At 51.1% G+C, this 141732-nt stretch overlaps 4 protein-coding genes across 9 annotated transcripts; 3 read left to right on the plus strand and 1 right to left on the minus strand.

Moving 5' to 3' along the window:
- Positions 1 to 1323: 1323 nt before the first annotated feature.
- syce3 (synaptonemal complex central element protein 3) lies at positions 1324 to 6761 on the plus strand. The gene is made up of 4 exons (XM_069196060.1): positions 1324 to 1402; positions 3810 to 3918; positions 4382 to 5301; positions 6526 to 6761. Exons 2-3 carry the CDS (start codon positions 3810 to 3812, stop codon positions 4585 to 4587), a joined length of 315 nt encoding a protein of 104 aa, XP_069052161.1. The 5' UTR covers positions 1324 to 1402; the 3' UTR covers positions 4588 to 5301; positions 6526 to 6761.
- A 448-nt stretch (positions 6762 to 7209) lies between these two features.
- On the minus strand, positions 7210 to 30069 carry lcp2a (lymphocyte cytosolic protein 2a). Of its 3 annotated transcripts, none has more exons than XM_069196062.1 (22): positions 28853 to 30069; positions 22078 to 22140; positions 21355 to 21401; positions 18967 to 19032; positions 18265 to 18293; positions 17748 to 17791; positions 16931 to 17129; positions 16636 to 16736; positions 16077 to 16140; positions 15287 to 15403; positions 14941 to 14957; positions 14495 to 14514; positions 13232 to 13345; positions 12840 to 12867; positions 12508 to 12520; positions 11909 to 12020; positions 11033 to 11098; positions 9835 to 9875; positions 9211 to 9326; positions 8190 to 8264; positions 7924 to 8079; positions 7210 to 7789 (listed from the first exon to the last, which is right to left on the minus strand). In XM_069196062.1, exons 1-22 carry the CDS (start codon positions 28928 to 28930, stop codon positions 7664 to 7666), a joined length of 1692 nt encoding a protein of 563 aa, XP_069052163.1. In that variant the 5' UTR covers positions 28931 to 30069; the 3' UTR covers positions 7210 to 7663. The 3 variants fall into 3 exon arrangements, with proteins under 3 accessions (XP_069052163.1, XP_069052162.1, XP_069052164.1); XM_069196061.1 differs by having other exon boundaries at positions 17748 to 17794; positions 28853 to 30068; XM_069196063.1 differs by lacking the exon at positions 11033 to 11098 and having other exon boundaries at positions 17748 to 17794; positions 28853 to 30066.
- Positions 30070 to 30841: 772 nt separating this feature from the next.
- LOC107077628 (putative ammonium transporter 1) lies at positions 30842 to 50797 on the plus strand. 2 transcript variants are annotated; one of them, XR_011191172.1, is made up of 11 exons: positions 30842 to 31062; positions 31806 to 31895; positions 38761 to 38982; positions 40132 to 40214; positions 41790 to 41915; positions 43498 to 43722; positions 45003 to 45141; positions 45732 to 45811; positions 46076 to 46205; positions 48368 to 48708; positions 49405 to 50797. XR_011191172.1 is itself a non-coding variant. In XM_069196064.1 (10 exons), exons 1-10 carry the CDS (start codon positions 30996 to 30998, stop codon positions 48427 to 48429), a joined length of 1224 nt encoding a protein of 407 aa, XP_069052165.1. In that variant the 5' UTR covers positions 30842 to 30995; the 3' UTR covers positions 48430 to 49271. The 2 variants fall into 2 exon arrangements, 1 of the variants encoding a protein (XP_069052165.1); XM_069196064.1 differs by lacking the exon at positions 49405 to 50797 and having other exon boundaries at positions 48368 to 49271.
- Positions 50798 to 65434: 14637 nt separating this feature from the next.
- On the plus strand, positions 65435 to 110862 carry LOC102692815 (A-type potassium channel modulatory protein KCNIP1). 3 transcript variants are annotated; one of them, XM_069196065.1, is made up of 9 exons: positions 65435 to 66896; positions 83207 to 83890; positions 103903 to 104027; positions 104507 to 104576; positions 105553 to 105623; positions 105714 to 105821; positions 105907 to 106011; positions 106480 to 106542; positions 107986 to 110862. In XM_069196065.1, exons 1-9 carry the CDS (start codon positions 66809 to 66811, stop codon positions 108031 to 108033), a joined length of 1362 nt encoding a protein of 453 aa, XP_069052166.1. In that variant the 5' UTR covers positions 65435 to 66808; the 3' UTR covers positions 108034 to 110862. The 3 variants fall into 3 exon arrangements, with proteins under 3 accessions (XP_069052166.1, XP_069052167.1, XP_069052168.1); XM_069196066.1 differs by lacking the exon at positions 83207 to 83890 and having other exon boundaries at positions 65682 to 66896; XM_069196067.1 differs by lacking the exons at positions 65435 to 66896; positions 83207 to 83890 and adding an exon at positions 92361 to 92796.
- The last annotated feature ends 30870 nt before the right edge of the window (positions 110863 to 141732 follow it).

Consider the following 141732-nt stretch of genomic DNA (forward strand, 5'->3'; position numbering starts at 1 on the left):
CGGAGAGCCCCAACCCAGCCCGTCTTACAGGTCACCCTGAACCCACCAAGAACCCGGGTCTTGGAACCTGTTCCCAAAAACTGTCACGTCTATAGATTATTACTGAATCGAGGCACGTGATCTGACCAGTTGCGAACACTGGTCCCCGGGCTGCCGAGCACTGGGATGTTAGTCCTACTGTACCTGACCTGTAAGTGACCGAGACTGACCGCTGACTCGCCGCCCTCACGGGAACGGCCCCGGGTCTCTCCGCGGCGGCAGACCCGCCCGGCTCTCTCCTGGGCGCAGTGACCTGTCGCCACCTGAAGCCCCCCAACACGAGGAGCCAGTCTAACCCCCTCCACCAATCAATGCGTCCCCGGTAAAGGAGGACTGACTCACGGGCTCAGGCAGACCCGGGCGGTGTGTGTGATGTTCTGTCGGAGTGGCGCTCCAGGACTGCGTGTGTCTGCTATGTAATGTTACATTGAATTTAATGTCAGGTTTATTTGTACGGTTTGCATGTCTTTGCTTGTGTGGACAACATCGCTGCTTATAATCAAAACACATCCACGAGAATCCAGACAACAGCTGAATTGCTTCGTACTGTTGCAGTGCACTGAGGAGGCGGTCGCCATTCAAGCGCGCAGTGCATTACAAGCCGAGAACGAGGCAACATTCTTAATTAACACTAATTACCGAGCGAGCGGAGCGGCGTCGTGCACGACTTGCTGGCGTTTTTCATCCAAAACAGGGCCCCCCTGCCTTCCTGACCACATCAGAGGCGCCGCGCACCCTGCCTGCCCTGTCTGCCGAGCTCCGGATCCGCCGCGGGCGCCCTGGGCCGCGGCGAGGCGCCACAGCGCCGCCCCGTGGGCGCCGGCCGCCACTGCAGGAGCGCGCTCGGGCAAACGGGAGACGTGCCGGTGTCGGGGGGGGGGACGCCCAAACCACTTCTCTAAAACACGAATAATAGCGACCCCATCCCTTGCCCCAATTAGATGATGACAAAACCAGAAGAGCTTTAGAAACAGATATTCTAGCGACTGTGAGGCTGTATAGCACAATTGTACAAACGTACAGTTGTACCAACAGTATAAAGTACAATAATGAATCTCTCTCGCCCTTTGTCGCATAGCGGCGGTTGGTTGTATTCATTTAACCGTCCCGGGAAATAAGAGTAAAGCCTCTAGTTTAAACAGTCAAGATGACGATGGCAGCTAATAACCCAGGCTTGCGTGAAGGTGTTTTACGGGGCGGCGGTGTCTCCGGCAGGAGGCGGGTCCCGGGACAGCCCCGCACCGGCCCGCCGGCCCGCACACCCACCGGCGCGCCGCGTGCCGCCGGGGCGGCGGGCGGCGGGCGGCGCGCGCAGCGGCGGTTGGGTTTGGCGGCCCGCGGGAGGACTCGCAGCGCAGCCGAGGTAAAGCTCACCGGCTCCCACCGCAACGGGCCGCTACCGCCGCGTTTATGACACCAGTACTCTCCGTCCATCGAGTGGAGTTGTTTCTCCCGACAGGGGTGTTGTTTGTGACAGGGTGGACACCTTCTCCGACAGACTGGGCGGTTACGTTCAAGACGCCACTTTCCGCAGAGTGACGAGCAGTATCGGTTTCCACTGACAGACACGTCTGAACCAGATAATTCGGGATAAAGGGCATTAACAGCAGGGTTTCACGTCTCTTTGTCCCGAATTCCGCTGCCCTAGGTGGTGTCCGTTCACACAGTACGACTGAACAGAACTGCCTGTATCAGCTGTGCTCTCTGAGGCGAACTAACTGTCACATCGAGCTTCACACATTGCAGACTGGCTGTGGGCCCCACAGGTAGGGGATGGTGAGCGTGTGACCCTGTATGTGTCCAGAGCCAGACCCACAGTACTCTCCGCACACCTACCTCTGTCTAAAATTGCAATTCGATCTGTGCCTGTAGGGCCGGTGTGGTGGCTCTGTGGCTCAGGATCTGCGCCTGTGGCTGGAAGGTTGTTGGTTCGTACCCTGCGGCCTGCACAGGAATCCTACTCCCTTGGGCCCCGGAGCAAGGCCCTTAACCCCAACTGCTCCAGGGGCGCCGTATAAATGACTGATCCTGCGCTCTGACCCCCAGCTTCTCTCCCTGTCTCATGGAGAGCAAGCTGGGGTATGCAAAAAGACAAATTCCTAATACAAGAAAATGTATATGGCCAAAAAAGTGATCTTATCTTATCTATGTTACTGAAAACTCTCTCTCCCCAGTGTTGAGCAGTGTGCATGTACAGTTAGTCTGTATTCCCTACAACACATGCCTTGTCTGCACGTCTACAAGTGAGAGCCAAGGAGGTGTCAGTGATTGGTGACACCCCCATTTCCGTGAGGTACCCCCTGATTCAGCGGGCGTTGTCCTACAGCAGGGAGTGACAGACACAAGCTGGGGCATCCAACTCTGGGCTCAGGGCAGAGCGCAGAGGGAAGAGCTACGCTTTACTTCTGCCGACTGACAGTAACTGCGCCACAGTGATGTTGCCTTCAGGCCTCGTCACTGTAGAAACCCTCCTGGGCTGTCTCCTAGCAGGCCTGGTGAGACCAGGACACCCCATGCCCTTCTGTTCGGAGAACACCGCTGGCACCTAGATGCGGTCACCCAGCCTGTTCTGGTGAGAGCAGCTCAGCCTGGCCACTCTCAATGTTTCAGAGCAATGTGTATTGGCGGACACCAGCAGTGCAGGGTCAGCAGCCATCACTGGAAAAAAGGCTGTGTTGCCTTTTCTCTTTTACAACAGGTCTCTTTTATCAGTCAAATTAACTTTTATTGCTGCTTCTCAGACTGACATTCCTTCTTGAATCATGGATGCACTGCCTGCAAGTAAAAGTACATCTTTCTCTTTTATTACTGGAATAATATGTTGAAGAACTGTTAAGTTAACTTTGCTTGCATGTTTGCATCATTAGTGGAAAATCTGTTTTTCTTTTTAAATTTCAATATTTGGACACCAACTGAGTCCTGAATAGCTTCACAGCATGATACACATGATCTACCTTACCCAGGTAGAATAAGGACATAAAATACCCTTCTAAGCAAAGCTTCGGGCAGGAATGCTCACAAACTTTATTGTAGCAAGTGTTTCGCAGTGCTCACTCGGGATGTGTGGAGGTTTCCCGCCACAAGTCTCAGAGCAATGCTCACTGGACTGGCGCCCGCGAGTTGTGCTTTGTGCTCAGTCGTGTGACTGGCTTCGTGTCCAAGGCTCATCATTCTATTGCTCCCAGCAGCAGCTCCAGCTTGTCACGGCCTTACTAGGAATAACCAGCTTTGCAGTTATTTCAAACAGACATCAGTCTCAACATTTTGGGTGTTTAAAAATATCAGGAAGGCTTTTCATTTTAAGGGTGGCTCAGTGGCGCAGAGCCTAGAATTGCTGGCTCACAGTATTGGGGCCCCGGGTTAATATGTCTGTGGAGCTTGTATGTTTGTGAGGGTTTCCCCCACAGTCCAAAGACATGCTGGCAGGTTAATTGGCTTCTTGGGGAGAATACTCGGGTGTCAGCGTGTGTCTGTCTGTCCAGGGTGTGTCTTGCCTTGTACCTGTGGTTCCCCTGTGAGCCCGTACTGGATGAAGTGGTTAGATAATGGATGTGGAGGTGTGGCACTTCCCCTGTTGCTGTGTCTGTTAAGACGGCCAGTAGGCACAGCACAAATTTCCCCCCTCCGACTGCGGCTTCTCCTCTCGTGCGTGTCTGGAACGGGGGCGCATGTCTGTTCCCAGCCCCCGGTCAGCGTCTCTGCGAGCGCAGGTCTGCAGGTCTTTCTGCGATTCTGACCGTTCCTGTCGTCTGTCGCTGGTGTGTCCTTAGATGGGAGACTCTCCACCAGGTAGTCAGCACCATGAGGAAACAGAGCAGACCCTGGAGGAGCTGCAGGAGGAGCTAGAGAAACTGATAGAGGATTTGGAAAATGTATCAGGTACATCAGCATGTTGCAGCGTTCTGCGCAATTACAGATCTCCAGGCTGTGTTTAGTAAATATTTACTCTGAGTATGTGGCTAGGAACTGTGCTTAAAAGCACTTAGGGCCCTGATAGCATTAATCTGCGTCTGTGATCTTGGCCTGGATCAGTGACATTGAATTGAACTGCTCCCAGCCCTGGGCTGCTCCTGCTGACTTCAAACTGCCTCTTACAGCCCAATAATGACTGATAACTTATCGATACCGTACAGAATGTCTTTGTGTTTTGACAATGAATAATAAGTCCCGGAACATTACCTCCTCTATTTTCAAGAACGGTCTTTAGCAGCTGAAAAGGGTCTTTGAGGGACCTGTGGATAGAGGTCACCTTGACTCCTCTGCTCTGGCCTGGGGGGGCTTCAGGGGGGAGCGACGGGCAGGCCGCGCTGAGCCAAGTGACGGTGTCTCCCCTGTGCTGCAGTGGAGCTGACCTGGATGACCTATGACATGGTGGTGTTACGCACTGCCCCCGAGCCGGTGGAGGGTCTGAGGAGGCTGAAGGAGGAGGCTCTGAAATGCTGCGCCACGCTGGGCGTGCTCTGGCAGGAGGACGTGGGAGAGCTGCCACAGCCCGGGGTGCCAGGACCAGACCTCACCTGCGCGCCCGCGCCGCCCTTTCCTGTCTAGCCACAGGAGAGCGCTCTCCCCTCCAGTCTCTGCGGTAGAGACATAGATATCAACTGCGGTTCTTTGTTGATGGTCCTTTGTTGTTTGGAGATTTAGGTCAAGACAGACACTGGCATATTTTGTTATTTGTTTGCTCAATAAATATTTCAAGATCAGTCCCCTCTCTCTCTTTCTCCTTCAGTCGATCTGCCTGGGTAAAACAGAAGAATACAGGTCTGGGTTTTAACTGTGCGGTGCTGCTTGACTTGTGTGTGTGTGTGGGGGCACAGTATTACACAGTCTGTTCCAGCTGTCACTCTGAACGTAACTGCTTTCTGAGCTGGGGCCAAGAAAACACAATACAAATGCAGATTGCAGCAGTCTCAAAATTTCCGCTCATCTCGTTCTCAAGAGACGCAGCTTTCCAACAGATGCCGCATGCAGCTGTGAGAGCAGTTCTGTTTCTGCTGTAAATACCAGTGTTATAATCTTTTCACGTGCTCATTTCCATTGCGTACAGAAGCTCATGGCGTGGCGCGTGGAGGCAGGAGAGCCGGCGAAGATAGCAGCGCACTGGCAGAGGCTGACGCAGTGCTCGCTGCTCCTCGTGCGCAGACACAGTGACAGGGAGCACTGCTGTGTTTCAGATGGAGAGAGGTGAGACAGATCCCGCCAGCCTGGACAAGATCATACAGAACCTGGCCGCGATGTCCGACTTCCTGGATAAACTTGCAGGTATGGTACACTTCCACCAGTCCTGTGCTCCAGGATTACCATGATAATTAGATGCAAGAAGAAGTTCATTACACACTGAAAAGTACAAGAAGAAAAAGCAGCTTGTCCGGGTTGTGTCTCCCGCGCAGTGGAAGCAACTCGCTCGTGCTCTGACAGCCACAATTCAGTTTCATTCCTGAGCCCCACTTCAAGAGACTCAGAAGCGCTGTTGAGCTATTTAGTGTTTTTTTTACCTCTTGAAATCCGGTGTTTTATTAAAAAAAGATGTATTCTGCTGTGTGCAGGGCGTCTCCCCTGTCTTGCATTGTTAACTCATGTTTACACTAAATCAGGCTTGCACAGACACTTACCCTGCAGTTCCAAACAGTTTAGCCCTGACTTGGCACAGGATAGCTGCTGTTGCCCTCTGACGTGACAGGGCCTTCAAGGCAGGATTCATTCAAGGTTAATTAAATTAAGAAGGTTCGTTAAATTAAACTACATTCAGAGATGTCTACCAATGCCCACAGCTAAGGGATTAGACATCCATTGCAGAAACATTACTTCCTGATGCTGCGCCACACACTGAGAAATGTATGACAATTCTTCTATTCCACGTCACAGCAGGAGAAAAGGCATGACAGGGTTGTCGTATGTACAAAATCTGCATAATGATGAGCGGGTTTTAATGGCCCAGGTCAGGAGTACAGAACTCAGTGTGTTCGCTGAGTCCTAAAATAAGCAGAGGTCACCTCTGCCGGCCACTGGAGAACCTTCTCCCCTGCTAGATTGGCTGTATCTAAGTTTTTGCTTCTCAGTTCTGTTTTTTAGCAGCCAGAGTATGGTTGTAAATCTGGCCTTCTTTCACAAATAGCACAGCTGCTATCCAGAATGGATGGTCTGTCTGTGGGTATATGCAGGCCCAGGACAGGATGAGTGCAAACACTGTACACCGGAGGCCATCTTTAATGTCCTAGACATTCACCCGAGGCAATACAGAAAGCACAGCTTCACCGGCTCTCTCTGTTAGTAAGCACAAAATGAGTTCTTGGCTCCCATGTTCTGATGTTCATGTTCTCTTGTGCTGAGAGCCAGGAACTCATTAGTTCCTTGGTATTGTACTGTAAAGACTGTACAGACTGACTGGCACTCACTTTCCAGATACCTTCAGGCCCCTGGCACTGACAGCGTGTTGTACTCAGACAGCTTTCAGGTCTGTTCTGTTAATAAACTGCCCATTTCCAGTGAAGACCCAGCTGCTGCAGTGCAACCTGACGGTGTGCTTTGGACACCCTGACCAGACAGAGATGCTGTGGACGGGCAAGGAGGGGGTGGGACCAGCAAAGGCAGCCCCCCAGCCGGAGGAGTGAGGACAGACTCCAGCACAGCCCACTGCCACCCGGAGACACAGCACTCTGTGCAGACCCGCCCGTGTGGGGCATCTGTTGAAAATAAAAGATTCTGAATGTTTTTTCAATGCTTATGCTTTTGTAACTGGATTCAATGTTTTCTTTGAATTTGACCTGTTTTCTCCAGTGTTTTTTTTTTACACAGTAAAACAACGGGGGCTATAACGTTTATTTTGTATCGGTATAAACAATCAATGGAAAGTTATGTTCAGGGCCCTGCTGGAATAAACTGACATAACACCTAGCCTAAATCAGAGTACACACCAACAACTCCATACTCCTAATGGTCATGATGCCCTGTGCATCTGCAGGGGTCTGGCAGAGGTGGGTGTGGAAAGGGTCATGGGATTTGGAAATCATACCCTGTTTGGCGTGAACACTGATTTTAGTTTCCTGGGGAGCTGTACTTTTCCACTAGGTGGTTGAGTTCCTGGCCTCCGGGCCACCTTATTGCCTGCCTTGTCCCGAAGATCAAAACAAGACAGCAGGCCCCGAAACTGACTCAGAGGAACACGGTGAGTGTGAAACCACAGTTATTTTTATTTTTTTGTAAAATGAATTAAATAAAATTAAAAAAAAAGGCAGGATACAGGATTATTTGGAAAGTGGGAATACACTATAACTTCACTAGAAAAGCTCTTACAGCGCATGTTGAACACCCTTTCGCAGTTTTCACACTCGGCACAGAAAGGCGGACTGGTGCTGACAGGATTAGCTGTGTGCTGGAGACATGGATCTGACACGTGAAGTGAACAGAGCCCGGCAGCCTGCTACTCAAGCACATATTAAGGCATCTCATAAGAATCTGTTTGAGTTTGTAACGTGTGAAACACTACGGCATCCTCGTGTCGAACTGTTCCTCTGCTACAGCGAATCACGCAGTGTCACTGCAGGGCTTTGAGATGATGGTGAGCACGGAGCAGCACAAGTGTGATGTGTCCCGACGCCAGCATGCTCCTGGGGCGGCCAGCGGATCAGTACCCAGCCGGGTATGTCAGCAGGCACTGTCTCTGGTGCCCCGAGCCGCGGTCTTTCCCGTCGATCAGGAGCAGAGGGGTCTGCTGGTGGTGCTGGATGATCTCGCTCACTGATGTGAAGTTCTGTGGGAGCAGACAGATGTGTGAACAGGTGACAGTTCTCAGTACTGTAGAGAACAGTGCAACTGAGTGTCACAGTCTCGGTGTCTGTCCCTGTCCAGTGTGTCCAGTGTCACAGTCTCGGGGTCTGTCCCTACCTCCTTGCCCTTCAGTCCAGTGCCCAGGAGGAAGACGTCCGCCTCGCGATGGTAGCGGATCTGGATGTTGAAGACCTTGTTCTGGTACAGGACCATGAGCACATAGGGCTGAGAGGGGGAGCGCTTTGAGCTGTCCCGCACTAGGTACGTGCCGTCCTGAAGCAGCGAGAGAGAGGTCACTAAATACAGATCGATGGATAGTTGAGTGCAGTGCTGAAATGTGAACTGTGTCCTGTAGAGTGTGCAGGACAGGGAGGAGATTTCACCTGGTTGACTCTCCTCAGACAGGCCTCTGCCTCTTGCCGGGTAATCTGAGCCACGTACCACTGGGGGTCCAGGTCCTGTGTATAAACACACAGAAGGTTAGTCAGACAGACACTGGTCACACGGGTAAACAGGCATAGGATAGACAGACACTGGTTACACAGGTAGAGAGGCACAGGATAGACAGACACTGGTTACACAGGTAGACAGGCACAGGCTAGACAGAAACTGGTTACACAGGTAGACAGACACTGGTTACACCATTAGACAGCCTTGAGCCCAGTGCTCAGCTATTTAGTGAGACATCAAAAGTATTTGTGGTAGCCAGTGAGTCAGCTATGCTGTGTGTTTAGCTGTCCCTGTTTCTACTGCTGTTGTTCATGTATGTAAGCATTGTGATACAGCCTGTCTGTCATGGTACCAGCTCAGGACTGGGCCATGGGCACTCAGTTAGTCTAGAAACAGGCGAGTGACTGGATCGAAAGAACAGAGCAATGATTAATATACATTCTGTCCTGTCAATGAGGAAACGGGTACTGCTTGCACTATTTTTATGGTTGTATTGATTTCATTCTGTCTGTCACAAAAGGCAGCTAATAGCTTTGCACTGACCTGGTGAAGATTTATGGTAAGCATTATAAAACCATTTTCAGCAATAGCTTCCCTGGTGATTGTCTTGTTTTTTTAATGTGCAACAACAAGGCCGAAGAGGGCCTGCTGGGGTGAGGTAACTCGGAACTGCAGCCTCACCTTGTGGCCATGGGCAGGTATTACAGTGCCATTAGTATGAAGTACTACAAAACACAAAACACCCACACAAACACAGGGAGAACACACAGACTCCACACAGAATGTACCCCAGGGCACCAGCGCTGCCTGTTGGCCATGCCAACCGCTGCGCCACCATGCTGCCACTAAAATCATTACAGCTAATCCTGAACTTCCCCCCTCGCAGAAAAACGCCACCTTGGGACAGGACTGCGGAAGGCACACACTGCATGCGTGGCGCCCTGTGCTCTGTACCTGCTCGTCATCCATCGCGGGCTCCGAGGTCACGGGGGGTCTCTGGGGCTGGGGAGGGGGCAGGGGCGGTCTGATGTCAGCGGTGCCCCGGGAGTGAGACCGGTGGATATTCACAGCTTTCGAAACACAGACCGGCGTGAGAATACAGTAGCTCCGCCCATCAGGCGGAGAGACACAAGGTCAAATCGATCGGTTTTATTCCTACATTCCTTTCACTCAGTCCCGAGCATCCTCAACTGCTCTACTTCACTGTACTTCATTTCACTGCATAAACATGGACAGTAAGCAGGAACACACTAAAACCACTGAGAGAAATTAAAGAACGAATGAAAGGTAATTGAAAACACGGGGAAGATTTAAAGTCATCAGCAGGGGGTGTCCTATCAATACAGGCAGCTGCGTGCTGGCCGATGTTTCCAGCGCCTGGCACTGACGTCTCACAGGCCGTCACTCGACACTAGGGACATCTGCTGGAGGTCAAAGGTGTCTCACTCGAGCGCACCAAACTCCTGCCCTGGTGCTGCAGGGCTCACAGGCCTCTCCAGCGCTTATCTGGGCTGGTTCAGGAGCTCAGGCCAGTTCCACCGCTGTGCGAATGGGACCCTGACCTGGGTCGGTACCTACCTGTCTGTAGCCTGGAGGGAAGAGAGCCGGTGGGGTTTAGCCTGGAAGACAGAGGGGGGACAGGCATGTATGAGATCTCTCACAACCTAACTGGTCTGCAGTTTCTTTAGAGAGCCGCTAGAGGGCAGCACATTCCTAACAAGAACAAAAAACCTCTAGAGATCAGTGTTGTGTCTTTCAGTTTCCATAAAATCATCGTTACCTTCCAGCTGGGAAATGTCTACGCATGTAGCAACTGCTAAAAACATCAAATTCCATAAACAGAAACAGTTTCAGGTTGTCCTTGACTGCTAGATGAGTGTTAGACTTTCTGTGTCTGTGAGAGTGCAATTGTTGTTTCCATCTAAGTTTAATTGTTTTTTTTGAAAGAGCAGATTAATATACCTGCATAACTCTGCATGTGTTGCTAAATCTCGTAATGACTGTTCTGTTAGTTTGTGTTTGTTATGTACTTTTTTCACAGATAACGGAAAAACTACAGAAACATAATGGCTTTTGAAAAGTTCTTGTTTTCGGTTTCAAAATTTGAAGAGGGGAAATTTTGTTAGGAACTACGATGATTCACTGCAAAACAGGTCTGTAGCGTACAGAGTAGTGTAATACAGGCCTGTACTGTATAGAGCAGAGGAATACTGGCCTGTACTGTACAGAGTAGTGTAATACAGGCCTGTACTGTATAGAGCAGAGGAACACTGGCCTGTACTGTACAGAGTAGTGTAATACAGGCCTGTATGCTATGAATTGGCTTCATTACTCTGCTCTCCTCCCCACTGAGAGCTGATGTGTGGTGTGCGTTCTGGCGCACTATGGCTGCCATCGCATCTTTCAGGTGGGGCTGCACACTGGTGGTGGTGGAGGGGAGTCCCACTTACCTGTAAAGCGCTTTGAGTGGAGTGTCCAGAAAAAGCGCTATATAAGTGTAAGCAACTATTAATTATTATTATTATACAGAGCAGAGGAACACTGGCCTGTACTGTACAGAGTAGTGTAATACAGGCCTGTACTGTATAGAGCAGAGGAACACTGGCCTGTACTGTACAGAGTAGTGTAATATTGGCCTTATTATGCTGCAGGAGTGGAAATGAGACCCAGTTGCTCAGCGATCTGTGAAAATTAAGACAACTTATAAGAGCAGAAGACAAAAACTGTTTTCGGAATGGTGCTGACTCAGTGCCGAGGAAGTGAAACAGGGTCCCACCTGCAGGAGAGCAGTGTGGGATTTCCCATGCTCATCTTGTTTTGCTGAGCCAAGCAGTTCTCAGGCCTAGAAAGCAGAACAAATGTGTTTTACATCCCAGAGGCTGGGCTCATGCGCACACCAGGCATGCCAGTGCTATTACATCTGCACCCCTGCACAGCGACGGGTTCAGAGGGCTTTCTGACGCCCCCTTGTGGAATGGAGCGGTGCTGCGCTGTGTTTCCCGGTCAGCTAGCACTTTCTGCTGAGACTGCAGTCAGAACTGGAACCAAAAAGCCACTTTACTGCTCCAAAGGCAGTCCAGCGAGAGATTTACAGGCCCCATAGGAGAGGGGAAGCAGGGACTGGACCTGCGTTTCGAAAGAAACTTGCTTTGCAGTAGCGTTACCACGAGTGATGATGGTCTCACTCTTCCTCTTCCAGCAGGTTATAGGGCTCACCATTACATCACCAGTTTCTGAAGACCTGGGACACGTACTGCATGCAGAGACTGATAAAGTGCTGAAATGTAGTGATCTGCGGTCCCTTCAGCCCTCAAGGACTGGAGGTTTTTTAGTTGAGCCTGAGTAAGTGTCGTAGCTGGCCGCCGAGAAGTGTTTCGAAACAGGTGGCCGGAGAGACTAACTGGACAGGGCCTCAGCAGGGGCAGGGCTGGGGGCAGTTAGTCCAGGACAGCAGGGGGGTGTGGGGCTATGGTACATCAGTGCTGCGTGAACAAGCACAACTTCTCAGTCTCAGCCCTTAGACCTCAGTGTCCTGCAGACGCACGGGTTTCTGATTTAACTGAGTGTGTGCAGGGTGTGCAGATGCTGTTATGATTACTGTCTCAGTACTAGAGTGCCCATGTGGTGCCGTCATTACATTGGGGTGCCATACCCGTCAGAGACTGGGGGTCTGGGCATACGAGGACCCCTCTGCATTGGGAAGGTGTTGGAGTTGGAAGCAGCGCCCCCTCCAGGCTGCGGCAGGGGTGGCCTCAGAATTGGAGCTGTGGAGGAGAAAGGGAGACAGGGAAAGATCGATGACAGAGCGAAGCCAGATCAACCAGTCAATGTGTGAGGAGAGAGAAACTGTACAAGACCAGAGTGGGGTTCAGTCCTCCTGCAGCCCCACGGCACACAGATCAGGGGAGGAGAGAGAAACTGGACAAGACCAGAGTGGGGTTCAGCCAGGACAGGCTCTACTCTACTTGATAACCTCTACTTTAATGAACAATCATGGGATCTGTAATTACCCCAGTTTAATGAAGGAAACGAAAACCAACAAAACCCATTAAAATACAAAATCTGTGGATTTTTTATATAATTTAAGATTGCAAATGCAAAAACTGAAAATTAAGACTACATAAAAATATGCAAATGAAAACGGAATAAATTAAATACCCGATATTGTATAGTTTATTGTGAATAAATTATACAAAAAATCTGAAATACTTGCTGGATCCTAAAGGTGCAGAGTTTAGAGCTGGTACTTACTGTCATCCAGTGTCTGAAAATGGAAACAGAAAAAGTCAGATGAGAGGCAGAAGGAAAACACTGATTTCACAAAGCTCACACTAAAACCATCTGTACTGCGTTACCATGCACAGAACTCACACTACAGCCAACTGTACTGCGTTAGAATACACACTGGAGTATTTTAATCAGCATGTAAAGATGTACATGATAATACCAGGCCAAAGCAATGTGCTCTGAGAGTTCCACTATTCCCTCTCCTGTTGGACAGTTGACTCAGGTCATTACTATTACTGTCTTGCTATAAACCGTTAAAGAACCACTGATGTCTCAGATGTACGGGGAATACTTACATCTTCTCTCTGGTCCAGTCCAGTGGGTCTGGAAGGGAAAGACACAGAGTTGAACTTTAGTGTTGGACAGAGAGAGAGAGACACACACACAGAGGGAGATATACAGATGTCTAAATTAGTGTTGGGAGATGGAGAGGGAGAGACAAATGTGTACATTAGTGTTGGACTAAAGTCTGACAATATTGGACAGAGAGGGAGGTACACAGAGTGTAAATAAGTGCTGGACAGAGAAAGAGACACAGAGGTGTACACGAGTGTTGGACAGAGAGGGAGAGACACAGAGGCGTTGGACAGAGAGAGTCCATCAGTTCCGAACAGGGGGATAGAGGGAGAGGTATGAATACAGAGAAATCCAGGGAGCTCTCCATCATGATAGGCTGTAGGGGGCGCACCTGGGAGCCATAGGACGTCGGCTCAGGGAGGGTCCCGAAGGTCCATTCCTTTCGACAGGGAGGGGGGGTTTGGCCTGCCTCTGTGTGTCAGGGGGCTTCTCTGCTGCCGGGGGTCTTGGAGAAAGAAGCACAGTCATAACACTGTCCTGAACTGGGCAGCAGGGGAGAGGACAGCATTCTGACACTGGTGTGCTAGGTGGGGGGTTAAAGGTATAGGGAGAGGAGGGAAGAGACAGAGAGAGGGAGTTTTGGGAGTTCCTGAGCTGGCAGTGAAGGCACTGAGGGAGAAGGCACTCAGGGCTTTCTACACAATAAGGAGGCTTTTCAACATCAACCCACCAACAAGAATCTGGCTCCTAATATTTGAAAGTGTGATCCAACCCATTGCCCTACATGGCAGTGAAGTGTGGGGTCCCCTCACAGACCAGGAGTACAGTCAATGGGACAAACATCCCACAGAAAAACACCTAACAATGCATGCAGGGCCGAATGAGATCAATACCCACCATTAATAAACACACAGAAGAGAGTATTAAAATATTGGCTACACCTAAAAAACAGCGACCAAAATTTCTACCACCACAAGGCCCTGCAGAGCCGAGAGCTGAGCCCAACAAAGAGCCTAAACAAAACAAATACAATGAACGTAAAACAAAAATCTATAGACATTTACAGACGTTGACAATAAAGTCACAATCATTGTCTCCCAATAGTGCTCCATATGTTTATAGGTAAATATCTTATGATGTGTCTGTATTGTATTGTAAATGAATGTCTGTAGATTTTTTATGTGAATTGTGTTTGTTTTGCTTTGGCAACACTGATTTTACTCTTTGGTCCTGCCAGTCAAGCATCTTGAATTGAATTGAGAGGCAGAGAGAAGCAGGGAGCAGGAGGGAGGAAAGGAGAGGAAAGAGGGGAGAAGGAGAGACGGGGCAGGCAGAGCAGAGTGGGGAGGGGAGCCTGTGTTGAAGAGAGGGAGTACAGGCTGGGTTTGAGAGGATGGGGAGCCATGAGAGGGGCACACAGAGCCTTGAGGGTCAAGGGTCGTTTGGCCAGTAGAGGCCACAGGGAAGCAAGAGTCCCTGCCCCCTGCTCAGGGTGCGCCCCGAATCAGAACCAGCGCTGCGCCCCGGGACAGCCGTGCACCCTGCCGCCTCTGTCGGCGCCCCCTTCAGGTGGCTCCTGGGCCCATTCCACAGTAAGGGACCTTTTTCGGGTGGGAAAGTAACTCTGGCTGGGCCAGCGAAACCGATCCCTTACCTTCGGGGCGGCGTTATAGTCTGTGGAGAGAGAGAGGGGCGTCAGCGACGATACCGCGCTCTGTTTCTCTGCGGGGTGACACACGCAGTCGCCCCACGGTGAGGCCCGTCTGGGGCCTCATTTAAATCAGAATTCATTGCGTGTCGAGTTGGGATCTATTTACACGGGACAGCATGAAATAAAGCAAACACATCGCGGCAAAGGAGACGGCCGATCGGCCTCTGACGCCTCTGACAGCTCTGCAGGTCGACGCTCAACACAGATGCGGCCAGGCGGCTGCTGCACACGCCAACAGACCAGGTCTTTGGTCTTCAGCTGACGAGGGGGCTCTTAAAGGGTTGTGAAGGGATATGAGAAGACGAGATCTAGAAAAATGTTGACCACAGCCCACGTGAGACAGGCAAGACAGCACAAAGACGAGAGAGACAGTGGAACACGAATCTCACCCTGTCTTGTTTTCTTGCTGCAAGGAAGAGAAAAAGAGAAAAAGCGAGTCACATACTGACTAGTATTAGAGTATGTTAGAATAAACGCCAAGATTTACACCACGAGTGCTCATGTTATGATCGTTTTGCGATTCAAGCAGTGCAATAGATCACAATCCTAGTCCGCAGCAGACTGATCCACTCCAGGCTTTACAGTGTTTTACAGCCCAATATTCAAAAACCTTAGCAGTTTCAGTGCTTCAAAGAAGCCAAGGGTGTGTTAGTGCCCAAGTTTTTGAATATACATGTGTGTCTGCGCTGTGTCCCTGATGGACTGGCCTGCGGGCAGAGTGGGTGGAGGTGGTACCTTGGATGGGGGACTCTTTGCTAGCGCCAGGGATCCCTGGCAGCCCGGGCAGGCCCCTCTCCAGAGTCGTGGGCTTCTTACTGCGGTCAACCGAGGGGGCAGCATGGCCTGACGGAGCTGCAGGCAGAAGGGCACAGTGCGTGATGGAGGGTCACAGACACAGTGATACACACATGGGCACACACACTGATACATACACACACTGGCACACAGGCACAGTGCGTGATGGAGGGTGATGTAGGGTCACAGACACAGTGATACACACATGGGCACACACACTGATACATTCACACACTGGCACACAGGCACAGTGCGTGATGGAGGGTGATGGAGGGTCACAGACACAGTGATACACACATGGGCACACACACTGATACATACACACACTGGCACACAGGCACAGTGCGTGATGGAGGGTCACAGACACAGTGATACACACATGGGCACACACACTGATACATACACACACTGGCACACAGGCACAGTGCGTGATGGAGGGTGATGGAGGGTCACAGACACAGTGATACACACATGGGCACACACACTGATACATACACACACTGGCACACAGGCACAGTGCGTGATGGAGGGTCACAGACACAGTCATACACACATGGGCACACACACACACACACACACATACACTGAAACATGCTCACTAATGAACACCCTCAAACACATATGTACTGGTATACACACGGATGCTCACTGACACGCAGAAAGCAGACACATAAATCCTCCCTGAGAAACCATCAGTCAGACAGCTGGCTGGACAGAAATAGGGACTCACGCTTGTTTGGGGGTCTGAATGGTGCCTGGGGAGACTCTTCGCGTCTTGGGGGAGGTGGGCCCATCTACACAGAAAGAGGAGTTTATGACATGCTGACCAATAGGACACTGAAGCACATGAACACACACTGAAGCTGAGACCCACACATATGTTCAGAGGAGGATATAAAATCCTCAAAGACACTAACACACTCAACTTCATGACTTCTTCAGAATCAAAAGTGAAACATGAACCAGAGGACACCAGTGGAAATTATAGGGAAGAGCCCTTAAAACTGAGAAGGGGTGCACTTTACACAAAGGGTAGTGGGAGTGTGGAACAAGCTGCCCAGACATGCTGTTGAAGCCGATACCCTGGTTTCTTTCAAGAAACAGCTGAATGAGGTCCTCCTTATGACAGGAGGCATTTCTTTGGATTAATTAACCAAATGAGCTAGACTAACTGATTGGCCAATCGTTCGTAACCTTTGTGATGTACTTAAGATTCAGTGAGACTGTGAGTGAGAAAGTACAGTAATAGAGATACAGAAATAAATACAGAGAGGAGTATAGGGACTCACAGTACGGTTGTTGAACCCAGGCAAGGTTGGGCCAGGACGCTGTGGGGGGGCAGGCGGTTGACTTGGGAGTGTCTTCATTGATGTGCCACGAGACTGGTTATCTACAGACACAACGACACCACAGCTGACACACAGAAGGTATAGTAGTCTGTACACTGTGAAGGCAGTACAGTCCCTGTGTAGAGTGTGTGTACTGTACCTGTATACAGGTAACACTGTGAAGGCAGTACAGTCCCTATGTAGAGTGTGTGTACTGTACTTGTATATTGGTAACACTGCGAAGCTTGTACTGTACCTATGTAGACAGAGTTGTTATTAATGGGCTTGGCTGGGAAGATCTTGTTAGGCTGATCATCAGGGGGCTCAGAGGGAGGGGGTTCATAGTCGTTGTCACTCTCCCCCCCCTCGGGCCCTCCCTCTGTTGGGGATTCATAATCACCCCCACTACCAACATCATCCTCTGCGTCCGGACTCTCGTAGTCATCACTGTCCTCCTAGAAGGACAGGCACACAGGCAGGGTTATAAGATAACTTTTATTGGCCATATACAATTTCTTGTATTAGGAATTTGTCTTTTCGCAGACCCCAACTTGCTCTCCATGAGACACACAGACAGGGAGAGAAGCTGGGGGTCAGAACGCAGGGTCAGCCATTTATACAGCACCCCTGGAGCAGTTGGGCCTTGCTTAGGGGCCCAACGGAGTAGGATCGCTGTTCTGGCCGGGGGTTACGAACCGGCAACCTTCCAGCCACAGGCGCAGATCCTGAGCCACAGAGCCACCACACCGTTGGAGAGAGACACTGAGAAGGAGCAGCAGACAGAGACAGGCAGAAAGGCAGAGTAAACCCAGAGACAGACAGGGCTCAGACAGACACAGGGGAGAATGACCACAATCATGACAGTCCAGTCCAGGGCTCAGACAGAGGGACAGAGAGAGACTGGCCACAGTAATAACAGTCCAGGGCTCAGACAGAGGCACAGAGAGGGACTGACTGCAAGAACAGCAGCCCAGGGTTCAGACAGAAGGACAGAAAGAGACTGACCACAGAAACCAATGGCTCAGACAGAGAAAACAGCCTTGTAGCTACAGTGACCTAACAGCTCTACTTACAAACTCCTCTGAGTCCCAGCCTTGATCATTGTCCTGAGGGAATTCTACTGAGAGAGGATAGAAAGGTGGGGACAGAGTAAGGTGACATTTATTATCAACAGAGATGCACACAGAAAACTGCACAGCCATGAGGCTAACATAGCCAGACAGACAGATGCTGCAACATAGAGACATAAATACTGTAGTTAGACAGGCAGATACCTGATACTGCGGATGGACAGATAGACAGACACACACTGTAGTGAGAGAGATAGACACATACTGTAGTTAGAGAGATAGACACATACTGTAGTAAGACAGACAGATCCAGCTGATGGACTGAAATCATATCATGCTCTTCCAGAGTCATTCTCCTGATTGGCGTTGTAAAATTGGACCTTGCAAGCATACAGACTTTCCAACAGGCCAGGACACATTGAGCACAGACTCCTGAGCAGAGAGGACACCAGCCCCACAGGACAGTCCTCCTGGGGGAGGGGGGCACTGGCACACACCGAACTGGCAGCATGTCCCCTACCTTGTTCTTTGATCCTGAGAGGTGCCTGCCTGTGAGAGAGAGGAAGAATGACAGTGGGGTCACTGACTTTCCAAATCAAACTGCTCCCTCGTGGGGTTTCTCGATCACTCTGTCAGCCTGGTGAACCTCTGCCTGCATCCCCAGGAACCCCAGCCAGGGCTCCAGTGAACCACAGCCAGCGTCCCAGCACACACCAGCCAGCGTCCCAGCACACACCAGCCAGCGTCCCAGCACACACCAGCCAGCGTCCCAGCACACACCAGCCACGACTCCAGTGAACCTCAGCCAGCATCCCAGCGAAACCCAACTAGCGTTCCATTGAACCTCAGCCAGTGTCCCAGCGGACCTCAGCCAGCATCCCAGCGAACACTAGCCAGCGTTCCAGTGAACTGTCTTTCCATATTTCTGCACAAGCCATATGTGATAGTCTCTATACTGTACACAGCTATATAGGAAAGATCTCTTTACTATACACATGCCACTGTATATATGACATGTTTCTATACTGTATACATCTCTATATTGTACAGGAGCTATTGTATATATGACACATTTCTATAATTTACACGTCTCTATATTGTACACAGCTATGACTTATCTCTATACTGAACATAATCTATGACACGTCTCCATACTGTACATAAACTATATATGTGATACAGGTGGTAACTAATGGACAGTGACTGGTGACTGGTAACTCACTTCTTGTGGAAAAGACCCCTCTTCTCCTCCTTCTTGTTGATGTCATGACACAGTCGGCTGATCATCCTGGAAAGAAACAAAGCAGCAGCGAGCCTCTGTTAAAGACCCTGAGCACAGAACCTGCACACACTCTGCGTGCACGCCCTGTGTCCAGCCCAAAGACAGAGTAGTATGTCACAAGCTCTCTGAAGGACAAGAGATTGAGAGAACGCCCTGTGTCCAGCTCAGAGAAAGAGAAGCTTGTCCCAGGCTCTCTAAAGGACAGGAGACTGAGAGCACACCCTGTGTCCAGCCCAGAGACAGAGAAGATTGTCACAGGCTCTCTGAAGGACAGGAGACTGAGAGCACGCCCTGTGTCCAGCCCAGAGACAGAGAAGATTGTCACAGGCTCTCTGAAGGACAAGAGATTGAGAGAACGCCCTGTGTCCAGCCCTGAGACAGAGAAGATTATCACAGGCTCTCTGAAGGACAGGATACTGACAGCACACCCTGTGTCCAGCCCTGAGACAGAGAAGATTGTCACAGGCTCTCTGAAGGACAGGAGACTGAGAGCACACCCTGTGTCCAGCCCAGAGACAATGAAGATTGTCACAGGCTCTCTGAAGGACAGGAGACTGACAGCACGCCCTGTGTCCAGCCCTGAGACAGAGAAGATTATCACAGGCTCTCTGAAGGACAGGAGACTGAGAGCACACCCTGTGTCCAGCCCAGAGACAGAGAAGATTGTCACAGGCTCTCTGAAGGACAGGGGACCTGACGTCAGAGATGACAGACAGAGGCCACACTGCACGTCCCTCTGGCCTACTCTCAAAGGATGTGGTCACACTGGGCCCTCTTCTGTGGATGACGCATTGTCCCACGCGCTGTCTCTCAGATTCCACTTCGAAATGTGCTGCACTGCTACGACTGAACTAAAACTGCTGCAGATATAAAATTCTCTCCCTCTGATCCATACTAGTGTGAATCTGACCATCTCAACATACACACACAAACTCAGATGCACAAAGATACACACAAATACACAAGAAAGAAACACACAGAAACACAAAGATACACAGGTACACACACAGACAGAAAGTCCTTGCTGCTTCGCTTTGTTCAGTTTAGAAATTCCTGTGTCTCTATTTCCTGTGTATCATGTATACCTCATGTGTATTCATGTATAAGTGTACAGGTACACATGACACTCTCCAGTGACTGTGTGTGAGTGTGTGTGTACAGGTACACATGACACTCTCCTGTGACTGTGTGAGTGTGTGTGTACAGGTACACATGACACTCTCCTGTGACTGTGTGTGTGTACAGGTACACATGACACTCTCCTGTGACTGTGTGTGTGTACAGGTACACATGACACTCTCCTGTGACTGTGTGTGTGTACAGCTACACATGACACTCTCCTGTGATCGCCCCACTGACAGTTGTGCCACGGTCTGTATTTCTCAGCTGTGACTCTTGCTCTTCTTGCATCAGTGTTTCTGAGAGTGTGAGGGGGTGGGCCCCGTCTCTGATGACTCCTTCGGTCTTGCGGGGGGTGATCTTGGGTGATGAGGCAGGCTGCGAGGGGGCAGACACACGGGATGTTTCCATGGGAGCTGGATGGCGTAAGAGACCAGCCTCACTTCCTCTGTAAGTGTCGTGGGACCTAGTTCCTTGATGAAGGCCTGGCCACTGTCAGAATGACACTCTGTATCTCTACTGTTGGTCACTCCAGGGCGCACTGGACAACATGTCAGGGAATCACTAAAACCCACAATAACTCCACAGGGATACATCTGTCCTGGTTTCCTCTTCTCTGGGGAATCCAAGCAGAAGCTAACATTGACAACCCTCACTTCACTTCACAGGCTTCTTCTTTCTTGATGGCTCGTCTTGATGGATCAACCCTGGTCCTGAAAACCCAATAGTGGGGAGACGGCAGCAGTTTCACCAGATCTGATTGGGCTGAACCAGTCCTTGGACCCTGGTGTCTTAACTGTGTCTGTGACCAGGAGTTCTGACCTGATCGATTGGACTAGCACGACTGTCCAGACTGAGGACTGTCCCCTCAGGGATCTGTCCTTTGGGAATCTCTCTCAGTGCAGTATCATATTGCTAAAGATTGAAAGGAAGGAAGGAGAGGAATGACTGAGAGCAAGAGAAGGAAGGGATAGCGACATAGAAAGGGGAGATGAAAAAGATGAGAGAATAGAAGATAATGAAGATGGAGGCAGGCAAGTTGACAACCTTGGGTGAGAAGGAGGAGAGAAGAAAGGAGAGAGGACGGAGGGCAGAGAGACAGGAAAGAACATACAGGATGTGTTGCTGTTGCACTGTGCCAGTGCGAGGCTGTGAGCAGATGTACTGACAGGCCTGTACAGAGATGGGATGGCTCAGAGAAATACTCACGGCGCATGCAGCTTGGGGAACTTCTGCAGGTCGTTCTCTGACATGTCCTGAAAAACAGCAGGAAAATATAGTCAGTCAGCGCATCCCGCATCAACAATAAAGGCTCAGCAAGAGCCCCTTGACCCTAAGAGGAATAATCCATGTCTATAGAGGTGATATGTACTGTAGATAACAGGATAGGGCCATTTAACAAAGTTGACATGTGTTGTGGGAGACAAGATAGGACCCTATCTACAGAGTGTACATGTACTGTAGATAATAGGATAGGACCATGTCCACAGAGGTGATATGTAGGTGACAGGATAGGACCATGTCCACAGAGGTGATATGTAGGTGACAGGATAGGACCATGTCTACAGAGTTGACATGTACTGTGTATGACAGGATAGGGCTGTGTCTACAGAGGCGATATGTAGGTGATAGGATCGTGTCTACAGAGGTTAAAACAAAGTGGCCGTAAATGATAACTTTGGGATCATTGCATTTCTTTTAGAATCTGGACCAAATTATGTTCTTTGGTATGGTTAGTTAATTACACAGACTTCATTGTTACAATACTACCTTAATTATTCTAAGTGAAGACTGTAAAATAGGCTGAGAACTTATATAATGACAGTAAAACGCTTTCGCTGGACTCACATAAACAGAATAAATAAAATATCACAATAACTCAATCACACAGTGCAGACAGTTATGATACAACATGAATAATAGTTGACTCACCAAGAATCTGGGGCCATTTATACTGTGCTTCTTGACCACTCTGTCACAGTCCTTCAAGTCCATCTGTGGAGACAGGAGTGGGACATCAGTACGAAAATCTCCAACTGTCACAGCACTCAGTCTAGGAGACCTGTCTTCAATGGTCTTCTCTAACAGACCCCTTTCACCCCCTCTCCTGCAGCCTGTACCCCACTGTCTCTCTATCAGACCCCTCAATCCTCTCCTGCAGTCTGTACCCCACTGTCTCTCTGTCAGACCCCTCAATCCTCTCCTGCAGCCTGTACCCCACTGTCTCTCTGTCAGACCCCTCAATCCTCTCCTGCAGCCTGTACCCCACTGTCTCTCTGTCAGACCCCTTTCACCCCCTCTTCTGCAGCCTGTACCCCACTGTCTCTCTGTCAGACCCCTTTCACCCCCTCTCCTGCAGCCTGTACCCCACTGTCTCTCTGTCAGACCCCTCAATCCTCTCCTGCAGCCTGTACCCTACTGTCTCTCTGTCAGACCCCTTTCACCCCCTCTCCTGCAGCCTGTACCCCACTGTCTCTCTATCAGACCCCTCAATCCTCTCCTGCAGCCTGTACCCCACTGTCTCTCTGTCAGACCCCTCAATCCTCTCCTGCAGTCTGTACCCCACTGTCTCTCTATCAGACCCCTCAATCCTCTCCTGCAGCCTGTACCCCACTGTCTCTCTGTCCAACCCCTTTCACCCCCTCTCCTGCAGCCTGTACCCCACTGTCTCTCTGTCAGACCCCTTTCACCCCCTCTCCTGCAGCCTGTACCCCACTGTCTCTCTGTCAGACCCCTCAATCCTCTCCTGCAGCCTGTACCCCACTGTCTCTCTATCAGACCCCTCAATCCTCTCCTGCAGCCTGTACCCCACTGTCTCTCTGTCAGACCCCTCAATCCTCTCCTGCAGCCTGTACCCCACTGTCTCTCTGTCAGACCCCTTTCACCCCCTCTCCTGCAGCCTGTACCCCACTGTCTCTCTGTCAGACCCCTCAATCTTCTCCTGCAGCCTGTACGCCACTGTCTCTCTATCAGACCCCTCAATCCTCTCCTGCAGTCTGTACCCCACTGTCTCTCTATCAGACCCCTCAATCCTCTCCTGCAGCCTGTACCCCACTGTCTCTCTGTCCGACCCCTTTCACCCCCTCTCCTGCAGTCTGTACCCCACTGTCTCTCTATCAGACCCCTCAATCCTCTCCTGCAGCCTGTACCCCACTGTCTCTCTGTCCGACCCCTTTCACCCCCTGTCCTGCAGCCTGTACCCCACTGTCTCTCTGTCAGACCCCTTTCACCCTCTCTCCTGCAGCCTGTACCCCACCGTCTCCCTCTTAGTCCTCTCTCACCCCCTCTCCTGAGGTCTGTGCTAGTTTAGGTTTGATGGGGACTCACTCTCTCCCCTCAGTGACGAACACTGCAGTCACCTCCTGTATCTGTCGCAAGCTGCACGTCTCCAGCATTATTCTCCATTATTCTCCAGCGGCTTCTCTGCAGAGCTATGTGGTGAATAATGGGTTTCTGCTGCACCACAATCTCCCCAATTCCTACCCGTCTGGAGGAGCTCCTACCGGCATAGAGCTGAGTACCAAAGTATTCATTTATAAAGTATTAAAGTGATTACTACCACAGGGGTGTGAAAATCTAGTCTGAGCCAGGATTGCAAAGACTTTCTCTGCACAATGTAAATCTTCATTACTGCAGCTATGTAGAGCAATCTTGACAGGGGTCCCTGAAGAGATGTACAGGATATATTTTTATTCATATTTCTAATTAAAAAAACTATGAAGTGATTTCAAAACTGAGATTCTGTCGCTTACTGAAAAAGAAGATGTGTACATTTTATTTTGCTCTGGTATCACAGACACAGTTTAAGCTGGCAGCTCTGAATCATTGGGACAGAAGCAGGCCCTGCTTTAACCTGCTGGGAGCTCTGAGCTCTGAGTTGTACTGGACTGGACTGGACCTACTTGGGCTGGGTTGTATTGGGCAGAACTGGACCTAGCTGGGTTTGGTTGACCTATATTGGACTGGACTGGACCTAGCTGGGCTGGGTTGTATTTGACTGGACTGGATTTATCTGTGCTGGGTTATATTTGACTGGATTGGACCTATCTCGGCTGGGTTGTATTTGACTGGAATGGACCTAGCTGGGATGGGTTGTATTTGAGTTGAATAGACCTAGCTGGGCTGGGTTGTATTGGACTGGACGTAGCTGGGCTGGGTTGTTTTTGACTAGAATGGACTTAGATGGTTTGGGTTGTATTGGACTGGACTGGCCTTAGACTGGATTGGACCTAGCTGGGCTGGGTTGTATTGGACTGGACTGGACCTAGCTGGTTTGGGTTGTATTGGACTGGACCTATCTCGGCTGGGTTGTATTTGAGTGGACTGGACCTAGCTGGGCTGGGATGTGTTTAACTGGACTGGACCTATCTTGGCTGAGTTTTATTTGACTGGACTGGACCTAGCTGGGCTGGGATGTGTTTAACTGGACTGGACCTAGCTGGGTTGGGTTAGGCTGGTGTGTGCTGCAATGGACTGCATAGGCATGGTTTTGTCTACACCAGACCTGACTGTAGCAGCACTCCTATGAACAGGTGCAGCAGCACTTACTTCACAGCTGCGCTACAGGGTATCCGAGCAGTGGCCTGACACATGCCCTGCTGGGTGCTGGAGGAAGCACTGCAGGGCGCGCGGTACCTGCTGTGGTCTGGCCCTGTCTGCGCTGCTCCTTTAATCTCATTCGCCGATGCTCCGTCTCTGCCCGACACACTTCCTGCCCCAGGGCTGGGCGCGTCAGCAGTGGCCTTGCTATGATTTTCCATGCGTCACCAAAGCGGGCGCCCAGCTGGAACTGGCTGACATTAAGAGCGGATCGGACTTTGGGAGTCTTCCAGTCTGCCACAGTGGAACAGTCTGCATGTTGGCCTCAGACTTCACAGAACATAACCATGAATTTACTGGGCAGTGGGTTCCCCTTCTCTATCTTCTTCTCCCATATCTCTAAACTCTACACCATGACTTCACTGGGCTAGGCCGTTTCTCTTTATTTTATCCCACACATGATTCAAACCCACAACCCTGCTGTCTGACAGACAAGGTTCTGAGCATCACTCCTCAGTGCTATGACCACACTGTCCTGCAGCACACTTTCCTAATGGGGGTGACTGTGTGAGTTCAGAAGTCTGATTCCTGAGCATCACTCCTCACTGCTATGACCACGCTGTGCTGCAGCACACTTTCCTAATGGAGGTGAAGGTGTGAATTCAGGAGTGTGAGCACTGCTCCACACTGCTATGACCATGCTCTAAAACACACTCACCTAATGAAGATGAAGGCTCTGCACAACCAAGAGAGGAGAGAGAGAGAACAGAGGTTTGAGGGTAGAGAGAGAAGACAGAGAGGCAGGGGAGAGAGTGAGAGAGAAGAGGGGACAGAGAGGCAGGGGAGAGAGTGAGAGGGTGTACTGGTACAGTCAGAGCCATGAGTCAGGGTGCTGTGGGCTGTTGGCCACACTGGGGGGTGGGGGTGGGGGTTCCTGGCTGCAGCTATTTCTCTTACAGGCTCCTTTCTGGATCTCAGTTTGTCACAGCACCATGTGTGCCAAGAGCCTCAACACTGGACTGAACTCAGGTACAAGGACACCCTGCCCACAAAGGTACACCCACACGTCAGTCTGTGCTCTTACTTAAGAGTTAGTTCCATCCATTCCCTGACTCAGTGGGAAGGTGGCACTCATATTTGTTAGTGCACCCAGTGACGGGCCGAGATAAACTCCACTGGTCAGTGAGGGGCTGAGCAAAGCTCCACTGGTCAGTGACGGGCCTAGATGAGCTCCACTGGTCAGTGATGGGCCTAGATGAGCTCCACTGGTCAGTGACGGGCCTAGATGAGCTCCACTGGTCAGTGATGGGTCTAGATGAGCTGTACTGGTCAGTGACGGGCCTAGATGAGCTCCACTGGTCAGTGACGGGCCTAGATGAGCTGTACTGGTCAGTGACGGGTCTAGATGAGCTCCACTGGTCAGTGATGGGCCTAGATGAGCTGTACTGGTCAGTGACGGGCCTAGATGAGCTGTACTGGTCAGTGACGGGTCTAGATGAGCTGTACTGGTCAGTGACGGGCCTAGGTGAGCTCCACTGGTCAGTGACGGGCCTAGACGAGCTCAAATGGTCAGCGACAGCGTGAGCAGAGCTCCATTTGGCTAAACGCGAACTCACTGCAGCCAGCGCTAACTCACTGGGGACAACAGTGGACAATCTCACTGCAGGCAAAACTAGCTCGCTTCAGACAACACGAGCACACTGCTGGCAACATTAACACACTGAGGACAATAAACATCAGCTGCAGGCAACGCTAACTCACTACGGGCGACTCTAACACAACGCTAACTGTGGGGGACACTAACACAATGCTAACTCACTATGGGTGACTCTAACACAATACTAACTGTGAGGCACACTAACACAATGCTAACTCACTGCGGGTGACTCTAACACAATACTAACTGTGAGGCACACTAACACAATGCTAACTCACTGCGGGCGACTCTAACAATGCTAATTCACTGCAGGGGGTGCTGACACAACACTAACTCACTGTGGGCGATGCTAACACAACGCTAACTCACTGCAGGGGATGCTAACACAACGCTAACTCACTGTGAGGTGCGCCAACACAATGCTAACCCACTGCAGGTGACGCTTACACAACTCTAACTCACTGCAGATGTTGCTCACTCACTGTGGGCGACGCTAACAATGAAAACTCACTGCGGGCAACTAACACAACTCTAACTCACTGTCAGTGACTCTAACACAACTAACTCAGTGTGGGCAACTCTAACAGAATGCTAACTCACTGCATGTGACAGTCTTAACACGCAGCACACAACGCCAACACACTGCATACAACGCTAACTCAGGGTAGACAACGCTAACACATTGGAGACAACGCCAACACACTGGAGACAACGTCAACACTTTTGACAAAGCTAACTCACTGGAGACAATGCCAACACACTGGAGACAATGCCAATTTACTGCAGACAACATGAACTCACTGTAAACAACGCTTAATTCACTGTACGCAATGCTTACTCACTGTAGGCAATGATAATTTACTGATGGGTGATACGAATTCAGTGACGGGTGATACTAACCCATCGCAGACAACGCTAACTCGTAGGCAACACAAATTTGCAGTGGGCAAGGCTAATACAGTGTGAGTGATGTTAACACACTGCAGACAACACTAACACACCTCTGAATCACTGAAGGCTATGCTCACAAACTGCAGATAATGCTAACACACTGCAGACAATGCCTACTTGCTGTGGGAAATACTAACTCATTGTGGGCAATACTAACATACTGTAGGCAATGCTAACACATTGTAGACAACGCTAACTCACTGCACACAAAGCTAGCATGCAGCAGACAATGCTAAGGTAGCAAGCAACACTAACACATTGTAGACAATGCTAAGGTAGCAAGCAACACTAACACATTGTAGACAATGCCAGCTCACTGGAGACAACATTAATTCACTGTACACAATGCTAATGCAGTCGACAACGCTAACATGGTGTAGTTAACTCACTGCAGACAACGCTAACTCACAGTAGACATCACAAACTCACTGGAGACAACGCCAACACACTGGAGACAATGACGATTTACTGCAGACAGCATTAACTCACTGTAAACAACGCGAACTCACTGTAGACAACACCAACACACTGTAGACAATGCTTAATTCACTGTACGCAATGCTAACTCACTGACAGGTGATACTAACACAGTGCAGGTAACGCTAACTCATCGCAGACAATGCTAATTCGCTGTTGGCAACACAAAATTGTTGTGGGCAAGGCTAATACAGTGTGAGTGATGTTAACACACTGCATGCGACGCTAACACACCTCTGATTTACTGAAGGCTATGCTGACTCAGAAGATAATGCTGACTCACTGAAGACAACGCTCACAAACTGCAAATAATGCTAACACACTAGAGACAATGCCTACTTGCTGTGGGAAATGTGAACTCATTGTTGGCAATACTAACATACTGTAGGCAATGCTAACACATTGTAGACAACGCAAACTCACTGTAGACAACGCTAAGGCAGTAGACAACACTAACACATTGTAGACAACGCTAACACACTGCAGACAAAACTAAGGTAGCAGACAACACTAACACATTGTAGACAATGCCAGCTCACTGGAGACAACATTAATTCACTGTACACAATGCTAATGCAGTCGACAACGCTAACATGGTGTAGTTAACTCACTGCAGACAACGCTAACTCACAGTAGACATCACAAACTCACTGGAGACAACGCCAACACACTGGAGACGACGCTAACTCACTGGAGACGACGCTGCTAACTCACTGGAGACGACGCTAACACACTGGAGACGAAGCTAACACACTGGAGACGACGCTGCTAGCACACTGGAGACGACGCTGCTAGCACACTACGGGCGACGCTAACTCACTGGAGACAAGGCTTCCATAACGACAACACAACCCAAGTGGACGGAGCAGCTGACCACAAGAGGCGGGTTTGCCCCAGAAAGGGAGCGATCTGGATCATCGTCCTCTCCCACGAAAAAACCAAGCGCAGAGACACTGACTCCCCCAGGCCCAGGAGCTGGGCTGAGCGCGAGAGCCGAGGGCCACGGGCCCGGTCTCGCGTGCCGAAGCCCCGGACAGCCCGCACCAAACCCGAGAGCGCCGGGGTCGGGCCTGACGCACTCACCGACTTGAGGTACTCTGCCAGCTTGTTGGCGTTCCAGCCCAGGACTTCAGTCCGGCTAGGGAGCTGGTCGAAACTCATGTTGCTCCCCTCACGTAGCGAGATATTCCGCTCCGAATCCGAGTCCCTTGAAGAAGAAGAAGAAGGAGAAGCCGAAAAACGGGCAACGAGCGAGCCTGGGCCGACCGCGTCCTCCTGCCCGGTTACCTCCTGCTCGGCATGCTGGATGGAGAGGGCCCCAAGAAAATGGCTCCCGCGGCTTCGCTGCTACGCCCTGAGCTCTGGCGTCGCCGCGCTGCGGAGGAAGTGAGGTGCCCGACGAGAGAGAGAGCGAGAGAGAGAGAGATGGCCTGCACGCACTGTGCAGCAGAACGAGCCCGCACCAAACAGCTCACACCGAGGGAGTGAGAGAGAGAGAGACAGGAAGGAAGCGCTCAAGACTGAACGAATGCTGACATCTTCCTCTTGCGAAACCAGGGCTGTCAACCTCGGATGGGGGGGTCTGGTGGGGGGGGGGGGGAGAAAACAGCCCCTTCTTGCTGCACAGACTGAGACGACGCGGACGGCACGAAAGCGAGGCTTTTCGAAGAAACACAAATGGCGTCATTCACTACTTCCTCCTGAGTTTCTTGAAAAATCCTCCGGCCGACAAGCGAGTGGTGCTGCGTGGGGGGGGGTTGTTAATAAAAACCCAGCCCTCGTTAAGGAGCCCACTGGACCACAGGCCCCGTCTCTGAGCACAGTCTCTGAGCCTGTGTAGGACCCCTCAGACCGTCAGGGAGGACTATATGGTGCACATGGCTGCCTGACGCAACACAGTGGGCAAGACTGCAGGAGGAACTGCCCCGTCCCCCTGTGCTGCACCAGGGCTGTAGCCCTCGGCTCTTCTCAGAAACTGGTGGCTGCACTTCCTCCATGTGCTGCTGTGACGCCGATATTGCTAAGACTAAAAAAAAAAAAAACAATGAAAAAAAACTATTCGTGAAAAGGCTCCCTCGCATGTACTGTATAGAGCTCCACACACAGGAGGGAACCCACTTCAACACCACAGAACTGCAGAACCACCTGGGTGACACTGTTCTGCACCTGCAGCCCCACGGCACACAGATCAGGGGAGCAGAGTGAAACTGTACAAGACCAGAGTGGGGTTCAGTCCTCCTGCAGCCCCACGGCACACAGATCAGGGGAGGAGAGAGAAACTGTACAAGACCAGAGTGGGGTTCAGTCCTCCTGCAGCCCCACGACACACAGATCAGGGGAGGAGAGAGAAACTGTACAAGACCAGAGTGGGGTTCAGTCCTCCTGCAGCCCCACGACACACAGATCAGGGGAGGAGAGAGAAACTGTACAAGACCAGAGTGGGGAGGACAGACTGAGACAGCTGTTACTCTCATTGCTTGTTTGTGTCGCGGCACTGAGAACGGCCTGTGAGTCCAGTCAGCCACCCTGCCCCCTACAGGCGGTCTGGTCTGGGCCGCTGGCCCTCTCCTCTGCGGACTCTAACAGCACATATGGACATTGCTTCGGCGTTCATGCACGGCGATCAGTAGCCATTGCCTTTTCATATGAGATAAACTACGAGAATTTAACAGTTGTAAAAGAAGTATCTTGTTTTTTGGAATTTGTAAACAAACTGACTTCAATAGTTTGTCTGTTTTCTATGTTTCTTCTGGTTTCCATCTCTGTGAGACGGCCAGAGTTGAATTCATGTTGACATTCCCATAATTCGTCTCTGTTCTCTAGACGGAAAACGTTTTCTCGCACCTGTCTGTAACTTGACTGTAGTTCCTGTTGCTTTTTGGATGTTTTTGGATGTCCATTTTTGTAGAAAATGAAATTCAAGAAATGGGAGCGTGATTGTATTTGTATTATGTAGGCTCGCCATCAGGCATTTAAAGTTTTTTTTTAAAATAAAAAACTATAATACATTTTACTTTGAAACGAATTGTCGACGTCGTGACTCTTACCTCGATGGACTTCGCGCGTGGACGGCCGGCGGAAGTGCGGCCGTTAGCGGCCTCGAGCGGCAGGGGCGGTTGACGGACGGATGTTAGCGCTGATGTGGCGCGTAGCCGCAGAGAGGCGACTCATTCACACAATTAATTAATTTCAGGTCACCGCCCGCGTACGAGTGTGCTGGTAGAAAATGGGCGCCGTGGATCTGGAGTCGGTCAATGACGTGTTCACCGTGCTGTGCGGCGTGTGGGTGCTGTGTAAGTGGAGTAGCTACTGGGAGAACCTTTCCCACCAGACGCCAGTTGGCCAATGTTTTATTGAAAATGATAAAGTATGAAACCTGTCCCAGCTTCTTCAGCCGGAGAGGTGCGGTTGAAGGTCTTGGAGACCGGTAACCCAGAGGACATTTTTAGCATTTCTTTGTTAAAAAGGCTGGGTTACCGCGACTGCGTGTCCCGCATTGTTCTCTAACGGAATCTTTTTTTAAATACTTGTCCAAGTAGCGCTTCATGTTCAGTCAGATAAAGTGCGCGTATTTCAAATCAAAGAGCTTAACTGCAACTTACCCACGATAAATGCTGTACCTGTTTTTCGAACAGCTCCTAAAAAATGACTTAGCATGGAGTAATTAGCCCTAATTATTAGATTAATGGTAGAAGATTGCTGGTTTTACTAGTGTTGGGTCTGTAACTATCTCGTATTTTAGTACTGATATTGTACTAAAACGATCGGTAAAACAAAACGACATTAAGAGTTTCGTACTTTATAGCGATGTAAGGATATATTTCAGTATAGTCCGGGAGGGCTGCAGCGTCTGGACATTATTCCCAATCATCTATTCCTGACTAAAGTCAGGCTGCAAATGGGTTTAACATGACAAGTCTTAACTGCTGCTGCTCTTGGGGAGACTTAGACTTACACCTGCCTTCCAGGATCAGGGCAGCCCTACGATATCTTTTCCTCAAACACTTATTTTTGTGTTTTATTTCCCTCTTCACAGTCTTTAAGTTTGGATTTGCGTTTGTGGAAGCCGGAAAGACAGATCCTCACCACACTGCAAATGTGTTCCTAAAAAACACAGCAGATACCTGTGAGTACAGTTTGATCACTCGGGCCACGGTGTCTCTGTCCCTCTGTGTCCCTCGCTCTCACACAGACACAGGGCCAACATGTTCCTAAACAGTGTCTGAGGTATCCAAATAATGTGTAAAAAAAACTCTGGAAAGTATTGAGTGCATATATCTGAATGCTTGAGAAATTAACCAGTCGTGTTTTGTTCTTTTTAGTTTTTGCTGAGATTTATTATAACTTATCTTAATGTGTAGTTTACACTTCGTCAATTAAAAAAAAATGTCTGCATTACTGTATTTTGCAATTTCAGAACATTGGACACGTTGTAAAGTCTGTAAAGTCTGAAGGAAGGTGGTGCAGTGTTTAGCATTGCTGTCTTGCACAGCTGAGGTCCTGAGTTCAATCCCAGACCTGAGGTGCTATCTGTGTGGAGTTTGTATGTTATTCCTGTGTTTCTGTGGGGTTTCCTTCAGGTGCTCTCCCATATTCCAAAGACATGCTGGTAGGTTAATTGGGTTCATGGAAAACAGGCCGTGGTGTGAGTGTGTTTGTGTCTGTGTGTACCCTGCGATGGACTGGCGTCCTGTCCAGTGTGTACCTTCCTTTTGCCTGTTGCTTGCAGGGATAGCCTCCGGTTCCTCGACAACCCTGAATTAGATGAAGAAGCTGGCAAAAGGAGAGATAAAAAAGGATCTGAATACTTCTGCAAGGAATAATCGATCTAAAGATCACATCCAGCTGTTTCTTGAAATTGGTGCAGGGTGTCAGCTTCAGTAATATGGGTGGGAAGTTCGTTCCACACTCCTACCTCCCTTTTTGTACAGAGTTCTTCAGGGTCTCATCCAGGTGTTTATTGATAGAAACCCAGGTATAAGCTTTAATCACGTGGGTGGGTAGATTGTGCCACACTCCCAGCTCCCTTCGTTTAAAGAAGTTCCTCCTGTTCTCAGTGTTAAATACCACGGATGTCCTCTAGTTGGCGTTTCACTATTGATTCTGAAGAAGTCCAGTGGGTTGACTGTATCAGTGTCTTGGAAGATTTGGGAAGCGTGTATGGATTCAGTTCTTCATCCTGTCTGTGTGGGTCTGACAGGCTGTCTGTCTCATCGTATCATTGAGTGTATGTGTTCTGGTAACCAGAATTGTACATGGTTTTCTAAATGAATCCTAACAAATGCGCTGTACAGTTTTGACACAACATCCCTTGATGGGAACTCTAAGATTTTACATAAATATACTAACTCTGTTTGCCTTTTTTACTGCTTCCCCATATGGGCTAGAAGATGGTGTCAATATAAACAGGGTCTTCTTCATAAGTAGTTTCTTCTGTCTCAATGTGTTGTAGTGTATCCTTTTTGTATTTCTGTTTTTACAATTTGCATACAGAACCCTGAACTTGTGTACATTACATATCATCTGGCAGCAGATTTCTCAGTCCTGAATTTGATCTAAATCTTTGTGAATTTCACTTGTGTCTACAATGAAAATGGTGTTGTCTGCATTCTGGTCTAGTTTGCGAACTATAGTAGAATGTAGACAGTTGGTATAAATTCGGCTGAGCAGTGGTCCTAGTACAGATCTCTGAAGTGAATATTGTATGGTCTGTGTGAGTCCATTGCTGCTGTTTCTTGTTCTTGTATCTAACAAATTGATCGGGCGAGACCTTCCTTTTCTAAACTAATGCTAACTATTTCCTGGGATATTATTTCCTTACATACAGTGTGATCCTCTAGTTCAGTTGTGATAATTGTTTCCTTTACTTTACATGTAATAGACATTGGTGTTGCTCTTCTGTTATTACGAGCTTCAGTTTTCTCGCCTTTTTTATGGAAGGGTACTACATGATTAACTCTCCAGTCCCTGGGTGCTACACCTGTCTGGTGACTGTTGGAACAGTTGTGCCAGTGGCTTCTGAATCATATCTCTTGTTTCCTTGGATACAGTTGGTAAGATACCATCTGTCCCTGGGGATGCATTAATCTTGATTGGTTCTACTTCCCCAAATCCTCCTGCCTCTTCTATGGTAATAATATTTAATACAGTACTTTTTTCCTGCTCCTGCCTGGGGCATGTTGCTGACTTCTTTCTTTGTGAACTCCTGAGTGAAACACTGGTTTGGTGCATCAGCCATTTCCCTTGCGTTGTCTAGAGTTCTGAGAAGGATGTTTAAATCATCCTTCCCAACCATCTTAAAGAATGGAAAAACAGATGCAGTGTGTGGGTAGTGTGAAGTCACCTAAGTCCAGCAGAATGTTCTTTTCTAGAGGAGTCTGTTTCTCGTCAGAAAAGTGATCACTGGCCCAATCTCCTCAAGCAGATCAGCCTTATTAAAAACTGGGAAACAAAGGTGCTTGTTAAGATTACTCGATCCTTTAGGCTGGAACTGTAAAGAGCTTTGTAAGGAGTGTAGTCACAGCAGTGTTGAATCTACAGGACATCAGGAGAAATCACAAAGTAATCACCAAGTTAAAAAAGACATGCTTTCGTCCTGACTTCCATTCGCCTGTGTCCTCCGCCCCACTGAGCTGTAGAACCTCTTACCAGGACACTCCTGGCTGTGTAGTAATGAGTCTCAGCTGAGAGCTCTGAAAGGGAGCAGAATTGTACACAAATGTATATCTTCTTACTCAGGATTTTTCTCCGATTTATTCTACCTAATCCTGAACTTCACAGCTCCACTTGAGAGCGAAGCTTAAAGCCTGTTTTTGCAGATCAGTGTGGCATTTGATATAGCTTGTAGAACAATCAAGTCCAGCATTCTCATTTAGTCTGGTGCTGTGTGGTGGGATAGCTGTCAGAAATAGATTGAAACTAATAGCAGGCTTTTGTGCTACGTTTCCTCCACATGCTCCCTGTGTGGCAAACCACAGTTTGTATTACTGCTCTTTATCTGATGGACCCCTTACATTGAAATTGGTGTCTCTGTGCAGTAAATAACTCCCCTTTTTTTTTCACAAGCTTGCTGTGTCTCTAGGGTTCAGTCAGTATGTTTATAAATCAGTTTAAGTGTTAATTTTTATCAGCACTTCAGGCACGTGCGGTATTTAACGATGTATCTCCTTCGGTTTTGCAATAAATCAGTATTTTACCATCAGTCTTGTTATTTAAAATAAACCTGCAATGGAAGATCTGTGATTTTGCATGGAAATTCAGAGCGCCTTTGGGCTTTCTTTGGAAACGATACCCGCTGTAGGCGACCGTTTACTAAGTAGCTGTTCCTGCACAGCGCAGACACCCCCAGTCGATCTGTTTCCTGGCATCAAAGTGCACGGCGAGAAACGACAAGCTATTCATAGCAAGCAGTTGCTTGGTTTCAGGGCTCGGGGATGGAATGACATCTTCAAGTAACAATTAACAAAAAAGTTAAAAATAGGCCCTGTTGCCTGCTGGCAGTTAAACCTTACTTCAGTGTTCGGCAGTCTTTCGGTGGGTGGGTGGGGGCTCATTTCAGGCCCAGAATACCCCCCCAACTGGCGTGTGGGAGTGTGTGCACATCTTGTGTTTGTGATCGCGTCTCGATTGCACACCAGTTTCCACTTCCTGGTCTCGCCGTTCCACTGCGCTGCAGCCTTCAGTGCAGCAGGGCTTCAAAGAGGTCTGATCCTTCCTGACAGAGCCAAGAGAGTGCCTGCTGTGTGCAGTAACTCAGTGCAGTCTCCTGAGGCCAGAGCCCTGATCACAGCACTGCTGTCCCTCTCTCACTGCTCCTGCTGTGTGCAGTAACTCAGTGCAGTCTCCTGAGGCCAGAGCCCTGAACACAGCACTGGTGTCCCTCTCTCACTGCTCCTGCTGTGTGCAGTAACTCAGTGCAGTCTCCTGAGGCCAGAGCCCTGATCACAGCACTGGTGTCCCTCTCTCACTGCTCCTGCTGTGTGCAGTAACTCAGTGCAGTCTCCTGAGGCCAGAGCCCTGATCACAGCACTGGTGTCCCTCTCTCACTGCTCCTGCTGTGTGCAGTCTCCTGAGGCCAGAGTCTGCAGCCCTGATCAGAGTGCCTGCGTGCTGCCTGGACTGCAAGATAAACTTCCCGAGCAGGACTTTGAAATGTTTAAAACCTCCCTTTACTGAGCGAAGCGAGACAGAAGTCGCCATCTGGTATCATTCAAGCATGTTCTCAGCAACTTATCCATCACTCCTGAGGGACCTCGTTTGGTTTAATTAAATAAAATGTAGCATTTAATGGTGTTGCACTGAGTGTATTTAGTTTTATTTCACATCGTGTTTTGTTTTTGTTGTAATCTGAATGATTATTCTAAACATGTTTTCAATTGTTTGGAAACTTGAACTGGAAGTGAAATGAAAATCACCTCACTAAGCACCTCTTGGAGTAACTCTCCCCATTTCTGTCAGGGGAGAAAAGAAGACAAGAAGAGCACCTTCTCGACAGCAGTGACCCGAGGTTACTCAAGAGCTGCTCTTTCTGGAAGGGGGGGCTCGTGCTTCTTTCATAACTCCTTCTGTCTCAGTTGTTGTTTGCCTTAATGTTGCCTCCCTTGCAGGCGGAGACAGGAGCTCTCCTTTCTCCCCCTTGACTCACAGGACCTCTTCCCATCTCTCATCCCCAGGCCATGTCCCAGTCCTCACTTCTGTGATGTAGAGCAAGTGCGCAAGCACTTGAGTATCCTCTTTCCTCCTCCCTGTTCACCCCTTCACCCTCTCCCCTCCCCCCTGTAAGAAGTCCATTTTCCTAAACACCAGTAAAAGTCACAGATCTTCACTGGGTGTAGTAACAGTTTGAAAGCAGGAATTATCAGTGGGTGGAGTTGGGTGTTGTGTCCTGCTCTTCTCGCACAGCTCAGCTGCAGGACCTACAGGGCACAAGTATTCAGAACCCTGAAGAGTTGATGAAAGTGAGCCCAGCAGGAAACCAGGTCTGGCGCAGACAAGCCAGGGCAACTGGCTCTCTTTCTTTTTCTCTCTTGTGCCCAGTCTTGGGCTTCTGCGGTGCAGGAGTGCCCTGGATGTCCTGTGGTGCTCTGACCTGCACGAGGAGGCCCTTGGAAGGAAGAGGGTGGTTATTTTCCTGGGCCCAGCGACAGGAGGCGCTTGTAGCAGCTCTTACCCCAGCAGCACTGTGTGGGGATTAATCTGACAGCTTGAGTGCAGAGGAGTTCAACCCCCTTACTTATTCATGGGATCCTCTTCAGGACTCAGTCCCCCTGCCAGGCTTAGATCTGGGCAGATAAAAAGCCAATGAATAATTGACAGACCTCTTCATTAGAGAGCATGGCTTTAAATTTAAGATAAAAACAACGGGGTCCTGTTTGTGTGTTTGGTAAGAGAACAAACTACAGTGTATATATATATGCATAATGAAAGGTGATGAAGGCATTTCCTTGTGCTAAATGTGCAGTCAGGGTTTCCAATGAGTAATAAAGTGATGCTCACAACCTATAAATTCAATAGGAAATGACATGCTGCTGCTTGCATTTGGGATTAATATTTATGTGCATTTGATGCTTGCTGTAAAGTGAGTCAGACTTTTATCCTGAAATCCCCTTTTTGCATCCTGTGCAAGTCCAGCCTCCTCAGCAGAAGGGATCTTTAGTGGGCTGTAAACCTCCTTACCCTGCCTAGACAGCTGCAGCACTGCAGGCCTGGCCCTGCACTGGGTTGGAAAGGAAGGAACACAGCAGCCTGACAGTGACATGCCGCTGTAGAGATGCTGATGTGTACACTTCTGCCTGCACAGGCGCAGAAGGTTTTACTCCATTTTCAGCCACTGGAGCAGCAAGATGGGCTGAGCCCACAGGGTTTGCTGAAATGTGAAACCTCCAATTCAGCCTTGCTGCACGGTTAGTTAAGTTCTGCCAGGACATAGACCCCGACCCCTATGATGTATCCTCAGTTTCCTGCTCCACAGTGCCCCCTGTTGCTAGCTGGGTTCCTGTTGGGACTGGAGGCTGCTTGCTGTGGTGCAGGTGGGGTGTAGTAGGGAGACATCACTATCCCTCCGAGTTTCACTGTTAAGAGAGTGTGGTGCTGCTATATAGGTGCAGCTGGCTTGCAGGAGAGTCACAGTGCCGAGCTGAGCCAGAGATCCAGTGTGGATCGCCAGTGACTCCAGCACTGTGTGTGATGACGAAGGGCTGCTGAACGCCCTTCTCGCATTGCCTTGTTGGGGTCTCTCATGAACCCTCACTGTTTGCTAACCTAATCCGGTTAGATTTAGATCCTTTGTTTATACAGTATACAGTATACACAGTATGATTTTATTTGTATTGTAGGACTCATAATTGAGTGTTGTTAACTAAATCTACAGTACATATTAGCTGGCTGTGGGTCCACAGTGTTGTCTTGTGTGCCATGGGGATGGGGCGGAGCTTCAGGCAGTTGGTCTGGCAGTCATGTCTCTGTCTTTGCAGAGTGTCCTTGTCTGCAAGTTACACAGCATGGGTGAATGTATGCCTACTATTTCAAACTGACAGTGGGAAATTGTTTGGCAAAACTGCAGTTTACTATTTCATTAAGTTAGCCTTTTTATCTAAATCTTTTTTAATTGAATTTGCTGTTTCTACACTATTTGCTGATCCCTTTATTGGTCTTACCTACAGACTTGTCTAGTTTATTAACTGTAGCAGAATCTAGAAAATTAGTATAAATTAGGTTGAGCAGTGGTCCTAGTAATAATACATATTCTGCTGTGAAAAAATAAATACACCATATTGTATGGCCTGCATGACTCCGTACCTGTCATTGCTTATTTGAGTAACTCTAAGAAGTCTGTCAGGCAGGACCTTAATTTCTGAAGCGATGCCGACTGTTCCTTTAGAATAATAATTCCATGTACTTTGAAGAATTGTTTCGGTACCCTTGATGGCTGTGGTCCCAGTTTCCCAGGGGTGCCTGTGTGACAGAACGTCTTGTCTCCGGTCTCTTTCTAGTCATCTCCCTGGTGGCCTTCTGGCTCCATGGCTATGCCTTTGCCTTTGGGGAGCACAACAGCTTCATTGGAGGGCAGTTCTTCCTCACGCTGGACGGCACCAACATGACCCACTTCTTCTTCAACTACGTCCGCTGCGCTGTGGCCACCACTGTGGCCCTGGGGGCCGTCAACGAGAGGACCGAGCCCATAGGGTACCTGATCTCGGGCTACGTCTTTGCAGGTAGGGCTGAGGGGACCAGTGGATGGATTCACAGGGTTCTGACCAGTCTGAGCCATGAATCTGAGATGTGTCACCTGGTGATGGTCGTGTGTTTGGAATTGCATTGTTGTATCTCCTCAAGTGATGGGTTGGGTGTTGGCCCTGACTGGGTGAGCCAGGAGATGCAGATTGCTTGTAGGAACTCCCGGCTTCCGGAAGGCGGGCACCCATGTCCTGCCCTCCCCAGGGGCAGCCTGGTGAGAGGTGAATGGACGGTGTGTGAACTGACGCCTCTGCTGTAGACATGAAATATCAGACGAACACACTGACACCTCTTCCATGAAAAGCATCACCTTTGGTTAATATAACATTGACTGTTGATAAGTGTGTTAACCTTTTTTTACTACAGTATCACCAGTTTATTTTGGCACACCCACCTGATATGCTATGTAGCACCAGCACTGTTGGTGATTACAAAAAAACCCTGAGACTGCACACAGGGAGAATGGTGTAGCACCGGCACTGTTTGTAGCTACAAACCCTGAGACTGCACACAGGGAGAATGGTGTAGCACTGGCACTGTTTGTAGCTACAAACCCTGAGACCGCACACAGGGAGAATGGTGTAGCACCGGCACTGTTTGTAGCTACAAACCCTGAGTCCGCACACAGGGAGAATGGTGTAGCACCGGCACTGTTCATGGCTACAAACCCTGAGACCGCACACAGGGAGAATGGTGTAGCACCGGCACTGTTCATGGCTACAAACCCTGAGACCGCACACAGGGAGAATGGTGTAGCACCGGCACTGTTCATGGCTACAAACCCTGAGACCACACACAGGGAGAATGGTGTAGCACCGGCACTGTTCATGGCTACAAACCCTGAGACTGCACACAGGGAGAATGGTGTAGCACAGGCATTGTTCGTGGCTACAAACCCTGAGACTGTACACAGGGAGAATGGTGTAGCACCGGCACTGTTCGTGGCTACAAACCCTGAGACTGCCCTGGCCGAATAATCCCATCTGCACTCTTGATGCCTTTGCTTGGGGAACGTGACCCGTGCAGGCTCAAACCTGTCATACAAGACCGAGTTGCACTTTCGTTTGTGTTTTGTCTTGTTTTTGTGTTTCCTTTGTACCAACATCTTTGCCTTCCCTCTTTGTCAGGGTTTGTGTATCCTGTCGCCTGTCACTGGGTCTGGGACCAGCAGGGGATCTTCAACTCCGGGAACTCAAGCTTCCCAGTTCAGGTCAGGCTTCCCTCTCTCCCCTCCTCCTTGTCCTTCCTACAGCCCGCCTCGCGCTGCCTGCTGGGATTTGTCCTGCCCACTCTGCTTTCGACTTCCGTGTTATGTGTTATGTCATTACGGAAATCCCTACAGAAAGGAAGAACAACACAGACTGTCCAGACTGACAATGCAGTGACAATCTAGACATATGCTGGAGGTTGAGTATACTGAATACTAAGGAGTAAACCAAATGGTGTAATTTAGCAGATGGAAGTACGTGGTAAACTGCAGTGAGGAATGAGGAGGGATGGGAAGCTAGGGAGTGTCCTGGAACTTCACTGGAATGTCACGGAAAAGAATCAACTATGTAGGAGAGCAGGATGCCCTCACCGTACCCGTCATTCCCTGCAGGCCCTTCTGCCGAAGGGATAAGCAGCTGTACCATAGCAGACTGCTCCTGAAAGCCTGTTCCCAGGAAGTGTACAGGACAGTGCAGTTAGTGCAGTGAGGAACATAACAGTGAGAAGCTATTGACACCTGCAGCCAGCATTGTACCCCTGGTGTTTTCAGGAGTCACAGTGGCCATCAGCATAGAGGTCATTCTGGAAGCTCATAGTCTCAGGAGCAGCTGCAAAACCACACAGGACAAGTGGATTTGAAGTGAACCTGCAAAGTAATCTTGCAGGTTTTCTACAGCTCTAATGTCCCACTGTCATGCATTGGGGGTTTTAAAGTGAAATTTACTTGGTCACTTTACCTGAGCTATCTGGGGTTTGCCATGCTTCTTATCACTCTGCTTTACTGCACTTGACTGTTTTACCTGAATACATTCCTATTAGGGAGAGGGAATGGAGATGAGAGTAGAGGAAAGGGCTGTGTCAGACAGGAATGGAAGAGTGCAGGCCGGCGATTCTTAGAGATAGCAAACAGTCTTTCCTGGTTATAGAGAAAAACAAAGCAAATCAGAACTGGGATACAGGGCACACCCCAGCGTCTCTGCTCTTGGGCATTTTTCTCTGCTAATGCCCAAGAATTCAATTTACAAACATGCATATGCAGGGCCAGCTCCCAGCAGCAGCGAGAGAGAGCCCCTGGGCAGGCAGCAGAAATGTAATTTGGTGTCTCTGTCGGGCCTGTGTGCTTTTGTGTACAAGATTAACTTCATTTGATTTTATCCCACTCCGTCGTGGGGCTGGTGGAAGTGCCGTGGAGGCAGCGAAGAGAAAATTAAAGGTAGGATATACATGAAAATCTGTCACGCGGCAGGGGCTTGCACATTCATCTTCTCCAAGCAGGCACAGGTCTGTAATTGCTTTTGCTAGACTGAGTTTTGTTTTAAAAGGCTTGGATTAAATCAAAACATTTGCTTGCCTGCTGGCTGTAACTTCTAAACCTTGTACTAGGTATCAGCTCTCAATATAAGTTGGTGCAAGAGGTCTCTGGCCAACAGGAAGGTGTTCGATTTGGTATTTACAGCTGGATGGGTCATAGAGCGTGGTTCAGACAGGACCTGAATTTAGCCATGTTTAATCATAGATGGACTGGGTGTGTGTTTGTGTGGGACAGCGGGTGGATCCGTCTCTGGTGTACTTGCAGGACTTCGCTGGAAGTGGCGTGCTGTTCCTGCTGGGCGGTTCAGCAGCGGCCATGTCTCTGCGCATCATCGGGCCGAGAGCTGGGCGCTGGACCCCCCATTTCAAACAGAGGGAGCACAACCTGTCTGTGAGACTGCCAAGACACCACACAAGAGACACATGCAGACAGGCGCACAGACTCAGACTGCATAGACATACCCAGACACCCACACTGGATAGGTGCACACAGAAATATACCAGAGGGATACAGAAACAGGACAGGTCCGCATAGCTACAGGAGCACAACCACAGACATGGGACAGGTCCACACAGCTACAGACAAAACTGCGGACACTGAAATCTTGCATACAGAGACATGGAACAGATAGTTGTAGTGTGACTAACACAGATAGACACTGATTCAGGCTCACAGTCTAGACTGACTGTTCACACCCGGACACATCCACTCTCCTGTGGGAAACAGCAGCATTCTGCCAAGTAAGCAAACCACCTGAAAGGAGGGGACACAGTCTTGTAGGCGACTTTGTGTCATTGTGCTCACTGGCTTTCCGGTCCCTGGGCGAACCAGTCAGCAAAATGGGGCCTGGGCTGCATACAGCTGTGGCTGAATTGCGGATAAAACCGGGAAAAGGTATGGAACAGTAAAAACTACATCAGATTTCTAGAGTTAACTTACAGAAGCCTGTGATAAATTTCCATGGAAATTAACTCTCCTTCCAACGAAAATATGTTGTTCAAATGGAGTAATATGGAAGAGAGAAATGGAGTCTAGTATTAAGCATTTTGCAGCCATTGAATGTGAGCACAGCCAGGGGCTGTGTACTCCTTCAAGCCCTGTTCTGCTGTGTGGAGGCTTTTCCTTACCAGCGCACTGCTAGCTCAGCTTCTGCAGAGTCTGGCAAGAGATCAAGTGCTGAGAGGCTGGTTGCACACAGCAGTTTTCTCAGTTCTCTGCACCCAGAACATCTCCTGGCACTGCCCAGCAGTTGATGACTTCCACAGCATTCGCCATTTCTCTCTCTCATGCCTCTTGCAGCCTGGAGGCCAAGCACCAAGGACCTGTGGTTCCTCTAAAATAGTGCTGTGTGCTTAAAACGCTGTGTGTCTCCTAGCAACATGTTTATCGTCCCCCATGGCGTGTGTCGCAAGATCAGTGGTGCGCTGCACTTGTATACTACGTGCACGGTGAAAGGGGAATTAAAAGTAATTAGAATAAAAAGTGTTCTTAAGCCCTAAGCCCCTGCTGTGACAATGTGTCTCCTGTTCTCGGGACTTTAGAATTGATCACATTGACACTTTTATCCAAAGCCACTTTTTCAAAGTGTACAGCTGGGAATGTTGAGCGAGAGTAAACTACAGTGGCTATCAAAAGTATTCGCCCTGCTTGGACCTTGTCACATATTATTGTGTTACAGTATGGAATATAGTATGTATATAATTGGGATTTTCTACCATTGATCGACAAAAAACACTCTATAATGTCAGAGCATAAAAAAATTCTAAAGTTCTTCCTAATTTAATTCCTCACTCTGCGATGGGTCACAGTCACCTCAACCTACTGCTGTCGGCCAAGTGGGTTAAACCAAATTGACTTTGAGCACTCAACACACATTGAACAAATACTGTATGTTGAATCCTTGGGTGTTGTGAGTCCTGGTGAACAAAGAGCTGACCTTTCCTTTGTTGTCCCACTATCGCTGTGCCCCCAGTTGACAGTGCTGGGGTCCTTCATGCAGATGGTGGGCTTCCTGGGCCTGGTGCTGGGCTCTTACTCCAGTGTGGCAGCCCTGAGGGAGGGCCAGATGGCCGCCCTGTGTGTGGTGAACGTGCTGCTCGCGGGGGCCACCGCGGGGCTCTACAGCCTCGTCATCATGCGCATGCACAGGAACTACTACGACCTGGACAACATGCTGCGTGCAGCTGTTGCTGGCATGGTGAGACCGGGAGTCAGCCTAGACCCTGCATCAGCCCTCCAGCCTGTCTGTGTGTGTGTGTGAGTGCTGGTCACTGTATCGGCCCTGCAGCCTGTCTGTCTGTCTGTGTGAGTGAGTGCTGGTCACTGTATCGGCCCTCCAGCCTGTCTGTGTGTGTGAGTGCTGGTCACTGTATCGGCCCTGCAGCCTGTCTGTGTGAGTGAGTGCTGGTCACTGTATCGGCCCTCCAGCCTGTCTGTGTGTGTGAGTGCTGGTCACTGTATCGGCCCTGCAGCCTGTCTGTGTGTGTGTGAGTGCTGGTCACTGTATCGGCCCTGCAGCCTGTCTGTGTGTGTGTGTGAGTGCTGGTCACTGTATCGGCCCTCCAGCCTGTCTGTGTGTGTGAGTGCTGGTCACTGTATCGGCCCTCCAGCCTGTCTGTGTGTGTGAGTGCTGGTCACTGTATCGGCCCTCCAGCCTGTCTGTGTGTGTGAGTGCTGGTCACTGTATCGGCCCTGCAGCCTGTCTGTCTGTGTGTGTGAGTGAGTGCTGGTCACTGTATCGGCCCTGCAGCCTGTCTGTCTGTGTGTGTGAGTGCTGGTCACTGTATCGGCCCTGCAGCCTGTCTGTCTGTCTGTGTGTGTGAGTGCTGGTCACTGTATCGGCCCTCCAGCCTGTCTGTGTGTGTGAGTGCTGGTCACTGTATCGGCCCTGCAGCCTGTCTGTCTGTGTGTGTGAGTGCTGGTCACTGTATCGGCCCTGCAGCCTGTCTGTCTGTCTGTGTGAGTACTGGTCACTGTATCTGCCAGCCAGTGCACTCCCCTGCACTCTAGTTCATTAAGCTCCGTTTCATTTCTTTAAACCTTTTAGGTATAGTGATAAAAATATAATTTCCGGTGCTATTAGTACCACTGTACTACTGCTGTGGCCTCAGATGCTGCTTATAGTACAGCTGTAACTGCCTGTTCAGGCCTCTGTGTCACAGAGTGTAATGATGTTAACGCGCCATCCTCCCTAGGATCTGGCACCATCAAAGAGAATTTTGTAGCTTGAAAGTGTTATTTTAAGTAGTGGATTTGGAGCATTTAAAAGGCTTGTTTGCTCCTGTGGATATCAGAAAAGCACATCAACTTTTGGAGGAGGGTGCTCACCCCTCTTCTAGATTGATACCCCAGTTTGTACCACCTAGACCTTCAGCCTCCGTATAGGGAAACAGTTGCTAGTTGTAATTGTGTGCAGAGGGCCCTGCTCTTCTGCTCCTAGTCTCCCTGCTTCACGGTGGCGCTGTCTGTGCTGGGCAGGTCGCAGTCAGTGCCGGGGCAGACACCTACATCCCCGGATTGGCCATCATGTGCGGAGCCACGACCTCCCTCATCTTCCTCGGTGTGCATTTCTTCATCACCAGGATCCAGGTGGACGACCCCCTGCAGGTCATCCCAGGTCAGAGTCCCTCTCTCCATCCAGGGTGCCGTTTTCAGGCTGTGCTTCTTTCTCTCTGTCTCCTGTCCGGGGGATCTAGGCCGTGGTGAGAGTGCCTATGTGTGAGTGTAAGCATGTAGGCCTTCTATGCTGCTCCCTCTGCAGTTAATAGCCATGAATTGAAAGCACATTGACGCTGCTCTTAACTGCAACAGCCTTGTCATTGAAGCCTCACAAGCCTGTCTGTCCAGTCAACAACCAGCTCCAGCCAGCTCTGTGTGTGTACTGCACCCCCTGTGTTCTCTCTCGGTCTCTCTGTCTTTGCTCTGTGTCCCTCTGCCTCCCCGGACCATGCCAGCGAAGCTTGTGCAGAGGTCGAAGTGGTGTGTCATTCTGTGGATTGTGACAGTTAAACTACAAGGTTAAATACAAAAACACATTTACATTGGAAAATAGCAAAACAATTTCTTTTCCCAGGTCAAAGTCATCTCTGTATCATTGTCACCTCCTTTCAGGATCCACTATGCACTAATATGTCCTTGCAGGGCTGTTCCCTGGTCATCCTGTCTCTTCTCTCGTTCCTTCTCATTCCTCCTCTCCCTCTGTTCCAGTTTACCTGACCAGTGGAGCCTGGGGCCTCCTGTACGCGGGCCTGTTCTCAGACCAGGGCGTTCTGGGTGGCAGAGGACAGGTACAGGCACTGGAAAGAATGTGATTTAAAGGCTTTTACTGTGCAGAATACAGGAGCTCTATGGTCCTGAAGTCATAGCATCATCAGCCTGCCACGGTTACCACAGAGCTGAAATAACTGGTGTGAGTTAGCTGTGGTGAAGTGCTGGAGTATGTGTGCTGTAAATATACTGCGAGTTCTTGAATTACTGTAGGAGCTAGAAATACGAATTGTCACTACACTGTGATGTACCCATGTGTTTAAAACTTCTATTTTTCCCCACAGCAAGGGATTCGCAACAATGGCGTCGCCATGCTGGTGCTGTTCCTGTGGGCGGTGGCCATCATGCACCCCCTGTTCTGCGTCTTTAAGTTCTTCAGGGTGCTGCGGGTGCCTCGCTTCATGGAGAAGCACGGTAAGACGCGGAGCCAGCACCTGCGCTGGGCGGCGCAGCTCGGCTCCCGCTGGCCGAGCTCGACGAAGCCCGGCAGCTGCTGGTCCTGGCCGGGCGCCCAGCCGGTCGTCGAGAGCAGCTGGGGCTCTCTTGGTGCGTGGATAACACGCCCAGGGACCCCCGTGCCAGGATGTTTCCGAGAAGAACAGGGGTCCGGCAGATGCAGGCATGCAGAAATCAGTGATGTTGGGTCATCGTTTTTAACCTGGGTAGTTCACAGAGATGGAGAGAAACCTGCTGCCTCAGGCAGTACTCCTGGGCAGAATGTCCAAGTGGGATGAAGCCCGACATATTTTACTACTGGTAGCTGTTGGAGTCCCTCTCCTTATTTTCATCTCTTACTGTGTCTCGGCAAGAGCACTGGGCTTTGTCCCATGTTGTCAAAGATTGTCCAAACCCCAAGGACTGTCTGCAGGTTTTCCTGAAAAGTAAAGTAACTTCCTTTAATCTTGCCTGAGCTTCTTAGAAAGCTTCTAAGCTTTACAAAAATAAAAACATGTAAGTGCAATGAGGTTATTAAAGTTTGTGTCAAGATTTTCTAGTTATTCTGACACTCAGTTTAAACTTGGAGTCGGATTTTCGAATTTGGAGATTTCTAGTTCAGGGGCTCAGAAATTCAGAGGCGTATTAATGAGACTTGATGTGGCAATGTTATGTACTGTGCACTCAATATCGAAGTGGTGATCTGTGTCATTAACAGTTGTGATGGAAAAGACTGAACATGGTGGAGTTGCAAGTCTAAGGTGTCATTTTGACTTGCTTGTTCTGGGGGACACTAGCGTTTGTTTTTAGTTTCTTTAGAATTCTGAATTAATGCCTGTAGATGGATCTCTGTGGTCATCAGAAATGTATTGCTTCCCTCTTCTAGTTCTCCTGTGACTTGTGTTTTAGTTTTAAAGGCTGTTGAAGAAGTTATCTGCATTTTCTATCAGCCTGATACAGGCAGTGTCCACAAAAACACTTTGGAGTATGTGAGTGGGATCAGAAAAAATATATACTCCACTGTGCCACACTTCAGCTATTTCTGTCTGTTTAGACAATAGAAACTATTGCGAATAATAGAGGAACCTGAAAATTACACATCGTCAACGCTTCTTTTGAAATCTCTCTCTTCATGTTTCTGCTGAAGTACATTTCTTCATGTTAAATGTGGACAATGTTTGTTGTGGGTTAGAAAATGCTAGAGTGCCAAGCAGAGAGTTTTATGAAAACGTAGACTGCCACTTCCCCCTACTACTAGATCAGGGCTTTTATGTATATACAGAGGCTTGCATTTTGCCTTAACTGTGAATATCACACTTAATGTGAGTTGTGCTTAGTTTAGAAAATTCTTAATATGGCTAATGTACTAAAGTGCTGAGTAATTACAAATACATAGACTACCACTTCTCCAATAAGATACAGTAATACAAAACCACTAATGTACCTCAGTTAATTGAACCACATCAAGGCACTATGTCTGACTTATGCTCAATAAGGCTTACCATCATTAATGTCCATTTTATAGTGCTGAAGCCACAATTAATACAGTGAAAGTGTGAGTTCTGGTATTGGGAAAGTAGTTGTTTCGCACCTGGAGCCTGCCAGGCAAGCCAAGGTAAGCATTTTCGACAGCAGTGGCTCTGGACGTCCCAGATTCTTCTCTATTCATATTTGATGTGCTGTTGGCTGCCATCCGCGCCCTGCAGCCTGTGAAACGCCGTGTGATAACGTGGTGCCCTCGCACGTTGGACAGTATTCAAGAGGCCCAGTTGCCTTGCATGAGAGTGGCAAGGTTTGGGCTCGGCTTGGCCCAGCCCGGCTCAGGCTGGTTTGGCTCAGGTGCACGGCTTGGGGAAAAGCTGGTGAAAGCTGGAGTGCAGTGGGTCTCTGTGGTGTCCCGAGGCAGTGACCTCCCTCTCCCCCTCTACTGCATGAGCATGAAACTTTACCTTAATGCTGAGGTTTAAAAAGCTGCTCTTCAACTGCAGTCCAGGAGAGCTACACTCTCTTCTTCTTCCCTGTCGACCCAGCTGCTTTTTCACTGTGCTGAGCCAGGCAATGGAGACTACAAGGGTGTGTCTCTGGAGGAGCAGAAGGAAGCACGCTGGCTCCCATTAGAGCTCAGGTCTTTTTCTTTCCAGGGATCGATAAGTACAGGCATGAACTGAGACACCCCCACGGCACCAGGAAGTGGCTCAACTAGGACTGACCCTCGGGGCAGAGTGAGAGCAGGCCAGGACAGGCCCCGCAGAAGGAACAGCCCACCTCCCACGCTGTCAGCACACAGCCTCTCCCCTTTGTTTCCACCAGGAGCCAGCCCAGGGCAGTCAGGGCTGGTGCGGTGTCTGTACATCTCAGAAACCTGGCAGCTGTATACCCCAGACCAGTGCCGGCTGGTAACGTACTGGCAGGGAGTTTCCAACACCCCCTGCAGACATATCTCCATTTCCCAGAATGTTCCAAAAACAAACTGAAGCAATAGGCAAGTAATCTTATCTTACCATTTGCATTTCATTTCCTCTGCGGGTTATTCCTAGTATTTTAGCGGTATCTGGTGGGTTAAGGTGCTGGAGGGGGTATCCTTTCAGTGACCCCATTGTCGAAAACCATTAGCTACTGACGCAGAGAGCGCATTTTGTAGTATGCTTTCTAAAGACTTTTCTCTCTCTTCCAAGTTCATTTTTGCTCAGGGCTTTATTTCAACAATTCTTGCTGATTTACTATAGATCCTCTTTTTTATTAAAAATGTCTGTGAAGAGTTCAAAGTAGCAGTGTCCTGGAGTGGAGAATGGCTTTGGAAGGGTTTTGTTGGTCCTGAGGGAAAACAAGGGCAATTTTCAGTGTATTTTTTCCACTTTTTCCTTGACCCTTTCAAGTTAGTTCCCTTGTCTATATGAATGAGTTCTGGGGTGTTTTTGACTTCATTGTGTTGTGAGTCGAGTTGCTAATGAAAAGCACAACTGGTATTTACGAAACGGTTCTTAATGAAATTGTGGTTTTATTTTCTGTACACAAATAAAAATCAGCCCTGCTGCCTGCAGAGAATGGAATGCCTGAATTTCTGTGACACAGTAACCCCTAGATTCCGGGCATGCAGTTTCAGACATATTGTGTTAACACAACTGATAAATGTGGGACACATTTCGATTAATGAAGTCTAATTTCCACATTAACTCAGATTCACAGATTCAACACAAAAGTCACATCGTCCGTCCACGACGGATACAAGCACCGTGGCCAGGGTTCAGTTCCGCAGCACACTCCCATCTCCACTGAAGCAACACTGCCACAGCCCGGGCATCCTCGAAGACCCGGGTCTCCCAACCGTGGAGCGCAGCGCACCAGGACAGCGTCCTGCCGCCCAAGGTGCTGTGCCAAGCCAAGAGGAAGCAGGGGACAGAGTATGTCTCGGTTTTCCTCAAAGACACCGACACACTCGACACAGCGGACTTCAGAATCAACAGAGAAACACAAACCAGAGGAAACTAGTAGGAGGAGTATTTCAAACTGAGAACGGGGGAATGTTTACACAACAGGATAAGGAAGTGTGAAACAAACTAACCAGCTCCTTTCAAGAAAGGGCTGCATGAGATCCCCTGATCAGTGAACTACTGACAGCCAGATGGGCCGAATGGCCCCCTCTGCTCTGGTCTGTGACCTTTCTGAAGTTGCATTTCTCGCTGTCTTTGTTTCTCTTGCATCAGACTTGCATTCAGCAGCTTTTGATGTGGGAAACGAAAAAAAAAAACCTGAAACGTAAGCTGTTTCAGAGCGAGGAAGTGCCGTGTTAATTTTAGATCGCAAAGGGGAACTGGGGAGCGAGCTTTTTAACACTCAAATGATTCACGATCTGGACTGGAGAAGGCGGCAGCGCTGTGTGAACACAGCTGGGGGTGTTTGAGAGCATAAATGAGAACAGCCCCAGTTTCCACGGGCTGTTGCCGGCGGCGCAGGGCAGCAGGTAGAGGAGTCTTGTCCCTGCGTGGCTGCCGTAATGGCTTTCCTTTGTGCGAGCAGCGGGACCGTGCTCACTCCTGTGAGGCACATTCAGCCACGCGTTGGACAAAATTGAAGTGGCACACAGGATGCTTCTCATCAAGGCCTGGAGGATTGTGTTGCACAAAGGCAGTGAGGAGATTGGTGCCTGCACTGCTATGAGGAAAAATCCCTTTCAATATCAGTCTCCAGGAAGCCCCACGTGGATGATAACGGCGCAGATGCCATTATGCCAAGGCCATTTCTCAAGAAATCATATTCATTCTCCCCTGCCGGCCTGGTCTTTTTCTGTTTAATTCATGGGGACATTTTCTACTGGATAAAGGTTTGCATGCAGCCCGTTCTGAGTGCAGACGCTCTCAGAGAAAGAAAAGAAACTGATGAAAGTGTGAGGTCATGGCACAGATGAAGTACAGAGCCTGAGGTCAGGTACAGCCGCCCCCCTCTGTCCTGTTAAGAGATCAAAATTCTGGCCTTTCCCAGTCTGTCCTGTTGAAGCACTTAAGAACTGCTAGGTCTTTAATGTGTTATGTTATGTTATGTTATGTGCTAAGCGAAATATTCACACTACAGTAGCCTGGAGGTGTCTGTTCTTGGAAAGGGAAGCAAGACGGGCATGTCTGACAGCCTGTTCTCTGAAAGCAGCACCAGCTGCAGGAGCTGGGCTTGTCAGGTGAAGAGCTGCGGGGCAGTTTCACCGCAGCCACAGTCTACTGTCTGTCTGTTCATTCATACACCTCCATTAGAGGCGGCAGATTGCTCCTGGGTTTTCCACTAGATGGTGTTGTCAGCACTGTAACTGAAGCTGCCAGCACACACATCCCGGCACTGTAGGACTGGGAAATTAATGAGGATGAAAGTTCACACAACGCAGTCTTGATTTTATCTTTATTCTCCTCTTCCAGGCAGGTATGAGCTACAGTAGGTGAACTATCACTCCAAGCGGTGGGGGGCATCTCGGTGGTGTTCTGGTTGCAAACAATGGGCAAATAAATTCTTATTGTGCCCAAACTGTAAAGTAACCCAAACTGAGCAATACACACACACACACTCTACCTCTACCCCCAATACATCCACACACACCCTCCTACCCCAATTCTCACACACACCTTACTATTACCCAACTCCCCAGCAAACCGAATAACTTAATACACATTCCCTTAACCCAACCCTCTAACACACACAAAAACTTCAACACACTTTTTCACAGCCCTCACACCACCATAAATCCTTATGCAACCCTTAACACACACCACCTTACAAATACGTCTCATATGTGCAACACTCTTACTCTCACTCGCTGGCCGCGATCCCTGCGATCTGAGAGTGGAGCTGGCCCGCGAGGCGCGGCTGGTCTCTCCTCGTCAAGCACCTCATCCATCTTCGCTCCGGGTGACACGCGTGGCTCTCCGGCACAGCGTGCTCATCAGCTACACTCTGGCTGCCCGCTCGCTGGCGCCTCCCAGGGGCCTGGTTCTGAGTGTGTATGTCTCTTCCCATCTCCTTCCACTTCACTTGTTCAGGAGTGACTGCAGCGTTCAGGGTGGAAAGCTCTGCCGATGTCCAATCACATCAGCAATTGATCAATTAACTAATCGGTTGCTCATGTGGAAGGAAGTGCCAGGGATGAGGAGGTGAGGAGACATGAAGTTTTATTTTGTTAGGAGAGGAGGAGAGAGAAACTGTACAAGACCAGAGTGGGGTTCAGTCCTCCTGCAGCCCCACGACAGATCAGGGGAGGAGAGAGAAACTGTACAAGACCAGAGTGGGGTTCAGTCCTCCTGCAGCCCCACGACAGATCAGGGGAGGAGAGAGAAACTGTACAAGACCAGAGTGGGGTTCAGTCCTCCTGCAGCCCCACGGCACACAGATCAGGGAAGGAGAGAGAAACTGGACAAGACCAGAGTGGGGTTCAGTCCTCCTGCAGCCCCACGGCACACAGATCAGGGAAGGAGAGAGAAACTGTACAAGACCAGAGTGGGGTTCAGTCCTCCTGCAGCCCCACGACACACAGATCAGGGGAGGAGAGAGAAACTGTACAAGACCAGAGTGGGGTTCAGTCCTGTAAATTGTGGTCTAGAGGGAAAAGCATTACCTACAGGCCTAGCCACGATTTCCCTGGGGGAGAGACCTGAACAAATGGGGACAGATGGTGGCGCTGTGGTGCTGCAACGTGTGCTTCCATATTTGTTGTTCAGATGTTGCCCTTGTCGAGATCCCTTTAAATCCTGAACAGACCAGGAGCTTCCCATCTGATTCCCTGAATCCCACTCCTGGGACCCCCCCAGGGGGTTTCTTGTTTGCCCTGTCTGCCCCTGCAACTGAGCCCAGTGCCTGACCTAGTGGTTCGCTTCGTTAGGTCCAGTTCGTTAGCAACACCTCATCACCCTGTGCTGCTGGGAGTCTGCTTCCAGGACGAGCTGAAAGCCAGATGACAAGTTCAAGTCAGTCCAAGTGGCGGTTCAGTCCGGGGCTCCGCCGGCCTGGGGCGGAGATGTAGGAGCTCTGGCCTCAGCTGTGGTCCTCAGATGCCGGACAGTCAGGGGACTGGGGTCCCCAGGGCTGGAGCACGGCTCCTGTGTGCTTGGTCCCTCTCTCCCTTCTCTGTCAGATCCAATAAACCCATTTGCAGTCCCCTGGGTGCCTGGAGTGGCAGGCGATTGACGTTTGCAGATTACAGAGTGAGACAACTACGCTCCGGGCCAGAGTCGGCTGCCTGCGTGTCTCAGTGGTGAAGACATGAGGACTCCAGCTCAGTACCCCGACTGTGTATCCTCTCTGTGGAGAGTTCTCTCGGCTGGTGAAGCTTCAGCATCTGAGGCCAGTTTTCCTTTCAGTCTGACGTTTATAAATGATGTCTCTCCTTGCAATGGCAGCTGGTTTGTTTTCCTGTATTGCACAGTGTCAGATAGGGAGCAGGAGATCTGTCTCCCCCTCTCTGTCTGATCGAACCCCTGGCCGCTAAGACTTTGCATAAAACTTGATATGTGTGCAGAGCACAGCAAGGCTCTCGCTCAGGCAGGCTGAAGATTTTGAATTCTGTTTAGTTTTGTTAAATGTATTACTTGCTTTTAGAGCTGCAGGATGAATCTTCCCCTTCTCTACTGTCATTCCTATGTCTCTCCCTTCTCCATTCTCCTGTCTCTCCTCTATCCCTGTTCTATCTCCTTTCTCTTCTCCGCTTCACTCTCGTCACTCCTCTGTCCTTTCTCTCCCTTCTCAAATTCAGATTCATCGCGCGTTATTGGCCTGCCTGATGAATTACTGTTTCTGAAACATACAATGAACAAATCATTTACACACATTTACAGTACAAACATTGGACATTAACATACATCACATAAAACATATAATGAAACATTATTTAAAGACAGACTTGCTGGCTTCTCCTCAGGCTGTGAGGAGCCTTCCCTAGGAGATCACACGCTGGGCTGCGGCTCTATGGAGTTTCCTCTCCCAGTAGGATCGGAAGCTGTTCTGGTTCTGGCAGGAGTGGGAATTCTGGGATTTGTTATTTTAGTGAAGAAAGATGGTCTAATGCCAGAGTATTTCTCACAGTGCAGCAGAAAATGCAGCTCTGTCCCTGCACAGCCTGTCCTCTCTAGGCAGCCATGTCTGTCTGTGTCCAGTTTCTATGGGCAGGTTTTGGTCAATGAGACTGGTCTCTCTGGGCAACCAGGTTGGATTTGTGTTGTTCTAGCTGTGCTGTCCTGAGGTTGGTTGGTGTCAGTGAGCTTCAGGACCACCTGTCTGAGGGGGCTCTTCTCTGGGCTCAGCAGGACCCTGTGGTGGTTGGAGTTCTGGTCACTTTTTTTCGGGCGTTACCAATTTCGTATTGCTCTCTTCTGTATATTGATCAGCTGTTGGTGTTCACCTAATTCAGGCCTGCACTCATTGTTAGGTGTTTTTCTCTGCACATGGAGGATGTTTTTATAGAACTCTGTTTGCAGGCTTCTATAGGAAATGTTTATCCCATTTAGTGAATCCTGGTTTGTGAGTGGACCCCATACTTCACTGCCATATAGGGCAGTGGGCTGGATTACAATATTCAAGTATTGAAGTGTCAGTTTGGTAGGAAGTCAGTTTGACTTTTACTCAGGACATTGTGCTCAGTAAGGAAGGCCAGTTATCGGGTGTTTATTCATTATTCATACTGCAGAATACCTTCACACAAATTCCTTGGTAGTTCTGTCTGCTCTTATAGATGGGCGTGATCAAGTTCTTGATTCCTGCCTCAGGGAAACTACTGGCTCTCAGTTAAAGGATGAAGAGTTCGATCAGGGCTTGGTGCAGATCCGATTTGGACGGCCAGTTCTTGTTTTGTTTTATTTAAATTATTATTTTTCCCCAAACAACAGTGTTGATTGAATCAGTATTAATCAGTGTTGTCTTGATGACTCCTTGATTTCTGAGATTTATGAATTTCTGTGTATTTTTATTCTTTAGGGTATGTTTGTAGTGCTTTAACACCTTGCAGTACCTGAGGTGAAAGTCTGTGTTGTGTGCTTGTCTGTTTTGGGTTTGTGAAGTTTTCATAGTGCTTTTCCCTTGTTTCTCTACTCTGTGGCAAACCATTCTTCTTTTGCTTTTGGTTCTTGAGTGTGTCGGGTATTCTTTTCATTTTCGATTTCTAGGCAAGTTTATCAAATATGTGATTTAAATCTGAATTTCGTGGTCGTTTAGTGCTTTCTCTCCTCTGTCCTAGTTCCTCAGCCTCCTCTCCCTTCTCCACTCTCCTCTCCCTTCCCCACTCTCCTCTCTCTCCTGCCCTTATTCTGTCTGCTCAGAGGCCTGGGGAACTCCTGCAGCTCCCTGTCAATCAGCCCTGGGCTCTGGGAGATGGGTTATGTTTTGAGCTCTCTTAGGGATACTGCTCTCTCAGCTATCGTCTCTCTCAACTGGGCTGAAAGATATTGGCGTTTAAATCAGAAGAGATGAGTGCAGCCAGTGCTTTATTAAGTGGACAATTACCAGCAATATCCTTGGGGGAGGGGCAAATTAATATTTTATTTGAAATAATGAAGTTCAGAGAAATTCTCAGGGCAGCCCATTAAATCTGCAGTTTTGGTTAACTTCTGACTGGGATCCCTGACTGCAGAGCTCCCCACCCCCACCTGTCCTTACCCGTTCTCTTGTGCTTCGGCAGGTGCTGTGGTGTTCGTGCCTGCTCCTCTTTGTGTCTGGTGTTGTGGAGCGTCACAGTGTCGTGATGCAGAGATCAAAAGAGAGTGTGTTTGTGTGTATGCATGCAAGTCAGTAGGTGTGTTTGCGCGTGTGTCTTTGTGTACAGGTCTGTGTGCATGTGTGAGTATACTTGTGTTTGTCTATGTGTATTTGTGTGTCTGTGTTTCACTGTGTGCATACATGTTCTATGTGTGTGTCTTCGTGTGTGTGTGCATGCATATGTGTATCTGTGTTTGCAGATGTGGGCATGTATTTCAGATTGTATCTTCATCTCTGTGTATGTATGTGTTTGTCTCTGTGTGAGTGTGTGAGTGCTTCTGTGTTTGAGTGTGTGAGTGTCTCTTTGAGTGTGTTAGTGTCTGTGTGAGTGTTTGTTTCTGTGTGTGTGAGGTCTTCTGTGTTTGAGTGTGTGTAATTGTGTGTCTATGTGAGTGTGAGTGCCTCTGTTTTTGAGTGTGGGTATGTACAGTAAGTGAGTGTGTGTGAGTGTTTGTGCATTTCTCTTTAAGTGTGTCTGTGAGTGTGTGTGTGAGTATGTGTGTCTCTGTGTGAGTGTGTGTATGTGTTCCCCCTGTCCTTGTCTTGGTTTCCTCTGGTGCACAAAGGTGTGAGTGTGAGAGACAGGCAGGTCTGTTGCAGTGCTGAGACCACGATGCCCAATTGTGCCAAAAGCTGAGCTCGAAGGCCATATGAATATTTCTTACCCTCTCCTCTCCCCACACTCCCTCTCTTCTCCTCACACTCCCTCTCCTCTCCCCACACTCCCTCTCTTCTCCTCACACTCCCTCTCCTCTCCCCACACTCCCTCTCTTCTCCTCACACTCCCACTCCTCTCCCCTCACTCCCTCTCCTCTCCCCACACTCCCTCTCCTCTCCCCACACTCCCTCTCTTCTCCTCACACTCCCACTCCTCTCCCCTCACTCCCTCTCCTCTCCTCACACTCCCTCTCCTCTCCCCACACTCCCTCTCCTCTCCCCACACCCCCTCTCCTCTCCTCACACTCCCTCTCCTCTCCTCACACTCCCTCTCTTCTCCTCACACTCCCTCTCCTCTCCCCACACCCCCTCTCCTCTCCTCACACTGCCTCTCCTCTCCCCACACTCCCTCTCCTCACACTCCCTCTCCTCTCCCCACACTCCCTCTCCTCTCTCTACACTCCCTCTCCTCCCTCTCCTCTCCCCACACTCCCTCTCCTCCCTCTCCTCTCCCCACACTCCCTCTCCTCTCCCCACACTCCCTCTCCTCTCTCTACACTCCCTCTCCTCTCCTCACACTCCCTCTCCTCCCTCTCCTCTCCCCACACTCCCTCTCCTCTCCCCACACTCCCTCTCCTCTCCCCACACTCCCTCTCCTCTCTCCACACTCCCTCTCCTCTCTCCACACTCCCTCTCCCCACACTCCCTCTCCTCTCTCCACACTCCCTCTCCTCTCCCCATACCCCCTCTCCTCTCCCCACACTCCCTCTCCTCTCCTCACACTCCCTCTCCTCTACACTCCCTCTCCTCTCTCCACACTCCCTCTCCTCTCCCCACACTCCCTCTCCTCTCTCCACACTCCCTCTCCTCTCCCCACACCCCCTCTCTTCTCCTCACACTCCCTCTCTTCTCCTCACACTCCCTCTCCTCTCCCCACACTCCCTCTCCTCTCCTCACACTCCCTCTCCTCTCCCCACACTCCCTCTCCTCTCCTCACACTCCCTCTCCTCTCCTCACACTCCCTCTCCTCTCCTCACACTCCCTCTCCTCTCCTCACACTCCCTCTCCTCTCCCCACACTCCCTCTCCTCACACTCCCTCTCCTCTCCCCACACTCCCTCTCCTCTCCTCACACTCCCTCTCCTCTCCCCACACTCCCTCTCCTCTCCCCACACTCCCTCTCCTCACACTCCCTCTCCTCTCCCCACACTCCCTCTCCTCTCCTCACACTCCCTCTCCTCTCCTCACACTCCCTCTCCTCTCCCCACACTCCCTCTCCTCACACTCCCTCTCCTCTCCCCACACTCCCTCTCCTCTCCTCACACTCCCTCTCCTCTCCCCACACTCCCTCTCCTCTCTCTACACTCCCTCTCCTCTCCCCACCCTCCCTCTCCTCTCCTCACACTCCCTCTCCTCTCCCCACACTCCCTCTCCTCTCTCTACACTCCCTCTCCTCTCCCCACACTCCCTCTCCTCCCTCTCCTCTCCTCACACTCCCTCTCCTCTATACTCCCTCTCCTCTCCCCACACTCCCTCTCCTCTCTCCACACTCCCTCTCCTCTCCCCACACTCCCTCTCCTCTCCCCACACTCCCTCTCCTCTCTCCACACTCCCTCTCCTCTCCCCATACCCCCTCTCCTCTCCCCACACTCCCTCTCCTCTCCTCACACTCCCTCTCCTCTACACTCCCTCTCCTCTCTCCACACTCCCTCTCCTCTCCTCACACTCCCTCTCCTCTCCCCACACTCCCTCTCCTCTCCCCACACTCCCTCTCTTCTCCTCACACTCCCTCTCCTCTCCTCACACTCCCTCTCCTCTACACTCCCTCTCCTCTCTCCACACTCCCTCTCCTCTCCCCATACCCCCTCTCCTCTCCCTCATGCTCCTCTCTCCTCCCCTGTCCCAGATGAGGCTGACACGCTCCTCTCAGGAAAACAATTACTGCGCTTGCCCGAGCGTGCTGACGAGCAGCTCGCTAATTGAATTTAATTAGTAGGGTATTGCAGGGACATTAGGATATTATTGTTTACCGTTTATCGCTGCAATTTCTCCAATATTCTCCCCAGGAAAATTCACTTCACACAATCCTGCTGTTCAGGCACTTTTTCAGAGTTGTAATATTTATGCATTCCTTATTTTCTGGCCTGGTCACTGATTTTTGTTCAGCTGTGGGAATAAATGCAGCAAGACCACCCCCACAGGCAGAGAATGTGAGGGAGGGGGAGTGCGGTGTTTGATAGTGTTCATGAAATGTCACACACGCCCTGCAGCCCGGACTGACACGCTGTTGTACAAAGAACATTACAGTATACACACCGTCGCACACTCTCTCACGCATACACAACACACAACACTGCATGGATCGGAGATTCAAACACACTCAGCGCTGCTCAGATCAGATGTTCACACACACACAGCACTGCTCCCTTTAGAGAATCACATACAGTCTGTACACATTACAGAACCACATGCAGCACTGCTGAAATAGCAGTAATACTGAGGTCTGTACTCTGGTAAAGGGAAAAGTGTTCATGTTTAATACTGGAGTCAGGGCTCTAGTTTAGAGAAAAGGGTCCATATTTAATACTGGAGTCAGGAATCTAGTTTAGAGAAAAGGGTTCATGTTTAATACTGGAGTCAGGGCTCTAGTTTAGAGAAAAGGGTTCATATTTAATACTGGAGTCAGGAATCTAGTTTAGAGAAAAGGGTTCATATTTAATACTGGAGTCAGGAATCTAGTTTAGAGAAAAGGGTTCATATTTAATACTGGAGTCGGCTCTAGTTAAGAGAAAAGGGTTCATGTTTAATACTGGAGTCAGGAATCTAGTTTTGAGAAAAGGGTTCATATTTAATACTGGAGTCAGGGCTCTAGTTTAGTGAAAATGGTCTTTTTGGAGTCAGTAATACTGAAAATACTGCACGGACTCAGAAGGGTAGAGGAGCTGGATCAATTGGAATTATGGCTTTTTGACAGATTAGATAATTTAAAGAAAGCTGCAGACTTGACCTTCTTTGAGTCTTAGTACGGACAATCACTTAAAATAAATTATTAATTCCTCTCTGCAGACACAGCTGGTAATATCTTGTTTAATAAAGCACAGCCAGCCCCTCACTTTTATAAAGCAGAAGTTTCCTTCAAAGAAGTTATTAAAATAATAGGGGTGTTTGCTTTCTTAGCAGGTGCTGATGGATTATTGCCAGAGAGGTTTTATAGGAGCTTCTGTTTGAACTGGAGAGACTGGAGAAGAGACAGTCTAGAGTGAAAATAAGTTAGAGAGGAAAGAGTGTAGAATGTAGAAATGGGGTGAAACAGACCTGACTGTCCAGAGAGGACAGGCTCAGTGACCACAGCCTGGCCATAGAAACTGGACACAGACAGACCTGACTGTCCAGAGAGGACAGGCTCAGTGACCACAGCCTGGCCATAGAAACTGGACACAGACAGACCTGACTGTCCAGAGAGGACAGGCTCAGTGACCACAGCCTGGCCATAGAAACTGGACACAGACAGACCTGACTGTCCAGAGAGGACAGGCTCAGTGACCACAGCCTGGCCATAGAAACTGGACACAGACAGACCTGACTGTCCAGAGAGGACAGGCTCAGTGACCACAGCCTGGCCATAGAAACTGGACACAGACAGACCTGACTGTCCAGAGAGGACAGGCTCAGTGACCACAGCCTGGCCATAGAAACTGGACACAGACAGACCTGACTGTCCAGAGAGGACAGGCTCAGTGACCACAGCCTGGCCATAGAAACTGGACACAGACAGACCTGACTGTCCAGAGAGGACAGGCTCAGTGACCACAGCCTGGCCATAGAAACTGGACACAGACAGACCTGACTGTCCAGAGAGGACAGGCTCAGTGACCACAGTCTGGCCATAGAAACTGGACACAGACAGACCTGACTGTCCAGAGAGGACAGGCTCAGTGACCACAGCCTGGGCCTAGAAACTGGACACAGACAGACCTGACTGTCCAGAGAGGACAGGCTCAGTGACCACAGCCTGGCCATAGAAACAGACCTGGCTTTCAGAGAGAGCCGGCTGTGCAACGCTGCAGTTCTGTCTGTGGTGGCAGTGTTGAGCCCTGACCTGGGTTCAGGCGAAGCGGTGGATGATTGTGGAGATGAACTGCTTAGATTTTGGTCATGAAAGACTCCAGGCCCAGATTAATTAACCTTAGAGGCAGGAAAAAGATTTTAAAAACTAAATTAATGAAAATAAGGATTGTCCTTTGACTTAACTGTTTCTTTGAAAATTCAAGAGTATTAACACAGTCAGTAGAAACAGAGAGGCTGTGAGTCTTCTCGCCCACAGAAATATACTGCATATATAACGTTTTCCAGCTGTCGCTTTCCTGCTGGGGTTCTCCCAGGGAAAAGACTCAAGCCTCCCTTCCTAGAAACACCTCACGAATTCCCAGAGGAGCAACAGGGCTCTCGCTGGGAGTCCCAGGAGCTTCGTTGCTGAGTTAGTGTGTGTTACTGTGTGGGTATTGTGCATCAATGTTTATGTGCACGTCAGAGAGTCACTGTGTGTATGTGTCAGTGTTTCTCTGTGAGTGTATGTGTGTGTCGGTGTGTCACTGTGTGCGTGTGTCATTGTGTATATGTATGTCAATATGTCACTGTATGTATGTGTATCACTGTGTATGTGTGTGTTAAGTGTGTAGTAATTATGTCACTGTGTGTCTATGTGCGTGTTGCAGTGTACCTCTCAGTGTGTGTGTCTCAGAGTGTTTATTTTGTATATCAGTGTACATGTATCAGAGTGTGTATTAGAGTGCGTGACTGTATTTATCTGTGTGTGAATGTCAGTGTGTGTAAAAATGTGTGTGAGACACAAGTCTGCTTAATCACATTTGCAGTCATGTGTGTAATCCAGATGGAGCTGGAGAGTTCTTCTGTGCTCAGCGAGATGCTGAGTGGAACATGTCAGGGGAATACGGTCTCCACTCCAGGGAAATATGTCAGGGGAATAAAGAGTGTCTCTGTACAGATCAGTGCCTCCACACAGCTGTGAAGTGTGGGACAGTCCAGTCCTAGTGTCCCTGTACAGATCAGTGTCTCCACACAGCTGTGAAGTGTGGGACAGTCCAGTCCTGAGTGTCTCTGTACAGATCAGTGTCTCCACACGGCTGTGAAGTGTGGGACAGTCCAGTCCTGAGTGTCTCTGTACAGATCAGTGTCTCCACACGGCTGTGGAGTTTGGGACAGTCCAGTCCTAGTGTCCCTGTACAGATCAGTGTCTCCACACGGCTGTGAAGTTTGGGACAGTCCAGTCCTAGTGTCCCTGTACAGATCAGTGTCCCTGTACAGTACTGATCACTGGCTCAACACAGAAAACCTGTCTCCAGACCCTGGTGAGGGGAAGAGAGAGGGAAAGGAAAGTGAGTGAAGGAGGAAGACAAGGAGAGACAGGGAAGGAGGAAGAGAGGGAGGGCAAGGACAGAGGAGATATGGGGGGGAGAGGAGAGATAACTGTGCTCTTGGGAAGGTGTGCCTCCCGACGGTATGTTGTTTTTTTTCGGAGGGGTCAGGAACGCTGACGTCATTCTCCGGTGCTAATTAAAGACTAACAGAGGTGAAACACAGAAAAGTGCCTGTCCGTACCTCCTGGGCGCCCACTGAGGATACATCTGACTTAATGAGCTGCGCTCTCATTTTAATTAAGAGCAGTGCTGTCCAGTAATGTTTAGCTACAACATGGAGCTCTCTCAAACAGGCCTAGGGGTCTGACAGCTCCAGGCTTCTGCTAGACCCCCACCCTGACCCCTCTCACTCTGTCGCACCCCCTCATCCTGACACTTCTCACTTCACCCCTGTTACACCCCTAACACCTCCTCCTCACTCTGTCCCCTGTCTCCCTGTATCTGTCCCCTGTCTCCCTGTATCTCCCCTCACTCTGTCCCTCTCCTCTGTCTCCCTGTATCTCTCCTCACTCTGTCCCCTGTCTCCCTGTATCTCTCCTCACTCTGTCTCCCTGTATCTCTCCTCACTTTGTCCCTCTCCTCTGTCTCCCTGTATCTCTCCTCACTCTGTCCCTCTGTCTCCCTGTATCTGTCCTCACTCTGTCCCTCTGTCTCCCTGTATCTCCCCTCACTCTGTCCCTCTCCTCTGTCTCCCTGTATCTGTCCTCACTCTGTCCCCCTGTCTCCCTGTATCTCTCCTCACTCTGTCCCTCTCCTCTGTCTCCCTGTATCTCTCCTCACTCTGTCCCTCTGTCTCCCTGTATCTCTCCTCACTCTGTCTCCCTGTATCTCCCCTCACTCTGTCCCTCTCCTCTGTCTCCCTGTATCTGTCCTCACTCTGTCCCCCTGTCTCCCTGTATCTCTCCTCACTCTGTCCCTCTCCTCTGTCTCCCTGTATCTCCCCTCACTCTGTCTCCCTGTATCTGTCCTCACTCTGTCCCTCTGTCTCCCTGTATCTCCCCTCACTCTGTCCCTCTCCTCTGTCTCCCTGTATCTGTCCTCACTCTGTCCCCCTGTCTCCCTGTATCTCTCCTCACTCTGTCCCTCTCCTCTGTCTCCCTGTATCTCTCCTCACTTTGTCCCTCTGTCTCCCTGTATCTCTCCTCACTCTGTCCCTCTCCTCTGTCTCCCTGTATCTGTCCTCACTCTGTCTCCCTGTATCTCTCCTCACTCTGTCCCTCTCCTCTGTCTACCTGTATCTGTCCTCACTCTGTCCCTCTCCTCTTCTCCCTGTATCTCTCCTCCCTCTCTCTCCCTCCTCCTCGATCCCAGTCAGTGGCCCAGTGCTCAGAGCAGTGCTGAGGCCGCAAGCAGAGATCGATGTCTAATTAATAACCACACATAACGAGGCAGGCTGCCAGCCCTCTTTCTGCTTACCTGGGCTGTGTGGTTTTTAAACGGCTCAATTAAAAACCTGCCTTTGATTGATGACACCGTGGGTCAGTGCTCAGGGAAACAGGAGAGAATCCTGCCTGTTGTTACTGTCCTGAGTGATGTATCACTAGGCTGGTACAGGGGCACTGGTTGGGGCTCTGACACCTGCACTGTGGCAGCCGTGATAGCAGCAGCAATGGAGATTGTGTTAATAGAATTGAAAGAGATGCTGGTGGACCACTAGGTGGCGCTTTTCCCTATTTCATCTTTATGACTGAACCCCACTCTGGTCTTGTCCAGTTTCTCTCTCCTCCCCGATCTGTGTGTCGTGGGGCTGCAGGAGGACTGAACCCCACTCTGGTCTTGTCCAGTTTCTCTCTCCTCCCCTGATCTGTGTGTCTTGGGGCTGCAGGAGGACTGAACCCCACTCTGGTCTCGTACAGTTTCTCTCTCCTCCCCTGATCTGTGTGTCGTGGGGCTGCAGGAGGACTGAACCCCACTCTGGTCTTGTCCAGTTTCTCTCTCCTCCCCTGATCTGTATGTCTTGGGGCTGCAGGAGGACTGAACCCCACTCGGGTCTCCAGCAGAAATAAAATTAACAACATTAGAAGTACAGCAAAAAAAGTAATAGCAGAAGCAGGGGTAAAAGTGCTATTCCTGAAAAGATGGGAGGGATACTGGGAGAATGGGAAGCTGGCAGGGGGAGGAGGAGTAATTGGGATGGTCTTCCTCTTCATCCTCTGGCCTCCCAATTAGTCTGTCTGTCTCTGATGTGTCTGTACGTGACGTGTGTCTGTCTGTGATTAGTCTGTCTGTCTGATCTGTCTGTACGTGATGTGTGTCTGTCTGTGATTAGTCTGTCTGTCTCTGATCTGTCTGTACATGACGTGTGTCTGTCTGTGATTAGTCTGTCTGTCTCTGATGTGTCTGTACGTGACGAGTGTCTGTCTGTGATTAGTCTGTCTGTCTGATCTGTCTGTACGTGACGTGTGTCTGTCTGTGATTAGTCTGTCTGTCTCTGATGTGTCTGTACGTGACGTGTGTCTGTCTGTGATTAGTCTGTCTGTCTCTGATGTGTCTGTACGTGACGTGTGTCTGTCTGTGATTAGTCTGTCTGTCTCTGATGTGTCTGTACGTGACATGTGTCTGTCTGTTATTCGTCTGTCTGATCTGTCTGTACGTGACGTGTGTCTGTCTGTGATTAGTCTGTCTGTCTCTGATGTGTCTGTATGTGATGTGTGTCTGTCTGTGATTAGTCTGTCTGTCTCTGATCTGTCTGTACATGACGTGTGTCTGTCTGTGATTAGTCTGTCTGTCTGATCTGTCTGTACGTGACGTGTGTCTGTCTGTGATTAGTCTGTCTGTCCCTGATGTGTCTGTACGTGACGTGTGTCTGTCTGTAATTAGTCTGTCTCTGATGTGTCTGTATGATGGGGGAGGGGCCCAGTTCCCACCCATCTCCCCCAGCATTGCACATTAAGGCCTCCTACTGACGAAACAGACAGGCATGCGTACACAAGCACGGTCACAATCCAGAGGTGCCCCTAACCCCTGCAGTGCGCGCTCATTCACATTTAAACCTCGTAAAGTGACAGTGGAGTTTGTGGGGTTACAGACAGCCTTCCTGACACGACCCCTGCGCTGTGCCTTCACCCAGCGCTAACTTCCTGTGCTGTCGCCCTCGGTGTCCCCACCCCCTGTACTGCAGCACTTGCTGTGCGCTCGCCCATGCCGGCCTGCAGCCCTCTTCCTTTCTTCTCAGTGCTTCTCAGTTCCGTTCCCAGCTCGCCCCCCTGCCCCCCTCCCCCCGCCTTCCTGGAGCTCATGTGTCGCTATATTTAAACCTCCCGACTGGATCTGCATCTTGCCCAGTACACCTCCCTCTCTCGCTCATCCTCTCTACCTTCTCTCTCTCCCTCTCTCTTTCTCTGCCCGCGGCTGTGCTTGTGCACGTGTCCACATTCGTGTTACTGATCAGCACCCCTCTCGGTCCCGGGACACAGCCTGAACATCTCCAGACCTCCCCCTGCCTCCTCCTCTCTCTGCCTCTGCATGCTTCTGTCCATCTCTGCAGTGTTATATTTAGAGCCAGCCAGCCCCGGTATCACTTTACTCCAGTGTGAACTTGACGTCTCTCGCTGTTTCCTGCAGGGCCAGGCGGAAAGAGAACTGGTGTAAACTTGAGCCACGTGGTCCTGACAGTCTGTAACCGTCTTTCTCTTGTTCTGTTAATAAGAGTAGAATTGACTGCGCCAGCAAGGAGGAGACACATCTGCTCAGCGCCCTCTATCTGTGCGTTCACTTTCTCTGCTCTCTCCTGTGTCTCCTGTCTCTCCTCTCCTCTCCTCTCCAGTCTCTTCTCTCCTCTCCTGTCTCTCCTCTTCTGTCTCTCCTCCTCTCTCTCCTGTCTCTCCTCTTCTCTCCCTCCTGTCTCTCCCCTCCTGTCTCTCCTCTCCCTCCTGTCTCTTCTCTCCTCTCCTGTCTCTCCTCCTCTCTCCTCTCCTGTCTCTCCTCCTCTCTCCTCTCCTCTCTCTCCCCTTGTTGTCTTCTCTCCTCTCGTCTCTCCTCCTCTCCTCTTCTCCTCTGGTGTGAACAGACTGCCCTGCCCGGGAGCAGGAGGAGGAGTGGAGGAGTGGAGGAGTGTGACAGTGGTACAGTAAGAGAGTCAGCAGCCTGCCTGGGATCTGTCCCAGTTTCTCTGCTCGCGGTGGTGAAGTCTGAGGTCTGCCCCTCTCTCCCACTGTTTGCATTGCAGGACTCCAGTCCAGCTGGTACAGCAGGCTGAGGGCAGGGGAGGGAATCTGTCGTCACCGCAGCTCTGTGAAGGAGAGAGGATCCGACTGACACACTGACGCCGACTGACACACTGACACTGACTGACACACTGCTGATTGACATGCTGGCTGACGCACTGTCACTGACTCACTGACTGGTTGACTGACACGCTCGCTGAATAACACATTAACACACTGACTGACACACCGGCTGATCAACACAGTAACACACCGACACTGACTGACACAACACATCGCTGCCTTTGAGATTCCAACCCTCAACACAGACGACAAACAGAGAAGCCAAAGGAAAACAGCAGTAAGAATTTTAAACAAGCTTCCTCCTGTAAGCAAAGAAAGGAACACATGGAGATGCGCTCATGTGATTTCTAAGCTTGGGGATTGGTTTTTTTTTTTTTAAATGCATGTATTTTAAAGCACTTTTCTGAACAGCCTTTCTGGCACTTGAGCAGGGCTGATGAAGTGATCGAGCTGCTCTGCGTGTGAGAGAGAGAGGGGGAGAGAGAGGGAGGGAGGGAGAGAGAGAGACAGAGCGTCGTGCCTCTGCGCCCAGTCCCGATCCTGCCTGGCCTGACGAGAGGGAGGGAGGGAGTGCGAGCAGGGCTGTGCTGCGCTCAGCTCCGAGGGGAGCTGTCCTTCTCCGGCGGTGCTGAAAGTGGACACCAGCTGCTGCTCTTCCTCTCGGCTCGGCGCACGGAGTGAGCAGTGAACAGAGCCGTGAATAGAGAGAGAGAGAGCGGGGCTCCTCGGACACTCGCTGGGAACCACAGCTCTCCCCCTGCTCTGCTCCGGGATCGGGATCGGATCAGCTGCGCCTGCAGGAGCTCCGGGCTGCGCGCCCTCTGTCATTCTGAGGAACTTTCTCTCAAGTTGGGATCTGTCGGAGCTGCGGTCTTCCACCTGCCACCCCCGGAGAGGAGCGAGGAGCGTCTGCGTCTGGGAGGTTAGGGGGGGGGGGGGATAGTTGATCCGAGAAGACGGGGAGCCGGTGGATTCGGCGGATCCCAGCCCCTGGGACCCGCCTGCCCCCATCCCGCCCGCCGCCTTCTCCGGGGGTCGGGATGACGGGCTGTGCCAAGCGCTGCAAGCTGGGGCTGGTGAAGTTCCTGCAGAGCGCACACAGGCTCATCACCGGCACGCTGAGCAAAGGTAAGCCTGCCTGGGACCTTGAGCGGGGGGGGATGTGGGAGGAGATGTGGAGGGGGTCCTGCTTTCTTCCTGGGTCGACTTCTCTAGTCTCCCAGCGTCTGAGGCTTGTGGCTCTGATGTAGCAGAGGTCAGTGATGGGACTGGGCACACTTATGCACAGTGGCAAGTTCCGCTGTGCATAAGGGCCGTCAGCAGGTGCAGAGCCCTCTGTGGCGATGCTTGTATCTGTGTTTTGTGTTCTAAGCACGCTGGCAATGCTGTAACGCTAAGATTAGCACGTGCACAGTACAGGCACGTGGGGGCCTGCTGCCCTCTCACTGGCCCTGTTATACAGACACACAGGGACCTACTGCCCTCTCACTGGCCCTGTTATACAGACACACAGGGACCTGCTGTCCTCACACTGGACCTGATGTACAGACACACAGGGACCTGCTGTCCTCACACTGGACCTGATGTACAGACACACAGGGACCTGCTGTCCTCACACTGGACCTGATGTACAGACACACAGGGACCTGCTGTCCTCACACTGGCCCTGTTATACAGACACACAGGGACCTGCTGTCCTCACACTGGACCTGATGTACAGACACACAGGGACCTGCTGTCCTCACACTGGACCTGATGTACAGACACACAGGGACCTGCTGTCCTCACACTGGCCCTGTTATACAGACACACAGGGACCTGCTGTCCTCACACTGGACCTGTTATACAGACACACAGGACCTGCTGTCCTCACACTGGACCTGATGTACAGACACACAGGGACCTGCTGTCCTCACACTGGACCTGATGTACAGACACACAGGGACCTGCTGTCCTCACACTGGCCCTGTTATACAGACACACAGGACCTGCTGTCCTCACACTGGACCTGATGTACAGACACACAGGGACCTGCTGTCCTCACACTGGCCCTGTTATACAGACACACAGGGACCTGCTGTCCTCACACTGGACCTGTTATACAGACACACAGGGACCTGCTGCCCTCTCACTGGCCCTGTTATACAGACACACAGGGACCCGCTGTCCTCACACTGGACCTGATGTACAGACACACAGGGACCTGCTGTCCTCACACTGGCCCTGTTATACAGACACACAGGGACCTGCTGTCCTCACACTGGACCTGTTATACAGACACACAGGGACCTGCTGCCCTCTCACTGGCCCTGTTATACAGACACACAGGGACCTGCTGTCCTCACACTGGACCTGATGTACAGACACACAGGGACCCGCTGTCCTCACACTGGACCTGATGTACAGACACACAGGGACCCGCTGTCCTCACACTGGCCCTGTTATACAGACACACAGGGACCTGCTGTCCTCACACTGGCCCTGTTATACAGACACACAGGGACCTGCTGTCCTCACACTGGACCTGATGTACAGACACACAGGACCTGCTGTCCTCACACTGGACCTGATGTACAGACACACAGGACCTGCTGTCCTCACACTGGACCTGATGTACAGACACACAGGACCTGCTGTCCTCACACTGGACATGATGTACAGACACACAGGGACCTGCTGTCCTCACACTGGACCTGATGTACAGACACACAGGGACCCGCTGTCCTCACACTGGACCTGTAATATAGACACACAGGGACCTGCTGTCCTCACACTGGACCTGATGTACAGACACACAGGGACCCGCTGTCCTCACATTGGACCTGATGTACAGACACACAGGGACCTGCTGTCCTCACACTGGACCTGATGTACAGACACACAGGACCTGCTGTCCTCACACTGGACCTGTAATATAGACACACAGGGACCCGCTGTCCTCACACTGGACCTGCAATATAGACACACAGGGACCCGCTGTCCTCACACTGGACCTGCAATATAGACACACAGGGACCTCCTGTCCTCACACTGGACCTGCAGTATAGACACATAGGGACCTGCTGTCCTCACACTGGACCTGTTGTACAGACACACAGTGACCTGCTGCCCTCACACTGGGACCCTTGGCACAGACACATGGTGACCAGCTGTTTCCTGAAGCCAGGCTGTCAGCTTCTATAATGAGGCTTGGCAGTCTGTTCTGTACACCCACAATTCCCAGCAAATCCAAATCCCATCAAAGACAGGGGAATAATGCATAAACATTGACACTAAAGGTTATAAGTACTAACGTTTTCTGGCTCGTTACACTGAGAACCTGTCATGCTGTTTTCTGAACTAAAAGCCCCAGTCATGGGTTCTGGAAACTGGCTATTACCCACATGTTATCTGCTGGAACCGGAGGTGACAGAGACCAATCCGATGAGATGAGTCAGTAGCTGTGCAGATGGAAGGACCACCGGAGTGGCCCCTTGTACTCAGCTTGTTTTGGGAATGTTGAATGCTAACGAAGTGCACACACACCGAGGGAACGAGTCTCTCACATGAGCGCTGGGCTCGTGCGGCGTGACCTTTGCTGCTGCTCGGGCGCTGTCCTTCAGGACTGACGCCGGGGCACATCAGATAGGTCACAGTGCAGGGCAAGTCAGCTGTGAAAGGAAGGGGGCGCTGGGGTGTTCTCCCCTAACTGTGTCAATCTCTCACTGCCTGGCACACACTCTCACACTCTCCCTGACACACTGTCACACACTCTCACACTCTCCCTGACACACACTCTCACACTGTCACACTCTCCCTGACACACTGTCACACACTCTCACACTCTCCCTGACACACACTCTCACACTCTCACACTCTCCCTGACACACTGTCACACACTCTCACACTCTCCCTGACACACACTCTCACACTGTCACACACTCTCACACTCTCCCTGACACACTGTCACACACTCTCACACTCTCCCTGACACACACTCTCACACTCTCACACTCTCCCTGACACACTGTCACACACTCTCACACTCTCCCTGACACACTCTCACACTGTCACACTCTCCCTGACACACTCTCACACTCTCCCTGACACACTGTCACACACTCTCACACTCTCCCTGACACACACTCTCACACTCTCATACTCTCCCTGATACACTCTCACACACTCTCACACTCTCCCTGACACACTCTCACACACTCTCACACACTGTCACACACTCTCACACTCTCCCTGACACACTCTCACACTCTCCCTGACACACACTCTCACACTCTCACACTCTCCCTGACACACTGTCACACACTCTCACACTCTCCCTGACACACTCTCACACACTGTCACACACTCTCACACTCTCACACTCTCCCTGACACACTCTCACACACTCTCACACTCTCCCTGACACACTCTCACACACTCTCACACACTGTCACACACTCTCACACTCTCCCTGACACACTGTCACACTGTCACACACTCTCACCGACACACTGTCACACACTCTCACACTCTCCCTGACACACTGTCACACTGTCACACTCTCCCTGACACACACTCTCACACTCTCACACTCTCCCTGTCACACACTCTCATATTCTCACAGACACACTGTCACACACTGTCACACACTCTCACCGACACACTGTCACACACTCTCCCTGACACACTCACACTCTCACTCTCCCTGACACACTCTCACACACTCTCCCTGACACACTGTCACACACTCACTCTCACACTCAGTTATCTTTTTGAGCATTTTTTCACTAAACAATGGAAGGTTTTCCTTCCGCTGGCAAGTGTATATACTTTATTTAGAATAAGTTTCTTTTTAATAAAAGTACAGTTGCAGGCTATGTGAGGGTACGCACAGGAGCCTTGGTAAGGAGTGCTGGAGCTGTGCCACCATCTCAGATTTAAACTTGCAACTCTCAGTCACAAGACTGGAGCCCTGAGTGCTGCCCACAGCCTGGCAGCAGCTGTTCCAGACAGAAATACCACAGAAATCCAAGATTCTCCAGCTCCCCAGCCAGCTTGCTCCTTCCGCGTGCTGAGAGCTCCAGCTGCTGTGCAGGGCGCAATGTGGGACAGACACATTGCCTTTGCTCTTAGCCCCGTGGGGCAACACACTTCTTCTGGCTTGCCAGCTTGTTCCACACTCCCACACCTCCTAGTGTAAAGAACGGCCTCCGTTCTCTCTGTTAAGAGCTCTTCCCTGTAGTTTGCACAGGTGTCCTCGGGTTGGTATTCCACTGTTTGATCACCAGTTTTCGGCACAAGGCTGGGATCTTGCCACCCCTCTGTGTCCCTGAAGCCCCCCAGCCTTCTTCCTCTGCTGCAGGGGCTCTGGTCTGCTGACCAGGTCGTCCTGCTCAGGAGACTCCGCTCTGACGGGCTCTGTCAAGTAAAGAATCATCGATCAATTGATCAATCAGTGTGTTTCTGAGACAGTTGCAGGAATGTACAGGGGGGGAGAGTTAGATCCCACACACGCCACACACACACACATTCCACACACACCCACTCATCTCACCCTACACCCACACAGTTACACCCACACCCTCCTCACACACCTTCCTGCTGAGAAATCACTCCAGCCTGTTCGGCGCACTCTCTGTAATTAAGGGCGGATTACAGTCTGAGGGTTTTGTCTGCTCGGCACAGTGTTTATGACCCAGTAAGAGATCATGTCCACACTCTGCGCTGCGTCAGACTGCTGCTGGCCCGTCCCACCAGTCAGCTGGGTCCCCAGTCTGCTCCAGTGGGAATGACCAGACGTCTGTGTCAGACATTCACCTGCAGAGACTGTGCAGCTCCAGACTGCTCTCTGCTACCTTGAGGTTGTTCATTAGCTGGCAGATCTTTCTCAGCCACTTGCCAGCAGGAAAGACATCGACTTAGAAGCATCAGAGGCAGATAAGCAGAATTTAATAAACCATATAAACCTCTCAGTGAATGAATGATATGATTTATCAATACTGCTTTAAAATACATTAAAATCTAAGATGTTAGCAAGGCTTGTGTATCAATGTCTTGACTGACAGCAGTGTAAAGCCTGGAGTGGATCAGGCTTGTGTGCACTGGGAGTGTGACTGACAGCACTGTAAAGCCTGGAGCGGATCAGACTGCTGTGCAGTGGGAGTCAGGCTGAAAGCACTGTAAAGCCTGGAGTGGATCAGACTGCTGTGCACTGGGAGTGTGACTGACAGCACTGTAAAGCCTGGAGTGGATCAGACTGCTGTGCACTGGGAGTGTGACTGACAGCACTGTAAAGCCTGGAGTGGATCAGGCTGCTGTGCACTGGGAGTGAGACTGACAGCACTGTAAAGCCTGGAGTGGATCAGGCTGCTGTGCACTGGGAGTGAGACTGACAGCACTGTAAAGCCTGGAGTGGATCAGACTGCTGTGCACTGGGAGTGCGACTGACAGCACTGTAAAGCCTGGAGTGGATCAGACTGCTGTGCACTGGGAGTGCAACTGACAGCACTGTAAAGCCTGGAGTGGATCAGACTGCTGTGCACTGGGAGTGTGACTGACAGCACTGTAAAGCCTGGAGTGGATCAGACTGCTGTGCACCGGGAGTGTGACTGACAGCACTGTAAAGCCTGGAGTGGATCAGACTGCTGTGCACTGGGAGTTACAGTGAGGTTCTGGGTTCGTGAGAGAGGGGAGAGAGCTTTGGAATGAAGAGAAGCTGTAATTGTGCGTCTCTGAAAGCATCAGTAAAGGACAGGATGAGGTTTCTGGATCAGTGAGCTGGCGCAGGAGCTGCACAAGCAGAGCAGAGCTTCCTCAGGCCCTTCTAGACAGGAAGTCTTTCAGAAGGCTCTTCTATGCTGATTTTACACAGCTGCACGTCTCAGTTGTGTTATGCTGGTACTTTCCCTGACGTCTGTTGCTGGCTTCTGTAAAAACACAGTGAGAGTAGCCGGTGTGGGATTCCTGCAGAGCTCAACTGCTGCGCAGATACAGTATGAAGTGTTCAGTGTGTCAGAGCAGGGAGGAGGCTGTGTGTTCAGTGTGTCAGAGCAGGGAGGAGGCCGTGTGTTCAGTGTGTCAGAGCAGGGAGGAGGCTGTGTGTTCAGTGTGTCCAAGCAAGGAGGAGGCCGTGTGTTCAGTGTGTCAGAGCAGGGAGAAGGCTGTGTGTTCAGTGTGTCAGAGCAGGGAGGAGGCTGTGTGTTCAGTGTGTCAGTGCAAGGAGGAGGCCGTGTGTTCAGTGTGTCAGAACAGGGAGGAGGCCGTGTGTTCAGTGTGTCAGAGCAGGGAGGAGGCCGTGTGTTCAGTGTGTCAGAGCAAGGAGGAGGCTATGTGTTCAGTGTCCCTGTGCTCAGTTTTAAACGCTCTTCCCTGTAGTTTCCGCTGTTGTAATCTGGTTTGTGTTCCACTGTTGATTCTGAAGATCACTGGGTTGATGGTGTCAGCATCTTTCATTCCGATGAAATCCTGGTATCAATGAACTTTTAAGGACCATTAAGTGCCTCCAGTTATCGGTTTTAAAAGCTGTTCCCTGTTTGCACTGGTTTGTGTTCAGCTGTTGATTCTGAAGGAGGAGTTCTCGTGAGTTAACTGTGTCAGTGTCTTTCATGATTTTAAATATCGTCTCCATTCTCCATTGAATCAGTCGTCACCTACGTTGTTAAAGCCAGAATAGCTGCCATGGAAAACTGTGGGCGGACAGCTGCTAGTGCTTCACAATAAAGTCATCAGACAGACCCCAGGGAAAGCACCTTGAGCTGGCAGGCTGGACTGGTCTGATATGTGCTAGGAGATCAGAGGAGCACGACTGACAATATTGTCTCTCAGGCCTGTTTGTGTCTCCCAGAGTCTCTCTCCTCCTCTCTCTGACCTCTCCGCCTCCCACTGCCCTCACTGCCCTCACCCCTCTCTCCTCTCTCCTCTCCCTCCCCTCGCTCCTCCTTCCTGCTCCTCCCACTGCCCCCTCCTCTCTCCTCTCCCTCCCCTCGCTCCTCCCACTGCCCCCTCCTCTCTCCTCTCCCTCCCCTCACTCCTCCTTCCTGCTCCTCTCACTGCCCCCTCCTCTCTCCTCTCCCTCCCATCACTCCTCCATCCTGCTCCTCTCACTGCCCCCTCCTCTCTCCTCTCCCTCCCCTTGCTCCCTCTCTGCTCCTCTCTCTGCTCCTCTCCCTCCCCTTGCTCCTCTCTCTGCTCCTCTCCCTCCCCTTGCTCCCTCTCTGCTCCTCTCTCTGCTCCTCTCCCTCCCCCTGCTCCCTCTCTGCTCCTCTCTCTGCTCCTCTCCCTCCCCCTGCTCCCTCTCTGTACTCTGTCTCTCTCTGCTCCTCTCCCTCTCTCTCTGCTCGCCGTCGCCCTGTGTTCTCCTCCCTGGCCCTGCCTCTCTGAGCTGTGCAGGAGTACTATCAGCTCCAGACAGATTGGAACTGACTGACTACACACAGACTTTTAGAGCTGCTATTTAATTTTTAAAGCAGCCCTTTCATTCTTATGTAACTGCAGTTTTCCCATATATTTTTAACGCCAGTTTCCCTTTCCTCTCTCCTCCTTGACGAGAATGAGCCGTTCAGGAGTGTTTACGCTGTGATGCAGAGACGGAGACAGAGTGATGTCTCACAGACAGTATTAGCAGGCTCCTGTGTAGTGAAAGCCACCCTCGGGCCACAGGCTGTACCCCAGAGACGGCGGCCCAGCAGAACCTCTCCGGGCTCCTGAGATGTACCTGTCGCCCCCCTGCTCATCCCCAGAGAAACAGTCCGTCCCAGAGGTCTGAGTTCAAATGTCTTCCAGTCCTTTTTAATCTCCTTCGAGTCTTCTGAGATCCCCTGGTGGAGCCTGAACAGCCGCGTCCCTGACAAGCTCCGTTCCTCTTCCTCCCAAACCGTTTGTCCCTTCCCCGGGGTCCCCCGGCGCCCTTCGACAGGGAGGTCCTGAGCGTGTTACCGCGGAGACCTCAGACTTAGCCAGGAGCACGAGGGAGACAAAATGCAAACTTCACTGTGACATGTCATTCACCAGCCACGTGCCATCCCAAACAAAACACTGGCAAGTTTGTTTTATTTCCTCAAGGCGCTAACAACAGGGTATAGGACTGCGGGCTGGCGGCTGGTGTTGAAGCACAAGAGTAAAATATCTCCCCCTGCGCTTTCTGCACTCTCTACAGCTCGACTTACTCTCTCCCCGAACTGCAGGAGCGTGGCACAGCGCCGGGCTGCTGGTGTAACCTCATTCCTAATTAGGGGCAATCAAAAGGACCCACGTTTCACCTGTGGAGTGAGCGGACTAGTACTAATTAGCCAATAAAGACAGGTGTATCCATCCTCACTCCGGCAGGAGGTCTCAGCTGGCTCCAGAGTTAGTATATCAGGCCGTGGTAACTCACAGGCACTAGTAACAGGCTGCGGTGTCTCGGTCAGTAGTAACAGACTGTAGTGTCTCTGTCGGTAGTGATGGGCTGTGGTGTCTGGGTCAGTAGTAACAGACTGTAGTGTCTGGGTCGGTGGTGATGGGCTGTGGTGTCTGGGTCGGTAGTGACGGGCTGTGGTGTCTGGGTCGGTGGTGATGGGCTGTAGTGTCTGTCGGTGGTGATGGGCTGTGGTGTCTGGGTCGGTGGTGATAGGCTGTGGTGTCTCGTCGGTGGTGATGGGCTGTAGTGTCTCGTCGGTAGTGTCTTGTCAGTAGTGGCGGGCTGTGGTGTCTGGGTCGGTTGTGACAGGCTGTGGTGTCTGGGTCGGTTGTGACAGGCTGTGGTGTCTCGGTTGGTAGTGATGGGCTGTGGTGTCTTGTCGGTAGTGACAGGTTGTGACAGGCTGTGGTGTCTTGTCGGTAGTGACAGGCTGTGAGAGGCTGTGGTGTCTCGTCAGTAGTGATGGGCTGTGGTGTCTGGGTCGGTAGTGATGGGCTGTAGTGTCTGGGTCGGTGGTGATGGGCTGTGGTGTCTGGGTCGGTGGTGATGGGCTGTAGTGTCTGGGTCGGTGGTGATGGGCTGTGGTGTCTCGTCTGTAGTGACGGGCTGTGGCGTCTGGGTCGGTGGTGATGGGCTGTGGTGTCTCGTCGGTAGTGATGGGCTGTGGCGTCTGGGTCGGTGGTGATGGGCTGTGGTGTCTCATCGGTAGTGACAGGTTGTGACAGGCTGTGGTGTCTCCTCGGTGGTGACGGGCTGTGGTGTCTCGTCAGTAGTGATGGGCTGTGGTGTCTCGTCAGTAGTGATGGGCTGTGGTGTCTGGGTCGGTAGTGATGGGCTGTAGTGTCTGGGTCGGTGGTGATGGGCTGTGGTGTCTGGGTCGGTGGTGATGGGCTGTAGTGTCTGGGTCGGTGGTGATGGGCTGTGGTGTCTCGTCTGTAGTGACGGGCTGTGGCGTCTGGGTCGGTGGTGATGGGCTGTGGTGTCTCGTCGGTAGTGATGGGCTGTGGTGTCTGGGTCGGTGGTGATGGGCTGTAGTGTCTGGGTCGGTGGTGATGGGCTGTGGTGTCTCGTCTGTAGTGACGGGCTGTGGCGTCTGGGTCGGTGGTGATGGGCTGTGGTGTCTCATCGGTAGTGACAGGTTGTGACAGGCTGTGGTGTCTCCTCGGTGGTGACGGGCTGTGGTGTCTCGTCGGTAGTGATGGGCTGTGGTGTCTGGGTCGGTGGTGATGGGCTGTGGTGTCTGGGTCGGTAGTGATGGGCTCCCACTGCCCTCTGCCTGCTGAGCTGTGATGCAGCAATCGCTCCTGGTGGCGCAGTGGATATCAGTGCTGCATCACAGGAGTGAGGCCCTGGGGCTGTCTGTGTGGAGTTTGTATGTTCTCCCTGTGTTTGGACTGAGGGAGGAAACCCACACAAAGACATGCTGGTGGGTTAATTGGCTTCTGGGAGAACTGGCCCTGCTGTGAGTGTGTGTGCCTGCCTGCCTTGTGATGACTGGATGGTCTCTGCCTTGTCTGTTTCCTGCTTGGGATAGGCTCTTGCTTCACTGTGTTGGATAACGTATTTAGAAACCGGACGGATGGTATATAATGGGATTCAAGGCGATGGTTTAGAGTTGGTGTTTGTTCTGTACGTACTGTACAGTGAAGAATCTTAGTAGAATAAGGTCTCCTTGTGTGGACAGTGATTGCTGTCCATGTGCTCAGCCTTCACGAGCCCCCTGCTGGTCTGTAAGAGGCCTGTATTTTGTATACAGAATATTGAAGTCCGTGTGGTGTTTGTGTTGAGTTTTGCACTTTGATAGTCTTTTGAACAATGCGGGAAAGGCACGATGAGGAGATGTTCTCGGGGGCTGATGTCGTGGAGTGAAACACGGGCCTGTGCTGCCCTCTACTGGTCAGAACGAGAATTAACAGCGCTTGTCCACAAGAGCTCAGGGTTTTCTGTAAGCCGAGTCGGATTTCTCAGAGTGAAAGCCTCCCTTTGTAGACGAACGTGTCCGTTAATAAGATGACTATTTTGTGTGGTCGTGAGTGTGCTGTGTGTGTACACGGGCCTGGTCCGAATCTGCTGTAACGCCTGGCCGCTGAGACCGGAGTCGGAGAGCTGCAGACACGACCCCCAGCGCGCAGACCCGCCGGGACCGGGCAGAGACATGCGCCGGGACCGGCAGTCAACAGAGACGAGCACGAGGCTGCCCACGGAGCTTGGGGGACGAGGCCTCGCCTTCGAAGAATAGTATTCAATACACTTTAAGTTCAGGTTTATTGTCATAGGTATCTAAAGACAATGAAATGCTTATTTGCGCGTTTTCCTCGCGTGACAAATGACATAACAGATGACCTAAGAGATGACATAACATCGACCCAGAAAATGACGTAACACATGACCTCACAGTTCCCGGAGGCTGGAACAGGGGCAGCAGCTAGAATGTTAACCGGGGCTAGGAAGTAGGAAGTAGAAATGCAAAGGGGCTGGAACTGTTTACAACTGGTTACCGATTCTTAGAGCTGTGAGGAAAGGAGGGGGCTACTTCTGGAAGGGATCATTTCGGTTAAGTAACCATGAAGGAGCAAGTAAAGGTTTATTCCGTGCTTTTCACCTCCTTTCCGCTTGGAATAAACCGTTCCTCGTCCCTTTGCAGCCTGCGCATGCTGACGCAGCTCCCTACTCGGACTAGGTAACGACGCGCTGGTGAGGCGTGCGGGGAGCGGGGAGGGAGCCTGGTGGTGTGATCTCCGAGCGGAGAGCCCAGTTCCCACACGGCTCCACACGGGGGAGCCGCGACTCCAGCGACGCGCGTGTGTGGGACGGCGAAGCGTTGCCCCGGTTACAATTACAATGGCAGTTGCCTTGGCAACGGATGTCTGTTTCGCTGCATGAAATTGCGCAGCGCGCCTCAGCCTGCCTCCTTCTCCCGACCCTCTGTTTACTTTTGGAGGGTTCAGGTGGACGTCCGCATTATGTGATTTAAACAGATGATGGAGATGGTATAAATAAGATGAAAAATACAAATATTTATATTCACTTTACCGTACTCACATTCTAGCTCATTCATCTCGTCTTCCATTTTTTTCTCTCCAGTCCTCTTTCTCACTGTAATTCATCCTTTCCTCCCTCTCTTTTACTGTCTTCTATCCCTCTCATTTCCTTAATCTTTCTTTATAAATCCATATGAAGGTTCCAGCTGACACTCTGTTCCCCGGTACAGTGCAGTCCCCCTGCAGGTCTCCAGTGTGACACTCTTTTCCCTGGTACAGTCCAGTCCCCCTACAGGTCTCCAGTGTGACAGCCTGTTCCCTGGTACAGTACAGTACAGTCCCCCTGCAGGTCTCCAGTGTGACACTCTGTTCCCCGGTACAGTACAGTACAGTCCCCCTGCAGGTCTCCAGTGTGACACTCTTTTCCCTGGTACAGTCCAGTCCCCCTGCAGGTCTCCAGTGTGACAGCCTGTTCCCTGGTACAGTCCAGTCCCCCTACAGGTCTCCAGTGTGACACTCTGTTCCCCGGTACAGTACAGTACAGTCCCCCTGCAGGTCTCCAGTGTGACACTCTGTTCCCTGGTACAGTACAGTCCAGTCCCCCTACAGGTCTCCAGTGTGACACTCTGTTCCCTAGTACAGTACAGTCCCCCTGCAGGTCTCCAGTGTGACACTCTGTTCCCTGGTACAGTCCAGTCCCCCTACAGGTCTCCAGTGTGACACTCTGTTCCCCGGTACAGTACGGTACAGTCCCCCTGCAGGTCTCCAGTGTGACACTCTGTTCCCCGGTACAGTCCAGTCCCCCTACAGGTCTCCAGTGTGACACTCTGTTCCCTGGTACAGTGCAGTCCCCCTGCAGGTCTCCAGTGTGACACTCTTTTCCCTGGTACAGTGCAGTCCCCCTGCAGGTCTCCAGTGTGACACTCTGTTCCCTGGTACAGTCCAGTCCCCCTGCAGGTCTCCAGTGTGACACTCTGTTCCCTGGTACAGTACAGTACAGTCCCCCTACAGGTCTCCAGTGTGACACTCTGTTCCCTGGTACAGTCCAGTCCCCCTGCAGGTCTCCAGTGTGACACTCTGTTCCCTGGTACAGTCCAGTCCCCCTGCAGGTCTCCAGTGTGACACTCTGTTCCCTGGTACAGTGCAGTCCAGTCCCCCTGCAGGCCTCCAGTGTGACACTCTGTTCCCCGGTACAGTACAGTCCCCCTGCAGGTCTCCAGTGTGACACTCTGTTCCCTGGTACAGTACAGTACAGTCCCCCTACAGGTCTCCAGTGTGACACTCTGTTCCCCGGTACAGTACAGTACAGTCCCCCTACAGGTCTCCAGTGTGACACTCTGTTCCCCGGTACAGTACAGTCCAGTCCCCCTACAGGTCTCCAGTGTGACACTCTGTTCCCTGGTACAGTACAGTCCAGTCCCCCTGCAGGTCTCCAGTGTGACACTCTGTTCCCCGGTACAGTCCAGTCCAGTCCCCCTGCAGGTCTCCAGTGTGACACTCTGTTCCCCGGTACAGTCCAGTCCCCCTGCAGGTCTCCAGTGTGACACTCTTTTCCCTGGTACAGTGCAGTCCCCCTGCAGGTCTCCAGTGTGACACTCTGTTCCCTGGTACAGTACAGTACAGTCCCCCTGCGGGTCTCCAGTGTGACACTCTGTTCCCCGGTACAGTCCAGTCCCCCTGCAGGTCTCCAGTGTGACACTCTGTTCCCTGGTACAGTACAGTCCAGTCCCCCTGCAGGTCTCCAGTGTAACACTCTGTTCCCTGGTACAGTACAGTACAGTCCCCCTGCAGGTCTCCAGTGTGACACTCTGTTCCCTGGTACAGTACAGTCCCCCTGCAGGTCTCCAGTGTGACACTCTGTTCCCTGGTACAGTACAGTCCAGTCCCCCTGCAGGTCTCCAGTGTGACACTCTGTTCCCTGGTACAGTACAGTCCCCCTGCGGGTCTCCAGTGTGACACTCTGTTCCCCGGTACAGTCCAGTCCCCCTGCAGGTCTCCAGTGTGACACTCTGTTCCCTGGTACAGTACAGTACAGTCCCCCTGCGGGTCTCCAGTGTGACACTCTGTTCCCTGGTACAGTGCAGTCCAGTCCCCCTGCAGGTCTCCAGTGTGACACTCTGTTCCCTGGTACAGTCCAGTCCCCCTGCAGGTCTCCAGTGTGACACTCTGTTCCCTGGTACAGTACAGTCCCCCTACAGGTCTCCAGTGTGACACTCTGTTCCCTGGTACAGTACAGTCCAGTCCCCCTGCAGGTCTCCAGTGTGACACTCTGTTCCCTGGTACAGTACAGTCCCCCTGCAGGTCTCCAGTGTGACACTCTGTTCCCCGGTACAGTCCAGTCCCCCTACAGGTCTCCAGTGTGACACTCTGTTCCCTGGTACAGTACAGTACAGTCCCCCTGCGGGTCTCCAGTGTGACAGCCTGTTCCCCGGTACAGTACAGTACAGTCCCCCTGCGGGTCTCCAGTGTGACACTGGCCTCAAGTCCTGGCTTACTGCTGGTTTTAGAGGCACCTTCTCATCTTTAACATTAAATATCATCCAAGTCATTAAAGTCCAGGATGGAGAGACAACAGAGACTAGTGGCAGACACCAACACCTGTTACAGACCACTTCTCTCAGACGTGGGCACAAGCTCCTGTATGAACAGGCCGGGCTGGGTGCCTAGCCAAGGTGACGTGACGTCAATGGGCGACTTCAACTTCCCAGACAGAAAGTGGGCCCGCTGTGGGGAATAAGGGGACGGAGTGTCATGCTGTCAACGTGAGTCCTGCCTGTAGACCTGGCCTTTTCAAACATCCAGGAGAGAATCACGCGATCAGGTGTGGTGAAACACGGGGGAGTTGTGCCCATGTTAATGTGGAAGCTCTTGATGTATACAGCCAGAGTGGAACCAGGGTTTGTAACTTCAGGGAAGCAGACTGTGGAAGAAGGATACTGGGGGAGGAGACCAGGTCCGTGGAAGAAGGGTGGTTCAGAACTGGGGTGCTAAGGGCTCAGCCCAGTTTCAGCCCTGAGCCAGTGAAGTTCACATCCAGGGAAACAGCTGGACTGATGGATAAGTAAAGGCAAGAGAAAGAGGAGAGCTGAACACAGGCTGTGCGTCTCAGGGCTCAGAGGTGGAGAGAGGCTCAGCTGAAAAAAGACATTACAATTACCAAGAGGGAGGCAGGAAAGGATATTGCATGGGGAGCTTAAAATAACACTCCATGTCTTGCAGCAGTCTCTCAACAGTAAAAGCGGGAGTAAATAGTTTACGAGATGGTAGCAGACACATACAGTAAGATGCTGAATCTGGGGTGAACTTGCTAAAGGCATACTGTCACTGAGGGGCCTACAGGGGCAGGGCAGCTGAAGACCAGTAGCTCACGAGGTCCTGGTGGGGTTTTCCCAGTCACACAGGAGGAGATAGGGGTGGTGTTCTCAATTCCACGGGGAGCACAGCTTCCAGAATGGAGACCAGTTCACCACTGTCTGCCTGTGTGTCAGTCGGTCTGTCTGCCTGTGTGTCAGTCAGTCTGTCTGCCTGTGTGTCAGTCGGTCTGTCTGCCTGTGTGTCAGTCGGTCTGTCAGCCTGTGTGTCAGTCGGTCTGTCAGCCTGTGTGTCAGTATGTCTGTCAGGGTGTCAGTCTGTCAGCCGGGGTGTCAGTCGGTCTGCCGGGGTGTCAGTCAGTCTGTCAGGGTGTTAGTCTGTCAATCTGTGTGTCAGCCAGTCTGTCGGGGTGTCAGTCTGTCAGGGTGTTAGTCTGTCAATCTGTGTGTCATCCAGTCTGTCGGGGTGTCAGTCAGTCTGTCAGGGTGTTAGTCTGTCAATCTGTGTGTCAGGCAGTCTGTCGGGGTGTCAGTCAGTCTGTCAGGGTGTTAGTCTGTCAATCTGTGTGTCAGCCAGTCTGTCGGGGTGTCAGTCAGTCTGTCAGGGTGTTAGTCTGTCAATCTGTGTGTCAGCCGGTCTGTGTGTCAGTCGGTCTGCCGGGGTGTCAGCCTGTGTGTCAGCCAGTCTGTCGAGGTGTCAGTCAGTCTGTCGGGGTGTCAGTCTGTCAGCCTGTGTGTCAGCCAGTCTGTCGGGGTGTCAGTCAGTCTGTCGGGGTGTCAGTCTGTCAGCCTGTGTGTCAGTCAGTGCTCCAGACTCTTGGCTGTACTCCGCTTGGGGTGATGTGATGTGTGCACTTGAATTATTTGTGTAGCTCTGTATTATTCATCCAGCACTCTCCCTCTCCACACAGAGCGTGCTTTTATTGCAGCAACACAGTCTGGGTGCTGCCTGTCACTGGGATTAAGATAGACGGGTGAACTGGAGGTGGAGAGAGTGACTGTGGCCTGGAGAGTTGGCCATAGCTTTAGGAAAAATCAGACAAGAACCTTGTTCTAGAGGCTGAATGGCAGAACTCAATCAGTCAGCTATGACAATAACGGCTGACAACAGTGTCAGTGTCTAAATCACTGTGTCAACCAGGCAGAATTGTTATTTGATTTAACCATTATCTGACTATCCAGGGTGTCAGTGTCAGGTGTCAGTACAGGATACAGTGTGATGGGGATGTTGTAGTCTTCCCCAGCTCCCTGACTCCGCCCAGCCCCCACCCCTCAGCACCCTGGCCCCTCCCTCACAGCAGACACGCCCCCATTACTCCTTGTCTGGGTCTGGAGAGAGGAGTGAAGCAGAGAGAGGGGGAGGAGACAAATACTCAGGGTTTGAACATCCTTCCCCAAAATTACTAATCTAATCCCAGAATTCCAAAATAGGTCCCAATCCTGCTGGGGAAAGAAACTCAATAGAGCTGCAGCCTAGTGTGTGATCTCCCGTCACAGCCTGAGAAACAGACATTGAGACTTGGAATATGTGTAAATGTTTAGTAATTGTTATTGCTTTGGCAACATTGTACTTCATCAATCACGCCAATAAAGCTCTTTCATTTCGAGGTTTGGCGGAGGAGGGGGGGGGGAGAGGGAGGAGAGGGGAGAACAGAGTGTGTGTCACGTTGCACGAGGACTGGGCTGATACCCTCCTCTCTCCTCTCCCTCTCGCTGTGCATGCGTGTGTCTCAGCTCAGCTTGCTTGCTGGAGTCCCTCTCTCTTCACAGTGAGCAGCCTGCACCCCTGCACTGCCCATGAGAGAGTCAGAGAGAGGGAAAGGAGACAGGGACAGAGAGAGGACAGCACACAGACTCCGAGAGAAGACAGAGAGAGGACAGCACACAGACTCAGAGAGAGACAGGAACAGAGAGAGGACAGCACACAGACTCCGAGAGGAGACAGAGAGAGGACAGCACACAGACTCCGAGAGAGACAGGGACAGAGAGAGGACAGCACACAGACTCCGAGAGGAGACAGAGAGAGGATAGCACACAGACTCCGAGAGAGACAGGGACAGAGAGAGGACAGCACACAGACTCCGAGACAGACAGGGACAGAGAGAGGACAGCACACAGACTCCGAGAGGAGACAGGGACAGAGAGAGGACAGCACACAGACTCCGAGAGGAGACAGAGAGAGGACAGCACACAGACTCCAAGAGAGGCAGGGACAGAGAGAGGACAGGACACAGACTCCGAGAGGAGACAGGGACAGAGAGAGGACAGCACACAGACTCGGAGAGGAGAGAGAGAGAGGACAGCACACAGACTCCGAGAGGAGACAGAGGAAGAAGAGGACAGCTCCTCAGCTGTCAGAGTGGTGCCCTCAAATTGCTGCCCTCAAAGATCTGGAGATGGGGATTGTCATGGGAACCTTCTCCATGCAGACCAAGCAAGTGAGCTATCGCAAAGGTACACCCCCACACCCCAGCCCGCCCATGTGAGTTCTGGAGCGGGAGATTGTGTGCGGGGGCTCTTTGTACTGTGTGTGTCTTTTTGTCTGTGAGCGAGAGCAATGTTTTTGCCTGTGTGAGAATTTAAAGCTGAAAATCTATGATCTATGTCAATGTACTCAAAATACTTTCAAAAGTTTTGAAATTGCTGATATCGGATATGGGATTCTATGCCACAAACCTAATGCTGGTAGAATCTAGAGTGGCTCAGACTGCTGTGCACTGGGGGTGTGACTGACAGCACTGTAAAGCCTGGAGTGGATCAGACTGCTGTGCACTGGGAGTGTGACTGACAGTACTGTGAAGCCTGGAGTGGATCAGACTGCTGTGCACTGGGACTGTGACTGACAGCACTGTAAAGCCTGGAGTGGATCAGACTGCTGTGCACTGGGAGTGTGACTGACAGCACTGTAAAGCCTGGAGTGGATCAGACTGCTGTGCACTGGGACTGTGACTGACAGCACTGTAAAGCCTGGAGTGGATCAGACTGCTGTGCACTGGGAGTGTGACTGACAGCACTGTAAAGCCTGGAGTGGATCAGACTGCTGTGCACTGGGAGTGTGACTGACAGCACTGTAAAGCCTGGAGTGGATCAGACTGCTGTGCACTGGGACTGTGACTGACAGCACTGTAAAGCCTGGAGTGGATCAGACTGCTGTGCACTGGGACTGTGACTGACAGCACTGTAAAGCCTGGAGTGGATCAGACTGCTGTGCACTGGGAGTGTGACTGACAGCACTGTAAAGCCTGGAGTGGATCAGACTGCTGTGCACTGGGACTGTGACTGACAGCACTGTAAAGCCTGGAGTGGATCAGACTGCTGTGCACTGGGAGTGTGACTGACAGCACTGTAAAGCCTGGAGTGGATCAGACTGCTGTGCACTGGGAGTCTCTTTGAATTTGAGAATAAATAAGAGGTAGAGAGAAGGGAAGCGAGTTATCGATGGGGGAGAGAGACACAGGTCTCAGTTCAGACATGCCTGATAGCCGCCGTATAGCCTCAATAGCTCTGAAATAGTTCTAATGTAATACTCTACCCTGCTCCTCTCCCCCTGCTCCTCTCCCCCTCCCCCTGGCCCTGGGGGAGACTCAGGAAGGGAGCAGTGGGGGAATGAGGCAGTGAAGGAGCAGGAGAGGGTGGGGGACGGAGCATCAGTGTGTTGTGAAATTGCAGTGGAGGGAGTCTTTGCTTAGTCACCCCTGCCTGACTGGAGCCTGGAGAAACAGAGAGCAAGAGCAACAGTCTCCCGCAGAAACCTCACTGCTCTCACGCAGCCCAGAGCTCCTGCTCTCTCTCTCTCTCAGAGCCTCTCTCCTCCACACAGAACAGGGGGACTCGGGCAGCAACCCCTGACACACTGGGGCCCCAGCCACCAGCACTCAAGCTGGGACCTGCCCTGGTGCAGCAGTGCACCCCCTGCTGGAGAGAATAAGTACAATCCTTTCGGCAGCTGGGACAGCCCAGCTCTGGACCCAGAGTCACAGAGGGGAGACTGAGACCCACAGGGGGACCACTCTTCCCAGCAGCACCCTGAAGACGAAGGGGTGTCTGAGTGTCCAGAGCACTCCACAGTGAGCTCTTCAGAGCTCTAAACGCCCCCTCCTGTCCTCTCCCATCCTCTCCTCCTTTTTAATTCTTCTGCTCCTCTTCCTCTCCTCTCCCTTCCTCTCCTGCCCCCTCTTCTCCTTTCTCCCCTTCCTCTCTGCTTTCCCCATCCTCTCCTCTCCTTCTCTTTTTCCTCTTCCTCTCCATCCCCCCCTCCTCTCCTCTACCTCTCTCTCCTCCCCCCTCTCGGCAGCAGTCCAGACTCATCTCTCTCTGTCACGCCCCCCTCTTCGCCAGAGCCTCACATTACAATAACAACATCTTCACTCAGCCGATCTCCCAGCCGCTGCAGCGTTTAATAACCAGCCTGCTGCCCACAGGCCCAGAGCTCACAGCGCTCAGCACTGCGGGCGGGAGGGAGGGGAGAGCAGGGAGAGACATGGCATTGTAGGAACATGGTGCCGTCGTCATCTGCTGCATCACTCATTATTTCCCAAGACTGGTTTTGTAGCTGTGCTATATCCTCCAGCGGTGCTCTCCTCCAGCGGTGCTCTCTTCCAGCGGTGCTATATCCTCCAGCTGTGCTATATCCTCCAGTGGTGCTCTCTTCCAGCTGTGCTCTCTTCCAGCGGTGCTCTCTTCCAGCTGTGCTATATCCTCCAGCTGTGCTATATCCTCCAGCGGTGCTCTCTTCCAGCGGTGCTCTCTTCCAGCGGTGCTATATCCTCCAGCTGTGCTCTCTTCCAGCGGTGCTCTCTTCCAGCTGTGCTATATCCTCCAGCTGTGCTATATCCTCCAGTGGTGCTCTCTTCCAGCTGTGCTCTCTTCCAGCGGTGCTCTCTTCCAGCTGTGCTATATCCTCCAGCTGTGCTATATCCTCCAGCGGTGCTCTCTTCCAGCGGTGCTCTCTTCCAGCTGTGCTATATCCTCCAGCTGTGCTATATCCTCCAGCGGTGCTCTCTTCCAGCGGTGCTCTCTTCCAGCGGTGCTATATCCTCCAGCTGTGCTCTCTTCCAGCGGTGCTCTCTTCCAGCTGTGCTATATCCTCCAGCTGTGCTATATCCTCCAGCTGTGCTCTCTTCCAGCTGTGCTCTCTTCCAGCGGTGCTATATCCTCCAGCTGTGCTCTCTTCCAGCGGTGCTCTCTTCCAGCTGTGCTATATCCTCCAGCTGTGCTCTCTTCCAGCGGTGCTCTCTTCCAGCTGTGCTATATCCTCCAGCTGTGCTCTCTTCCAGCGGTGCTCTCTTCCAGCTGTGCTATATCCTCCAGCGGTGCTCTCTTCCAGCTGTGCTATATCCTCCAGCTGTGCTATATCCTCCAGCTGTGCTCTCTTCCAGCGGTGCTCTCTTCCAGCGGTGCTATATCCTCCAGCTGTGCTATATCCTCCAGCTGTGCTCTCTTCCAGCGGTGCTATATCCTCCAGCTGTGCTCTCTTCCAGCTGTGCTCTCTTCCAGCGGTGCTCTCTTCCAGCGGTGCTATATCCTCCAGCTGTGCTCTCTTCCAGCTGTGCTCTCTTCCAGCTGTGCTCTCTTCCAGCTGTCTGCCCTTTTCTTCCTCTGTTCTTCCTCTGCTGGCAGCACCAGATCACCCCCACTGCTTTTTGGGAACGTGAGGGAGGCGGGGCGACAGAGTGAGGCTGAAGTGTGGGTGGTGAGGTGGAGGAGGGAGATGTGGGATGAGAGAGGGGTGGAGAGGAGGGGGAGAAGGGGCAGGAGAGAGAAGGACATAGAGAAAAGAGAGTGGTGGTGGGGGGACCCAGCAGACTGAAGACCACCCTCCCCAGCCTGTCTTCCCATACTGTTCTGGTGGACCTCTGGTAACACTACCCCTGTCCCTGATTAGCACCCCCTAGTGTTGGTTGCACATACTGCGAACTGCCTTCGCTGAGCCATGGGTCCCAGGCTGAGGCCGTTCAGAACATCAGAAAGGCTCCGGAGGGCAGCCTTGACACTGCACTGGTGCACAGCTCCTGTCCACTAGGGCCAGCAGTCTGCCAGGGCTCTTCATAGGACTGGAGCTGTATCCCCCAGGACTGGAGGTATATCCCCCCCAGGACTGGAGTTGTATCCCCCCAGGACTGGAGCTGTGGACCCCAGGACTGGAGCTGGATCCCCCCAGGACTGGAGCTGTGGTCCCCCCAGGACTGGATCTGTGTCCCCCCGGACTGGATCTGGATCCCCCCAGGACTGGATCTGTGTCCCCCAGGACTGGATCTGGATCCCCCCAGGACTGGATCTGTGTCCCCCAGGACTGGATCTGGATCCCCCCAGGACTGGAACTGTGGTCCCCAGGACTGGATCTGTGTCCCCCAGGACTGGATCTGTGTCCCCCAGGACTGGAGCTGTGGTCCCCCCAGGACTGGAGCTGTGGACCCCAGGACTGGATCTGGATCCCCACAGGACTGGATCTGTGTCCCCCAGGACTGGATCTGGATCCCCCCAGGACTGGATCTGTGTCCCCCAGGACTGGATCTGGATCCCCCCAGGACTGGAACTGTGGTCCCCAGGACTGGATCTGTGTCCCCCAGGACTGGATCTGTGTCCCCCAGGACTGGAGCTGTGGTCCCCCCAGGACTGGATCTGTGTCCCCCAGGACTGGAGCTGTGGACCCCAGGACTGGAGCTGTGGTCCCCAGGACTGGAGCTGTGTCCCCCAGGACTGGAGCTGTGTCCCCCAGGACTGCAGCTGTGGTCCCCTGCCTTAAGTAACTCTTGAGTGAACTGATGTTGCCCATAGCTCACGGAAACGGGGATCAGCTGGCTGTCACTCGGAGAGGTCTGCTAGTGGATGACAGGGAGAGGGCAGGGAGTCGGGAGAGAGAGGCCCGTGCGCGCGGGATTTACGACGGTATCGCTCTCCGAGTGGATTCCCTTCCTTAAACCCGCTAATCCCATCATGCTTCTCCAGCCCCACGATCGGACGTTAATTCTATCGGTTTAATGAGCCGGAAGGAGGCAGAGGGGGACAGCACTGCCGCGAGAGAGATCTGATTAAGCGAGCCGGAAAGCGCGGGCTGTGGAAAGTACACACAGATACATTTTCATATAGTTCCTGACAGGGTGGCACAGCTCCAGCAGCAGCGCGCTGACCTCAGAAGACAGGCAGAGAGGAGCCTCAGCATCAGCAGCAAGAACAGCAACAGGGACAACAAGAACAGCAACAGGGACAGCAAGAACAGCAACAGGGACAACAAGAACAGGAACAGCAACAAGAACAGCAACAGGGACAACAAGAACAGCAACAGGGACAACAAGAACAGCAACAAGAACAGCAACAGGGACAACAAGAGGAACAGCAACAGGGACAACAAAAACAGCAACTGGGACAACAAGAGGAAAAGCAACAGGGACAACAGGAACAGTGACAACAAGAGGAACAGCAACAAGAACAGCAACAGGGACAACAAGAACAGCAACAGGAACAACAGGAACAGCAACAGGGACAACAAGAGGAACAGCAACAAGAACAGCAACAGGGACAACAGGAACAGCAACAGGGACAACAAGAGGAACAGCAACCACAACAGGAAAAGCAACAGGAACAACAAGAACAGCAACAGGGACAACAAGAGGAACAGCAACAACCACAAGAAGAACAGCAACAGGGACAACAAGAAGAACAGCAACAACCACAAGAAGAACAGCAACAGGGACAACAAGAAGAGCAACAGGAGCAACAACCACAAAAGAACAGCAACAGGAACAACCACAACAAGAAGAACAGCAACAGGAACAACAAGAAGAACAGCAACAAGAACAGCAACAGGGACAACAACCACAACAAGCAGAGGGACAGCAACAAGAACAGCAGCAGTACACTGAGGACTGTGTGTTCTGTACTGTCCCTCCTGCAGCCCACAGCAACACAGAGCCCTCCGCACGTGGGGGGGGCAAGGCCCCAGTCATTATCGCTAACGAGGCCTCCGCTGTCCGCTGTGTGCTAACGAGCGCACTGATTAGGCTCACGCGGAGTCCATATTGCGCTGATTAGTGCACGTCTCATGTCTCCATGACGATTAGAGCTCTCCTTCCTCACCTGCACCCCACCACGCCGCCACTCTGATCACCCCCAGACGGGGACATCAGAGCACTTCCCCCAGGGCCCCGTGAAACACATTCGCTGACACCCCCAGGGAGGGGATGACCCCACAGAGCCGGGGGCCTGGTCAGAGGGTCTGTGTGGGTTTCAAGACTTCTGTGACCACATGACAAACCTGATCTGGACTGGGCCCTTCCCCCAACAAGGCCAGAGCACTGATCTTCCGTAACAATCAGTACAGTGCTCAATACACAGAGAGCAGGCAGGGCAGGCAGGGCACAATGCAAAAAGGACAGTCAGGTCTGTCTGTGTCCAGTTTCTATGGCCAGGCTGTGGTCACTGAGCCTGTCCTCTCTGGACAGTCAGGTCTGTCTGCGTCCAGTTTCTATGGCCAGGCTGTGGTCACTGAGCCTGTCCTCTCTGGACAGTCAGGTCTGTCTGTGTCCAGTTTCTATGGACAGGCTGTGGTCACTGAGCCTGTACTTCATCAGGGTCTGTCTCTCTTTGCTGTCATTTCCCCTGGTCAGACACTCATCTGGTATATCTTGTCTGTTTAGGGTCCTGCATCACTTCAGTTGATGCAGGTAAGGTAGTGTTGTGTGTGCCAGTGGGTGAGGTAGTGTTTGGCTTGCATTCTGCTGTGGTTGACTTTGATTCGTGTTTTAAATACGCTGTCCTGAGGTTGGTTGTGGGCTGAGGGGCTGAGGGCGGCTCTTCTCTGGGCTCAGCTCAGTCCAGGAGTGAAATCGCAGTGCAGTGTTCCAGACTGTATCTCTCTGGTATTTACTGGCATCTGGCGCAAAGCAGAAATCATTAAGCTGCAATTTTGATTTTTCTTGTGTTTGTGTATTGATCTGTGGTTTGGGAACATCTGGCATAAATCTTCAATCTGTCTTTCTTCCAGTAAAGCACTGTAACAAAACACAACTGCAACATCAAATTAACGCTCCTCTTATCAGCACGCATACAGATAACTGTAGAGAACTCCACTCTACACCATCAGTAAATTTATATCCACCAGTCTTTATAGGACTGTCAGACAGACTCCTGCTGCACAGCAGTCTGATCCACTCCAGGCTTTACAGTGCTGTCAGTCACACTCCCAGGGCACAGCAGTCTGATCCACTCCAGGCTTTACAGTGCTCAGTTAGTGCACTTTCATGCCTTATTTCATATAATTTGTACAGGGAAATTGACATAGATATAAAATATTAAAGTAATATTTCTGTTTGGATTAAAGTTTCACAATATTACAGTAATGTTTAATGCATTACATGCATATTAGTCCTCTGTGCACATTTTTAAATGAAGAACCTTGAGCTGTTTTTGTAAATGTGGGCACCATGGTGATTTACAGAAAGCAGCTGAAATTACACTTTCTGGACAGCTTTTATTTCCATGTCATTCACTCAAAATCCACTTCACTTGTAAATGTCACTGTGTGCTCTTTGCTTTGACTGCATGACCGTATTGGCACAGCTGTGATCAAGGCAATTAATGCCTTTGAATTGGACAGACACACAGGCAGGCAGTCAGAAACACAGGAGGGTAGAGCCACAGACAGACACACAGGCGAGCAGGCCTACAGACAGACACACAGGCGAGCAGACACCGGCAAGCAGACCAACAGACAGACACACAGGCGAGCAGACCTACAGACAGACACACAGACAGACACACACGCATGCAGACCTACAATACAGACAGACACACAGACAGACACACAAGCATGCAGACCTACAATACAGACAGACACACAGGCAGACACACAAGCATGCAGACCTACAATACAGACAGACACACAGGCGAGCAGACCTACAGACACACAGGCGAGCAGACCTACAGACACACAGGCGAGCAGACCTACAGACACACAGGCGAGCAGACCTACAGACACACAGGCAAGCAGACCTACAGACACACAGACAGGCAGTCAGACAGATCCATAGACAGAAAAACAGATGGGTAGACAGACAGAGAGATGACCAGAGTCATAGGCAGGCAGGCAGACAGGTGGATAGACTAATACAGAGACAGATAGATAAGCCAAATCTAGCTGGTTGTGCTGTGTGTATGAGCACTTATCCATTCACATCACACACACAACCACACAGAACGAGCGAGAGATTCCTAGCAGACAGCGAGGTTAGTATGCTGAGGGGGATTCTGACTTATTGAGTGTGAATGAGAGAGAGAGGGGGCGGAAAGCAGGGAGAGAGGGAGAGAAAGAAAGGGGGACAGCGAGAGAGGGAGAGAGAGAGAAAGAGCTTTGTTCCAGCCCTGGTTTTCTGATCCCTCTGTCAGAGGGGGCTGCACTGAGAGAGGGGGGCTCTGACAGCAACAGTACTGCTGCTGAATAACAACAGAGAGAGAGGCAGAGAAATCGGAATTTAAATTTGAGAGGGAGAGAGAGAGAGAGAGGGAGGGAGGGGGGAGAGGGGAAGAGAGAGAGAGTGATAGAGAGAGAGAGAGAGAGGGGGGGAGGGGGAGAGAGAGAGTGATAGAGGGAGGAAGGGGGGAGAGAAGGGAGAGAGAGTGATAGAGGGGCAGAGAAGGGGAGAGAAGGAGAGAAGAGAGAGAGGGAGGAAGGGGGGAGAGAAGGGAGAGAGATTGATAGAGGGGCAGAGAAGGGGAGAGAAGGAGAGAAGAGAGAGAGGGAGGAAGGGGGGAGAGAAGGGAGAGAGATTGATAGAGGGGCAGAGAAGGGGGAGAGGGAGAGGAGAGAGAGAGAGTGATAGAGGGAGGAAGGGGGGAGAGGGAGAGAGAGTGATAGAGGGAGGAAGGGGGGAGAGAAGGGAGAGAGAGTGATAGGGGGGAGAGGGAGAGAAGAGAGAGAGGGAGGAAGGGGGGAGAGAGAGTGATAGAGGGGCAGAGAAGGGGAGAGAGGGAAAGGAGAGAGAGAGTGATAGAGGGAGGAAGGGGAAGAAGGGAAGAGAGCAATAACGAGAGGGAGAGGGGGAGAGCGAGCGGACGGGGGGAGAGCGGGGGAGAAAGAGGGAGAGGAAGTGGAGAGAGAGAGGAAGAGAGAAAGACGGCGAGGCAGAGCGAAGGCAAAGAGGAGCCGCGTGCCTGTGTGTTTGCGAGAGAGCTGCAGCTCTGCACCCGAGCGGCGCGGCAGCCCAGCGCTGCTGGACAGGGCACGCCGAGCGAGGGGAGAAGGAGTGCCCCTCGGGAGGCAGGACTGACACCTGGGCAGGTACACGCCTGTTTCCACGGCAACAGCATGGGCGCAGTGGTGGGCACGCTCACCATGCAAACGAAGCAGAGGAGACCCTCCAGAGGTATGAGATTCATCTGACACACTATGATTGACCAACACGCTGCGTGACAACAATCTGATACTGACTGGACAGCGATCTGACACACTGCCTGACTGGACAGCGATCTGACACACTGCCTGACTGGACAGCGATCCAACACACTGTCTGACTGGACAGCGATCTGACACAATTCCTGACTAGAGAGCGATCAGACACACTGCCTGACTGGACAGCGATCTGACACACAGACTGACTGGACAGCGATCTGACACACTGCCTGACTGGACAGCGATCTGACACACTGCCTGACTGGACAGCGATCCAACACACTGTCTGACTGGACAGCGATCTGACACAATTCCTGACTAGAGAGCGATCAGACACACTGCCTGACTGGACAGCGATCTGACACACAGACTGACTGGACAGCGATCTGACACACTGCCTGACTGGACAGCGATCTGACACACTGTCTGACTGGACAGCGATCTGACACAATTCCTGACTAGAGAGCGATCAGACACACTGCCTGACTGGACAGCGATCTGACACACAGACTGACTGGACAGCCATCTGACACACTTCCTGACTGGACAGCAAACTGATACTGACTGGACAGCGATCTGACACACTTCCTGACTGGACAGCGATCTGACACACTGCCTGACTGGACAGCGATCTGACACACTGCCTGACTGGACAGCGATCTGACACACTGCCTGACTGGACAGCGATCCAACACACTGTCTGACTGGACAGCGATCTGACACAATTCCTGACTGGAGAGCGATCAGACACACTGCCTGACTGGACAGCGATCTGACACACAGACTGACTGGACAGCCATCTGACACACTTCCTGACTGGACAGCAAACTGATACTGACTGGACAGCGATCTGACACACTTCCTGACTGGACAGCGATCTGACAAACTGCCTGACTGGACAGCGATCTGATACTGACTGGACAGTGATCTGACACACTGCCTGACTGGACAGCGATCTGACACACTGCCTGACTGGACAGCGATCTGACACCCAGACTGACTGGACAACAATCTGATACTGACTGGACAGCAATCTGACACACAGACTGACTGGACAGCCATCTGATACTGACTGGACAGCGATCTGACACACAGACTGACACACTGCCTGACTGGACAGCGATCTGGCACACAGACTGACTGGACAGCGATCTGACACGCAGACTGACACACTGCCTGACTGGGCAGCTATCTGACACACTGCCTGACTGGACAGCGATCTGACACACAGACTGACTGGACAGCCATCTGATACTGACTGGACAGCGATCTGACACACAGACTGACACACTGCCTGACTGGACAGCGATCTGGCACACAGACTGACTGGACAGCGATCTGACACGCAGACTGACACACTGCCTGACTGGGCAGCTATCTGACACACTGCCTGACTGGACAGCGATCTGACACACAGACCGAGACACTGCCTGAGTGGACAGCGATCCGACACACTGCCTGACTGGACAGCGATCTGATACTGACTGGACAGCTATCCGACACACTGCCTGACTGGACAGCGATCTGACAAACTGCCTGACTGGACAGCGATCTGACACACTGCCTGACTGGACAGCGATCTGACACACTGACTGACACACTGCCTGACTGGACAGCGATCTGACACACTGCCTGACTGGACAGCGATCTGACAAACTGCCTGACTGGACAGCGATCTGACACACTGCCTGACTGGACAGTGATCTGACACACTGCCTGACTGGACAGCGATCCGACACACTGACTGACACACTGCTTGACTGGACAGCGATCTGACACACTGACTGACACACTGCCTGACTGGACAGCGATCCGACACACTGCCTGACTGGACAGCGATCTGACACACTGCCTGACTGGACAGCGATCTGACACACTGCCTGACTGGACAGCGATCTGACAAACTGCCTGACTGGACAGCGATCCGACACACTGCCTGACTGGACAGCGATCCGACACACTGACTGACACACTGCCTGACTGGAGAGCGATCTGACACACAGACTGACTGGACAGCCATCTGACACACTTCCTGACTGGACAGCGAACTGATACTGACTGGACAGCGATCCGACACACTGCCTGACTGGACAGCGATCTGATACTGACTGGACAGTGATCTGACACACTGCCTGACTGGACAGCGATCTGACAAACTGCCTGACTGGACAGCGATCCGACACACTGCCTGACTGGACAGCGATCTGATACTGACTGGACAGTGATCTGACACACAGACTGACTGGACAGCGATCTGACAAACTGCCTGACTGGACAGCGATCTGATACTGACTGGACAGCGATCCGACACACTGCCTGACTGGACAGCGATCCGACACAGACTGACTGGAGTTCAGGGGCCTGACCTGTCAGCTGACAAGCGGCTGCACCCCCAAACCATGGGGGGAGCCCCTGCGGAGGACGGGCCGGGAGTGTTACAGGGGAGCAGTTAACAGGTGTGAGCCGGGAGGAGCAGGCAGACAGGCGGAGCTGTAGGAAAAGCTTGGCTCCGGCAGACCTGCACTGTAAACGCGCTTTCCGAAGGCTGAGCGAGACCGAGTAGGAAACGAAGCGAGCGAGTCGCCGCCCCGCGAGCCTGAGTGAAGTAAAGAGAGCGCGCGAGTGTGGGACGTGTCTGCGTGGGCGCGCGTGTAGTAACACTGTCGGCAGGGCGGCGGGTGCGTCTGTTACTAAGCGTAGAGGTGGGTTACCAAGCCCGCGCACAGCCTGCGCCTTGCGGGCCGTTGTCACGGTAACTCGGGCAAGCGCGGGGGGAGTCGCAGAGGGTTGAGAGTTCAACCAGGTTGCTATGGAGAAACGGAAACGCAGCTGGTCCGTTCAGCCGGCAGACTGTCTCTCCGGCTTCAGAGATCTGCTGTGGATAATAGCTCTCTTAAAAGGCACGCATTCTTCTCATGACCACTCGTTTCCCATGTTAATGAGCAAGCTTACACGAGACCACAATTAAAATCCCATTTCCGCGCCGGGGCTCCACGTGCCCGATGGCCATTATCCGGAGGTCGTCTGTGCCCCCCCCGGCCAGGACTGCGGGGCTCACACGATTGGCAGACACCAGCTAGACCAGCCAGCAGTCTCTGTAGAACTGTGTGATTGCTCCGTGGGGGCTTCTGTACAGTGTCAGAACTCTGTAGTGTGTGAAAACACTGTCAGGGTCTCTGTTGAACTTGTGTATAGTGTTAGGAATTCTATACAGCTTTCATACAGTGACTGTATCTGCATACAGCTTCTACACAACCTCATGGCTTACATTAAGCTTGTATATAATTTCAGGGTGTATATAGAGTTTGCATAATGTGTCTGGATTGATATACAGCTTGTATACTGTATCGGTTCCCAAAGAGATTGTTTACAGTGTCACTGTATCGATAACAGTTTTTATGTAGTGTCAGGTCTGTGTAGAGCTTGAGTACAGTTTCAGGGCCTTTATATAGCTTATTAGAGTGTCAGGGTCTGTGTAGAGCTTGAGTACAGTGTGTGTAGAGCTTGAGTACAGTTTCAGGGCCTTTATAGAGCTTATTAGAGTGTCAGGATCTGTGTAGAGCTTGAGCACAGTGTCAGGGTCTGTGTAGAGCTTGAGTACAGTGTCAGGTCTGTATAGTGCTTGAGCACAGTGTCAGGGTCTGTGTAGTGCTTGAGTACAGTGTCAGGTCTGTGTAGTGCTTGAGTACAGTGTCAGGTCTGTTTAGTGCTTGAGCACAGTGTCAGGTCTGTATAGTGCTTGAGCACAGTGTCAGGTCTGTGTAGTGCTTGAGTACAGTGTCAGGTCTGTATAGTGCTTGTGTACAGTGTCAGGGTGTGTGTAGTGCTTGAGTACAGTGTCAGGGTGTGTGTAGTGCTTGAGTACAGTGTCAGGTCTGTGTAGTGCTTGAGTACAGTGTCATGGTGTGTGTAGAGCTTGAGTACAGTGTCAGGGTGTGTGTAGTGCTTGAGTACAGTGTCAGGTCTGTGAGAGATGGTCAGGAGATGTGAACTCTCCTATCTACATCAGTTGCAGTGCAGTATGAGAGTGGTGCAGTGTTCTTTGTGTAGGACGTGATTGCCTCAAAGGAATTAATTTCCCTTGAATTAATCAGAATGGCAATCTTCTGTGTGCTAAGCTAATCGACCCATGTGTCCCTTGATATGGTTGTCTAGCGCAGGAAGTCTTCATGAGAATTTTGTCTTAAATGTATATATGTCAGCAGATATGACAATGAGGACATTTTACTACACTAAGCTTACACGTACTATCACACACGTATTCAGATTCACACACACGCACTGTCACACAACCATATATTGTTACACACATATTGCCACACATAAATTCAATGCACAAACACAGTATCACACACAAACATGAACTGTCACACACAGATCCACATACAATGTTACACACACACACCGTCACACACAGATGCACTCACAATACACACTGCCACACACAAACACAAACACAAAGTGTGACATGCTAATTCTCATATAGACACTCTCCAGCTCCCTGACACACACAGAGACACCCTATAATTTACTGTCACACACAGACACTCACACAAACACACATATAGACACACTCCAGCTCAATGTCAAACAAACACTACAAAATACATTGATACACCAGAACTGTCACAAAATAACACCACCACACACAATGTCACACACAAAATGACTGCCAAAAAATAACACACTGTCACACACAGTCTCACTCTTTGTCCCTCTCTGTTTCTCAAATACAAATTCAAGAAACTTTATTGCGTGCTACACTTACATAAAATTACGGTTTTGCCAAAGCACAAACATCCAGGACAATAACATAACATAACAATATATTAACAACATAATATAACAACATACTAACATATCATAATATATTGAACATAATAATATTATTTTAGAGGTTCACTGTCTGTCCTCAGGCTGTGACAGGAGATCACACACACTGGGCTGGATCTCTATTGAGTTTCCTCTCCCAGTAGGATCGGAAGCTGATTCTAACAGATGTGGCAATTGTGGTATTGGAATGTTATTTTAAGGGAGAATGACTGTCTAATCTCAGAGTATTTCTCAAAGTGCAGCAGAAAGTGTATCTCTGTCCCTGCTGTTCCCTGCTGGCATTAAGAGTACAGCCTGTCCTCTCTCGACAGCCAGGTCTGTCTGTGTCCAGTTTCTACGGCCAGGCTGTGGTCACTGAGCCTGTCCTCTCTGGAAAGTCAGGTCTGTCTGCGTCCAGTTTCTATGGCCAGGCTGTGGTCACTGAGCCTGTCCTCTCTAGACAGCCAGGTCTGTCTGTGTCCAGTTTATATGTCCAGGCTGTGGTCACTGACCCTGTCCTCTCTCGACAGCCAGGTCTGTCTGTGTCCAGTTTCTATGGCCAGGCTGTGGTCACTGAGCCTGTCCTCTCTGGACAGTCAGGTCTGTCTGCGTCCAGTTTCTATGGCCAGGCTGTGGTCACTGAGCCTGTCCTCTCTGGACAGTCAGGTCTGTCTGTGTCCAGTTTCTATGTCCAGGCTGTGGTCACTGAGCCTGTACTTCATCAGGGCTCGTTTCTTTTTTCTTACCCTGGTCACATACTCAGCTAGAGTGTATTGTCTCTTTAGGGTCCAGTTTATGTTGTGTTTGTGTGTGTGTCACAGTGGGTAAGGTAGTGTTGTGTGTGTGTCCCAGTGGGTGAGGTAGTGTTGTTTGGCTTGTGTTGTGCTTTGATTGACTTTGATTCATGATGTTCTAGCTGTGCTGTCCTGAGGTTGGTTGGTGTCAGTGAGCTTCAGGACCAGCTGTCTGAGGGGGCTCTTCTCTGGGCTCAGCTCTTGGCTCAGCAGGACCCTGTGATAGTAGGAGATCTGGTCAGTGTGTTTCAGGTGTAACCGATATTTGATTGCTCTCTTATGAAAGTTGATTAACAGTGGGTATTAATCTAATTGGGCTCTACACACAATCTTATGGGTTTTCCTCTGCATTTTGGAGGATGTTTTTACAGAACTCCGTGTGCGGGACTTCTGTGGGATGTTTGTCCCATTGGGTGTAATCCTGGTCTGTGAGGGGACCCCACACTTCACTGCCATATAGGGCAATGGGTTGGATTACACTCTCGAATATTTGAAGCCAGATTCTTGTTGGTGGGTTGATGTTGAAAAGCCTCCTTATTGTGTAGAAAGCCCTGAGTGCTTCAATGTGTTGTTCTTGAGTGTGAAGTGGTACTTGTTTTCATGAGGCCTGTCTTTTTTCTGGAAAACCATAACTTTGGTCTTGCCCAGATTGACTGTCAGCGCCCAGGTGTGACAGTACTGCTCCAGCAGTGCCAGACTCTGCTGCAGCCCCTGTTCTGTTCCTGCTCTGGACCATGGTGGTTGTGGTGGTTTGGTGTCACAGCTCTGGCCCGCGGTGTGTTCAGTGGTTTACAGTCACTGCTCTGGGCTGCAGTGTGTTCAGTGTCACAGTGCTGGGCTGCAGTGTGTTCAGTAGCTCAGTGTCACAGTGCTGGGCTGCAGTGTGTTTAGTACCGTAGCTCAGTGTCACAGTGCTGGGCTGCAGTGTGTTCAGTGTCACAGTGCTGGGCTGCAGTGTGTTCAGTAGCTCAGTGTCACAGTGCTGGGCTGCAGTGTGTTCAGTACTGTAGCTCAGTGTCACAGTGCTGGGCTGCAGTGTGTTTAGTACCGTAGCTCAGTGTCACAGTGCTGGGCTGCAGTGTGTTCAGTAGCTCAGTGTCACAGTGCTGGGCTGCAGTGTGTTCAGTGTCACAGTGCTGGGCTGCAGTGTGTTCAGTAGCTCAGTGTCACAGTGCTGGGCTGCAGTGTGTTCAGTACTGTAGCTCAGTGTCACAGTGCTGGGCTGCAGTGTGTTCAGTACTGTAGCTCAGTGTCATAGTGCTGGGCTGCAGTGTCTTTCAGTCATTTGGTGTCACAGCTCTGGGCTGTGGAGTGTTCAGTGGTTTGGTGTCACAGCTCTGGGCTGTGGAGTATTCAGTGGTTTGGTGTCACAGCTCCGGGCTGTGGTGTGTTCAGTCACTCTGTGTCAGAGATGCTGTGCTCAATCCCTATTTTTCAGTCTTAATAAGGTGATCTTGCAGCCTTAAGTGTTCCCTGTAGTTCCAGTTACAAATGGCGGGATGGCGGCGGTGCAGCAGTAATCAAGACGGGGCTCGTTATCATTGTGCTCAGGTGTCCTGTGTTCCCAGGGATTGTGCTGATCCGGATTATGGAAATGAGTTTAATCACTGTGGGGCAGAAACAGAGATTCTTCAGCTACTGCATATATAGAGAGAAAATCTTGTCACTGCAGGTACAGGATAAAAGGATACTGAACACACCGCTACCCAGCACTGTGATACTGAGTCACTGAACAAACTGCAGCCCGGCACTGTGACACTGAGCCACTGAACACACTGCAGCCCGGCACTGTGACACTGAGCCACTGAACACTCTGCAGCCCGGCACTGTGAGACTGAACCACTGAGCACACCACAGCCCGGCACTGTGACACCGAGCCACTGAACACACTGCAGCCCGGCACTGTGACACCGAACCACTGAACACACTGCAGCCCGGCACTGTGACACTGAGCCACTGAACACTCTGCAGCCCGACACTTTGAGACTGAGCCACTGAACACACTGCAGTCTTTCTCCGTTTACTTTGATTTTCCAGCCCATTCCCTCCCTGTCATCTGAGGTAAGTTTCGGGCTCCTTTGTGAGAGCTGCAGGACTGCCATAAATCACGCCCCCCACTCCCTGCCTGATCTTCTGTGCGGTGGAGAGAGTGGGAGTGGGAGTGGGAGTGGGAGAGAGGGCGGCCTTGGCGATAGACAGTGCTATTGCAGAGCGCTGTGGGCTCTGTGGAATTTGTTGAATTCATTGTGGGCTCTCGCTGCCTGGCTTGGAAATGGCTTTCATGCATTTTTTAGCAGACAGGTTCCACCGGTGAATTTATCTGTGGGGTTAAAGGGCTGTAGAACTGAGAGACCAAATGTGTGTGTGCCTATGGGCTTGTGGGATTGTGGGTCTGTGAGGTTGAGGGCTTGTGAGTCTGTGGATCTGAGGGGTGGTGGGATTGTGAGTCTGTGGATCTGAGGGGTGGTGGGATTGTGAGTTTGTTGGGTTGAGAGATTGTAAAACTGGCGGTATGAGGAGCTGAGGGATTGTGGGATTGTGAATCTGTAGGGCTAAGGGATTGTGGGATTGTGAGTTTGTTGGGTTGAGAGATTGTAAAACTGACTGTATGAGGAGCTGAGGGATTGTGGGATTGTGAATCTGTAGGGCTAAGGGATTGTGGGATTGTGAGTTTGTTGGGTTGAGAGATTGTAAAACTGGCGGTATGAGGAGCTGAGGGATTGTGGGATTGTGAATCTGTAGTGCTGAGGGATTGTGGGATTGTGAGTCTAGGGTTGAGGGATTGTGAGTTTTGGGGGCTGTGAGTCTGTGAGGCTAAGGGGTTGTGGGATTGTGAATCTGTGGGTCTGAGGGGCTGAGGGATTGTGGGATTGTGAGTCTGTAGGGCTGAGTGGCTGAGTGGCTGAGGGATTGGGGGATTGTGAATCTGTGGGTCTGAGGGGATTGTGGGATTGTGAGTCTGTGGGGGCAGAGAAACTGCAAGGCTCTGGATTAGAGAGAAAATACTGTCAGTACCCAGGGACTTGTGCACAGAGAGAGGGGTGGGGAGTGTGGGAGAGAGAGCAAGTCAGAGAAAGGGAAAAAACAGAGGAAGGGAGGAGAAAGGAAGAATTAAGATGTTTGATTAGGCTGAAATTCAATGGTTTCTGGCACAGCATTAATCTCACAGCATCCACAGCAGTCCGTCTCCCTCTCTCTCAGCCTCCATCAGCTCACCCCTTTCTTCAATCTGCCTCTCACTTCAACTCAAGGTGCTTTATTAGCATGACCGATGGGTACAATCAGTGTTGCCAAAGCAAATAAAAATAATAAAATTAACACAAAACAAAACAAAAATAAAAGTAAAATAAAATTTACAGACATTTACAACAAAGACATAGCATAAAATATTGACATATACTGTGAACATATTGAGCATTATTGGGAAACAGACTCACTGTTCCTCAGGCTGTGACAGGAGGTCACTTACTGGGCTGCCAGTTCGACTGAGTTCCCTCCTCCCTCTCCCAGTAGGATTGGAACCTGTTGTGATTCTGGCAGGTCTGGGAACTCTGGGATTCGATTTCTGAATTTAGGGAATAATGTTTCTCTAATCCCAGGATATCTGTCACAGTGCAGTAGGAAGTGCACCTCTGTCTCTGTCTTTCTCCCCGCTGGCAGTGGGAGCACAGCCTGTCCTCTCTGGACAGTCAGGTCTGTCTGTGTCCAGTTTCTATGGCCAGGCTGTGGACACTGAGCCTGTCCTCTCTGGACAGTCAGGTCTGTCTGTGTCCGGTTTCTATGTCCAGGCTGTGGTCACTGAGCCTGTCCTCTCTGGACAGTGAGGTCTGTCTGTGTCCAGTTTCTATGTCCAGGCTGTGGTCACTGAGCCTGTCCTCTCTGGACAGTCAGGTCTGTCTGTGTCCGGTTTCTATGTCCAGGCTGTGGACACTGAGCCTGTCCTCTCTGGACAGCCAGGTCTGCCTGTGTCGCCCAGTTTCTATGGCCAAGCTGTGGTCGCTGAGCCTGTACTTCGTCAGGGTCTGTTTCTTTTTGCTGTTTCTTGTCTTGGTTAAATATTCAGCTAGTAAATATCTGCCTCTCTCTGTCCCTCCCCTCTGTTCACCACCTCCTCCTCTTTCCATTTCTACCGCTCTACGTCTGGGTGAGTCAGGGCTCAGTTCCCTGGACTCTGCTGCTACCTGGTGGTAAAGATCCGTCACTGCAGGCTCCAGGCACCCTTGTATGCAGTTGGCTGCTGTCTGTGGGCCTGGGGGTTATTCATGACGGCCTCTCCTCTTGGAAGGCAAATGGGCCCGAACTTGGCTCTGTGCAAGTGTATGGCACAGGGAGAGAAAAAGTGCTGAGCTGTGGAAAATACCTTCTCTTAGTGTCACCCATATCGCATGTACTGGGAGCTTCTGAAGTTAGCTGGACTGTTAAAACACTCCTGTTGTTAAAGATGATCATGGGGATGAAAATGTGGTCAGCATGGATTGGCTCAGCTGTGTGTGGTCAGTGTACAGTGTGTCTGTGTCATTGCCAGTGCAGTGTGTGATCAACACTGTGTGTGGTCAGTGTACAGTGTGTCTGTTCTGTCTGTGTCCAGTTTCTACGGCCAGGCTGTGGTCACTGAGCCTGTCCTCTCTGGACAGTCAGGTCTGTCTGTGTCCAGTTTCTATGGCCAGGCTGTGGTCACTGAGCCTGTCCTCTCTCGACAGTCAGGTCTGTGTCCAGTTTCTACGGCCAGGCTGTGGTCACTGAGCCTGTCCTCTCTGGACAGTCAGGTCTGTCTGTGTCCAGTTTCTATGGCCAGGCTGTTGTCACTGAGCCTGTACTTCGTCAGGGTCTGTTTCTCTTTGCTGTGTCTCACCCTGGTTTGGTACTCAGCCAGTGTGTAGTGTCGTTTTAGGGACCAGTACCATTCCAGTTTGTGCTGTGTGTGTGTGTCCCAGTGTGTGAGATATTGTTTGACCTGTGCTGTGATGTGGTTGAGTTGTGGTGCTCTAGCAGTGCTGTCCCGAGGCTGGCTGGTGTCGGTGTGGCTCGGGCCAGTGAGCTTCAGAACCAGCTGCCTGGGTCACTGCTTTTTAGATGTAGCCGATACTTTATTACTCTTTTCTGCAGGTTGATCAACAGTGGGTATTTGCCTTGCATGCGCTGTTTGGAGTTTTTTTCTTCACATGAAGGATGTTTTGACTGAACTCTGTGTGCAGTAAAATGGGGGTGTTTTTCCCATTGAGTGTAATCCTGGTCTGAGAGTGGACCCCACACTTCACTGCTATATGGAGTAATGGGTTGGATTTCACATTCAAATATTTGCATTTCTATGGGGGGTGATGTTGTAGAACCTCTATCTAATGGCATAGAAAGCCCTGTGCGCCTTCTCCTCCAGTGCCTTCACTGCCAGGCCGAAACTCCCAGATGAACTGATGGTCTCTCTCCCTCCCCCTGTCCCTCCCTCTCTCTGTCCCTGTCCCTGTCTCTCTCTGTAGACAAGGTGGAGGATGAGCTGGAGATGACGATGGTCTGCCACAGGCCAGAAGGACTGGAGCAGCTGGAATCCCAGACCAACTTCACCCGCCGAGAGCTGCAAGTCCTCTACCGCGGCTTCAAAAATGTACCTCCTCTCTCTCTGTGCTCCCCTCTCTGTGTCTCCTGTCTGTACCTCCTTCCTCACTTACTGCCTCTGTCTCTGCATCACTCCAGTCCCTGTGCTCCCCTCTCTGTGTCTCCTGTCTGTATCTCCTTCCTCACTCACTGTTTCTGTCTCTGCATCACTCCAGTCCCTGTGCTCCTCTCTCTGTGTCTCCTGTCTGTGCCTCCACTGCCTCTGTCTCTGTATTACTTAAGTGACTGTGTTAATATGGTACATCTTTAGTCACCGTACTAACTAATTAGTTATTGCTCCTCTATAATCAGTCCAGAGACAAACTACCAGATCCATTCTTGCGGTTAAAGAATGCCCTACTCTGGCAGGCTGGAGGAACTGAATCTCTTCAGGGTCAGGACAGGAGGCACTTCTTTACACAGAGGGTGGTGGGGGTCTGGAACAAAGCTTCCCAGCCATGTATGTCACACTGTGTTCCTCCCTTTCAGGAGTGCCCGAGCGGAGTGGTGAATGAAGAGACGTTCAAACAGATCTACTCTCAGTTCTTCCCACATGGAGGTGAGGCGGAGAGGCAGGGTGCCTGACAGACACAGACTGGGATCACACTAAACAGGACAAACACCCCATTGAAAAACATTCTCCATGTGCAGAACAAAACACCTAACAATGTGAGCAGGACCGAATTAGGTCAATACCCATTACTAATCAGCATACAGAACAGAGCAATAAAGTGACCAGAGCCTGGCCATAGAAACTGGACACAGGCAGACCTGACTGTCCAGAGAGGACAGGCTCAGTGACCACAGCCTGGCCATAGAAACTGGACACAGGCAGACCTGACTGTCCAGAGAGGACAGGCTCAGTGACCACAGTCTGGCCATAGAAACTGGACACAGACAGACCTGACTGTCCAGAGAGGACAGGCTCAGTGACCACAGCCTGGACATAGAAACTGGACACAGACCTGGCTGTCCAGAGAGGACAGGCTCAATGACCACAGCCTGGCCATAGAAACTGGACACAGACAGACCTGACTGTCCAGAGAGGACAGGCTGTGCTCCCACTGCCAGCAGGGAGAAGTAGAGACAGAGGTGCACTTTGTGCTGCACTGTGTGAAATACTCTGGGGTTAGCCATTTTTCTTTCAAATAACACTTTTAAGCGATGATTTTTAATTCAATAATCAGAGGTGCTGGGGAGCAATATGATTGTTCTGTGTGTGCTGTATTTGGTGTGTGTGTGTGTTTTGCCTTTGGTGTGTTTGCTGTGTGTACTCTGTTGTGTGTGTTCTGTGTGTGTTGTATTTTGTGTGTGGGTTGTGTTGTATTTGGTGTGTGTGCTGTGTGTGTGTTGTATTTGGTGTGTGTGCTGTGTGTGGTGTGTGTGTTTTGCCTTTGGTGTGTTTGCTGTGTGTGTTGTCTTTGGTGTGTGTACTCTGTTGTGTGTGTTGTATTTTGTGTGTGGGGTAGTGTTTTGTGTGTTGTATTTGGTGTGTGTGCTGTGTGTCTCTCCCTGACTGTGTCTTCTGCTCCCAGACGCCAGCACCTACGCACACTATTTGTTCAACGCCTTCGACTCTGCGCACAACGGCTCGATCAAGTTCGAGGTGAGCAGCGCACGCCTGCGAGTGCTTCTCCTGTCTGCAGTCCTCCTGTCTCCTGTCTCTGTCTCATTCCCCCTCTCCCTGTCCCTGCAGGACTTCGTCATGGCTCTCTCTATCCTGCTGCGAGGCTCAGTGCGGGAGAAGCTCCAGTGGACCTTTAACCTGTATGACATCAACAGGGACGGATACATCAACAAGGAGGTCAGGGGTCGGGGGTCAGGGGGCGCTGTGCGTGCTGGGACTCTCTCGGTGAGTGGGCTGGCTGACTGGGCGGGCTGTGTTGCAGGAGATGACGGACATTGTGCGGGCGATCTATGACATGATGGGGAAGTACACCTACCCTGCGCTGAGGGTGGAGGCCCCGAAGCAACACGTGGACGCCTTCTTTCAGGTCAGGATCGGCGCTGCACAACTGCCCACTCTGCTACACAACCACATACACTGCTACATGCCAGAGAACTGCAATACACAACTACAGAACTGCACACCGTGCTACACAACTGCATACTCTACTACACAACCACGTACACTACTATACATCTGAGCACTGCAATACACAACTGCATACTCTAATGCAGAACTGCACAACCATATACTTCTCTACACAACTGCACACTGTGCTACATAACTACAAACTCTGCTACACAACTGCATACTCTACTACACAACTGTGCACTGTGCTACACAATCACACACCCTGTGTACCTGACCTTACAGCAGCCCAATTGTCCACCATCATGTGCACAAGTACTGAACTCCTCTCTCTCCTCTCTCTCCCCCTCTCCATCCCTCCCTGTCCCTCTCCTCTCTTCCTGTCTCTCTAATCCCTCCCTGTCTCTCGCTGCCTGTCTATTCACAGAAAATGGACAAAAACAAGGACGGAGTGGTCACTCTGGATGAGTTTATCGCATCATGTCAGGAGGTATGTCCACTTTCTGTGCTGGTATGGGTGAGGAGGGACACAGAGCCAAACACTACTGCCAGGAACAGTCTCACTCCTCACCGCTGAAGGACAAGCTCTGTAGACGGCAATCCTTTCTCACTCAGGACTCTGTGCCCCTCTGACTCTGACCCAGGACACTGTGCCCCTCTGACTCTGACCCGGGACACTGTGCCTCTCTGACTCTGACCCGGGACACTGTGTCTCTCTGACTCTGACCCGGGACACTGTGCCTCTCTGACTCTGACTCGGGACACTGTGTCTCTCTGACTCTGACTCAGGACACTGTGCCTTTCTGACTCAGGACACTGTGCCTCTCTGACTCTGACTCAGGACTCTGTGTGACACTTGACTCGAGACACTGTGCCTCTCTGACTCTGATTCAGGACTCTGTGCCTTACTGGCTTTGACTGACCCAGGACACTGTGCCTCTCTGACTCTGACTCAGGACTCTGTGTGACACTTGACTCGAGACACTGTGCCTCTCTGACTCTGATTCAGGACTCTGTGCCTTACTGGCTTTGACTGACCCAGGACTCTGTGCCCCTCTGACTCTGACTCAGGACTCTGTGTGACACTTGACTCGGGACACTGTGCCTCTCTGACTCTGACTCAGGACTCCGTGTGACACTTGACCCAGGACACTGTGCCTCTCTGACTCTGATTCAGGACTCTGTGCCCCTCTGACTCAGGACTCTGTGCCCTTCTGACTCTCATTCAGGACTCTGTATCTCTCTGACTCTGACTGACCCAGGACTCTGTACCCCTCTGACTCTGACCCAGAGCACTGTTTCAGTCAGTACAGGGCTGTGGGGTTCTGTGCTCAGTAACAGACTTCAGGTTTTGATTGTGCTGTTAAACAACTTCCCTGCAGTACTGCTCACACAGGTGCCCTGTACATGTCTGGGTTTGAATCTGCCCTTGTCCTTCCCTCTCTTTCTCCTCCTCTCTCTCCTCCTGCTCTCTATTCTCCTCCTCTCTCTCCTCCTCCATCTCTTCTTCACATTCAAACATCTTTTTTGGCATGAGGATTACAAGACGATGAAAAAATCTTTACAACAGAAAATGTAGTATTAGTCTGACTCCCTGCTCCTCAGGCTGTGACAGGAGATCACACGCTGGGCTGCAGCTCAATTGACTTTCCTCTCCCAGTAGGATCGGAAGCTGTTCTGATTCTGGCAGGAGTGGGAATTCTGGGACTAGATTTGTTATTTTAGTGAAGACCGACGGTCCAACGCCAGAGTATTTCTCCCAGTGCAGCAGAAAGAGCTTCTCTGTCTGCCCTCCCTTGCCCTCCTTCTCAGGGCAGACCGATAGGTGATGTCATTCCACCATCTAGTGCCTGTCTGGGCGTCTGTATCCGTGTCATCAATGAGGACTCTGCGCTAGCTTGGTCCCTACACTAACCCTGTGCTCTCTGTGCAGGACGAGAACATCATGCACTCTCTGCAGCTCTTCGAGAACGTGATGTAGAAGGGGAGCAACAGCAAGAACAGCAGGGAGAGAGAGCGAGAGAGAGGAGGGCAGTTAGAGGAGAGCCAACGCCGACAAGAAGACGTGTGACCAAACACTCTCCTGCCCCCAAGGCCCCCCCTCAGCGACTGGGACCCCCGCCCCCCGCCCCCTGCCCCCCTGGCCATGCCCGAGCCCCTGGAGAGCTCGGCAGAGGGGGTGCTTGTCTTGCATCCTGGATCTTGTTTGTGTGCTTGTGTGTCTTGCGGTGGGGGGTGGGCTTCTGCTCCCAGACCCCCCAACCCCCCCCGCCCTGTTTCTAATGCATGCTGCCACTCTTGCTGAGAGAGGGGAGGGAGGTGGTGCCCCCCGCTGGCGTGTGCCGGTCCTCCCTCTCCTGTCCGCACAGCCCGGCCCTGCCAGCGTCTCTGTGCCTGTGTGTCCTGTGGGCTCTGAGCTTCACCTCTCCAGCATTCCTTCCACTGTGTTGCTTCCTGCTTCCTGAATGACTTGGAGAGACACCAGGAGAGTCTGAGAGACACTGAGTCGTCCGGGACATTTGTTTCCACCAGTGTTGGAGCAGTTTTTGACAATTGTTTTGTGGATCTGTTGGCATGCCGCTCTGCTTTTTCATGTTTTCTGGCTCTTTATTAAAGGTTCTGCTCTTCTAATTAGTTAGCAGGTTATTTCGGCTTGCACTTCTCTTGAAAAAGGGAGGCCTCACTAAATAGGGATCAGCCTGCAGGGTTCATCTCCTGCAAGAAGACAGAGGCAGACCCCTGGTGGAGAGGTGTGGTACTACACCAGTGACCGTCAGACCCCTGGTGGAGAGGTGTGGTACTACACCAGTGACAGTCAGACCCCTTGTGGAGAGGTGTGGTACTACACCAGTGACAGTCAGACCCCTTGTGGAGAGGTGTGGTACTACACCAGTGACAGTCAGACCCCTTGTGGAGAGGATGTGGTACTACACCAGTGGCAGACAAACCCATACTGTGATGAAGGAGAAGGCACCACCAACTGAACAATACAAATAATTGCCTTTATTTTATATAGCACCTTTCATGTTCTGATATGGAAACGTCTCTCTGAGGTGTCTGCTGCTCCACTAATATGGCAAAAGAAAGCTACATTGCTGTGTAACCTTGTTGATATTTGGCTATAACTTCATAGTAGAGTTGTTAGGAGTAGCAGTAGTACAACTAGTGGTGTTAACATTAATACCAGCATTGCTAGCTGTTTTGTGTTACACTAAAGGAGCATTTCTTTGTTGTGTTATGAGTGCACAGCCCATCAGCTGACTCATGTATTCAGAGCTGCCCAGTGCTGGAGTGAACAGTGTCTGGTGTGTGTGTCCGAGCCCCAGCCGGGGGGCGTGTCCACCATGCGTCTCTACGCTGTTGTCTCTCTTGTTGTTGCCATGGGTGCCGCTCCTGTTGTTATGGTAACTGCTGTCGTTTACAGTTCCTGTTGCATATGGGCTACTTTACATTCTGATTGACATGTGTGTGGGGGGTGTGTCTGTCTGTGAATGTTTTGTGAGCTGTACGACTTGGCTGTTCAATTGTCCCAATAGGGGGTGGTGCTTGGGATGGGGTAAGAAGGGGGTTTTGCCACAGAAGCCCTGAACACCAGCCTGACAGCCTGTGTTCTGGTCCATCAGCACTCTGTGAGAAGACACAGAAGTGCAGAGACTGACACCAGGGCTCTGTGTGACCTCTGAGTTTCCCCTGGGTCACTGTAACCCTGGTCTTGAAGAAGCTGGAAGGTCTACTGCTCTTCTTTCAAGCTACAGCCTTAATTGGTTAATTGAATCAATTAATTGCTTAATTGGACCAGCCGCAAATTTTCTTCCTGCCCCTCCGGCAGGTTTAGATTTTAGCAGCTCTGGTTCTGGAGAGCTACAGCTCTCAAATTACTCCACTGGGTTAATTACTGGGTTAATTAGTCCAGCTCACTGTGATCGTTAGCTCGGTTCATTAGAGTGAAGACATACTGTAAAAAGGACAAAGCGATGGGGTCCTGCAGCTCCTTGCTGACTGGGAGAGATGGACTGCTGCCCCATGGCTCAGACCATTCAAGTTTGATCACCAATCTACCTGCCTTGTAACTGCCAAACCAGCTCCTAGTCATTCTAATGATCTGTTTTTTCAAGTCAGGTTCTGGGCCACATGTACAGAGCCAGTATGTTTTTGAGGGTGAAGTACTTTGCTCAGGGGTCCAGCAGTAGTGTCCCCGCTGGAGATCTGACCACTTGTCCTTTGGGTCAGGACGCCCAGGGCCTTGGACTGGAGTTTCCCTGGAGGAGCAGAGTGAGAAGGAGGGAGGGAGGAAGGGGGTGTTTAAGGGAGCCTGCGGATGCCCCACTGCAGTGTGCAAAGGGGTGGGGATGGGGCAGCCAAGTGTTGCACTTGTTCTGTGTTCATGCCCTGACCAGGAGAGGGCGCCGGAGAGCCCAAACCAGCCACCAATCCACTGTGACGCTCTGTGACTCGCGGAGAGTGACAGGAAGTGGAACGGGAAGTTAAAGAGACCCCGCTGACTTCCCTAGGCTGTGTCCTTCCCGACTCTCTCGACAGCACTCTGAGGCGATGGCGTGACTGTCGGAGAGAGCAGAGCGAAGAGCGAAGACGAAGCCCTGACCTTCGGCCTGACTGCCAGACGGATGGGCAGCTGGACTGGAACCCGAGTCTCGGGCCTGTCCTGCCCCTGCTCTCCCGGACGGACTCTCAGAACCCCCACAGACAGACGCTCAGCCGTGCAGACTCTCAGACACTGGGACCATCATTAATTTTCCTGTTGAGATGTTGTAAAAAAGAATATTTAACATAAAATTTTAAGAGGACCTTTTCAGAGTGATGTTCTTTGCTTTCATGAACACACCCCTAATCAGACACTGACTGATCACTCCTGGGGAGGGTCCTGATCGGACACTGCTCGCTCCTGGTGAGGGTCAGTCTGGAGCCTGTCCCAGATCGCAGGACACTGGGCAGGGCAACACACTGGACAGGTCACCAGTTAGCTACAGGACACAAACAAACAGTGAGGGCAAACACAAAGTACACCCTCTTGCTACTCTATGGTTTTACACATTAATACATATCTGATATTCACCTCTTCTTAACTTCTTATTACATATAACACACACAAATTTTACTTTGTCATTATTTATCGGACAAAAACATTCAGAAGCCGTGTGTGAAAAAATAAGTGCACCTTACTGCTTCCATGTCAGTATAGAAGGTAATCAGAATCAGGTGCTGCTAAACAAACGTACATGATCATCAGGAAGTGCTTCCTACTTCTATATCAAATCAGAAACTGGCAGTTTGGTCTGTAGCATTCAGGATTGTGGTGACACGTCATCTTTAGGTCAAAGGATATCTCTGATGGTCTCAGAGAAAGAATTCCTGATACTTATCAGTCCTGGAAGGGTTATAAAGCCAATTCCAAACAAGATGAAGTCCATCATTCCACGGTGAGAAGGATCATTTACAAATGGAGAAAGTTGCCACGGTCTGCAGGAGTGGACATCCCAGCAAAATCACCCCAAGATCAGACTGTGTGAAGCTCCCAAAGATCACAAAGATCCTTTGGATCTAAAGGACTGTGTCAATACGGTAAGCATTCGAGTTCTTATTCCATTGGGAACGCCCTGAGCAAGAATGGCTTTCGTGGGAGGGAAGCCAGGAGGAGACCCTGCTGCACGGCTCAGGTTTGCAAAACGGCACCTGAATGAACCGCAAGACTCCTGGAACAACGTCCTCTGGGCGGACGAGGCCAGCGTGGAGCTGTCTGACCGCTGGGGCGACAGACAGACATGATTATCAACATGATCAAACAGGACCACCACAAGAAGCTCCTACCAGCCGCCCAGCCTGATTCCTCTCCGTACCAGCGCATTCCGGAGGAAAACTAGAGACCGGCTGTCAAACCGCTAAAGTCTCAGAGCAACTACGACTGGACAGCTGAAAAAGAAAAGAATCAGATTTTGGAATGGTGAAGTCAAGCCAAGCACACCTACACAAATATATATATAAAAATACACGCATGCATGGATACACAAATTCATAGTCACGGGAACAGTTACACACCTACACGAACATACACTCAACTGAGAGATGGCCATTACTGTACATAATACAGTACTGTAAGTACCCGAACTCCTGATTATTCACAGATTACAGTACTGTATTTACCTGAACTCCTGATTAGTCATAATAATACAGCACTGTACTCACCTAAACTCCTGGTTATTCATGTAATTCAGTACTGCTTCAGTTCAGTTTATCGTCATGTGCACAGGTGCGATGAAATGCTGATTTGCGCGTACTGTATGCTCCAACACAAAGACATTAGAGGACTCACCAAAAACACAGAACAGCAGCAACAACAACAAGTTAAATAACATTCAACTTAAAAAAAAACCCAGTGTGAGCCAGCGGTAGGGGTGGAGTTCAGTCCTCTGACAGCGTGTGGGAAGAAACCGTCTCGTTGACCTGAACTCCTGATCGTTCATGTAATAGCACAGCAGTGTGTTTACCTGAACTCGCCAGCGACATGCAGACAGATGTCTGTTACAGAGGAGTGGATCTGTTGTGTCAGCACTGGTTTAGGTAACTCGAGGGCAGCTTAAGGACACTCCAGAGACAGTCCATCCCTGCAGTACAAGGACTGCGGGCTCTGCCACCCCAGCAGGTCAGAGGTCACAGGCAGAAAGAGGAGGACACGCTGTCTGGTACCTGAGCAGCTGAGCTCACCCAGCGGCAGCACAGAGCCCAGAGCTGCTCCTGCAGCAGCTCCAGATACACCACCCCTTTGTGTGAAGACACGTCCCCCGTCGTCATCGCTGAATCAATTCCCTGTCGGCTTCTGGCTGCTGCAGTCCCGCAGTCCTCCGGCAGGAACTGGGAGGGCTGTCTATACACACAGTTGACTCACCCGTCCCATATCACCCTGCTGAGCTGATCAGCATCGCCCGGAGAAAAGGTTTCATTGTCATCGTTATTGTAGTCTTGATTGTGTATCGGATTCTGGCTTTTGTGCTCGTTGCCTGTTTGTGGCTGTAGAATCCACAACGATTCTCGCTGCTGGGAGCGAACCGCTGCGCTCTGCGAGTTTGCGCTGCCTACAAACATGTGCTCTGCCCCGGTACAGCCACAAGATGGCGCTGGAACACTACACTACCGCAGAAAGAGCCAGCTCGACCTACAGTACACTACTTTTCCTGTGCAAATTTAAATCTTATTGGGAGCTCTTGCACAATAATAAATCTCACCTGTAATTTCAAGAAAAACTCGTTGGCACCAGATCAAAGAATCGGAAGATCGATTAGCTTATCCTTGAGCACAGAGTAAATGATCTTTTTTTTTCCGAAACGCAGCAGGAGAGCGCGTGCAGTTCGTTCTGCACGGGGCCAGGCAGGATTACTATCGGCACGAGCCAAAGCTTTGCTGTTGTAACAAGTGACGTCACCCCATTGAGGAGTCTCGAAGAGAGGGGAGAGATACCGGCGTTTAAAATCGTGAAAGACGCCGACACAGTCAAGCCAGCGAACTTGTTCAGAATCAACAGCTGAACACAAACCAGATGACACCGGCGGAAACTACAGGGGAGAGCACTGACGCTGTGATCAGCAGGTGGTTAATAGCTGATCCGCGGATCCCGTTCAGCTGTTTCTTAAAATGAATCAGGCTGTCTGCCTCAGCAACATGGCTGGGCAGCTTGTTCCACACCCCCAGATCCCTTTGTGTAAAGAAGTGCCTCCTGTCCTGACTGGAGGATCTCATCCAGCTGTTTCTATCCTGTGCAGCACGTTCCTTTGTGTAAATAACCCGCTGGGCGGACTGTGTCAGTCTCTGTGAGCATTGTGAATTTGTGTGTTGGGTCCCCTGGTATTGGTCTTTGTTGTGTTTGAGACTGAAGAGATGCAGTTCCTTCAGCCTGTCAGTGTCGGATGAGTGCAGTACTGGAGAGCCCCTGCGCCTCACTCATCCTGTCGACTTGCAGTCTTCATCTGCCTCGTGTCCAGAGGGGCTTCTGTAGTGATTATTATGATATATTCCATATGATTAATATACAGTGTGTGCTGGGTGATTACATTCTTGTGAGAGCTGCAGTAGACAGACGGACAGATGATGTGATATAAATGAGGACTGAGAGTCAATCACACTAATGTCTTTTCCTAATGACTCCTCTCTCTCAGTCCAGCTGATGATGGGAGCAGCAAAGCAATTAAGAGATCTGGTTGTCGAACGATTATTTTAATTAGCCTTCCACATGAGCGGGGGGAGAGAGAGACTGTAAGGGGAGAGTGAGAGTTTCACAAACTTCTGCTGAGTGGTGTAGGAGGTAAAGTCTATGACGTATTGAAGTGGATGTACACAGAGAACAGGTGTGCAGGGGAAATCTGAACCAAAAGGACAGAGTTCTCGACTCAGGGTCATGGGGCAAGACAGGGCTGCAGCCTGAGCCCAACACTCATCAATATCTCTATCAATGAGCTAACAGGGGTGTGGAACAGTGACCCAACACTGCTCAACATCTCTATCAATGAGCTAACAGGGGTGTGGAACAGTGACCCAACACTGATCAATATCTCTATCAATGAGCTAACAGAACTGTTAGGCCCATATTATTTCTAATAAGTATACAGAATAGAGCAAACAAATCTTGGTTTTACCTGAAACACACTGACCAGACCTCCTACCACCCCAAGACCCTGCTGAGCCCAGAGAAGAGCCCCCTCAGACAGCTGGTTCTGAAGCTCACTGACACCAACCAACCTCAGGACAGCACAGCTAGAACATCATGAATCAAAGTCAAACAAAGCACAACACAAGCCAAACAACACTACCTCACCCACTGGGACACACACAGCACAGAACACTACCTCACCCACTGGGACACACACACAAACACAACACAAACTTTAATGCTACAGAATCCTAAACAGACAATACACACTAGCTGAATATCTGACCAGACCAAGAAACAGCCAAGAGAAACAGACCTTGATGAAGTACAAGCTCAGTGACCAGGATGTGGCCACAGGAACTGGGCAACACAGCCAGTAGGGAGAAGCAGGGACAGAGCTGCACTTTCTGCTGCACTGTGAGAAATACTCTGGCATTAGACCATCGTTCTTCACTAAAATAACAAATCTAATCCCAGAATTCCCACTCCTGCCAGAACCAGAACAGCTTCCGATCCTACTGGGAGAGGAAACTCAATAGAGCTGCAGCCCAGCGTGTGATCTCCTGTCACTGCCTGAGGAGCGGGGAGCCTGTCTCTCAACACTGCTCTATGTGTTTATGTTGTATGTAAATGTCCTATGATATGTTTTGTATTGTAAATGTCTGTAGATGTTGTTTTGATTGTATCTGCTTTGGCAACACCGTAATTCATCAGTCAGGCCAATAAAACTCGTTCAATTGAATTGAGTTCAGGGATGAGGGAGAGAGAGAGTTTAGGGATGAAGGGAACGAGAAAGAGATCGGGGATGAGGGAGGGAGAGAGAGAAAGATTACTGTGAAACATTAGGATCCTAGACTCCCGCAGGTCACAGAAACTTATTAAAACGTCCCACTTACTGCTAATAGAACTGTCCTATTTGTGTTAAACACATAGAAATTAAAACTAAAAGCAATTAAGGTACAATCAGAGATATTGAGAGGCTGCTTAATTCACCATAATTACGATTACTGTACTGGCCAACGAGCTGTGTAAGAAAACAGGTACAGGCTGTGTCCATCACCTCTCTCCCTCTGTCTCTCTGTCTCCCTCTGCCTCTGTATGTATCTCTCTTCTTCTCCTGTTCATCTCCTTCCTATTGCCCTGATTCCTCCTCCTCTCTCTCCTCGATCTCTCTCCTTCATTCCTCCATTCCTCCTCCTCTCTCTCCTCGATCTGTCTTCATTCCTCCTCTCTCTCCTTGATCTGTCCTCATTCCTCCTGTCTCTCCTTGATCTGTCTTCATTCCTCCTCTCTCTCTTCTTGATCTGTCCTCATTCCTCCTCATTATCTCTCCTCAATCTGTCCTCATTCCTCCTCTCTCTCCTTGATCTCTCTCCCCATTCCTCCTCTCTCTCCTCAATCTGTCTCCCTCATTCCTCCTCTTTCTCCTCGATCTGTCTCCCTCATTCCTCCTCTCTCTCCTCGATCTGTCTCCCTCATTCCTCATTATCTCTCCTCAATCTGTCCTCATTCCTCCTCTCTCTCTCCTTGATCTCTCTCCCTCAATCCTCCTCTTTCTCTCCTCAATCTGTCTCCCTCATTCCTCCTCTTTCTCTCCTCAATCTGTCTCCCTCATTCCTCCTCTCTCTCTCCTCGATCTCTCTTCCTCATTCCTCCTCTCTCTCCTTGATCTGTCCTCATTCTTCCTCTTTTCTCTCCTGGATCTGTCTCCCTCATTCCTCCTCTCTCTCCTTGATCTGTCCTCATTCCTCCTCTCTGTCCTCGATCTCTCTCCCTCATTCCTCCTCTCTCTCCTCGATCTGTCTCCCTCATTCCTCCTCTCTCTCTCCTCGATCTGTCCTCCTCTCTCCCTGTATCCCCTCTTCACTTCTCCTTCCCTCTATCTCCCTCTCTGTTGTAGTAGAGTGCAGTCTGTCTGACCTGCAGTACATTAACACCATTCATCACTGCCTCTTTAACGACAATTACTGCCGCACACCGCCAGGCAGAGCAGCGCAAAATATTTACACCCCTAACCTCATTTACCAGGACAGAGTGAGCCGGCCGTGAAGCGCACAGATCCAATTTCCCCAGCAGGCTGAGCCCCCCTCTCTGTCTCCCTCTCCAGCTCTGGGGACTGGCACAGGCTGCTCAGGGAGAGGCAGGGGGGACGAGGCACAGAGGCGGGAGGAAGGAGGACGAGTGCCTCTGCTTCCATCTTGATTTCTCAGCTCTCCCTCCCTCTCCCTCCTTTCTCTGCCTCAGTTCCTCAGCTCTAACCACGGCCCCACACTGCCTCCCTCACCTGTGTCTCTACACCTGTCTCTGCCTCAGTTCCTCAGCTCTAACCACGGCCCCACACTGCCTCCCTCACCTGTGTCTCTACACCTGTCTCTGCCTCAGTTCCTCAGCGCTAACCACGGCCCCACACTGCCTCCCTCACCCGTGTCTCTACACCTGTCTCTGCCTCAGTTCCTCAGCGCTAACCACGGCCCCACGCTGCCTCCCTCACCTGTGTCTCTCTCCTGTCTCTGCCTCAGTTCCTCAGCTCTAACCACGGCCCCACACTGCCTCCCTCACCTGTGTCTCTACACCTGTCTCTGCCTCAGTTCCTCAGCTCTAACCACGGCCCCACACTGCCTCCCTCACCTGTGTCTCTACACCTGTCTCTGCCTCAGTTCCTCAGCTCTAACCACGGCCCAACGCTGCCTCCTGCCTCTGCTTGTTTGGTCCCCCAGTCTCCCCTCCTGCTGCAGCCTGTGCCTGCAGTCACCCAGGGAGCTCCCAGGCTGATTGCATCAGGCCTCGCCAGCCCCGCGCAGGATTAAAACCGCGGTTTTCATTTGGGGGAGGTAATGTGATTGAGGGAAGAGCCAGGTGGGGGCGGAGGGGGGATGGCGCCGGGCACTGCAGGCCACAGGTGCCCCCCCTCTGCGCTAATGAATTGAGCTCCAAACTTTTGAGGGCGGAGAGCTGAGTGATTAATGTCAGCGCCAGGCTGAAGTTTGGGAGCCCAGCCCAGGGGAACTGAACTCCACAGGAAAGAGAGAGAGGAAGAGCTGAGGGACTGGGAGAGAGAGAGGCAGTGCTAGAGGGGAGGTACTGCGAGAGAGAGGGAGGCAGTGTGGGCTAGTGGTTAGAGCTGAGGCACTGGGAGAGAGAGAGGGAGGCAGTGTGGGCTAGTGGTTAGAGCTGAGGCACTGGGAGAGAGAGAGGGAGGCAGTGTGGGCTAGTGGTTAGAGCTGAGGCACTGGGAGAGGGAGGCAGTGTGGGCTAGTGGTTAGAGCTGAGGCACTGGGAGAGAGAGAGGGAGTCAGTGTGGGCTAGTGGTTAGAGCTGAGGCACCGGGAGAGATAGAGAGGGAGGCAGTGTGGGCTAGTGGTTAGAGCTGAGGCACTGGGAGAGAGAATGGGAGGCAGTGTGGGCTACTGGTTAGAGCTGAGGAACCAGGAGAGAGAGAGGGAGACAGTGTGGGCTAGTGGTTAGAGCTGAGGCACTGGGAGAGAGAGAGGGAGGCAGTGTGGGCTAGTAGTTAGAGCTGAGGCACTGGGAGAGGGAGGCAGTGTGGGCTAGTGGTTAGAGCTGAGGCACTGGGAGAGAGAGGGAGGCAGTGTGGGCTAGTGGTGAGAGCTGAGGCACTGGGAGAGAGAGAGAGGGAGGCAGTGTGGGCTAGTGGTTAGAGCTGAGGCACTTGGAGAGAGAGAGGGGGAGGCAGTGTGGGCTAGTGGTTAGTGCCGAGATACTGGGAGAGAGAGAGAGGCAGTGTGGGCTAGTGGTTAGAGCTGAGGCACTGGGAGAGGGAGGCAGTGTGGGCTAGTGGTTAGTGCCGAGATACTGGGAGAGAGAGAGGCAGTGTGGGCTAGTGGTTAGTGCCGAGATACTGGGAGAGAGAGAGAGGCAGTGTGGGCTAGTGGTTAGTGCCGAGATACTGGGAGAGAGAGAGGCAGTGTGGGCTAGTGGTTAGTGCCGAGATACTGGGAGAGAGAGAGGCAGTGTGGGCTAGTGGTTAGTGCCGAGATACTGGGAGAGAGAGAGGCAGTGTGGGCTAGTGGTTAGTGCCGAGATACTGGGAGAGAGAGAGGCAGTGTGGGCTAGTGGTTAGTGCCGAGATACTGGGAGAGAGAGAGGGAGGCAGTGTGGGCTAGTGGTGAGAGCTGAGGCACTGGGAGAGAGAGAGAGAGAGAGAGAGCTGTGGGTCTGAGGGGCACAGAGCTGAAAGGGTTAAGCTCCCTTATTGTTTCCCACAGTGGCCTGAGGGACCTGGGTGGTGAATTATTAGTACAGGAGGAGAATGGAAAGGAGCTGTAAATATTACTGGGGCTCCAATAAATCACAGCAATCATAACCTCAGGACACACTAACAACATGAACAGCACTCATGGAGACAGGGAGAGGGAGAGAGACACCGAGGATTGATGGTCAGAGCTGAGGCACTGGGAGAGGGAGGCAGTGTGGGCTAGTGGTTAGAGCTGAGGCACTGGGAGAGAGAGAGGCAGTGTGGGCTAGTGGTTAGAGCTGAGGCACTGGGAGAGAGAGAGGGAGGCAGTGTGGGCTAGTAGTTAGAGCTGAGGCACTGGGAGAGAGAGGGAGGCAGTGTGGGCTAGTGGTTAGAGCTGAGACACTGGGAGAGAGAGAGGGAGGCAGTGTGGGCTAGTGGTTAGAGCTGAGGCACTGGGAGAGAGAGAGGGAGGCAGTGTGGGCTAGTGGTTAGAGCTGAGGCACTGGGAGAGAGAGGGAGGCAGTGTGGGCTAGTGGTTAGAGCTGAGGCACTGGGAGAGAGAGAGAGGCAGTGTGGGCTAGTGGTTAGAGCTGAGGCACTGGGAGAGAGAGGGAGGCAGTGTGGGCTAGTGGTTAGAGCTGAGGCACTGGGAGAGAGAGAGGGAGGCAGTGTGGGCTAGTGGTTAGAGCTGAGGCACTGGGAGAGAGAGGGAGGCAGTGTGGGCTAGTGGTTAGAGCTGAGGCACTGGGAGAGAGAGGGAGGCAGTGTGGGCTAGTGGTTAGAGCTGAGGCACTGGGAGAGAGAGGGAGGCAGTGTGGGTTAATGGTTAAAACTGAAGGCAGAGAAAGATTCAGAAGATTAATGGAGAAGAGGGAGACAGAAGGGGAGAGATGTTCTGAAGAGCCAGCAGGAGAAACAGTGGCTGAAAGAGACAGACAAATTTTCATCGGTTATTAAAAATAATGAAACAATGTTAATGACTTAATGTGATTTGGGGTAAGAGAGTGACTTTGGGTATTTGTGTGAAAGTAAGGGAGAGAATTATTACAGCCATCACACTGCATGGAGGAAGAGAGAGATGGGAGGACAGAGACAGAGGGACAGAGGGAAGCAGGAGGAATAGACAGATGGCAGGAGAGAGAGGGAGACAGCGGATCAGTGAGGGACAGACAGCAGCAGGAGAGAGAGGGAGACAGCGGATCAGTGAGGGACAGACAGCAGGAGAGAGAGGGAGACAGCGAATCAGAAAGGGACAGACGGCGGAGAGAGAGAGACAGGGGATCAGAGAGAGACAGACAGCAGCAGGAGAGGGAGACAGCGGATCAGAGAGAGACAGACAGCAGGAGAGAGAGGGAGACAGCGGATCAGAGAGGGACAGACAGCAGCAGGAGAGGGAGACAGCGGATCAGAGAGAGACAGACAGCAGGAGAGAGAGGGAGACAGCGGATCAGAGAGGGACAGACAGCAGGAGAATGAAGGGGACAGCGGATCAGAGAGAGACAGACAGCAGCAGGAGAGGGAGACAGCGGATCAGAGAGGGACAGACAGCAGGAGAATGAGGGAGACAGCGGATCAGAGAGGGACAGACAGCAGGAGAATGAGGGAGACAGCGGATCAGAGAGGGACAGACAGCAGGAGAATGAGGGAGACTGCTGCTCTCTCCTCTTCCGAGTCTACGCCACACCCCCTCTGCCAGGACAGCCTCCCTTTGCAAAAGACAAGACCACTCGGAAAGACAGAGGAGTGTCTGTAGCTGAGCGAAACGGAGAAGCTGCCAGATGCGATTTTAAAAAAAATGCATTTCAGCATTCTTACACCATCCGTACTTACTGTGTGTCAGAAAGAAATATGACTGGATACCAGAACACCCCTGTGGGCTGGGTCCGCAGGGACTTTATAGAACTGGACTCCTCCCCCAACCCCTGTGCCACAGGAAGTGGAATTGTCTTGATAGCCAGACATGTGACTGGGGTCAAGTCAGTGCCACATTATCCTGGGGGGTGGCGTGACGGTTCCTGACAACCAGCAGCACACAACTTTCAAGGGACCAAGGAGCATTCCATTTGGTATTGGTGGGGGGGTTGCCCACTATAGCGGAGGGCTGACCTATAGCTGACATGTGATATCAGTCTTGGACACCCCTCTTCAGCCCATAATTGACTGGTCCTGCAATACCAATATTGCAGTGTAATATAAGCCAATACACTGCACAATCCTGCATACACGTATGCAATCAGAAATAGCTGTGGGCAAGTCTATCGGCCCGTAGTGAACAGCCTCGCTCAGGAGACCTGACAGTGGGGGTGCCTGCAGAGACAGGGAGCTGACGTCTTGGAAATGACCCGGAACAGGGTGTCTCCAGCCCTAGTCCCCGAAGGTCTCATAGGCCCCTCAGCATCACCAGTTTCTGGAAGTGGAGAATGGTCAGGGGTCTGTGAGCAGTTAAAGGAAGACCAGTTCCTGGGAGGGGAGCCTCTGTGTTCTGTTTCTCGACTGTGGGATTTTTACTGCTGAACTGATCGCAAGCGGGCACCAGTGGAAACATGAAGGGGGGTGGGCGTGCGATCGCAGATAATACACGAGGCTCATTCTAGAAACAGGTGGAGGGGCCTCAAGTCGCTGAACCGCTCATGACCCAGCAGACCGTACGGTCCAGCCCCAGTCCTGTCTTGGGTTCCCGTGCTCTGACGCACTCACTGCTGCAGGGCTTCCCAAAGAGGACATGGAAGGGTGACCTCCCAGAGCTGCTGGACTGGGGCTCCCCAGGACCGGGCTCGGAGACCCCCAAGCTAGAACATCTGACCTCGCCGGGAGGAATCTGGACCGGGGGCGACCGATCTAGCTGCACTCCGACCTCCCCCCCGCGATCTGGAGAGGTTTTCGGACCTGCGGCCCGGCCGGCCGGTGTGTTGCTGGTGTGGCCAGTCCCTGTCGGGGTCTCTGTCCGGCCTCTGTCAGCCTGTCCGCCCCGGCTCCCACGGACACATCCAGAGACAAAGGAACGCCGACTGCTCCTGAAGTAAATATTCCCCCTCTAATTAGAGACAGTTAATTACCAATTTAGAGTAATGAGCTTAATTAGGCGTGCATAATTTCCTGTTAGATAAATATTGCATTCTAACCGGATTAGGGGAGTCTTCTGTTTAGTAAACAATTATTAAGGTAATATGACTTAATTGCCTACATTTGCATAAGCAAATGTGCTAATTAATTACGATTAAGATGGCAGCCGTCCTGGCGAGCGGCGGAGTGATTAGCGTTTTGAGGGAGGGTCTTGGCTGTGTGGGGGGACAGGGGAGCCCAGCCTGAGGCCGGTGCAGAAGCCTGCAAAATAAACACACAGAAATAACACTCCTCGTGGTCCTGGCGTCATTAACGCTGCTGCAGGAACAGCTGTAGTCACTGCAGTCTACTGCAGCACAGCGAGAGCAGTTGCTGAACCCCAATTCGAGTAAGCACACGATTGATTGCTTGATCGATCGATCGATTGATTGAACATCTGTTTGGCGTGACCTCATCAAGCTAGACCAAACAGTCTCTCCTACAGACCACAGTCTGGCAGTGCAAACGCTCTGTTTGCGAGCTTACTGGCATCTCTCCCAGATTTTTAAATGGATTTTGTTGGAGCATATGAAGCTAAGGACAGGAGGCCCTTCTTTACACAAAGGCTGGTGGGAGCACAGAACAAGCTGCACAGCCATGCCGTTGAAGGCAGTACCCTGGGTTCTTCAAGACACAGCTGGATGAGACCAGTGATGTAACACAGCAGCACTGTAACCCACAATACCTGCAACACACCAATCAGCATCAGTGTGTGTGTTTTAATGGGAGTATAGTATCACTGTGTGTTTATGTGGGAGTGTGTGCATCAGTGTGTTTACATGGCGTTGTGTGTATTGGTTTGTGTGTTTTTGTGGTAGTGTGTGTTTATGTGAATATCATCCTGAAATGACAGAAATATCGCCAGACTCTGTCCTGTCTTGTCACTAATTGTTGCTGAAAAGCTGGTCAGCACTTTCCTCTTCTCTCCAATTGATTACTGCAAAGCTCTACTCGATGGGATATCTTAATCCACGTTGACCAAGCCACAGTATGTCCAGAATTCGGCAGCCAGAACCCTGACCGTGCAAGTGGTCACATTACTCCTGTCCTGGAATCCTTGCACTGGCTTCCTGTCAGGTCTCGTGTTGACTTCAGAATCCTCCTGCTCACCTATAAGGCTCTACATGGCTGGTTCTGTTATTATTATTATTATTATTATTATTATTATTACTATAGATGTTCAAGTAGGGAGCTGCGTCAGCATGCGTAGGCTGCAAAGGAACAAGTAAAGGTTTATTCCAGGCTGAAGGGAGAAGAAAGGAAACACAATGTTTGGGCTTTCAGCCTTGAATCAACCTTTACTTGTTCCTTATTATCAGAAGTAGTAGTAATATTAATATTAGTAATATGTGGCTGCGCGTGTCAGTTTGCGTATTTACCTGAGTGTCTGTATGGGGATGTGTTTTTATATGGAGGGGGTGTATCCGTGTGTGTGTTTATATGGGTGTGTGTATATCTGTCTGTGTGTTTATATGGGAGTGTGTGTATATCTGTGTGTGTGTTTATATGGGGGGGGGTGTGTATCAGTGTGTGTGTTTATACCGGGGTGTGTGGATTTATACGGAGGAGTGTGTATCTGTGTGTGTGTGTGTGTGTGTGTGTGTTATATGGGGTGTGTGTGTTTATATGGGTGTGTGTGTGTGTTTATACCGGGATGTGTGGATTTATACGGAGGAGTGTGTATCTGTGTGTGTGTGTGTGTGTTTATATGGGGTGTGTGTGTTTATATGGGTGTGTGTGTGTGTTTATACCGGGATGTGTGGATTTATACGGAGGGGTATGTATCTGTGTGTGTTTATATGGGGGGGGGGTACCCATGTGTGTGTTAATATGGGGGGGTGTATATCTGTGTGTGTGTGTTTATATGGGGGTGTGTGTGTGTTTATACCGGGATGTGTGGATTTATACAGAGGGGTATGTATCTGTGGGTGTGTGTGTTTATATGGGGGGGGGTGTACCCGAGTGTGTGTTTATATGGGGGTGCACAGTGCTGAGGGCGATTCTGGCTCTTAAAGAGAGAGATATTAGTCTGGGAATTAGGACTGGGCTCACAACACATTATCACACAGCGAGAAAGGATCGAGAGGGGGGAGGAACACACACACACACACACACACACACACACACACACACACACACACACACACACGCGCGAGGGGGGGAGTGTATGGAAATCACCTCCAGGGTCCAGGGTTTGAGAGCGTAACCTCTCCACACACAGAGTAGGATCTGGGAAACTGATACATCAGCTTAGAGCAGAGAGGTTCACAGGAGCCACACCAGGACTCTCTGCCCTTGTCCTCCGACTTCAGAAGAGTTTGGGGAAACTACAGAGGCTGCAGTTTTTGAAAATGAAGGACATTCTTCCCTTGGGTAAGATCTCTGGAAGTCTGCGAGTCTCTGTAGCGGCACACACACTCACTTTCCATAGCGACTGACTGCTGCTGACTCCCTAATTCGCACGTGGCCATACCATACGAGCGACTGGCATCCCATTTGTTTTTCATTTCTTCATCTTCCTTTCCCCAAGGAAACAGGTTGATTCAAGAAGGCAGGCACCATCGAGAGTCCTGCCCTTTACTGATTGATTGATTAATCAATCGACTGATCGAGCGCTCTGGGGGCGTCACACAGACACTGTTGTCCCTCTCCTTCACTGTCCCTGTCTCCCTCTCTCTCTCCCACTGACCCTGTCTCCCTCTGTCCCTCTCTCTCTCCCACTGCCCCTGTCTCCCTCTCTCTCTCCTTCACTGCCCCTGTCTCCCTCTCTCTCTCCCTCTGTCCCTCTCCTTCACTGCCACTGTCTCCCTGTCTCCCTCTCTCTCCCTCTGTCCCTGTCTCCCTCTCTCTCTCTCCCTCTGTCCCTGTCTCCCTCTCTCTCTCCCTCTGCCCCTGTTCCCCTCTCAATCTCCCACTGCCCCTGTCTCCCTCTCTCCCCTCCTCTGTCCCTCTCTCTCTCTCTCCCTCTGTCCCTGTCTCCCTGTGTCCCTCTCTCTGGGAGGAGGAGGGCTGTTCCAGGCTGGTTCCTGGCTGCTCCTCTCTCCAGCCCTCTTCCATGTGTTGGAATTTAATATGCAACTTTTTATTGGAAAACAATCGCGCTTGTCTGCAGAAATCCTGGCCGCAATATATCTGTTAGCGCTGGTAATTGGATAAAGACAGGGAGGGCTATTTATCACTGCAAATTCTGGGCACTTCAGGATTCTTTTTATTATTTTAATATATTTCTTTGGTATTAAATCACAAAAATGATGAATTATAGCTGTCCGAGATGCTTTCTCCTCCCTGACAAAAAGTGATGCACTATCCAATTTGAGTGGTCATTTGGACTTTTAAAGATATGTATTTTTTTCTATTAAAAAAAATTGCAAAAAAACTCCAATATTTTTATTTTGTTCTTTCTCCCTCCCTCTCTCTCTCTGTATTTTTTAATAATGCAGCTTTACTGGGGCTTTATTGCTCTGGTAGAGGCCAGCCCAGACACCTTTAATATTCTCACATTTACCACACCCTCTGTGTACCACCAGCAGGAGAGAGAGAGACTGGAGAGAGAGAGACTGGAGAGACTGGAGAGAGAGAGATAGAGAGATAGAGACTGGAGAGACTCGAGAGAGAGAGAGACCGGGGAGAGAGAGACTTGGGAGAGAGAGACATTGGGAGAGAGGGACACTGGAGAGAGAGAGACTGGAGAGAGAGAGACTGGAGAGACACTGGGAGAGAGACTGGAGACTGGAGAAAGAGAAACTGAAGACAGACTGGAGAGAGACTGGAGAGAGAGAGACATTGGAGAGAGAGAGACTGGAGAGAGAGACTGGAGACTGGAGAAAGAGAAACTGAAGACAGACTGGAGAGAGACTGGAGAGAGAGAGAGAGAGACTGGAGAGTGACTGGGAGATAAACTGGAGAGAGACTGGTAGATAAACTTGGAGAGAGAGACACAGAAGGGAAAGACTGGACAGAAACCTGGAGAAACATGGACTTAAGAACGTCGGAAAACATGACATAAATGAGAAGAGTTCTATTTGATCGTTAGTAGCTAATTGATCTGAGGATCTCATTCAGCTATTCCTTGAAAGAAGCCAGGTTATTGGCTTCAGCCACAGGGCTGAGCAGGTTGTTCCACACTCCCACCACCCTTTGTGTAACTCTGTGCCTCCTGTTCTCAGTGTTAAATGCATTTGCCTGTAGTTTCCACTTGTGCCCTGTGATTGGTGTTTCACTATTCACACTGAAGAAGTCCACAGAATTGATCTGTCAGTGCCTTTTAAGATGTGAAAAAATGTGTTACGTTCCCTCCATAGTCTTCTCTGACAAGAAGGTTTAGTTTCTACAGCCTGCCAGGGCTGCCTTAAGCCTCAGAAGAGATCTAGTTGCTCATCTCTGGACGGATTCATTGTATGACCTAAACTACACTCTGTACTCTATATTTTGTTCCCTTTGTTCCCTACACTTGTTTAGATTCTGATCTTTTTTTTCTTTGGGCTCTGCCTCTAGATTTTCCTATGCTTCACTCTTGTTTTCTGTCTTGGTTACCCCTTTGTGCTGTGCCACTTAACTCTGGTATAAACAGTGGCATTGCGTGCTCACAGTACAGATCTCTGTGGTACCCTGATCATCCCATCACCCCCATCTGAATATTCACGCCTGGTTCCTGTTTGTTGGATAGACCTGACTGCTCAGAGAAGAAGCTGTTCTCCCACTGCCGGCAGGGAGCAGCAGAGACAGAGGTGCTCTTTCTGCTGCACTGTGAGAAATACTCTGGGATTAGACAAGCATTCTTCCCTAAAATAGCAAATTTAATCCCAGAATTCCCACTCCTGCCACAACCAGAACAGCTTCCGATTCTACTGGGAGAGGAAACTCAATAGAGCTGCAGCCCAGTGTGTGGTCTCCTGTCACAGCCTGAGGAATAGACTGTGAGTCTGTCTTGTATTACTCACTCAATACTGTGAGTATTGTTTTATGCTTTATGTAATGTGTGTAAATATTGTAGATCTATTTTTTCTGCTTTGGCAACACATACAGTAGTTCATTGGACAGACCAATAAAGCTCTTGAATTTGAATTTGGGAGGCAGTGATGGACATGGTAGGACACAGAGAGGAGGAGACTGCCAGAGCCGGGCACCCTCCCTGTGGTCCGTGTCTCAGAGCGCTGCTGAGCGCGGCCTAGTGGATCTGATCGGGAAGACCTCTGTCCTCCTCAGCAGCTGTAGCAGGTCGATACTTTGATGTCAGCACCACGGCCTCAAGCCCCTGAACGATGTCCATTAAAATCGATCCGTGTTAGTGCTGGTGGTATTGTTCTCTCAGCAGTCCCGTGCCGAGCGCTCCAGGGGCCTCTCACAGCTCTTCAGGGCTGGGAGCAGGATGGGAGGAGGGGGCAGGATATGGCTGTAAATTTCCCAGGAATGTTTGTCCTCAGGCTTCAGTGCCTTTCCTCAGCTTTGTCAGTCTTGTTTCCCATGAGGCCAATCATGAGCACCTTTCCCTGATTCAGCATGACCTCACTGCACTGTGCTTTTACCCTGATCTCACCGTGTTTTACTGCACTGCACTAAGCTTTTAACATGAAATGACTGTTCTTTACTGCAGAGTAGTGTGATTCTCTCCAGCTTTTCAGTGTTGTCAAACTCCCAGTGCACAGCAGACTGATCCACTCCAGGCTTTAAAGTGTTGTCAGTGTGACTCCCAGTGCACAGCAGTCTGATCCACTCCAGGCTTTACGGTGCTGTCAGTCACACTCCCAGTGTACAGCAGTCTGATCCACTCCAGGCTTTACAGTGCTGTCAGTCTGACTCCCAGTGCACAGCAGTCTGATCCATTCCAGGCTTTACGGTGCTGTCAGTCACACTCCCAGTGCACAGCAGTCTGATCCACTCCATGCTTTACAGTGCTGTCAGTGTGACTCCCAGTGCACAGCAGTCTGATCCACTCCAGGCTTTACACTGCTGTCAGTCACACTCCCAGTGCACAGCAGTCTGATCCACTCCATGCTTTACAGTGCTGTCAGTCTGACTCCCAGTGCACAGCAGTCTGATCCACTCCAGGCTTTACAGTGCTGTCAGTCACACTCCCAGTGCACAGCAGTCTGATCCACTCCAGGCTTTACAGTGCTGTCAGTCACACTCCCAGTGCACAGCAGTCTGATCCACTCCAGGCTTTACAGTGCTGTCAGTCACACTCCCAGTGCACAGCAGTCTGATCCACTCCAGGCTTTACAGTGCTGTCAGTCACACTCCCAGTGCACAGCAGTCTGATCCACTCCAGGCTTTACTGTGCTGTCAGTCAGACCCAGTCCAGAGCAGCCTGATCCATTCCAGGATTTATTGCTTCCAGGGCTCTGGTGCAGGAGCAACACCAGGTGCTGGACATTTCAAGCTTTGATGCTTTATTTTGAGTAAATTCACAACGACAGACCCGTCATTTAACCTGCCCTCAAAATAATTCTTTTTTACGAAGCGAGTGACTGGCTGCTGCTCTTAAACACGCCGAGGGGGGGGTCGTGCACCCCATCACTGGGACAGCTGGTGCAGTGTCAGTCGGCAATGGGGTTCAGGGCCCCCCCACACCCCGGGCACCTCACACCAATCACCCTGCCCTGCCGGAGTCAATTATCACCCCGGGGAGGGGTGGAGACACATGGCCACATTCCTCCTCTCGCTCTGCTCCTCTTCCCCTCTCCTCCTGTCGGCTCTCCCTCCCTCTCTCTCTCTCCTCATCGCCATCTCCCCTCTCGCTCTCCTCATCTCCTTCTCTCTCTGCACTTTACCCAGCAGCACGGAAACAGCGTCAAAGGGTCAAAGGTCAATTTGAGCATGAGGCTCTGGAGCAGCAGACTGGGAGAACCAACCTGAACGCAAATTCGGTCCGTTCCTCAGGCTGTGACTGGAGATCACACACTGGGCTGCAGCTCTATTGAGTTTCCTCTCCCAGTAGGAGCGGAAGCTGTTCTGGTTCTGGCAGGAGTGGGAATTCTGGGACTAGATTTGTTATTTTAGGGAAGAATGTTTGTCTGATCCCAGAGTTTCTCACAGAGCAGCAGAAAGTGTATCTGTCTCTGCTTCTCTCATTCTGCCCCTCTGTCTCCCCCCCCACATCGAAGTCCTTGCACTGTGTTGATTGGATTAAGGGCTACCAGCTGTGATCTCGGGGAGCCCCCTCCGGCTACCCCAAACTCGGCCTGGCAGTCACCTCTGACCCCCAAGCACAGTGCCATCTGTCTGCCAGGCAGGATAGCCCCTCCCTACCCCCCCACCCGTCTGTGTGCCCACAGGTGAACTCTCCTGAGTGGTTCTGACAGGGTCCCCATCAACACACGGGCCAGACCTTGTCTTTCCTCAGCACGGCTCTCTGCTCTTCAGTGTGCTTCACTGTCTCATTTTACTTTCACAATTTATACAAGAGCTACAACTCATAAAGCTCATGGAGTGGATCAGACTGCTGTGCACTGGGAGTCAGACTGACAGCACTGTAAAGCCTGGAGTGGATCAGACTGCTGTGCACTGGGAGTCAGACTGACAGCACTGTAAAGCCTGGAGTGGATCAGACTGCTGTGCACTGGGAGTCAGACTGACAGCACTGTAAAGCCTGGAGTGGATCAGACTGCTGTGCATGGCAGTGCAGTAAAGTACAGTGAGATCAGGATATAAGCACAGTACAGCGCAGTAAAGCCCAGTGAGATCAGGGTAAAAGCATAGTAAAGTGCAGTACAGCCCAGTGAGATCAGGGTAGAAGCACAGTACAGTGCAGTACAGCCCAGTGAGATCAGGGTTAAAGCACGGTACAGCACAGTAAAGCCCAGTAAGATCAGGGTAAAAGCACAGTACCATGCAGTAAAGCATGGTGAGATTGGGGTAAAAACACAGTACAGTGCAGTGCGATCAGGGTAGAAGCACAGTACAGTGTAGTAAAGCCCATGAGATCAGGGTAGAAGCACAGTACAGTGCAATAAAACACAATCATGGCTTGTCATGACTGAGCAGAGGTGATGAAATATTGTGAGTACTGTTTTTAGAGAGACGGAGCTCCAGCTGTGCCTATTGAAGTCCTCTGTGACTATGCAACAGCAGATTGATAAAAATAGTCTCCTCCTCCCTCTCCTGTCCTGGCGATAAAGACATGTCTTAATAACTTTTAAAGAGTCGGAGTCTGAGGCTGCAGGGGCCTCTCTCTCCTGAATCCTAGACAATAACAGAGGGATGAATTATTCAGCTCCTGCTCTGGCTGACCCCAGCCCTGTCCTGCACCACACAGAGCCTGGGGACAGCACCCCTCTGACCAGCCTCTCTCCATCTCCCTCTTCCTCCCTCTCTGTTCCTCCTCTCTCCCTTCCTCTCTCCCGTTCTCTGATTCTCCCCTCTCTTCCTCTCTCTCTCTGTTCCTCCTCTGTCTATCTCTCCCTGTCACTGATTCTCCTCTCTCTCCCTCTCTGTTCCTCCTCTCTCTATCTCTCCCTCTCTCTCCACCTCTCTCTCTGCCTCATTCCCTCCCTCTGTTTCTCCTCACTCCATCTGTTTCTACACTCTGTCTCCCTCTCTCCTTGTCTCTGCCTCTGTTTCTCTGATTTCTCTCCATCCTGTTTATCCACTCTCAAATTCAAACTCAGGACTTTTATTGGCATGGCTGATGAATTACAGTGTTGGCAAAGCAGATACCATTAACAGAGCATTTACAGAACAACCTCCATCTCTATTTCTCCTCTCTCCCTCTCTCTGTTCCTCCACTCTCTCCCTCTCTGTCCCTCTCTGAACCGAAGTGTTGCCAAAGCAGGACCAATTAGTAAACATTTACCCTGTTTCAGGACAATGACCTTATATTAATATCTACGAGTCCCACTCTCTTTTCCTCAGGCTGTGACAGGAGATCACACGCTGGGCTGCAGCTCTATTGAGTTTCCTCTCTCAGTAGGACGGGAAGCTGTTCTGATTCTGGCAGGAGTGGGAATTCTGGGATTAGATTTGTTATGTTGGGGAAAAATGACTGTCTAATCCCAGAGTATTTCTCTGAGTGCAGCAGAAAGTGTATCTCTGTCTCTGGCAGTCAGATCTGTCTGTGTCCAGTTTCTGTGGCCAGGCTGTGGTCACTGAGCCTGTCCTCTCTGGACAGTCAGGTCGGTCTGTGTCCAGTTTCTATGTTCAGGCTGTGGTCACTGAGCCTGTCCTCTCTGGACAGTCATGTCTTTCTGTGTCCAGTTTCTGTGGCCAGGCTGTGGTCACTGAGCCTGTCCTCTCTGGACAGCCAGGTCTGTCTGTGTCCAGTTTCTATGACCAGGCTGTTGTCACTGAGCCTGTCCTCTCTGGACAGTCAGGCCTGTCTGTGTCCAGTTTCTATGGCCAGGCTGTGGTCACTGAGCCTGTCCTCTCTGGACAGTCAGGTCTGTCTGTGTCCAGTTTCTATGGCCAGGTCACTAAAATAGTCCTATCTGGACAGACAGGTGTCATTCAGCAGACTGACCGCTGTCAGAGAGGAGTGTCATTCAGCAGACTGACCGCTGTCAGAGAGGGGTGTCATTCAGCAGACTGACCGCTGTCCAGAGAGGGGTGTCATTCAGCAGACTGACTGCTGGTTTCCTCTCAAGTGTCGGAGTTATCTTTCAGCACTGACAAACACTATCACACAGCCCCCCCCCCAGCACTTTGAAACAGACAGAAAGGATTTCTTGTGGATAGCTCTGTAACTCAGCACACCCCACAGTACAGGGAACAAACCCCCCTTTGCTGACAGAGATGAGCTGGTCTGTGTGAGAGCAGACCTGGAGATCAGCTCATCACGTCAACAGCTCACTCCACCCCCCTCCCTCACCGATATTGACCCCGGCTCGTTATTGGACGATTATCACTCCATCTGTCCTCCACTAACAAGAAAATCAATTAGCTCAGCCTGGCCTGCTCCAATCCCTCTATCCTGCTCACACTGGCCTGCTGAGCGCAAGCACACCTCATTCTGAACATCTCCTGTCTTCCAGCTCCTCGTCTCCGTCTCCTTCACTCATCCACTGACTCTGCTCTCTGTCCCTCTCCGTCCTTTCTCTCTACCTGTCCCTCTCCCTGTCTCTCTCCCTCCTCTCTCTACCTGTCCCTCTCCCTCCTCTCTCTACCTGTCCCTGTCCCTGTCTCTCTCCCTCCTCTCTCTACCTGTCCCTCTCCCTCTCTCTCTACCTGTCCCTCTCCGTCCTGTCTCTCTCCCTCCTCTCTCTACCTGTCCCTCTCCCTCTCTCTCTACCTGTCCCTCTCCCTCCTCTCTCTCTATCTTTCCCTTGGTCCCTGTGCAACTCTCTCTCCCTCTATAGTTTTCCGTCTCTCTCTTTTCTCTTCCACTGCTCTTCCCCGTTCGCTGTCACTCGTTCCGATTGTGTCCTGATGGGGGGTGGGGGTTTGGACAGCTGGGGGGTCAGCAGGGGTGGCCGGACCGGGTCACTCCCCCCAAACCCCTTCTGTACTCCACACGTCTGGGGGCCACACACTTGATCACAGTGAGGTGAAGCGCAATGAGTGACACTGAGAGAGCAGCTGTACTTCACACTGCACTCTGGCTCTGAGCCTGGAGAGAGAGGGGAGAGGAGAGAGAGGAGAGAGGGGAGAGATGGGGAGAGAGAGGAGGGAGAAGGGAGAAGGGAGAAGGGAGAGAGAGGGGAGAGGAGAGAGGAGAGAGAGGAGCTAGAGGAGGGAGAAGGGAGAGAGGAGAGAGGAGAGAAAGGGGAGAGGAGAGAGAGGAGAGAGGAGAGAGGAGAGAGGAGAGAGAGGGGAGAGAGGGGAGAGAGGGGAGAGGAGAGATGGGAGAGGAGAGAGGGGAGAGAGTGGAGAGGAGAGAGGGGAGAGAGGGGGAAGGGGAGAGGAGAGAGGAGAGAGGAGAGAGGGGAAAGGGGAGAGGAGAGAGAGGGGAGGAAGAGGAGGGAGTAGTGGAGGAAAGACAGGAACAGACAACAACAAGATCAATAATAAGAATAGCAGACTTCCTTGTTGTCATTGTTGTCGCTGTTGTTGTTGAGACGCAGGAAGCAGGAAGAGAGGGAAACGGCTGGTAGAGACAGAGTGAGAGAGGACACAGACAGACCTGACTGTCCAGAGGGGACAGGCTCAGTGACCACAGCCTGGCCATAGAAACTGGACACAGACAGACCTGACTGTCCAGAGAGGACAGGCTCAGTGACCACAGCCTTGCCATAGAAACTGGACACAGATAGACCTGACTCTCTAGAGAGGACAGGCTCAGTGACCACAGCCTGGCCATAGAAACTGGACACAGACTGACCTGACTGTCCAGAGAGGACAGGCTGTGCTCCCACTGCCAGCGGGGAGAAAGACAGAGACAGAGGTGCACTTCCTACTGCACTGTGACAGAAGAAGGCTCCACAGCCAAAACGTGTTTCTTTTCTTCTCTTTCCAGCATGGAATAAACTTTTACCTGTCCCTAATAAATCGATAGACTGATAGACAGAGGTAGATAGACTGTCTGACTGACTGATAGACTGATTGTCTGACTGATAGACTGACTGATAGACTGTCTGACTGACTAACTGACTGTCTGTCTGACTGATAGACTGATTGACTGTCTGACTGACTGACTGATAGACTGTCTGACTGACTGATAGACTGACAGACTGACTGACTGACTGACTGACTGACTGATAGACTGTCTGACTGACTGATAGACTGTCTGACTGACTGTCTGTCTGACTGACTGATAGACTGACTGACTAATCAACTGACTGATTGACTGATTGATAGATCTCCTGCCTGAGGAACAGTGAGTCTATCTCCCAATAATGCTCAATATGTTTACAGTATATGTAAATATTTTATGATATGTATTTGTTGTAAAATGTCTCTAATATGTCTGTAGATTTTATTTTACTTTTATTTTTTGTTTTGTTTCGTGTTAATTTTATTATTTTTATTTCCTGTGGCAACACTGATTGTACCCATCGGTCATGCTGATAAAGCACCTTGAGTTGAAAAAATTGAATTGACTGCCTGACTGACTGACTGACTGATAGACTGATAGACTTACTGACTGACAGAGTTACTGATAGACTAACTGACTGACTGATAGACAGACTGACTGATATACAAAGAGACTGACAGATTGATAGATTGATAGACTGACTGACTGACTGACTGACGGACTGACGGACTGAGTTACTGATAGACTGACTGACTGATATACAAATAGACTGACAGATTGATAGACATAGACTGATTGACTCTAATAGACGGATATACAGAGAGGCTAACAAATTGATAGACTGATAGACCTGACATAAAATTGTGCAAGATAATTCTGATAGACAGGCAATTGTTAGATCAAACCGTGACAAAGCGCAGGGCGATGCAGACCGGGAGCGCGGGCGTGGGAGAGCTGTGGAAAACTCTCGGGAGGCACCGATATTCCCAGCGGAGGAGGCCGAGCAGAGCTGCATTTCCACTGCCGGCCAGCAGATGGCAGCGCGGCTCCGGCCAGCTCGTCCAAGGCCGGGGCGCGTGTCCCCCCAGCTCTCGCTCCGGATGGCCGTCTGCTTAGCGGGTGCAGCGCTGAGGAGACACTGGGCCAGGGGCAGGACAGGACAGGACAGGACAGGACAGGGGGGTCGGGCAGACAGGGAGATTGGAGGCAACGGGATAAGCCGTCTCCCACTCTCCTGAACTAATTGTGTTTTCCGTGAGCAAATTGAGTTCCAGTGAGAGAAAAGGCCAGGGGCTTTTCATAATTGTATCGACAAGAAAATGAATATGATAAATGGCATTCATTCAGCGCGCACAAGATGTATAACCTTCCTCAGGGCGTCAATCGAAGAGGAGGAGTTCCGCCTGTATGAGACACCGGCCGCAGCGCATCAGCCCGTCCCCGGACTCTGCCGCTTGGCTGCCTGTCCTGCCCGGCGCCTTGGCGTGTTTCTGTGTTTACCTGCGCCCCCGTCAGTCAGTCAGTCAGTCAGTGTGAGAGAGGAGCCTCCTTCTTCTCCCCGTGCTCAACCGTGTCTCCTCCGGGCCCTCCTCTCATTCTCCGTGACGGTGAATAAACATCTCATTATCGCGAGGAGGGCCGGTCATCGATCCTGCTGAGAGCGAGGTGTCAGCGGCCCCCTCGTGTTTCCTGTGAGCTCGTCACAGCTCCCAGTGCGCCGGCCTGCTCTTCGACCTGATCTGTCTCTGTCCGTGTGTCTCTGTCTCTGTCCCTCCTCCTGTCTCTGTCCCTCTCCCTGTCTCCCTGTCTCTGTCCGTGTGTCTCCCTGTCTCTGTCCGTGTGTCTCTCCATCTCTGTCCGTGTGTTTCTCTCTGTCACTGTCCCTCTCCCTGTCTCCCTCACTGTCTCTATCCCTCTCCCTGTCTCTGTCCCTCTCCCTGTGTCTCTCCCTATCTCTGTCTCCCTGTCTCTGTCATTCTATCTGTCTCTCTAGCTCCATTCCTCTCACTGTCTCTGTCCCTCTGTCCCTGTCTCACAGTCTGTCCCTCTGTCCCTGTACGTCACATGGCACGTTCAAAGTGCTTCATTGGCATGACCGATGAATTGTGTTTCCAAGTGTTTAAACAGTGTTGCCAAGGCAGATATAATTAACACAACATTAATGGCATTTACAGCAAAAACATGTTAGTGCACATTTACATACATCACATAATTATGAGACTGGCTCACTGTCTGTCCTGTCCCCTCTGGACAGTCAGGTCTGTCTGGATCACACAGTTTCTATGGCCAGGCTGTGGTCACTGGGCCTGTACTTCATCACGGTCTGTATCTCTTTGTTGTCTCTTAACTCAGTCAGATATTAGCTAGTTTGTATGTTCTTTTTAGGGTCCTGCATCATTCCAGTTTATGTTGTATTTGTATCTGTGTCCCAGTAGGTGAGGTAGTGTGTGTGTCCCAGTGGGTAAGGTAGTGTTGTTTGGGTTGTGTTGTGCTTTGATTGACTTTGATTCATGATGTTCTAGCTGTGCTGTCCTGAGGTTGGTTGGTGTCAGTGAGCTTCAGGACCAGCTGTCTGAGGGGGCTCTTCTCTGGGCTCAGCTCTTGGCTCAGCGGGACCCTGTGGTGGTAGGAGATCTGGTCAGTGTGTTTCAGGTGTAACCAATATTGTATTGCTCTGTCCTGAATATTGATAAGCAATAGGTAGCAGTAGGTATTTGCCTAATTCAGACCTGTACTCATTGTTAGGTGTTTTTTCCTGTACGTGGAGGATAATTTTACAGAACTCTGTGTGCAGGACTTCTGTGGGGAGTTTATCCTGTTATTGGGAGACAGACTCACTTTTTCTCAGGCTGTGACAGGAGGTCGCATACTGGGCTGCCAGTTCAACTGAGTTCCCTCCTCCCTCTCCCAGTAGGATTGGAACCTGTTCTGATTCTGGCAGGTGTGGGAATTCTGGGATTAGATTTGTAAATTTAGGGAAGAATGTTTGTCTAATCCTAGAGTATTTCTCACAGTGCAGTAGGAAGTTCACCTCTGTCTCTACTTCTCCCTGCTGGCAGTGGGAGCACAGCCTGTCCTCTCTGGACAGTCAGGTCTGTCTGTGTCCAGTTTCTATGGCCAGGCTGCGGTCACTGAGCCTGTCCTCTCTGGACAGTCAGGTCTGTCTGTGTCCAGTTTCTATGGCGAGGCTGCGGTCACTGAGCCTGTCCTCTCTGGACAGTCAGGTCTGTCTGTGTCCAGTTTCTATGGCCAGGCTGTGGTCACTGAGCCTGTCCTCTCTGGACAGTCAGGTCTGTCTGTGTCCAGTTTCTATGGCCAGGCTGTGGTCACTGAGCCTGTCCTCTCTGGACAGTCAGGTCTGTCTGTGTCCAGTTTCTATGGCCAGGCTGTGGTCACTGAGCCTGTCCTCTCTGGACAGTCAGGTCTGTCTGTGTCCAGTTTCTATGGCCAGGCTGTGGTCACTGAGCCTGTGCTTCAATTCAGTTCAATTCAAGGTGCTTTATTAGCATGACCAATGGGTACAATCAGTGTATCCAAAGCAAATAGAAATAATAAAATTAACATGAAATAAACTTAATCTCTCCCCCCTCTCTCCTCTCCCTCCCCTCTCTCCTCTCTCCCTCCCCTCTATCTCTCTCTCCTCTCTCTCCCTTCTCTCTCTCCCCTCTCTCTCCTCTCTCCTCTCTCCACTCTCTCTCTCCTCTCTCTCCCCTCTCTCCTCTCTCTCTCCTCTCTCTCCCATCTCTCTCTCCCCTCTCTCCTCTCTCTCCCCTCTCTCCTCTCTCTCCCCTCTCTCTCCTCACTCTCTCCTCTCTCTCCCTCGGCTGTGTAACAGGATCTCCCCTGACTGCTTGCTGTTAGTGATGGGGTCCCTGGATGTCCTGTTTCTCAGGCGGCACGTTAAACTCACACCATAACGACTCACCAGGGAAACAGGCTGCTGAGGAGTAATCGATACTCACTGGTCTGTTTCAGCTTTCCCACTGCTCTCCCTTGTTCACCCTCTCTCTCTCCGTCTCTCTCTCTCTCTCTTTCTCTCTCTCTCCGTCTCTCGTTGTGTCACAGAGATCGCAGTGTCGTCCTCTCTCTCACACTCTCGCACACTCACTCTCACACCCTCTCACTCTCAATTCAATTCAATTCAAGGTGCTTTATTAGCATGACCGATGGGTACAATCAGTGTTGCCAAAGCAAATGAAAGTAATGATATTTACATGAAACAAAACAAAAAATAGAAGTAAAATAAAATCTACAGACATGTTACAGACTCTCTCTCACACTCTCTTCACACATGTTGTGTGTGTGCGAGTGTGTGTGTGTGTGAGTGGGGGTGTGTGGCAGTGGGAGTGGTGTGCTGTGTTACTGGTGGCAGTGGGGTGTTGTGTTACTGGTGGAACTGGGCTGCTGTGTTACTGGTGGCAGTGGGGTGTTGTGTTAATGGTGGCAGTGGGAGTGGGGTGCTGTGTTGCTGGTGGCAGTGGGGTGTTGTGTTAATGGTGGCAGTGGGAGTGGGGTGCTGTGTTGGTGGTGGCAGTGGGAGTGGGGTGCTGTGTTGCTGGTGGCAGTGGGAGTGGTGTGCTGTGTTGCTGGTGGCAGTGGGAGTGGTGTGCTGTGTTGCTGGTGGCAGTGGGAGTGGGGTGCTGTGTTGCTGGTGGCAGTGGGAGTGGGGTGCTGTGTTACTGGTGGCAGTGGGAGTGGGGTGCTGTGTTGCTGGTGGCAGTGGTGTGCTGTGTTGCTGGTGGCAGTGGGAGTGGGGTGCTGTGTTGCTGGTGGCAGTGGGAGTGGGGTGCTGTGTTGCTGGTGGCAGTGGTGTGCTGTGTTGCTGGTGGCAGTGGGAGTGGGGTGCTGTGTTGCTGGTGGCGGTGGCGTGCTGTGTTGCTGGTGGCAGTGGCAGTGGGAGTGGGAGTGGGGGCAGAGGCCAGAGTGGATTATCCACGCCACGCCCCCCCGCTCCTGGGATCAGACTCAGGAACGCGGGGATGGAGAGCTGCAGCACAGGGAGATGGATGGGAGCTGTCAGAGAGCGAGAGAGGCAGCAATAAAGACACTCAGAGAGGGGGTGCTGGGCCCCAGGCCATGAGGAGGGAGGGAGCAGACAGGGAGGTGTCCGGGGTGGGGGGAGGCTGTGCAGTTGCCCCGGGGCAGGGCAGGTGCAACAGCAGGGGGACTGGTGGCTGCACAGTGGGCCCGAGCCCTGAGGGGCCTGCAGGCCGGCTTGAAGCAGGGGGCCGGAGTATTGATGCTGCCAGCGAGAGGGGCCCTCCGCCTGGTGGCAGCTGGTCCTCCCCCCGCCCCCTCGCCCCCACCCCTGCTGGCAGGCAGCAGGCAGGGTGAGGAGGTCAAAAGGCAGCCTTTTAGGAGGACAATGAGACACTAAGCGACAAGCAGGTTAATCGGCTTTTATTTGCTGCCATTAACTCCCCCCTCTGAACAGTGACACTGACACACACCGATCAGGCTGAGCTGCCTGCCTGAGCACAGACACTTAATACCCATAATAATACACCCCCATATACCCATATTAATACACCCATATACACATAATAATACACCTATATACACATAATAATACACCCATATAGCCATAATAATACACCCCCATATACCCATATTAATACACCCCCATATACCCATGATAATACACCCCCATATACACATAATAATACACCCCCATATACCCATATTAATACACCCCCATATACCCATGATAATACACCCCCATATACACATAATAATACACCCCCATATACCCATATTAATACACCCCAATTTACCCATAATAATACACCCCCATATACCCATATTAATACACCCATATACCCATAATAATACACCCATATACACATAATAAAACACCCCTATATACCAATAATAATACACCCATATACCCATAATAATACACCTATATACCCATAATAATACACCCCCATATACCCATATTAATACACCCCAATTTACCCATAATAATACACCCATATACCCATATTAATACACCCATATACCCATAATAATACACCCATATACACATAATAAAACACCCCTATATACCAATAATAATACACCCATATACCCATAATAATACACCCCCATATACCCATATTAATACACTCATATACCCATAATAATACACACATATACACATAATAAAACACCCATATACCCATAACACACTTATATACTGACAATACAAACCCAAAAATAAAAAAATATACACCAACTGTATACTCTATACCCATACTCTAAACACATACCCATAATGCACACCTATAAACCCATATTATACACTCCTATACCCATAATATACACTTCCATACTTACAATATAGACCCATATACCCCTAAGACACATCCATATACCCATAACATACACTACTATACTCATAATACACAACTATATACCGATAATATACACTACTATACTATGAACCCAAATACATACCCATGTAAGATAAGACAAGATCACTTTATTGTCCATATTGGCTTGCGTTAGGAATTTGTCTTTTCACAGACCCCCACTTGCTCTCCATGAGACACACAGACAGGGAGAGAAGCTGGGGGTCAGAGCGCAGGGTCAGTCATTTATATGGCCCCCCTGGAGCAGTTGGGGTTAAGGGCTTTGCTCAGGGGCCCAACAGAGTGGGATTCCTCTGCCGGCCGCGGGATGTGAACCGGCAACCTTTCAGCCACAGGGCCAGAGCCACAGAGCCAGAGCTCCACCCATATAGCCATAGTGCACACCTATATACCCATAATGTATATCTATACACCCCTAATGCACACCTATATACTCCCAGACTGTACTAATCCACTGATACAGTGACTCACTCACCCCAGTCTCGTCTTTCCTGCTCCTCTCTCTCGACCCCCCCGCCTCCCGGCAGCGTGAAGCCCAGCCAAGCGTTCAACCATCACCCAGCCCCGACCGCAGCCCCCCGGCTCGTCCATCCAGCCTGCTGATCGCTGGGGTGTCCCCCTGTCCCCCCTTCAGGCCCGTCTCAGACCCGCACACGCGCCCTGGTCCATCCAGCCTGCTGATTGCTGGGGTGTCCCCCTGTCCCCCTGTCCCCCCTTCAGGCCCGTCTCAGACCCGCACGCGCGCCCTGGTCCATCCAGCCTGCTGATCGCTGGGGTGTCCCCCTGTCCCCCTGTCCCCCCTTCAGGCCCGTCTCAGACCCGCACGCGCGCCCTGGTCCATCCAGCCTGCTGATCGCTGGGGTGTCCCCCTGTCCCCCTGTCCCCCCCTTCAGGCCCGTCTCTGACCCGCACGCGCCCTGGTCCATCCAGCCTGCTGATCGCTGGGGTGTCCCCCTGTCCCCCTGTCCCCCCTTCAGGCCCGTCTCAGACCCGCATGCGCCGCAGGCGGGGGCTGCTACTGAAATGCATGATGGGAAGGCGCTGACAGTGTACCTGGTGGACCGGCTGCTCAAAACAGCCCCCTGACCAGGCACTTTACAGCTGCAAACACGAGCTTTTATGAATCCGCCTGCGGTTCCCAATCCACGTCTTAGATCCAGCCCAGCCCTCAGTTACGCACCTGAGCTCTTGACTGGCTTGACAACGGAACCGGTCTGGAGGGGCTGCCCAGCTCCTTGGCGTGCTGGGGGTCGGGTTCAACGGTCCCATGTCACCTGCAGCAGAAAATCCCAATCTTTTTAGCAGAAAAATAGCCTGCCAGTGTCCCAGTGAGGCAGTCTATTGGTCCAAGTAAGGCTTCCATTAAGGCACTTAAGCTGGGCAGGAGCGCAGAGCCGGAGGTGTAGGGGCCTGCGGGACTGGGACTGGGACTGGGAGTCCGTGCTGTGGAGGCTGTCTCGTGTCCCCGGGCCTGTCCCCGTTCCTTCGGCTCAGCCTGAGGAGAGCCTGCCAGCAGCCTGTGAGCAGAGCAGGGCTTCCTGTCCGCCATCGAGACACAAGTTCAGTGCCATCAGGACCCCTGGGGCAGGCGGGCCGCTAACTTCCGAGATTTAGGGATCGTCTGGGGGGAGGGGAGGATTGGAAGACATTTCAGCACTTGAGGACCTGATTGCTTTATCCTGGAAAGACACCAACCAGCTCCAAAAAGTCTTTTCATTCTTTAGAAATAAAGAATTTCTGAACTGGAGGAACTTCGGAACTTCACACACATCTTCGTCTCTCTCCTTTCTTTCTGAAACAAAAAACCTCTGGAAGAGCCGAGTCCGTGATCTCTATACGGAGAGAATCACATTAATGTCACGTTTCGCCTGCTGTTTGAAACAGAAACGAGTTCGGTGTCTGGTTCTAGTTGTGTGTCTTTTTTTTAACGCAGGGAGATAATCACTACCAACTCAGTCCGCGGGAGA

This window comes from Lepisosteus oculatus, chromosome 11 (genome assembly GCF_040954835.1).
Source record: "Lepisosteus oculatus isolate fLepOcu1 chromosome 11, fLepOcu1.hap2, whole genome shotgun sequence".
NCBI classification, from domain to species: domain Eukaryota; kingdom Metazoa; phylum Chordata; class Actinopteri; order Semionotiformes; family Lepisosteidae; genus Lepisosteus; species Lepisosteus oculatus.

What these genes read in the sequence shown, in the direction of transcription:
- syce3 (XM_069196060.1), top strand. Translation starts at nt 3,810, where the DNA reads ATGGGAGACTCTCCACCAGGTAGTCAGCACCATGAGGAAACAGAGCAG. An exon ending in GGATTTGGAAAATGTATCAG is followed by an intron (nt 3,919 to 4,381) that starts GTACATCAGCAT and finishes CCTGTGCTGCAG; the next exon opens with TGGAGCTGACCTGGATGACC.
- lcp2a (XM_069196061.1), bottom strand. Translation starts at nt 28,930, where the DNA reads ATGAGTTTCGACCAGCTCCCTAGCCGGACTGAAGTCCTGGGCTGGAAC. An exon ending in CTGGGTTCAACAACCGTACT is followed by an intron (nt 16,141 to 16,635) that starts GTGAGTCCCTAT and finishes CTTTCTGTGTAG; the next exon opens with ATGGGCCCACCTCCCCCAAG. An exon ending in CGACGTCCTATGGCTCCCAG is followed by an intron (nt 12,868 to 13,231) that starts GTGCGCCCCCTA and finishes TTTCCCTTCCAG; the next exon opens with ACCCACTGGACTGGACCAGA.
- LOC107077628 (XM_069196064.1), top strand. Translation starts at nt 30,996, where the DNA reads ATGGGCGCCGTGGATCTGGAGTCGGTCAATGACGTGTTCACCGTGCTG. An exon ending in GTGCGGCGTGTGGGTGCTGT is followed by an intron (nt 31,063 to 31,805) that starts GTAAGTGGAGTA and finishes CCCTCTTCACAG; the next exon opens with TCTTTAAGTTTGGATTTGCG. An exon ending in CTCGGGCTACGTCTTTGCAG is followed by an intron (nt 38,983 to 40,131) that starts GTAGGGCTGAGG and finishes CCTCTTTGTCAG; the next exon opens with GGTTTGTGTATCCTGTCGCC.
- LOC102692815 (XM_069196065.1), top strand. Translation starts at nt 66,809, where the DNA reads ATGACGGGCTGTGCCAAGCGCTGCAAGCTGGGGCTGGTGAAGTTCCTG. An exon ending in TCTACCGCGGCTTCAAAAAT is followed by an intron (nt 104,028 to 104,506) that starts GTACCTCCTCTC and finishes CCTCCCTTTCAG; the next exon opens with GAGTGCCCGAGCGGAGTGGT. An exon ending in TCAGTTCTTCCCACATGGAG is followed by an intron (nt 104,577 to 105,552) that starts GTGAGGCGGAGA and finishes TTCTGCTCCCAG; the next exon opens with ACGCCAGCACCTACGCACAC.